General features: G+C 49.0%; 4 protein-coding genes, 2 long non-coding RNA genes and 1 other non-coding gene across 12 annotated transcripts; 5 read left to right on the top strand and 2 right to left on the bottom strand.

The window, feature by feature from the left end:
• The first annotated feature begins 3,491 nt into the window (after positions 1-3,491).
• Positions 3,492-4,586, top strand: BRD3OS (BRD3 opposite strand). Its single transcript, XM_042879202.1, has one exon. The coding sequence runs from the start codon at positions 3,661-3,663 to the stop codon at positions 3,928-3,930; it is 270 nt and encodes an 89-aa protein (XP_042735136.1). The 5' UTR covers positions 3,492-3,660; the 3' UTR covers positions 3,931-4,586.
• Positions 4,587-11,200: 6,614 nt separating this feature from the next.
• BRD3 (bromodomain containing 3) lies at positions 11,201-45,560 on the bottom strand. Of its 6 annotated transcripts, XM_042878733.1 has the most exons (13): positions 39,814-39,952; positions 31,954-32,258; positions 26,521-26,837; positions 24,318-24,455; positions 23,243-23,390; positions 22,425-22,639; positions 20,339-20,710; positions 16,841-16,969; positions 16,128-16,319; positions 15,085-15,320; positions 14,266-14,558; positions 12,299-12,427; positions 11,201-11,519 (listed from the first exon to the last, which is right to left on the bottom strand). In XM_042878733.1, the coding sequence occupies exons 3-13, from the start codon at positions 26,719-26,721 to the stop codon at positions 11,404-11,406; spliced, it is 2,169 nt and encodes a 722-aa protein (XP_042734667.1). In that variant the 5' UTR covers positions 26,722-26,837; positions 31,954-32,258; positions 39,814-39,952; the 3' UTR covers positions 11,201-11,403. The 6 variants fall into 6 exon arrangements, with proteins under 6 accessions (XP_042734667.1, XP_042734669.1, XP_042734666.1 ...); XM_042878735.1 differs by lacking the exons at positions 31,954-32,258; positions 39,814-39,952 and adding an exon at positions 45,543-45,560; XM_042878732.1 differs by lacking the exons at positions 31,954-32,258; positions 39,814-39,952 and adding an exon at positions 41,966-42,118.
• On the top strand, positions 42,946-44,333 carry LOC122184115. Its single transcript, XR_006180485.1, has 3 exons — positions 42,946-43,064; positions 43,541-43,634; positions 44,192-44,333. It is a non-coding gene; the product is annotated as an uncharacterized LOC122184115 (long non-coding RNA).
• Positions 45,561-47,398: 1,838 nt separating the features above from the next.
• Positions 47,399-59,570, top strand: WDR5 (WD repeat domain 5). Its single transcript, XM_042879292.1, has 14 exons — positions 47,399-47,488; positions 49,153-49,343; positions 50,185-50,293; positions 51,563-51,636; positions 52,520-52,609; positions 53,271-53,360; positions 53,725-53,808; positions 54,833-54,888; positions 55,009-55,055; positions 55,876-55,951; positions 56,504-56,537; positions 57,028-57,102; positions 57,483-57,570; positions 58,445-59,570. The coding sequence occupies exons 2-14, from the start codon at positions 49,263-49,265 to the stop codon at positions 58,543-58,545; spliced, it is 1,005 nt and encodes a 334-aa protein (XP_042735226.1). The 5' UTR covers positions 47,399-47,488; positions 49,153-49,262; the 3' UTR covers positions 58,546-59,570.
• Positions 59,571-60,370: 800 nt separating this feature from the next.
• LOC122184444 lies at positions 60,371-60,498 on the bottom strand. Its single transcript, XR_006180558.1, has one exon. It is a non-coding gene; the product is annotated as a U6atac minor spliceosomal RNA (small nuclear RNA).
• Positions 60,499-62,402: 1,904 nt separating this feature from the next.
• LOC122184387 (ly6/PLAUR domain-containing protein 1-like) lies at positions 62,403-64,763 on the top strand. Its single transcript, XM_042879305.1, has 3 exons — positions 62,403-63,196; positions 64,259-64,399; positions 64,518-64,763. The coding sequence occupies exons 1-3, from the start codon at positions 63,121-63,123 to the stop codon at positions 64,703-64,705; spliced, it is 405 nt and encodes a 134-aa protein (XP_042735239.1). The 5' UTR covers positions 62,403-63,120; the 3' UTR covers positions 64,706-64,763.
• A 32,251-nt stretch (positions 64,764-97,014) lies between these two features.
• On the top strand, positions 97,015-99,831 carry LOC122184332. Its single transcript, XR_006180534.1, has 4 exons — positions 97,015-97,044; positions 97,526-97,618; positions 99,558-99,712; positions 99,804-99,831. It is a non-coding gene; the product is annotated as an uncharacterized LOC122184332 (long non-coding RNA).
• Positions 99,832-124,498: the final 24,667 nt, after the last annotated feature.

The raw sequence follows: 124,498 nt of genomic DNA, 5'->3' as shown, positions 1-124,498 counted from the left end.
CCCCCCCCCCCCTTTTTTTTTTATATCCCCTCTCTTCCTCCTCCTCGTGTTTCCTCCCCTTTGCTTCGCGCAGAGCGCAGCCCCGCTCCGCAGCCCCGCACCCCGTCCCGCTTTGTCTGCCCGCTCCTCGGCTCCTGTTTGAACCACGAACACCGCACGGAGACGTTAACCCAAACAAACGATCCTTCCAAAACACAAAGACAACTCCGTTAATTAATTACCGGTGTCTTTATGACAAACCTCATCTCTCAGCCATTCAGTCCTTGGCAGCAAATTCTTGAAAATCTCTAATTTTCACTGTTGGCATCCATTCAGCTCAGCACGGCCTCTTTTCCGATCAGCTCTGAGTTGTTTTGGTTTTTTTTCAGAGATCCTCTCCCAAGAGTTTGCCAATTCATTCCCATCGTAGAGAGGCAGAGCTGGGAGCAGAGCCTGGGCTGGAATCAGCGATTCACCTGGACGTCCAAATGCAAAGCTGACCTCCAAGCCAAGCAGGGATGGGAAGAGAGAAACATCACCAGTGTGAGCCCTGAGGATGGAGAGGAGGATCCAGGACTTGTGTGGCACCCAGATCCCTGCAGGGGAACAGGGATGGAGCAGCACCTGTGTGCCCCAGCCCTGCAATCAGAGCTGTGCTGAGCCCCAGCTGCACTCAGCAGCACTGATTTCAGGCAGCAGGAGGTGTGGAGAGGTTCTATGTGTGCTGGGCTGCCCGGTCAGCTCAGGTCTGTGGGTAGAAAACTACAGAGGGGTTTGCTCTAACCAGGGCTGCTGGCAAAGGCCTGGCTTTTTGCTATGTGGTTATGAGCAGAGTTGGGCCCCGGGCACTTGGAACAGTCACAGCAGCCTGTGGGGGGTGGTGCCGAGGGAAGTTTGCCTCTCATCTACTGGGAAAACAGCGGAGAGCAGAGATAGCAGAAAACTAACAAAACAGCAGCAATAAAAAGAATAGCAAACAAAGCGTGGATCTGTGAGGCACCCAAAGGTGGACATCTCCCTCTGCTGGGGGTTGGGTGCAGAGCTGCGCTGAGCGATGCTACGAGTGAGGCTGATAACCGAGGGTGCTGGGAAGATCATAGCAGAAGTAGCATCGTGATTATTTCCATTCTAAAACAGTCTCAGTAATGGAGTGCAGGCCGGCAGCGAGTGCTACAGGGGGGTACTGAGCTGAGAGGGGCTGTGGAGCGTGGGGGTGAAACTGAGGGTGTGGGAAGGGAAGAAAAAAGGAGAGGAGAGATAAGGAGAGAAGAAAAGAGAGGTGGAGAGGAGAAAAAAGGGAAGGGGATGGAGAGGAGACCCTCCAGGACCTCCCCAGTTTCCGAGGCAGCCACGTCCGCGTGCTGCCATCGCCCCCTCCCGGAGCGATCCGTGCGTGCAGCAGCGCAGCCCCCGGGCCGGGTTCGGTACCGGCCCGCTTGGAGCCGACGTAACGCTGTGTTGAACGTCGGGCAGCTCTGGGTGCGGGCGGCCTCCCGCACAGCCGGCACATCCCGAGTTTTTATCCATCTTTTGTATCTCTTGATCTCTTCCCTTTGCAGCTGTGCCTGGCGAGCTGCTTTACAATACTCTGTTCAAGATGCTCCTGTACTTCCCAGACCCTTTTAAGTCACTGCATTGTGATTAAGAGCTCTCCTCCTTTGTCACTTTGGGGTTGGGGTCAGAACTGGGGTTACAGTTAGGGTTATGGTTATAATTAGGGTTACGGTTACAGTTAGGTTATTGTTATGGTTGGGGTTATGGTTATCTTTATGGCTAGGGTTTGGGTTACAGTTACGTTATGGTTCTGGGTAAGGTTATGGTTAGGGTTAGGTTACGGTTAGGGTAACAGTTACAGTTAGGGTTAGGTTATGGTTAGGTTACAGTTATGGTTCTGGTTTGCATTGCACTACATTGCAGTTCCAAGGGCGGTCATCCTGACTTAAATAAAAGTGTTTGTTGTATCAAAGGAGATAAGCACAGGGATGAGTAGAAATGCTGGGTCTGAACGACAGCATCCTGGCTCATCTCCCCCCTGGATCCACCTCCCCACACATCCTGTGTCCAGGTGCAGCGATTGCAGCCCTATTGCCCTGTGTTTTTCTATGGGGCAGCCTTGGGGCGAGCAGAGGAGCTGCCCCAGCACTGCACAGAGCTCTCACCTTATCCCTTCTGCTGCTGCTGCTGCTGCTTCCAGGGTTTATTTTTAGTCGGGAGGGCCCCGTTGGCAGCCGGCACAGGGCTGTGCTGCAGTGGATGGGCAGAGGCAGCTGCTGGCTTTGGGGCTGCAGTTCCCTCCATCTTCAGCACCTCCTGCTGTGCTCTGAGTTCTGGGAGGGGATTTCAGCGGGGATCAAAGTACCGGAGGGGAGGGGGAGAAGCGAATGTATGCAAAAAAATATAATGAAAATATTGAATCTGGTTGAATGATGATTTCAGATTGTAACGATTTCGCATTCTGCAGCCTCCACCAGGTGGGGCCTGGGCTGATTCCTCTGCGCTGCCGGGAGGCGGACGGAGCTGCAAAGCCGCGACGTTTCCGATAGTAAACACATCCACAGCGCGCTCCTTCGCGTGCCTTCCTGCCTCCTCTTTGTGTTTGGTCTCGGTCTCCCGGGAGCGGGGAATGCAGCGTGTCTGACAGACGCCAACCCCGCACAACGGAGCAGAAAGCGGCTTCCTCCAGCCCTGAGCAGCAGATCAGCTGGCGCTGCGATTGCAGGACGTAAGAAGATTGCGAGTTTAAATTTAGCACCATCGGGAAAAGAGCGAGCTCTCCTCGCAACGCATTTCGTGCTGCGTTTAGCCGGGGGGGCTCCCACGGACGGAAAGGCAGAGCCCCAAGGATGCTGCTCTCACGGGGCTGCGGCGGTCCCGACCAAGCGGCTCCCCACGGCTTTCCCGCAGCGTTCGGACACGCGTGGAGCGACTCCGCCGTTCCCCCCCCCCCCTCGCAGGCCGGCCCCTCTGCTGGCTCCGCCCGCCGTGATGCGTTCGGGAGGCGTCTCCGCTGCCGCCGCTCCGCGGAGCCGAGCCGGGGCCGGGCCGAACCGAACCGAACCGCGCAACGAGGGTACGGGGCGTGGGGAGGGCGGGGATGGGGGAAGGCGGCCGTGTAATGGAGGTTATGGGGGCCGAAAGGGATGGCGGTGGGGGTGGTGGGAGTTGGGGAGCGCTGGGTGGGCCTCGCCGTGACCCCTCGCTGTGCCCCCCCAGGTTGAAGCGGCGAAGCGAGGAGGGAGGAGATCGATGGGCGGCGAGAGACCCGGAGCGGCGTTTCGGCCTGCAGCGATGGATGCGTGATCTGCGGAACGCCGTCCGTCCGCTTGCAGCACGGTGACGGGGGGACACGCGCCTTGGCCCCATCCGAGGGACACCCCGCAACCCGCCAACACCGCACGCGGAGCTGCTCGGAGGGCACCGGGACACGAAGGCAGTGCCAGCCGAACCGCGCCGCGATGTCGCCGCTGGGTGAGCTGCGGGAAGGCCCCGCGCGTCCCTCCGGCGAGGCCGGGCTGGCCGCAGGGAGCGCTGAGTCCGCGCATCCCCTGCCCTGAGCCGGCCCGGCATCGCCTGCGTCCCTGGGATGCTCAGCTCTGAGCGCAGCGCTACAGCCGAGCCGCTCCGACCCAGCGGGGTGTATTTCGGGAGGAAGTTCTCATCTCTGAAGGTGCCCTTGGACAGATGAGTGAGAAAGTAATGAACGGGCGGGTGCCCCTGCCTGAAAAAGCCTTGTCCGAGGGCTACGCGAGGCTGCGGTACCGGGACACCTCGCTGCTCATCTGGCAGCAGCAGCAGCAGAAGTTGGAGTCGGCCCCCCCCAACACGTATCTGAGCCGCAGCCGCAGCATGTGGTACTCGCAGTACGGCAATGAGGCCATCCTGGTGCGGGACAAGAACAAGCTGGACGTCTCCAGGGACACGGGGCAGTCCAAGTTCTGTGCTATCATGTAATTTTGTGTCAGAAATCTGCACGTGGATGCGAAGCAGGTTTGCACAACCACAGGGCTGCGGCCAAAGCAGCTTAAGGATGGGTCTGAGCGGCAGCCGGAGGTTTCTGTTGATTTGTGCTGTCGGTGGCATCCCATGTTGGGTTGGAAAATTGCTTGGGATGTGAGAGCTGGCACTGCCCACGTGGATGGAGCGCGTTGAGAACTCAGCCTTCAAAACACTTAGCAGGAAAGGTGCGCTGCAGTTTCCCAGCAAAGTGTCCTGTCTGGTGCCAGTTTGGTGCTACAGAAACAAATGACAGGTGGCACTTTTGGAGCCGATGCAGCAGAGCCCCTCTGTAGGAAGAAAGCAGCATGCAGCTCCTGGAGGGTGCTGGCTGGGTGCTGCCTGCAGGAAGAGGTGGGCTGCAGAAGGAAGCAGCCTGCTGAAGGTTGCTCAGCATTTCAGTTTTGTTGCATGTAGTCGCTTGGATGGATTTATGTGCTAATCCTGGTTGGATGACATCTCTCGCTGTAGTAGATTTGGTGTGTACGTACTGTGTTTGGCAGTGTTTGATTCAGCCAATGGAAGGTAAGGTCAGGCTGAGAACCACAGAATCACTGAATGCCCAGGGTTGGAAGGGATCTCAAGGATCACGAATCTCCAACCCCCTGCCACACGCAGGGCCACCAACCTCTCCATTAGACCAGGCTGCCCAGGGCCCCATCCAACCTGATCTTGAGCACCTCTAGGAATGGACAGGGCATCCACAACCACTCTGGGCAGCTGTTCCAGCACCTCACCACTCTTATAGTAAAGAAACCAACCCAGCAAACACCCAAACCTTTCTTAAAAACGAAGCAGCACCGTTTGCAGGGCTGTTAATCGCGTGCCCAGCACTGCAGTGTAACACTGGGCTGAAGGCACAGCCCTACCTAGACACCCCATCCAGCAGTGCTGGGACACGGGTTCAGCTCCAGGCAAACCAGGACCCGGTGTTGACCTCCAGGTGGATCATTTACCTGCCTAAGATCAGGTACTTTGTTGTATTTATCTCAAACCTCTCCCTTTCAAGCACTTTATTTTAACACAGTGAAGAAGAACCTTCTCCCCCCCTCCCTGTGTGTGCTGAATGCTGGAGCACAAAGGCACTGAGCAGCACACACCCTCGTTACCCTGAGACCATACCCAGTGGATGCACTGCAAACCACGGGCAGCTGTTTGTAATGTAACTACTAATGCATGTGTGCGTGTTTGGTGCTGTGTGCGTGTGCTTGTAAAGCTAAACCTGCTGAGATGGACCTCCGTGCTTCACCCACCTGCGTGTCGCTCCGTGCAGACAGTCCTCTCGAGCTCCACGGGACGAGCTGGGAAACGTTCTGATCATGTTTGCTCAACCTGGGAAGCAGAACTCAGCACGTGAGCTGGACTCAGGAAGCTGCTGGGTTGGGCAGAGCAGTGCCTGGGCTGCAGGACGCGGTGGGTGCTCCTAGAAATGGGCTCATGCAGTGCCCAGGGAGCACCGACTGCAGTCTGAAGATGAGGGAGAACAACAGCACGTCCCCACCGCCCGCTGTTCCTTTGCTTTTCTTATAGAAAAAAAACAAAACAAAACACAAAAAAAAACCCACATAGATTTATTTTTTTAATTTCATTAAGAAAGATGATGAGGATCTTGGGTATAATCAGTCCTTTTTTTTGTTCACGTGGCTGGGAACCAAAATTCACCTTGAAGAGTCGAACTACTCAAGAGTGAAACTTGAAGTGCGTGCCTACATTGTTCCAGGATACGACAGCATGGAGAAGTGTGACTTGTCCTCCCCCCCCGTCCCAGGGTGTGAGTGCATTTTCCACAGCCGAGTCCCCATTAGTCACAGTAGCTTCGTGGAGTGGCTGCTATGAAGTGAGCGTTGCTGCAAGCAGTGGTGGTAGATGCACTTGTTGAAAATGCTGCTGTAGCCTCTTGGATAAAGTGCATTAAAATGGTTTGAATGCATCGCTCTGTGCACGCTTCTTGATTCTGCATCTTTAGCACTGTGGCACGCAGAAGCTGCTGTCACTGCCAGTCAGCCCCAGCAAGGCACTGCAGTGCCTGCCCATGGGGAGAAGCTGCTGGGGTGAAGGGGAAGTGCTGGAGATCACTGATGGAAGCAGTGAGCACATAGAGGGTTGTAAAGGCAAGGATGAAAAAGCATTTCCTTTGGAGGAATGACTGTCAGCACAGAGCTGCGCTGATACAACAGCAAAGCAAAACAGGTTTGCTGAAACCTTTGAGATCAGAGCATTTAAAGCCAGTGAGCAGGAACAGGGTTAGAGAAAGATTAACCCTGCTGGCTCCTGGCTGCTGTGACCCCTCTGTATAAATAAGGCACACATCCGAGAAAGCCAACGGAAAAAAACACCTCCAGCAACCAGAATAGCTTTTGGCCACTGCACAGCAATGCCAGGAACTCTGCCCTGAGTGCGAGCACTGCTGCAGCTCCTCCTTCCCCAAATGCACCTCCTGTGACTTGGCTGCACCAGGGGGGAGCTGGTAAGGAAACCCCCTCTGGTTCCTCCAGTTTTTGGGGGCTACAAAACAGCCAGCGTTAAATGTGGGTGATGTTTTCATTCTCTCCTATTGCAGGTCAGCTTCCCTCCATCGGATGCAGCTCTGACACAAACTGAGGAGGGCAAAACGTCATCCATCCCTTGGCTGCATCAAAGCAGCCCAAATCTCTCACCAAAGGAGAGGGGCATTTTGCCCATTGGGTGCTGAGCTGCCATGCAGAGGAGCTGCAGGCCACACTGGCGGCCCAGCATCTCCTGTGCCCTGCAGGCACTTCGCCCGTAAGTGCAGCACCAGCAGTGGGGCTGCAAACTGACATCTCCAGGCTCACAGTGCAGTTTGTTTGTGCTCCTCTGTTAGCAGTGCTGTGCAGCTGATCACTACACCAAACCCTGCTGGCTTTCGGCTGGAGAAATGCAACACGAGGGAAGGCAGAGAGAGAGGAGAGGGGGACAGAGGGTAAGAAACCACACACACAGAGCTGTTTTTCTTTTTATTATGAAAACAAAACAGATGCCCCAGGACCAGGGTCCATTACCAGTAACATCAAAGATTACTTCCTAACTTCTGTCTTTTTAAATTCTGTTGTGTTTGAGGCCAGCAATTTGCAATAAACAAGCTAAACTACTTACACTGACTTCTTTTTTATTTTTCTCTCTCTTCAGTAACTGACATTTACAGGAATATACTAGAAATGGCACTAAAAAGTTTTAAGAAAGAGAGTTACGGTAAGTTTGCATGCACATCATACAGAAAAGTAACAGCTTTTGTTTTTAAATATTATTAAAAAAAAAAAAAAAAGGAAAAAAAAAATACAAACAGCAAAATCATTTTGGATGGGTGATGCCAGTAGCAGGGATGAGCTGCCAGCGGCCTGTGCCGAACCCTAGAGCTGCTGGTTTATTTCTTTCTTTTAAAAACGACCTTTAAAAAGATATGCAAATACCATTTCTTGTTTTAAAAAACGCATCCCGTTGTTTGTTCTTTTTTTTCCACAAGCAGAAAATGCTGCTCGTGTAAGGAACCCTCAGCCCAGGTTTGCCTGCAGTTCAGCCCCAGTGGGAACTGCCCACGTGTTGGAATGTATCTTAAAATCCAGCACGAAAAAGGTGGTGGTTTCTCTTTGCTGTGCCCCAATCCCTTCCCCCAAAGCTCCAACCCCAGCCTTAAAAAAACATCATTCCTTTCAAAGCAAATTCACAACTGGTCTAAGAGCCCCCAAAACGAACTAATGAGGTCACTGCAGTCTGCTTCTACCACACAGCACATGGGAAGAGGCCTCCCTGCTACCTAACCTGCCCCTATACACACACACACGTGCCTGTGGATGTGGGGTGAGCGCGTGCATCTGCTGCAAACAAACAACAGAGCCCCAAACATCAGCTCTGCAGCCACAGACCCTGCAGGTAGGAAAGCTTCAAGGCGCAGCGGGACAAAACTGATGAGGTTTGGTCAGCAGAAAGCTGCTCTACCCAACAGATGTCAGTGGACAAAGCAGGGCTGAGCCCTGGGGTGTTGGTGTGGGCCCACTGAGCCTGCATGTGATGGGCTGCCCAAAAACAGGCTGAGCTGACCATCAGAGAAAGCTCAGCCAGGCTTTAAAGGCGCAGCGATGCTGGTCGATGGCTCTGCTCAACGTAGGAATTTGTCAGCAAAACCAGCTTCACGTGTACCTATGAAATCACACTGATTTCACAGACACCTCCCCTGGAAAACAACGCTGCAAAAATCTCAGCTGTTTTTATTCTGAAGCTTAAAAACGTTATTTCAAATATTCTTTACACATTTGATCACTTCCAAGTGATTTCATGGCATCCTACTGGCACGTCACGCCACACCAACTCAAATAAGTCTTCTATCCTTTCCGTTTCCAACTCAATTTAACAGCTGCTACTTCTTATGGACTGAAAACACCTCTTCTTTCCTGGAGAGGCTCTGATCTGCAGGTACAGAAGCATCACTAATGGCACGCTGGGAGATAACAAGTGCTACAAACAACATGAATCCTAAGAACAACATTTTGCAGTGACCACTTGGTTTTTTCCTGAAACGAAGGTTGTGTCAGAATGGATTTCTCCTGCAAGCTGCCATTTCGTGGGAAACACCTTCACTGCCATGAAAGCTTTCCACTCCGTGGAAGCTGAAGCCACCGCCTGTTGGGTGCTGCCTGCACAGGAGCTGCTTCTGTCCACAGCAACCATCACCTCACATCAATGGTGCAGCTCCAGTCAATGCACATGGGAAAGGATTTCAGCAGGGAGAACCAGGAGCCTGTTTGATCCGTGCTGTCGTGGCACTGAAGTGGTTGCAATTCCTTTAATTAAAATACTGGTTAGTTTTGATAATGCATGTCTTAGGCGAAACGCAGGTGGAAACCAAGCCCATTATAAAAACAAACAACAAAGCTCTTAATTAGGTGTATATTACATCTCCTCATAGTCCATTCTGAAAATATATTACTAAACATCTGTCTAGGGGAAGGTTGTTTTTTGTAAGGGTGGAATGGAAAAAAAAAAATATAGCAACTAAAAATAACTTTATTGTTAATGGAAAAATCATTCATTTCAGTAAGAATCAGAGCACCCTACAGCTCACCTGATCCCAACACGAAGGAAACTCCACCTGCAAAGACTTCCAGGGCTCCAATGGGCCCAGCACCCACTGACAGCACGGCCCAGGGCTGCTCTGAGCAGCAGAGCTTCTTCTGACTCTCAGCTGAAAACGGCAGCTCCTTTCTACAGCTTCAGAGAGCGTGCAATGGTCACTGTGCAGAGACACAGAGCCACGCCAGCTGTGCGACCTGAACGGCATCCAGTGGTAGCAGAGCCTCGTGGGTACAGCCAGCAAGACAGCAGTTGATGGGCACAAAGTGACCGACAGCCACTCACCTACGTGAGAAATAAACACCGGTGCAATCTGCACCACTGGAGACCTCAGCAGGGTGAGCTTTGGGGCTGAGCCACAGCAGAGATGCAGCCACAGGGGCTGGTAGTGGGAGAAGGAAAGGCGTAACTTTCTGTTAAACTCTGTATATTTTCTTTACAATAAAAAGCTAAAAAGTTAAGAATTTACAATAAATTTCTGCCCCTCAGATTACAAACTTTATATAGTTACAGAACTGCTGTTTTCCTAAAACTGGATTATAAAATGAAAAATCAACACTGTTTCACACACACACAAAAAATAAAAATGGAGAAGGGGAAAGACACGTGGAAATAATACAGACAATATAAGGTGTTCCATTAAGAAATTACATCTACCTGCACGTCTTCAAAATCTGTACAAAACAAGAAAGAAGGGGCTGGATTGGAAAGAGAGAGGACAGAAAACAAAACCCAAAGTGAACACACAAGACATGACAGAGCACCAGACACACAACAGGCTGGACCGTAGCACCTGGAGGTATGAAGTCCAGCGTATTTAAATAACATCTCTGTGTTCTTCTTCATCTGGTTTGAACCATATTAGAAGTCTGCATCATTTCTGCTGGTCTTATTACTTTTAGTGAGTTTTAAATGACCAATGTGTTTAATAAATAAAGTACTTATATATACACGTGAGACAGAAAACGGAGTGTATTGCAGCAGTGCAGGTGAAAACATTAGGCTGACTTGTAAGAAATTGCTAGCCTTAAAAAACTGCCTTCCCCTCATCCTCACCCTTCCCTCCCCCCCCCCCCCTTTTTTTTTTCCCTTATAACTATAATTGAGGTAAACACTTCAGGATCTGGAAACCTGCACCCTGCATGACACAGAAGTAGCATTCCCTTTCTAGGAGCTCATTGCAGATACAAAGATAAAGGGTGGGAAAGAAACAAACGAAACCAAAACCGAGCAACAAAGCACACAACCAACATCCCTCTCTGAGTCCCCTGCCAGCTCAGCCTCAGCTGGGGCTCGAGTGCTCTTTTATTTTAAGCCCAGACTGAGGTGCTTGTCGTGGAGAAAGTACTTAAGCATGTGCCTAATAGTGAGCACACGGCTGCTCTTGGTCACTGCAGGCAGCGCGCCTCAAGGCCCAGCTGTACCTGCAGCCAGGAGATGCTTTCAGTTACAGCACAAGCTTTCATAGAGAACGCCAATTTCCTGGAAATTATCCATTTGATGTTAAAAATAACATTCCCAAGAAACTTGGGTATCCTTTGCTCCCTTCTCATCGATGTATTCCCAAGGAAAATGGAAATTTGGAGTGCTAGAAAGCACACATACCAGTATTTCTATCGCTCATGTGCTGAGAATTAAATTCATGCTTAAATACCTTCCTCAACAGGTGCCTATGCCTCCACCAACAGTAACAAAAATGTTAGCAATCCACAGCACGTTGGATTTCTTCTTGTTTCTTCTTTTGTTTTTTGTAAAAAAGATGATAGCATCTGACATTTCCATCACACCGTAGACTTTGAGGTTAAGAATCCTAGTGCTAATAAACAAATACACCAACTAGTTCCAAAGCTACCATCTTTTAGATACAGTACCATTTTACAGATTTCCTTGTGAGCCAGGTGGGCTTATTAAAAGAGAACAATTTGGGGAGAAGGAAGGGGCAGAAGGGAGACGTACTACAGACTCTGCAGAAACCTACTAGTCACCTCCTGCAAAGAGTTCCAAGTTCTTCCATTTTCAACCAAATTTCTTCAGTAAAAAGTGTATTTTAGAGACTTTATGCAAAGGGAACTGCTTGCCATAAAGTCTGGTCACGCACACGCAAAGATCTTCGACCTATTCATAAAAAAAAAAAGCGCCCCTGGAAAATGGAAGATACCTTTTATAACACTGAATTAAAACAAAACAACAACAAAAAAAAACCAACAAAAGTCAGAGAGGAAGAAAAAACAAACAAACACCTGACCACCGTGGAACAAGAGCAGTACTTTAAGGAGAGAAAGGGACACTGCAGAGCATCGGTGAGGGTGATGTCCATTCTGTGCTGTTTGTGTAAGTGTCCTTAGCTCATTCTGAATCGCTGCTGTCTGAGCTGGAGCCGCTGGAGCTGCTGCTGCCTGACTCGGAGGAGCTGCTGCTGCTGAGCCGGGAAGGGCCCCCAGAGGGAGCAGAGCCAGATTTCTCTGCGGGAAAGAAGGCAGCAAAGTGGTGACTTCCAAGGAGCTGAACTCAACAGAGAAGTTTTGCCGATGGCTTTTGTTACCCACAGCTTCATTCATGGCTTCGTTTTGCCTAGACAGCTTATTGACCCACTGACTTTGCCAGCTGGAACAGTGCCCGGCCCAGGGGACAGCGGGGTTTTCTAATGCTGCAGGTGGCCATGAAAGCCTGGGCTCTGCATTGGAGCCCTGTGGAGGGCACTGCAGTGCTCCAATGCAGGGCCCAAACTTTCATGGCCACCAACAGCTGTGAAGTGCTCCTGGCAAGGTGGCACAGAGTGCCCAGGCAGCTGTGCTCACTGCCTGCTGTGATTCAGGGCGAGGTGGAAGCAGCTCAATTTACCCTGGAATAACCTTTCATCCCATCTTTCACACTACTGCACTATGAGGTGGCTTTTTCAATCCCACAGTGGAGAAAAATCACCTATTCAACATGCTATGGTACTGGTTTACTGTGATACTGTATGAACAACCCTGCAGAGACAAACAGAGCAGCACATCTTGCTCCGAAGTTTGAATCACCTCTAAGACAGGTCCTGTTTACCACCAAGAGGAGTTTCCAACAGGACAGGGACTGGAGCAAACCCCAAAGAGCAGCTCAGGTGCCCAGCAGTAACTTGCTGTGCCCACACCCATAGATAAACCCAAAGCTACACAAAGGCAGCAGGTTGGCCTTAGTGAAGACAACTACCTGCACACACAGCTTCCCAGGCATCAGCAGCACACAGAACCACAGCCATTACCTTTCTTTGCAGGTTTCTTGTTGTTGTTTAACTGCCCACTGACGTCCTGTAGCCGTTTTTCTAGTTCTTTCTTCTTTTCCTGAGCTAACTCCTCTTTAGACTTTGCTGCTTGCTTTTTTCCACTTGCAGCTGTGGAAGAGGAACATACAGTTTCTGAAACCGCATTGTGGAGGGTGCAGAAAAGGGTGGACATTGCTATTTCACAGGGCACGTAAGTCTGTGCAAACACTTTGCAATGAAGCTGCTCAAATCAAGTGACCACGTAGCAACTACACATCTCAGATAAAGGACAACATGTGAAGTTGCCTAGATCATCAGTCACCATCACCCTGTAACACGCACTTTTTGAGAGAGGCCTTCTGGAAAGCATTCCAGGAGATAGAAATACATCTGTGCAATAACCTTGTGGTTACAGGTTACTTACCAGCCAGTTACATGCTCAATAGTTACACGTTTGTTATTACAGAATTGTTACATGGGCTTTCTGCCCTGCAAAATACAGTGTCCCATTAAATGCTGTCAGGAGGAAGCAAGCATCTGCCATTAAAACTCAAGACACCTCACGTGAGAATAGATTGCTTTAAGTTGCTTGAAATATAAAACCAAAGAAAAATTAAAAACCAGCAAAGGCTGGCAGACAACAGGAATGTAGCTGCCTCGGTCAGGACGGAAATGGTGAGGAGTAACAGCAGTGCTAATGCTTCTGAGCAGAAGAAATATCACTCACAAGAGTAATTGAACACAGGTGTTGGCCAGTATCGGAAGCAGACGGGAGCCAGATATTTTGCCTGATCCAGCAAGGAAATGCCTGTATTACTGCACACTGCTTTCAAGCAACTTTTTTTCTCTTTTCCTTTAAAGGGAAACTGGAAAGCAAAGTCCTAAGAGGGTGCTTGAGAACACTGAGCACCACAATAGGCAGCAGAGAGCAGGAGAGTCTGGGGAAAGTCATGCATTCGCATGGTGCCTGCTGAGCGAGCACAACAGCTCAGGGCATGCTGGGCTCAGAGCAGTGGACAGACAGACATCTGAGGTCATCTGTGTTACTCCAAAGCAAAAGGATGCCTCTCGTCCCTAGCAACTCTGGAAAATGTTTTCCTCAGCTACTGCAGAATTAAAGGACTTGGAGGGGGAAAGAAGAAATCAAACCAGCGTAGTAAAAAGCAAAAAGAAGGGTCAAAGACTGAGTTTTGCTCGGTGACCTGAAGTCCTGTGGTAACAAAACAGAGGTGCTCTGCAAGAGTCATGAGTAGCTTCTGTGTTATATTCTTATCAGAACAACTTCCCTCTTAACCTAGGAATAGATGGACTGAGCCAGGATCACCTCAGGTAAGTGACATGCTATTGCTATTTAGCTGGGGCTCCATTCTCAAGGGGCTACAATTCACTCTGTGGTTGAAGCACAGAAAAGCCTGTACCATACTGCACAGTACACTCCCCAGTGTATTAACATGCACCTCCTTATCTGACACATTAATACATGGTAGGACTAGCAGTTCTGTGGCAAGCATACAACTCAGACACACCCAGAATGCTTACCTTACCCAAGTAAATGTGTGCAATTCATTAATTTCCTTGGTGTTTGGGTTTTAAACAACACTTCCTTCCTTCCTAATTAGATGATAAACTACTCAGGGTAAGAAACTGATCCTTCCACATATATGCATGTTACACACAACATAATGAGACTGAAACTGTATTGCTTATCTAGAATGTAGAAGGCACTACAGATATCACACAGGTCTTGCAGAGGAATACAACGATCCCCCCAAGTCTCCTTGTGTGGGCCATTATGTGAAGAAAAAACCCAAAAAATTCTGCCATTTTCTCAGGTAGAAAAGAATCTCTAAAGATCCCAGTCATCACATACCCAGCAGCTGGATAAGAGAATCCCAACACACGTGCCCTGACTCCAAAGCTGAGCCCAAGGGCTCGTGAAGGACTGTGTGCCCCAAGAGGTAACTTACAAAATGGTTTCCTTTGTTTTTTCTGTAAACAAGATTTCACGTATCTCTCCAGTTCTCGCAAAGTTGTGGGCTTCAAGGTTTCAAAATCTATTTCTATCTCATCAGGATTGGAGTCCCTGAGGGAAGGTTCTCGTGACTGGATGATGTGCACCACTCTGCCCAGCTTCTCCCCAGGCAGGCGGTTGATGTCCAAGCTGAGCTGTCGTTTCTCATCATAGGTCATGGGCAGGCCTTCCTCTTCCTCATCCGAATCATAGGTTGCAGATGCCTGTTTTCCTCCTTTCTTGGGCTGCCTGGGGAGATTGGCAAGCATGGAAACATTCATGGGCATATAAGGAGCAAAGAACTCTTTCTTCTACTCCCCTTGTAACAAACATCCCAACGTTTTTGGCTTTGAACCTCTAGCCAGATAGCTTGAACAGCACCACAACTTTTGGAAAAGTTCAGAAATCTGAGATAAGCTGTTCTACTCCAATTATATTTTAGTGCTGTGAGGCACGACAACAAGCCGAAGCAGCAGCAGGGGGGGCAGAAACGAAATAGCATGTTATTGCTGGCTGGGTAAAAAGGCAAAACCTTATCTGAGAGCGACTAGGCAGGGATTCTGGAAGAGTCAGAAGGTGGAAATGTGATGGCTGTGCTGCCAGCCCCAACTTGAAAACTCCCTGAAGCTGTCTGTAATGGAGATGCTGTTCGATGGTGAGTTAACCATGCTGACAACCGAGCTTCACCAGGGAACAACAGAACAGGAGGGACAGAGCTGGGCTGAGGGCTCTTTGTGTTCCCACTTAAGGCAATGTGCAGGAGACAAGCTCTCACCTGCTAGCTGTGGTCGTGCTGTTTGCCTTTTTAGCTGGGGCTTTCTTCTGCTGGGTTTGCTTTGGTGGTTGAGCCACCTTAGGCTTCTTCTCCTCCTCAGCTTTTACTTTGTGCTTTTCCTTTTCCTTCTCTTTGTCTTTCTTTTTCTTCTCTTTTTCCTTCTTCTCTTTTTTCTTCTTTGGTTTGTTCACTGGTGCTTGGGACAACGCAGCTAGCTGCTCATGGACTGCCTTTAGCTGGAAGAGAATGGTGAAAAAATACATCAGACTTCAAGGCAAGAAAACTGATGCCTCCACGTACTCTTCCCTCCATATCCTGGACATGTAAGTATATCTCAAAGTTAGTAAGCCTGCAGACTGAACTTAGGAAACTCTGATCTGAACTTCTTCAAAGAATGCAGTGCAGGTGTGCAGAAGCTAACTGATGTGAAAACTTAATTCTTGCTTCACAGGAGGCAAATAAAATACTTAATAGCTTTGTCTAGAGTGCTGACAACATGGGCTCTGAAATGCTAGGTTTGCTTCCTACTACCTTGCTCTGAGACACTGGATAGGGTACTTTATTAATGCTTGGTTACATTACAGCAGCACATACAACCACTGTAGCAACTTGCCCTCTACACGAGCATAATAAGAAAAGCTATGGCTTATGGTCTTGCAATCACAACAGTCAAAATAGTTCATTCTATGGAGTACACAGTGAAAACTTGACAGATTTTGTCGTGCTTGAGCTCTCATACTAAATGGATCTCTCAGTGCTTCCCAGACTCCTACTGTCGATGGTGGCTGAATACTCTGGGATGCCCAGAAACAAGCCCAGAGCACCAGCACTGAGAATGGTTATCTCAAAGAAAATTAACATCGCATCAAAAGTGCACTAATTATTTCCCTGCTGAGAGCTTTCCTCTTTGAGCTGGCACAAGGAGTGATCTCCCTGCTGCATCTCAGGCTAGGGATTTTTAAGAACTAAATTAAATCCTCCTTCCTGCTAAGCCCTTTCTACTGCAGACACACATGCACACACAGCTTGGCCGCTACAGTAACCTGCTCCTGGAGCTCCGCCAGCCGAGTGGCTCGCTCTTCTTCCGAGTCTGAGCTGTCTGAGTCAGAAGAGCTCTCCTCACTGCTGTGACTGCTCTCTGTGCTTTTGCTCACAACTGGTGCTGTTGGAGGAGGAGGAGGAGGGGCCTCTGCAGGCTCATCAGGCATCTTTGCAAACCTCATCTCAAAGACATCCTACAAGAGAGGGGGAAAAACTGGTGACAAAGGAGCCTCACCCACAAAGACCTCATTCTGGTCTTTCAAACACGGCAGACACATTAGCATAGATCAGGGTCTTACTGCACTAAATAAGGTGCTGTAATACTGAAAGATGATGAGCGTTCTAGAACATGGACTGAAATCATCATAGTAAGAAATAGCTGCCCCTCTTTTGAGGGGCAAAGTTCAAGGCTTGTCCAAGACTTGGCAGGGGAAGCTTTCTGAATCTCCACGTTTTGTGGCCCAAGAAAGAGTTCCCATTATTCTATATGCCAATGATTGTGAAATTTTAAGAGTGGGATGTGGCATTGGGCTATGCCATGTGCAGAGCATGACATTTCTGCAGCAGAGGGCATGAAAAGGCTCTTTTCAAGGGCTGAAGGAATCACTGACTCACCCCCGATGATGCCAAGAGCAAATCCATGCTCGGATCTCTGAATGGACACCTCACAGCTGAGCTAACAGACCCTGAAAGATGCATTTAGCTACACCATTACCTGGAGCTTCCTGGCCATGGCTACCACTTCATGGTCTGGAGGATTGTACTTGTAACAATTAGAGAACATTAACCGAATATCTGCTGCAAAACCTTGTGCATCCTGGTATTCCCGACTGTCCATCTTTTTCTGCAAGCAAACAAGCCAAAGGAGAAGGGGAGATAAAGCCATAAACAAAAGGCATTTTGAACAATTACATGGAGGACATGTGCGTCATGGAGAGAGCTCAGAACAACTTCAACAATCACATCTGTCTCAGAGAACAGTAGTTTGATCAGGCTTATTAGTTTCCAAATAACATTTAGAGTCACTGCTTTTAAAAAGAAGTAAACAAAAACCAGACAACTAAAGCTAACATGATTCCACAATAGTTTAAACTCTCATAATTCTAAATTTGGGTTATTTTCTTTGTTTTTAAACAATACTCTGCAAGTTTGTCAGTGCCCATAGTTTGTTAGAGAGCCATTTAGAAAACGTTTACTGGACCAGAAACCAATGTAAGTAAAGCAAAGGACAAAAGGACAAGAAGTCAACAGTTACAACTAAAGGAGCACCCTCATTTCTACATGCTGCTTGGGTATGTTTACTGCATAAATGTGAAAAGGCAGAAAAGATGGCTAGCACCTAGTCTGACTAACACAAAACACTTCTCTTGGTGATGTCTACAGCCAGACAAGCTACAAAAGCAACTCTACATTTAATAAAGTCCAACTGAGAGATACAGAATTTGCCCTTCATGAATCTGTGCCTAATGTTATTTTCTCACTGCAGTGAGGATAACTATCAGGGACTAAATATTTGCACCTTGATCCTCCCATTTTCCTCACCATCATCCACTTCTCTTGCTGCCTGGGACTGAATGACTTGGTTTAGAAAACAATTCACAGCACTCCTAGCACTTAATTGATTTTATGCATGTATTACTACCACATATAAAATCTTAACTCCAATTACTCCTTCCAAAAGGAAATTTAAAGAAGGTTAACACTAGATTTCGTTTGCATTTTAAAGAGTCTGAAGGAACTCACTGCTTGCCAAGTGCTTGCAGGCCTCCCTTTTGCATGCCTCGTGCATCTGCATCCCCCAGTGAAGGGAAGGGGATGACATGCAGCAGACAGGATGGGCAGATCCATCCTCCACCAGAGCAAAAGGCTCAAGGTCTGCAGCTCACACCTAAGTTTCAACCCAAGCAAAACTCCTGCTTGCCCAATGGAAGCAACAGACGTTTCACAGCTCCACCGTAGATATTGGAAACACCTTCAATCATTGCTAAAGCTGCTTTGGTCCAGAAAAAGGCAGAATTTCACCTCCAGGGATGCACTGGAGGGGGTTGCACTCCTGCAGCATCTCAGCCCACTGTACCACAGCCAGCTGCCTGTCAAACTTGTGTCACGAGAGCTCATTTTCTTGGTAACCATAAAGGAGGAAAATCCTCTGAACCGCAGCACAGAGATGGGAAGGGAATTACGTTTGTGCCTCTCCTGTCTGAAGAAGAGCTGGCCCTGTTTGAAAAGTGTCTCAGGCCAACCCCAAAGCAAAACAATACATTCAAACGAGAGGGGCTGTTTATTCTAAAATACATCTTCCTTTGTGAAAGGCCTTTTTGATCCGCCGTATTTGTTTGGCACACGCAAGGGCTGATTACAGCCTGCGAAATACATTTCAGCATCTAAGGCTTTGCTTTCATCCAAAACCAACAGTTTCATAGCCCAACAACATTTTAATCTGTGGATTTTTTTTTTTTTTTTTTTTTGCTTTCTTGTAAAGAAAAATTAACTTGACAAAAGAAAACAGATTTTAAAATTATGCAACAGAATATATTTGGGCTATAAACTCATTTCGAGATATTCAGCTGTTAACTACTTTTTTGTTCCCCCTTACATTTACAATGGCAAATCAGAAGTCATAGACAGCAGGACTGGAGGGGCTGGGAAGGCAGCTAGAAAAATCTTATTTCTCTCAGCAATCAGTGGTATTGTTCAGTATCCTTTAATGTTCAGAAATATGTTTCCTAATGTCTAGCCTCTCTTGCTTTAAAATAAGCCTTGTCCTGTCCACAAAGGATGAAGAGAAGACATCGTTCCCACCCTTTCTGCATCAATCTTTTACAAGTTTGAAGACCCAATACGGCCCCTTTTCGTCTTCTCCAAGGACCTCAGAGCACAACAAAATGGAAACCTGGGATCTTCCTCTCCCAGCAGAATATCAGCAAGGCACAAGTGCTCCAGCTTCGCAAACTACTACCTTCATCTCAGCCCTTATCCCACCTTTGTACCACTTGTTTCAGGCTCCCACTTCTTGCCCACAACTCATCTCACCCTTCTTATTCTCATCTCTCCAAGGAAATTGCTGCAGGCCTTTAGCAAAGCTTGGGTAAAACCCAATCAATAACAATTAGGACTTAGATAACAGCTTCCAGACATCTGCCCTCACAACAGCCCTGTGGGGTAGGTTAAGCATTATTCTCTCCATGTAATGGTTGGAAAAACAAAGGCACAGAGCCATGGGGAAACTTGCCAAAGACCACGGTATCAGGGCAGTGAATAACTCAGACACCACTAACTCTTTATCTAGCCCTCAGCACAGGCTGTGATGACTATTCTCTCACCACCTTAAAACAGAGTAGCTGCAGTAAGAACCACTGCAGCACCACAGCCAAATGGCATGGCACACCAGAGCACTGCAAACTGCTTGCCAAGGAACATATAAGGAACCAGGAATGCAGCTGCTCTTTAGTCAGCCAGGCCTCTGAGACAATCCCACACAGGGGCCAAGCTGGGTGCACAGCTCATCCTGGCCTGCTCCTGAAAGCCAGCAAACACACCTTAACTTTCTGCACGCAGAAGAAAGTCTCATATCCACCAACACTGATTCCAATGGACAAGAAGGGAATTAGAGTAACACAGCTGTCCTCCACAGATATTTAGAAGGGACTCAGAGAAACTTCCCAGTCTACTGAGAAAAACACACTGAATACTGGACCACACTAAGCTAAGGCCCTGAAGAGCGAAGCTTGAACCACATAAGCATCACATTATTTCCTCCCCTCACCTAAGCACCAGTTGATCTTCATGTTCCAGCTGGAATTGCTCAGTGTAAGCCTATCTAGACCACACATCATGCCAACAACTAGCCAGGCAGCAGCTTCTGGAAATGGGATACTATCAATTGAATCCTATGAAATACAGCACCTCTTCTTCTGAGTGCAACATAATCCCAATGACACAAGTGTAAACAGCTGGACTGTTCACAAAGAGGAGAGGATGCCACACAGTGTGCTTTGTAGGGCAGAAAAAAACACATCCCAGATTATGGGGAAAAAAAAAAAAAAAAAAAAAAAAGAGAGGGTAAGGAAACAAAATATAAAAATATCCAGATAACATCCAAACGGTTTTCATTTTCCACCCTTGTCCCTTCCCTCCCCCACCAGAAGGAGCCAGTCCTCTGCAACCAGAGGGCTGAGATATCCTGCAAGAGAGGTGGTAAGCGTGGACGTACTTTAACAGTACTGAGATCCATGGGGTGTTTGATAATATCGTGATAGTCATGTAATTCCAAGGCCTCTGCATCCACGGGCTTGTAAAAGGGCCATGCATAGGCCGCATGCTTCTTGGAAAGCATCTCCTTGAGAATGCTGTCACAGTACTTGAGGTGCTCAGACAGTTTGCCCTTCTTCCCCGCATGCTGGGGGACCTCTCCGTCCTCAAGGTCTTTCTTTGGTGGTTTGATGGGCCGGCCGCCGCTCTCCCTCCGAGCGATGATTTTGGCCTGTTTGGGGTCTGAGAGGGGCGTGGGGGACTCGCTCCTGCTGGCAGTGATCACAGAGGTGGTGGGGGTGGTCGTGTCCGCTTTCCGCTTCACTCCCTTTTTCTGAAACGGCAAATGGAGAGAGCTGATGAGTAACGAGCCCGGTTCTCAGACCGAGCTAGGAGAAACCTAGCGCAATTCATCCTCATTCCTGAGATCTGCCTTGTCCTCTGACAGAAAACGTGATCATTTCACTGGGATAAACGGGACTTGTGACCAGAGGCTTCAACGCGCAATTCAGTGACAACGACACGATGTGCTGCTGCATGTCATCTGAGCCACAGTAACCAGCCATCTGCACATCTCCAACCCAACCCCAAACAGGATGCAAAACACGTAAGCTCTACATATTTCACTGAGATTTAAACTAAGGACTCTTACCTCATGTTTGCCAAAGGAAAGGAGTGCGCCCAGTCGATTACTGCAGCTCAGCTGATGCATGGTGACTTAGTAAGTGTCAGTAACTTAACCACATGTCTGAGTCCCCAGTGGCAGGATCAGGCTATAAGTTCTGAACCAAAGCATATTAATCACCAAAGACCTATGAGCCTTCACTCCCTTTTACTTAGTGAATGTGCTAAGGCAGATTGTTCGTTACGGACAAGAGTTAAGAATGGAATGATTTCGTTTCGAGCAAACAAAACACACATCCCACGTTAATTCAAGCTGTTACTGTCCAGTCAGTTCTTTCTTTTGCTCCTATGGAGGAGCAATTCTGGAGGAAACAAAAAAAGAAAGAAAAAAAAGGAAGGAAAAATAAAATAAAATAAAATGGTCCCCAAGGAAATCTAAGGCAAGTCTTAAGTAAATCCCAAGCAGGATTATCTTTGCAGTACATATTTGCATATTTTTGCTTTTGGGTTCATCCTTGAATTCTGAAACTAAAGTGATTCTCAGAAGCAAATGATTTGGTCAGACATTGCATTATGAAACAGGCTCCTGAGGAGGACAGCTGTGAGATCAGATTTACAACATCCTTAAGTAATTCCCAGCCTGTTGGGTGAAACAGGGAAAACAAATTCTGTGGCTCCACTGGCCCATGCAACCTTAAATCAAGAATGCTGATGCTTCTGCACTTAAATTCTTATTGTAGAGAACAAAAAAATGTTATCTAATGTACATTTTTATCTCTTTTTAAAGCAGTATACAGCTTGCTAGGAAAACTGCAATTATTTAAAGCAACATTTTCACTTACACGTAAATTAACATAGCAAAACACCATTGACGCCTCCCAGAAGGTTACTCAGTAAGGAAGACAAAATTAATGTACCCAAAACCTGCAGGCAACACCAATCTCCTCCAGCTGGAGTGGCAGGCTTGTCTTGAACTGGTTTACAGCAGAGAGAAACACTCCTGTGCTGGAGTGTGCAAATCTTAAAGGAACAGTCCCAGGAAAAATCAGAGATTCAGTTGGAGGGAAAAGATGCTTTGGGTAACATAGATCAAAATGGGAGAAATCTCCAATAGCCTTCTGATTCATGAAGCATCCGCCCTGGCTAAGGCTATGGTCAGATAAGAGCTTGTAATTGAGTTGGAGCAATTACAGTCAACACCACCTGAGTTGGGCTGTGGTAAAACTGGCAAAACTTTGCCCAACCCACTCAAACCCAACAGCAAGCACTCGTCTGAGCACATCCCAAAGGGACAACGATGGCCAGAGAAGCAAGGAGTCGAACGCCAAGAGAAATACTGCACGTAACCAGCAACGAGGGGATGAAATTAAAGCACTGCTTAGCAATATTGCTTTGTGAAGAGGAAGAGGCCAAGTTCTGTTTACCTTGACTACCGGCGGCGTAGGAGGAACCACGGGCATTATTGGAGCAGCAGGAGGAGGGGGAGCAGCGGCAGGTGGGGCAGTGACAGGTGGGACATTAGCAGTGATGGTTGGCACAGGGGTGGCAGCGATGACGGGCGTCTGAGACACGGCTGGAGGGACGCTCTGGAATGGGGCCGGCGGGGAGACAGAAGACACGGCCACTGCTTGCTGTGCTCCTTTCAAAGGACAAAGTGAAAACACATTGTGATGTACCGACGGTTACAAGTGCTGACAAGACATGGGGAGCAAAGTGACAGTGGTGCTGCTGTACCGGGCAGTCAGGGGCTTGGCAAAATTGGTCCCCAATTCATGGCCACAGGAAGAGCACACAGGACACAGAGTGAGATTTGCCTGGTGCTGTTACTCAGGGTCCAACAAGAACTGGAGAATCAATTACTTGACCTGAGTCTTCCTACCATGAGCTTGAGGCCAGCCCAGTGCAAGCAAAACACACCACACCTGCACACGTCTACCTCCCTCAGCTCTCTGTGCCTTGGTTTCTTCTTTGCATACAGAAAGCAACAGCACTGCCCTTCCCCACTGATGTGCTGTGCAGATGGATACATCACAGATATTCATATGACAGAGTGGCAGTAAGACAGACAAGGCCTGAAACACTGGGTGAACATTATCTAAATATCTCTCACTCCACTGCTCCGTTAGACTGCACAGTTCCTTTCCCAGCCTTCTCACCATCTGCAAAATCACACAGCTTGGAACATGGGTCAGGCCTTAGCAACAGGCTTGTAACATTTACTGACACCAGATCAGGGAAATACCTGCACTCTGTGAGCCCACCGATGGTTTACGACCTTTGCCTTTAGGAACTGGGGGTAATAATTCGACTTCCTCCTGAGGCATCTGAGCAACCTTCTGCAGAAATATCTTCTCAAGGGCTTGGGCCATAAGGACGATGTCATCTGTGGGCTGCAGGAAGAAGACAAGCCTGAGCTGTGTCATCCACACATCAGAAGGTACAAGATCACACTTTGAAATCCCCAATGATGCTGCCCTTCAAATAAGTGATGGTGCCCAATTCCCTGATAATAAACAGATTAGCTCTTTTCTCTCCTTGCATGCAACTCTCCTGCTCTTCTAATCTAGTGCAGAATGTAATAATCACAGCCTTTAAACATTTCATCCAGAGAATATCGGGCTTCTGCTGGAAGTCCTGATAACTAGCATCAGTGTGGAAGCAGAAAACTGGAACAGATGAGCCATCCTCCCTGCGTGCCAACAGGTCCCAGAGAAAAGTGTAAACATATAGCCTGTGGTTCAAACTAATTAACTTGTTTACTTTAACTTGCTTTCCAACATGGGTCAACGATGACAAGCCATTGCAACAAAGAATACCAGCTTTTAACAACCTAACAAAGTAGCAAATAAGACAAATCCAAAACATTAATAGGCAATTCAAAGATGTATAAGTATGAATGAGATACAGCACAGGACACAGTTATGCAGCTTACTGAACTGCTCTCTCTTACTAAGTCACAACTAGTGCAACACAGCATTAACAGCCCACAAAACACCTGCAGAGTATTACACAAACTTCAGCTCATCCTGAAGAGCTCCTAAATGAAAATGAATCAAAACTTGCTATGCAACTCCAAAACAGAAATGTGCCTTATAATTATATGCATATTTGCCATTTTAACTACTGCAAGGGAAGAAAGACATGGCAGAAAGACAGCTCTGTGCATTTCAAGTGATGCAGTTCGAACTGGTGGCATCTTGAATCCTTGCAAGGAGGGCCTGTAGCACAGAGGAGATGCCCTGTTTAAAACTTGTGCTGTAACAACTTGCTTTTTTCCTAGGCAGTGCCCCAGCCAGGTGCTTGTCTAGGCTTTTTACCTTGTTATAAATATAACAATTTGTAAACATGGTGTTGAAATCCTGCATACATTCACTGGCACTCCAGTAATAGTTATGTTCCAGGCGTTTCTTGATAGTCCCCATGTCCATGGGGTTTTTTATTATTTTGTGATAATCCTGTTGGAGAAACAGGAAAGATGTTACATCTCCTGACACGAGAAAAAAAGTGCACCCACATCTCACTCCCAGCTTTCTCCTCACACCCCCTCCAAAACACACATCCCCATTTTTTCCTTTTTGCAAATACCATTTTTACTTCTGTTTTCTAATTCATAGCTTATCATCATTATGAACTTAATTACAAAGCATCAGAACCCCCTCTATAACAGCCAGCTTTTCCCAGCTCCCCCAGTACACACTCTAGCACACATACAAATGCCTACTGGGACATGACCAGCTTTGTATAAGGACAGCTGGACAGGGAAGGCAGTAACAGCAGAATGTGGAAGAAAACACGCTTTCTGAGCAGCTCTCCCTTAAGCAGTTTGCAGCCTCAGTACCCCTTAGTGAGGCTGTGGATGGTGCTCCAGATGATGAAGGCTGGCACACTTCACAGCCAGCTAACACCGCAGTGATGCGATTCACTCTCACATCAGACCAGAAGCCGGGGTAACAGGGATAGCACTAACTTTGGCTGGCCGTTCAGTTGAACTGAGGACTGGCAGCAATTTGGGAAACAGCATTTCTGCCTGCCTTACTGTAAGACTGTCTTTAGACACTCAGCACTTACAGAAGTTTATCAGTGGCAGCGCTGGCCAAGACTGCGCTACGACTTCCAGCGACTCTCTTGAAATGGTCTCCAAAGGATTCCATGCGTTAACCTAGTTTCTCTCTGGGCTGGACTCAAGCATTTGTAGAGGCTGTGATTAGTCTGGAGACACTCTAGGCACGCGAGGTTACATGCTGTAATTTTCTCATTCCGAAGTGAGGCAGCAGTGCCTCTCACTGCATGTGAGCACGAAGCCACACGCAGCCCCTGGCCGCTCTCAGGTGCAACCTGAGAAACCACTTTTTTTTTTTTTCCAGGACAGAAAAGGCAATCCTGCTGGTTACTGGACTTGTGCAGATCTGATTTAGACCACATGTGAAAAACAATCATTCTTCCAACTGACTCCTCCTTCAAATTCTCTGGTAACCTGCCCTAAAACCACTTCAAAACGCATCGCTGAGAAACAAAATCCACAAAAAGGTGACACAAAAGAGCAAAGACTGAGTGGAATCTTCTGCACGTGTTAAGTGTTTCACTCTTTTGCCTCGCACTTTAAATAGCACCCATCAACAAGATTACCGAGTTCAGAAGACTCCTGACCCAGTCCATAAAATTAGGTCATAACCTGAGGTAACTAAAGCTCTGCACATCTCACATCCCAGAGCCTCGCTCCTTCAATCCTACATGCAATCCTCCTGTTCAAAGCAGTCAGAATAGATTTGCAGTGGCCCGCCTGGAGGGATGGACAGCAGGGCAGATGGGGGGCACTGTGTTTAATATGACAGGTGGGTAGGGGCTTGCCTCCACTGCTGAGATATTTACATCCACAGGACCACTTTGAAGAAGTAAATGTTAAGTGGTTCTGTTCACTGGAAGAAAGCGTATCAGAAAACTTTGTTCACTCATGAATAAGCTGGCTGCCTTGTACTCTCTGTTCTGACAGAGACAGGATATACATAATTAAGCCCAGAAGGCAAATAGATAAATGCAACTGGTCTGTTATTTGTGCCTCCAGTACGGCATTTGAAACTATTTTGCTCCAAAGTATTAGCATCTCCCTCAACACCGAAGTCACCAGCAAACTGAGGAAGGTCCAGATGAAGCACCAACGACACTGAGTCCAGTCAAACGCACCACAGAGCACAGGCTTCCAGTCTATCACTCAGATTGGACAGAAGTGGGACAAGATGTGAGAAGATGTAAGTGCAGGTAAGCCACAGATGAAGCACTATGCTTCAGTTACTCTAAGGCAGCTTGCCTGTGCGTTGTTCTCCTCCTCTACGAAGTGAAGGAGTGATTTTCTCCTCCAGAGACCTGCACCTCTCCAGCTCTGAAAAGCAATCTTTAAGTTGGGTGAGTCTGAGAATATTCAAGGTAATCACCAAAAGCAACCTGAACCAATGATCAGAAAACCAATCTAACTCTAACACAGCTTTCCAAGAACACAACACAGAGAACATGACAGATACGTACCGGTAAATTCAATTTAATTGCATCAACAGGTTGGTAGAAAGGCCAAGCAAACTGATGTTTCCATAAGGTCTTTACAACAACATTTTGCATATACTGCAATTGGTTGGTCTTCCGGCCAGGCTTATTAGGATTAGTGACCTCTGGAGGTGGTGGATTCACAGGGCCCTGAGGAGCCTGAATTGCTGAAGTGACTGTCGACATCTTCCTGCTCGTGCTCTCACTCGCTGTCACAGCAGCAGCAACTGGGAGATCCTCCTTCTTCCTTTATGCTCCCTGAATGGGACTGACATCCCATTTCCAGGGTCCAACCATGCAACCTAAAGCGAACGAGGGGAAGAGGACAACATTTTAAGTGTTGATATTCATTTGAAGTAGGCATATCCAAACACTACCAATAGTAGAAATGCCTCAACTCAGGCCATTTACCCTATCTGCCTCATCTTCCATAACAAACTTTGTTACTTTGATGACGAACATAGCTCAAGACACGAGAGAGAGCGGGAACAGCAATTCCCAAATTCAAAGCCTGCACAAAGTCAGTGAGCTTTACCTAGTTCAGAGGGCATCTTTGTGCAGGAACACAGGGTAGAACACAGCTGGGATGTAATGCAGACACTCCCACAAATGTGCTGACTCAAGCTAGTAAATCCATAGCAGGCAGCTCTGGGTAAACACAGCCGTGCCTCCTCTAGACCCGTGCTGCTGGCACTGAGCCTGCTTGCACATCCCCATGCTGGTGCAATGGCGAGTCTGACATCTCAGAATCAAGAGCTGGCAGCTCCAGCTGTCAGAGGATCCCCTTCAAGAGAAGAGAATGGGCCTGCAAAGAGTGCTAGGATCAGCTGCAAATGAAAGGAGTCACCAGAAACATCCTAACTGGAAGCTATCTGCACGCTGAATAGCAAATGTCTTAACTACGCCTATTACTGCAGCCCCTTGCCTGGGCCCCAGTTTTATATGGAAATCTCAAGATATAGGCTCAGTGTAAATCATTTGTGTTATACTTACACTGCTCCCCATGGCTTGGCTAAAAGACCAGAGTCATGAGCACTCAAGGAGACGTATGAAAAATGGAAGAATAAACATATTGCATTACGTTGCTCTATTTTTTCCCTAGCAAACTCCAGGGGAAAAACAAACGGTCGGTCTAGTATCACTGCCTCTTGTATAGCATATGGTAAACAGCTCTGCTGTGTCATCTTCCATAAACATTCGATATTTCAATTCACATCAGAACTGCAGCTACCCTTCTTCTGGCAAACAGACCACAGCCACTTTCTAGAGGCAAATTATGTGAAATATGCTCAGAAAACCACAGATATACTCTCACTGACATATGCTTCCTTCTCACACAGAGATGTGAACTGAGATGGGAACTGCAGTGATACAGAAGGAAGGAGAACACGCCAAGACATCCTAGAAAAATAACTCTTCCTTAATAGAATCCTAATCATCTCTGCTAAATATCTGGGCTAAATATAGAACACCACCTTACCCTTTGAGTCACTGATTAGATGACAGCAAGGAGTAAACAGGTACCTAATTTAGGGGAATCTTACAAAAATAGATGTGTGCAAACAAATAGACCTGCAACAGAGAGGGATATTGAGGTGCCCATCTTTCCAGGCTCGTCCAAGCAGCAGAGCTATCTGCACTCAGGTACCCAACAGCTCTGTAACCAGGAGAGCACTCTGGAACCTGGCAGCTCTGTGACACAGGGACTGCTTCTCTGGGTGCCCAGCAGCTGCAGGCACCCTTTTAACCCTCGCTCCATCAGATTCCTCACTGTTTGCAGGGGAAGCTGCCCTGATGTCAGATTCCTTTTTAGTTTCAACATAGCACTTAAAGAAGCAAAAAAAAAAAAAAAGCAGGATTAGGAGAAATCTGAAGTGCAAATGCTTTGGAAATATCCCACTTCCTAACAGAGTGCATGACAGTGAATTCAGATAGGCAATGGCTTTCCACGAGACATCTCCTAGCTGTCAGGTCTCAGTTATTAAATGAGGAAAGGCACAACCTGCCCATCTTCTCATTCAAATCATCCACTTTAAATAGATTCACTCATTAAAAACAAAATAAGGAAACAAATGAATTTTCTACCATTACAGGTAGAATTAAAAACAAACAGCTCTGGTCTAAGCACTCCAGCATCTTTATACTCTGCGTTAGCATCAATAGTGATTTAAACTCCAAGAGAGCACAGTTAGGAACCAATGCAGCAGTGCACAAAGTACTGCACAGACCTGGAAAGAGGACTGCCAAAACCACTCTCTGCACAGCCATCTTCCAGTGAGGGTCTAAGGTCGGGCTTTTTAGCCCTGGAGTAATAACTGAAGTTTAAATTAAGTTAATTTAATTAACTTACCTCGTTCTACAGACCTTTAGTGTTCACGTGACAGAAGCTGTCCCTGACTTTTCTGGCTGCACAACTACACCTTTAATATTACAGATTTGAAGTACAACCTCTTGCTATCACAAATAGAAGAGCATACACTGCTTTAACATTGTGTATTTCCCCTTATTCCTATCCATCTGAGTTAGAGATGATAATTAAAAGCTAAACTCAAACCCTCCAACAAACACTGCTTCTCTGGAGTTCACAAGCCTGTCCTTTTCTGCTAAGCTGCAATCCCGAAGCTGCCAGGTTTAGCTCGTCCTTCAGCCAAACCAGCCATCAGAAAGCGCAGCTAGGTTGGAAGGTTGGTTTTCTGTTTGTTTTTAAACTTTTATTTCGTTGAGTTGCTTGCATTGGTCAGTCAGTGCAGAGACAGCTGGCATGACAAAAACAAAACCAAACACAACAATAATTCCCTGTCCTAGTAGGATAACGTTTTGCTCAGCTGATGCAGCCCACAGGCTGTCTGCAGTGGTGGAGACTATTTTAAAAGAAGCCATAAAGCCCCATGAAATGCACGCTGTGCCAGTAAGCCTGCTGCTTCAGCTAACGGTTCTGCCACTTCCTTTGGCAATGCAGAACATTTAATGGATGGCTCATTCCCTCGCTGCTGTTCCTGCAGCACAGGGGACTATTTGTTTTGATTGCAAAATTAGAAGGTAGCGAGCTTTGTGTTATCGTGCGAGCCTGACAACTCTTTATGTCATATAATGTTTCTGCACAGTTACTTGGACACTGACCAAAACCTGGAGTGATTCCAGCCCAGCCAGAAGCAGTGACAAATCTCCCCACCAGGGAAAATTATCAAGTTGAAGAGATGTTCCTTGACCTCATCTTTATCTACACACCACTATTTACATTTTGGTGGCACAGAGGCCGTGCAGATCAGGGCCCTCGGCACCCTGCAGACACGCAGTGAGACCCTGCTCCTACCTCGAGGAGCTGCTGCTCTCTGCACGCTGCAGCGATGAGGGCTGCAGCACAGCCCCAAAGCACAGGTTGCAGCCGCTCAGAGAAACATCATCAGTGTGGAAGGTAGAAGTAGAGGCTTTCTGCAGGCAGGAGGGAGGCAGGATCACGATCAAGCAGCCGGCAGTGGGAGCAGGCACTGCTCTCTGCAGCTCCAAGCATTGCTCCCCACCCAGGCTCTGTGCAGCAACCAGAGCAGATGCTTGCTCCCTTTCCCCAGGCAGCAGCAATAGCTGAAAAGTTGGTCAGATTTGCCACCATATGCTATCCTCTATCTCAGAGAAGCAGCAGGCACATGCTCGTGTTGCCCAGGCTTTCTTCCAGCCGTGGGAGAGCTTTAGCACACTCCTACTACTTCTGAGGTGCAGAAATTAGAAATTAGTGTTCTGGGAAAGATTGCCAGCAGATCAGATTCCCACAAACACAAGTTCCAAGACAGACACATACACAGGGATTTGGTAATAAAACATGTAACAGGCAGTGAGCAGAACTGCCTTTCCGGCCTTTCCTGAGTTGCCTAATTAAAAAGATTCCTTTTCTTGCTGCCACTGTGATTACATATACATTACTCAGTGCATGAGCCGCTTTAGCAGGGAGATGTTGGATGGCAGAGAACTGAAAGTACAGAGCATTAAATTTTAACAGCAGCCAGACAAAGTTTAGAAGAGGCAGCATGTGAATTTGGTTTGCTTGAGAGCCCAGAAATCACACGGGGGTAAATGAAACACCATCCAAAAACTGGGAACTGATGGTAATCATGTTCCTACCCAGAAGTCTCTTTTTCCTTTTTAAAGGTAGTAAATTCCACTATCTTTAAAATAAATGATCTCAAGAAAGGAAATGCAGGTACAGAGGCTTACTGGGTCGACTCCAAGCCTTACTATTACTACACAGTCCAAAGAGTCCCTAGAGCAACCAAGTTTCAGATCCAGGCAGCTTTGTAGTCCCAGGACTGATTTTCATTGGTTTTGAAGACAATTATATCACCACTCATTGTAGTACATAAACTGTATGGCCCCAAAAGTCTACCTGTCAAAACAGATCAGACTGTGAAGTCATCCGCAGCCATTTCATGTCTATGGCTTTAGAAAGCAGGAATACACCACCACTCCTTCAGGCTGCCCAAAAGAAAACAGAGCTGGCGCATGCCCTCTTCTTCCTCCCACTCTGCTTTCCTTCACAGCCCTGTCTAGGAATCGAGCTTCAGGCAGCTTTCACTGCCTACTAACTCCATGTCAGCAGGGATGTTCTCTTTGAAAGCAAAGGGAGCTGCAATCCTAGACCAAGACTTGAGGGCAGACAAGCTGCTTTATCAGCCAGCGCTTCCTTGGCAGACACATGGTTGCTGCACACAGCTTGCCACCCCCTCAGGACTGGGGATGAAGCATTTGCACCTGGCCTCAATGCAGGAAATGGGAATTTGGCTGGAGTGCTCCTATAGCATACTGCAGCTACCCAGCTGCCCCTGTTATCTCCTATATTGTTAACTCCACATATCAAAGATCGGGGGGGTTTTTTGTATACCATTTTGAGCACAGCCCCAGTCAAATCCTGAGACTGAGATGGAACTGCACTCTTAACTTACCTCTGTATGAGGGAGGGAGAAAGAGCAGCAGATTAATTCAGTTCCTTAGTTTTTGACTTGGTTAGTTTAATGCTCATCAGATTATACAGGCGGATTTCCTACCCTTGGTCTCTCCTTGGCTGTTATAGGAGCAGGTGCTTCCTCAGCCAGAAGCCTGTCCATTCCTAACCAGTAGATAAGAGTTAGCCAGAGGTGTAACTGGCAGTTTCAAGGGCTTTCAGCTCCAATACACACTCAGCACACCCCACAAACAAGGTTGCTTTAAGATAGCTTACATCACGCTTGAAAATCAGGGAAACCCAAGAGTTCCTTTATCCTGACTGAGAACCTACTGTGGTCTACAAGCACTTTGCTGGATACCCCAAATAAAACGATGGCCTTTCTGATAATTACAGGCTGAAGCATTTCTCTCCACTGAGCTGCTAACGACACAGAAAGCACCTTCTAATTGAGTCTGAGGAAGAATTAGATACATGTCACATACCTTCAACACAAACCAGTAGGGCTCAACTTCCTTCTAAAGGCTGCAGTTTCAACTGCAGAGTGGTGTTTCACAGTATAACAAGTTTCTTCTCATAGCTCTGAATTTGCTTTTGAAAAGAGCTTAGACAACCTGCTTCTGCAATGGATTAGGTGTGGTTCATCTTGCTTTGGAGCAGGTAAGGGCAGCATGACCTTTGGACATTTCTTCCGCTATTTCTTGTGGTTCCCCAAAAACAGAGAGACGAATTTCAATTCAGCCACAGGTCAGTTTTGCAGATGTCGAGTCATGCAGTTTTGCTAACAAGGCTACAGTGGGAGACAAAGTGTCAGACAGTTCAAAGAGTTTACTCAGTATTGGGCATTCGAGCGGGGGATTTCACCCAGTTTGAGATCTCACTCTGCAGGGAAATTCCTGAAAACAAGCAAACAGCACTTGCAAAAATGTTGTAGGGGTTTGTAGGGGTTACTGCAGTCCTCCAAAAGCCTATGTGCACTACAAGTCCTGCAGCCTTGGACACCAGGCAAAAACCACGTGCTGGCACACAGCCACATACCATGCAAGCTCCCAGCACATTAGCAGCAGGATGGAGAGGGTCCCGGGGGAGGCTGAAAGCACACTGGAAGCATGGTATAAACAACAACACAGACAGCAAACATCTCAGCATCTCCGTGGATTCAGTAACCGCTTCAAGTCTCATCCTGCACAGCACTAAGCAAATCTCCCCTTTACTAAGCTGCATGGTTTCTGTGGTTCCACACCACTCTGCAGATGGGTTTTGCAGATTTATCACCTAGAAGAGATAACTAATCGGCCCATCAAAATAAACTGCTAAGGAAGGTTTGGGCAAAGACACAAACTCAGGCTATGCACAGTTTTGGGTCCCTCTCCCTTGAGCTGTCCGTTAGGAAGAGATGCAATGACAGAGAAGGCTAAGCACTATCTGGAGTTGGAAAGTCTGTTCAGAAAGAGATATATTGGTGGGCACTCCCACTGTCAGGGTAGACAGTTAATCTAGACAACACTGCCCAGACCTGAAGATACATCTTCATTACAGGACGGCAGCAGAACAATTCCCACTGTACAACCATAAGGTGTACAATGTTTGGTGTCTCTCATCGTAATTCCTAACACACCACCCTAAGAAGCAGAATCCCAGTGAAGGGAAGGAAGTAATCCCCATGTTCACACAAATACCGAGTTCAGAAACATCGCTGATGTAGTCAGAAGATTGCAGACTTGGTCACAACTTCTGAGCACTGGACTGCAAATTCAGAAGCAGCACAAAAACTGTTTGCTGCATCCTTCTCTTGATGTTCCAGATATGTATTACCACTTTAAACTTCGCAGATGGACAGAATCTACTGTTCTACCTCTATTCATGTTTGCTTTTGCATTTAATTGAATCAATCAGAACTACAAATCCACTCGCTCGCTTGGGTTTGAACTGCAGTCACCCACTATTAACAGCCCTTCACACCAGTATTCCCAGCTGCCTCGCAAGTGTCACAAATTGGCAAGACACAGTGGTCAAAGGGAAAAGAATCACGGTGCAGGTCAGCATCAGCCTCCTTCCCCATCTGCACCACATCCATTCCCTTCAAAGTTCCGTCTCCTAACTCCTCCTGCTCATCCATTACTCTACAGCCAAACTTCTCCAAAGAGTGATTTATCCTATGGATGAGACTACTGCAGATTCATCCTGTGACTCCAGAAGTAAGCCATGCCAATTTCAGGTTGGTGAACCATTTTTCCAGCCGTATTATTTAAAAAATAACAACACTCTGTCACCAATCCAAGCTTCAAATGATACAGACATAATAGAAACAGATGTACGCCCATTAAAGCTTAACATGGCAACACCCACAAAGGCTTCAGAACTCTTAACAGGATTACAGTGTGTGCACACTCACGCAGGATCCTCTTTTTCCGCTTTTTAAAGGATGAGATCTGCAGTTAAACAGTTGTGTTCTGAGAAGGACTCTGCCCTTGCCCCTTTTTAACCAGCACGTGGTGCTCTGCGTACCTTGGGTATGAAAGCAAAAACTTATTTGTTCAGTTTGACTCAGCACACTGTGAATCGAATATACAAAACCTTTCCACAACAGGCTGTGTCACAATTGCTTCTTTTTCTGCTCTTTCCATTTCCAAAGACAGATTATTGGACACAAAACACATCTTAAAGGGGGGAAAAAAAGCGAGAGTGAATCCTTCCCCCTTGGCAGAGTATCTCAGAGTTTCTGCTATACCTGCAAACAATTACAAAAAAGAAGCTAGAAATCAGGATGTTGATATTCAAGCTCAGTCCTTGACTCCCCATTCTGTGGGTTTTTCAGTTCCCCACATGAAAATTAGGATACAAATACTTCCCCTATCATTCACTAACAAAGCCATTAGTCTCTTCATATAGCCCATAGAACATCAGTTCTTAATGCTGCATGACAACACACCAGCATCACCAACACCACTTACAAGTGTTACAGATGTTATCCTCAGGGTTACCTCCAAGCCAACACTGTCAGAGAAGGCAGACTTCAACAAACAGACACAGATTGGTACACTAACTCATTACAAGCATTTCACAGTACACAGCATAACTATCTAAGAGATTCACTAGAGAAAAATACCTTCTTTCATCAGCAGACCTCTCTATAGTACACACTATACATCATTGCAGCCTTCTATGCATTTTTTAAAACTCATTTTTATACTGTATTTAGAGCAGGTTTGTTTTAGGATGTAAAACATTGAAAGTGGAGTAAGCACGGATCAGCTGCTGCTGGTTTCAAATGTGCTCTGAGTTGTGAACCACAACTTTCCCAAGCAGATGAGGTCTATCTAAAGCAGTATACGACACTCAAGTGGCTTTGAGGGGATGGACAACGAAGTGAAAGGGATGGAATTACTATGACATAAAATTACTACTTGTTAGCTGAGCCACAGTAATGTTACACTTGGTAATGGGGCAGAGCAAGTACACCCACCCACCAAGTTAATTACTGCAGGTTGACAGATGAGCAGTAATGTATCACACTGCTGCAGCCCTCCTATTTATGACCACTGTTCATCCCTACCAACGTTCCCCTAGACAGGTTGCATCAACTTAGCTTTATCTGTTTCCATACTGATTTAAGCACCTCGTCCTAACAAACGCATTGTCCCAGGATAAGGCAGTATTAACTCAAAGTAAATACATGCAAACAAGTGCAAAAGAGTACAGGTGGTCTATTGCACGTGAAAGGTGCCTCACTGCTTTAGCTAAGGTTGGATAGATTGTAAATTTGCCCAACTATGCAAGGAAGCTGCAGGTCAGCTCGGGTGTGATCAGCTGTGCTAGCTAAGCTGCTGTCACTCCTCAAAAGGACATAAGGCAGTTCCAACTGCCTGCATTTATGCATCTCATTTAAACTCCCAAGCAGTCAGCAAAAAAGGGGGGGAAAATGTATTCTGAATTCTATTATCCCTGCCTATGCAGGGAGCTATGCAGCTAACCAGGAACAGGAAGGTGCCCCTCTGCCTGCCCCCAGGCAGAAGGATGCTCCCACTCTGCTCAATGGGGAAAGGAACACAGCTCTCTCCACTGACCACTCAGGGAGCTGTGCTCTTGGCACACTTGCTCACCTCTACTACAATTCACACAAGCACTCCAGCAAAAACCTGGGGGAGCAGACCCTCTTTCACACAGCAACTTGAAGAGCTGCACTTTGCAGCCGTTTCACAGATCGGAAGCAGAACTGCAAACACCCAAAGGCAAGGCTTTCCAGTAAGAAAGAGCTTTCTCTCTTATACCCACAAACAACTCTTCTGCCTATTGAATAAAACAAGTGTATTTTCAGCAGATCAGTTTCCATACTGCCCACTGTACAGCAGAGCCCCCAGACCAGCCTTGGTAAGGAAGATGTCTGCATTCCAAGTCCGCTATCAGCAAACCAGCACTATACTGCAAGCTTCCCACTTGCTTATTGACATCTGTTGGCCAGCGCAGTTCTAGAAAACAGATTTTTCTCTTGGCATGGTGACATTGGAGAGTTGTGAGGAAGTGTGATTCCCTCCAGGCACCTCCCATGGTGTTATACAAGGATAGCATAAAAAGACAAAGTTACACAAGGAAAAGCGTGCCTTTGTTCCAGCACTGCTGGGGTTTGGTTACAACAGGTCGAGTCAGTCACACAGAGTGCATCCTTGCTGGTGTGATGGTGTCAGGGAGCACTCTGCAAGGCTTATCAGAGCAGCTGCATCAGTGAAGTGCTGCGAGTTTAAACTTCAGAAGTAGAACGAGCTCTCAAAGCTAGGAAGGAAAACTGCGATGTGTCTCTGCCTCTTCTTCCTTGAGATGGGGAAAAAAAAAGATTTGAAGGAGAGACGAGCAAACAAGGTTATTTCCACACCAGACCTGCATCAGCTAGGACTGCATCTAAATCTCAACGTTTGAAGATAGATAAAGTCAGGAATCATTTCAGTCAGTTCATGCTGTTCCAGGTTGGTTCCCATTTCATAAAACTTTCACCTCTTTTGCTTTGTTCCACCTGTTGCAGTGCTGGTGGAGGGGAAAATGCCAAGTCCTGGTCTCAGCAAAGGATTCAGGCTCACAAACCTTCCTTTCTGCCCAGGTTATCGACGTTGCTGAAATACATCCAGCCAGGATGGTGTCTTCTTATCAGACTCAGGCTAGAAAGAGAATGAGGCCCAGCAAGGTGTGAAAGGAATCCAAAAAAAGCGAGTGTTTCTTCACTTGGTGCCTTATCAGCAAGACTGGGGGAAGGAACAAGAGCTGAGAGAAAAAGCAGCCTTAGCAGCACATTACAGTGAATTTCCATACTGTTCTCCAAAAGAATTTAAATCCTTTCCTTTTCATGTTGGCTTTAGCAGCAAGTGGGTTAAAGAGTACTTCCTCCCTTTCAATGCAGTGTTAGCGTGCCCCAAAGAAAGTTGCTCATCTCTGACAAGCGCTAATGACTGACAAAAACCCGGCAACATCACAGTAAGACACTGTGGAATGAAAAGCTTGAGATGCACACATCCTTCCAAAATGTCCTGACAGCTCACTGAGCAGCACAGCAAACAATGGCTCCTTCCTAATTCCCAGAACTCTATTGCTTGCAGTGGTGTTCTGGGCTATTACTGGAGAATAATGTGGTAATTTAAAAAAAAAAAGAAAAGGAAAAAAAACCAACAACCAGCAAAACCAACACAACAAAGCATGCAGTTCATGGTAATGATTGGGAAACTCACTGCAGATTAATGAATTTTGTAAATTAGCAAGAGAAAGAGCAACTGGGATTAAAAAGAAACAAACAGCAGTGCCGAGAGCCAAAATGCTCTTTGTTTAGGTAAGTGCAGCTCCGTCTATACTGAAATCACCTGATAGCTTACCAAAGTCGACAGAGTAATATATTTTGCCAAAGTAATTAAGCCTTTGAAACATGAGCCCCCACTACATCACTCAGCTGCTGCTGGGGAGAGGGATTTGACTTGGAGTTGTTTGTGCTGTCACTGAGCTCCCAGATTACTCCGGGGGGAAGGAGCAGGGCTCTGGGAAGCACAGCCTTGGAGCTGCAGGGCAGGCAGGCCAGGAGTGGGGCTGCAGACACCTCACTACTGCTCCCACTGGCATTAGGGGGCTGAGGGGTGACATCACAAGCAGATCCTAGCTCAGGAAGGCAGTATTTGGCTAGATTATTAATTGTGATTGAAGTCATTGCTCCTGATGTAATTACAGCAACCCAAGGAAACTCCAGTTACAAAGCCCACTGAAATGCACTGCACTTGCAGACACCAACCAAACCAGCATTTGCTGAAAGTGCTAAAGTGTCAAAATTATTGCCAGCAGCAATAGAGCTTAGTTTTTATTTATGATTAATGCAGCTGAGACACCAAAGTCAGTTTGGAGAACAAACCTCAGCTATTTCACACACATTCTACTTGTAGGTGCACTCTTAAACTCTGCAGGCATAGGTCATTGCAACGATCCTTCAGTGGGATAGCTTGAGCACCCAGTGCTGTGCAAATAGAGTTTAGAAGACAATATTGCAATCAAGCTGATGCTGAATGTTGAATAACACCATTAACCTCCATTCAACTGTTTTACCAAGCGTGGTCTCGAAGCACTAGTGTGTATTTTTAACCAGCAAGGAGTAAAGGGAAAGAAAATACAAGCTTAGCATTTTTCCTTCAGAAAAAGGAAAGCCGGGAGGCCAGAAGTTACACTGTTTCAGAAGAACTCCCTAAACTTCAGCTAACAAAACAGCAGCAGGCAGCACTCTGCATACAGCACACCCGAGCTGCTGGGAGCTGCAAGCAATACAGACCGTGGGTTGGTGCTTGTAGTGCAAGCAGACTGCAGCGGGGATTTCTTGTCCACCCCACGCTTCTCACTTTGCAGCACACGCAGCAGTCAGGGTCCTCTGTAACACCTCCACTTGAGCAAATGGGGGACGAGCTTTCGGTGTCAATCCCAAATCCCCGGTTTAGAGGTACCCCCTTAGCATACACACACACACTGAACACATTCAAAGCACTAACAAGCCTACAAAAACACACTTCTCTATTCCCAGCAAGCAACAGCAGGTGTGCACTGCTATTTGCATTACCCCCCCAACCTACTGTTTACCAACGTCGAGCAACTTACACACAGCATTTATACACATCGCAAGTATCAGTGAAGCCCATCTGTTTGCTTATCCGAAAAAGAAGTTTATTTCAGCAACTTCTGCTTTCTGCAGACACCCAAAGCTATCCCAGCGCACCCAGCGCCTGCTGGCACTCGGAGGGACCCTGCAGGGTTCAGCCTCACAGTTTAGAGACGCTCGGAGATCCGCGACCTGAACACTGCAGCTTTGTCTGAAAGTGAAACCAAGCAGCCTACAAACAACGCTCTATCAGCGGCGCCCAGAGAGGTGCAAAAGCTAACGAGTAGAAAAAAAAAAAAAAAAAAAAGGAAAAAAAAAGCACGGCCGGTTTGAAGTTTTGCATTTTATTCCAACCCGCGAGCCACGTCGCCGCGCACACCGCGGAAACACGCGAAGTTGAAGCAACAAACCCTCGCTCCCCGCGTGCAGCCCGAGTCCCGCGGATCGCCGCCGGCCGAACCCCGCACCGAGCGGCTCCGGGGCGCCGGGAAATGGCCGGGAGCTGCGGGCTGAGCCCCAAAGCCGCTCCGCCCGGCCGCCCCGAGCCCCAGCGCCTGTTCCCCACCCGTGTTGCTTCCCCCCCTCTTTCTCTCTTTTCTCCTCGTCTCTGCTTCCCCCTTTTTTTTTCCCCCCCTTTCTTATTTTCTAAGAGCGCCTACAGTCCCTTATTTTCCCTCGCTCCTAATTTTTTTTTTTCCCCTTTCAAAAGATGGCGGGCAGAGAGAGAGCGAGAGAGAGGGAAAGCGAGCGAGAGAGGGGGAAGAAGGAGGAGAAAAAAAAAAAAAAAAAAAGAGAGGAAAGAAAGAAAGAAAGAAATTTCCTCTGCGCGGGGCTCGGTGGGGCCGGGAACGGGTGCGCACCCGGCAGGGCGGCTTCGGGCTGGGCGAGGCGACAGGGGGAGCAGAAGGAGAAGAAGCGGCAGAAGAAGAAAAGGGTGGGCAGGAGCGGCGGGGCCGGGAGGAAATCAATGGGCAGGCTGTGCCCGGCCGCGCTTTGTTGCTTTGTCGCGGCGCACAAAGGCTGCGGAGAGCGGCGCGGGGCTCCGCACCGTGGAGGAGCGGAAGAAGAGGGAAGGGGAGGAAAAAGAAGAAGAAAATCAGCGTCGGCCTTTCCCAAGTGGGTTTTGCCTCCCCTCCCTTCTTTCCCGGCCCCCCTCCCTCCCGAAGCCGTGGCCCAATGCTAGCGACGCACCCCCGAGCATCTAACAAATAAAGGGAAAGATTAAATAGATTACTTTGCCCCGGCAGCTCCAGCAACGTTTGCCTTACAGTCCCTCCAGTTGCTCTTCTTTTTATCCTCGGCAAGGCAGCAGAATAGATGCGCTAAGGCGGCCGACGGCTCATGCGCCGGCCGCGGGGCCGTGTGGGGCCCGTAGTGCCGGGCCGGGCCGGGCGGGAGGCGGCGGCGGGGCCCGGACTACAGCTCCCAGGAGCCGCCGCGTCCCACCGAGCTCCGGCCGCGCTCCGCTCCCCGGCTGCTGTTCTGCTGCGGGCACGGCCGGGCTGCGCGCCGCGGAGCGCCCCGGGGAGCCGGAGGGCGACGGCAGGCGGCACCGCGTCCCTCCGCCCGCCTCGCGGTCCCCGCACGGTCGGTGGGAACTCCAGCCCTGCCCGCCGGCGGGAGCCGAGAGCTCGGAGGGAAGCGCTGCGCTTCGCTCGTGGGTTTTTTGTTGCTTTTTTTTTTTTCCTTTAAGCGCGGTTTGCATTGGGTAACGCGCGCTCGCTTTTATTACGCAACAACAAATACGAGCTGCGGTAAAAATAGAACGCGGGCAGAGCGAGCTGGAGTAGTAAGTCACCCAAACAAATGAGAAGCGAGGCTGGGGAAGACCTCCAACATCACCGCCCACCACCAGCGTTTCCCCGCTAAACCTTCCTACAACGTCCAAACGTTTCTTGAACACAAAGAAACACAAGAAAACCCCAAACCTGACGCAGCACGCGCTGCTGAGTGCATCCCACAGTGCTGTTTTGGTGATCGTAATCTAACGCACGCAATAAAAATAACACTAATTTCACAAACACGCTCCATAAAGAGCATCAAACATAAAAACAAACACTCCAAAATCAAAGACCAGCAGCCTATACCGCAAAGCAAACAAATGCAATGAGGGGAGAAAAAGAGTTTGAAGAAGAGACCACTGCAACCCGAAATATGATTCAATTGCTGCAGCACAGAAGGAAAAAGTGTTGGAAAGTAACTGAATCCAGGGGAAACATTGGAGTGCCAACATAAAATACAAAGTAGTGATGGGATTTCTCTGTGGACACATAATCCAGCAGGCTGCCACACAGCCAGCCATGAGGTGACGCCAATTAATAAAGCAGTTTATTGTAACCATCCGGTGGAGGCCCTTTCACTGGAAGGCTTCATTTCCAGAAGATCAGCTTTCAAAAGAATGAGACCAACAGAGCTGGGACTTCTCACACTGCCTGATAGCATCTGAAGATTGATTTTTGCACAGACAAGAGGACAGATGCTTTAGAAAATTCTGCTTAGCCAGATGTGTGGTTGCCTCAGGATGAAACCAAAGCTGTGCAGACGCTTTAACCAAACCCCAAAAGTTTGTGGGTTTTTTGCACTTCACTGTAAAGCTGGTGCGAATTCAGTAGGGATAGATGTGTCACAACCTCACCTCTCCCAGACATAACTACTCTTTAAGATAGGACTGGAAGCTGCATCTTCACAAACAGCCAAACTGCACATCAGGGCCACTTCCAACTGGCCTTTCTGACCTGCTCATCAGGTACCCAAAAGCTACTTGAGTGCCCTCCGCACCCAGAGCACACAGCCTCTGTGGGAGCACAGGCACGCAAACAGTAAGAAAGAGGTGCTTCCTGCAACTTCTTTATGCAAACCTCCACATGCTGCAAGCTGGTTTTCACTAAAGCTGCCCTGCGTGCGGTTGCCATACGTTCCATGCTGTCAGACTGAGTGAAAGAACCCACCTGAAATCACTTGAATTCCCCCCTGCCTGAGAGCACCTCAGGCACCTTGCATCAGGGATGTAAGGAAGGATCAGACTTTGAACACTTAGTTTTTCTCATTATCCTCCTATATTACTATTTCCCAAGCAAACCTAAAAGAATAAACATACATCAAAGCATTTGATTTCTGAAAAACATCAGGTCAGTTCTTCTGAATAAGATGCTCTGCTCCAACACATGCCTGTATGAATTTGTGACTGCCATAACTTGCAGAGGTACCAAATCATGAACAACACCAAAAACACCTAAAAGAAAATTGCTGCTGCTTGAAGATTAGGGGCCCAACAGGAGGGCTGTCCTGCTGATAAGAAGCAAAACTGCTTCTGGCAGATTGTGGCAAAAGCAGGCAAAGTATCTGCAGGTGGGCCAGTATCCACACACAGAAAGAACTGAACTCACCCAGGTGGTGAATGAGCTCTCTAGCTGCACAGCACTCCTCAGGAAGCAGCCCAGCTCCAAGAGATGCTCTCCCTTCAGTGCCTGGCCTTTAGATGAGCCCTTTATAGAGCTGGGTCCACCCCTTCTGGTCATGAGGGGAGCACAGGTGCAAACAATTTGCCTGTGTTCCATGGGCAGCCACAGCCCTTCAGCAGGTGCTCAATCACCAGTTCACCCTGACCTAACGGTTCATTCCCCTATAAGGGCCAAGGAAAAAAGCACAAATAGCAGGAACAACTGGGGAGGGTGGTCCTCTGCACAAGCAAGAGCCATTGATGAAACATTTGTTTGTTTTCCTCAGAACATAGAGAAATTCATGTTTGGCAATGCAGAACATAATAAAACAGCAAGCCAAGAACAGTTAAGTACATCTTATACTCCTTTAATTCGCATGGGGGGGTTATAATTTCATCCCAAATTATGTTCCTTATGTATAAAACTGAGCTGGAAGGCCAATTCGTGTCCCTGAGATTTCAGTTATCAGCTTTCAAACTGGAACATACGCATTGCTCACACACCTACCTGCAGGTCTGCAAACTGAAGCCCCAGTACAGTGACATTAGAATAACTAAGCACAGGTAAAAGCCAAAAGTAAGAGCATGCAGGGTGAGGAAGAGATAGCTGCAATCATTAAATTAGCTTCTGAACAGTCTTGCTATATATCACACTCAGGATCTAACACCCTGCCTATTCATTAATACCTTATTTTTAGCTTTTACTATAAAATGTAAGACTACAACAAGAGCTTTTCACCACTGCTGCCTCCTCCCTAAGCTCAAAGGAGCATCCTAAATGCACCCAAGGCCTTTTGATTAACCTCTGTGGTCTTTTAAGATGCACCTCCAGTCACCCAATTAGTACCTTGTTAACCAACACCTGCAGTGTATTTACTCCTTGATATTACACTGCTTTTAACCCTTATTGTGAAGATGTAAGTACATCCTTCTAGGCAGCTTTCTGTAAAGGGTTGGGTGAGAAAAACTTATTTATGCAAGAATAGAGCAATTTTCAGGGCTTATCAACACTGAGGCTATTTGCTTCTCTGCTTCCTCCACCACAGGTAGGTCTTGAGTGAATTGAAAATGAGGGTAGACAGAACAGAGAGCCACTTATCTCTGTGGGACTGTTAAGTTTTATGAGAACTGACCAAGCTCAGTACCTCATTGATTGCACTTACCAGTATTTAATAGTCAAGGACTGCTGAGAGCACTAATTTTCCTGACAGTTGCTATAGGCACTAATCGTAAGCTGCTGATTCTTTAGCTCACCATTCAGTGCTTGTTGCAGCACCAAAACTGCAGTTTCCTATAGTATGGGAGCTCTTTGTTAGTATTTGTACCTGGAAACCACACAAGGATCACAGGTGGAGAAAGCTGCTGAAGTGGTTTGAATACCTTATCAGCAATATATTCTCTCCTCCATTTTTGGACTCATCCTTCAGCATTTTGTATACCCACATACATGTGAAAGGCTGATGTGAGCTTCATGTGCTTTAAGGCTGGAAAATTGGCCTTACTGACCATTTTGTCACCACAGGCTCCAAGAGACTTCATCTATCAGCAGACTTGGGGTAAATCCTATTACCAGGAGCTGCTATTGTCAGAGTGGATGTCATTATACATTACAAAAAGTGAGTTTATTCTATTACAGTCATGTTTGAAACAATAGTGTTCAAATAGAGTATTGCATAAGAGTGTACAATAAGTGGCTGCAATTAAGTGAAACTCCAGTTGTCCCAGTGGAAGACAGAAGGGTGTTGAACATAAGGGAATAAATGCTCTTATTGCAAAAGAGAGTCATCTTCACTCGTGATTTTCTTTACCATAGTGGCAGAATTTCCTTGTTTGAGTAAGCATTATTCAGTAAGGTAAGGATGACAGGTCTAGGGTAGAGGTTTGAAATCATAATTACAGTTTGTTCTTCTTACTACCTTTCATCTGTGGAATTCACAACAATGCAGTAATCCTCCTAACAGCTTTTGTAGGTAAGGAAATATTATGAGCCCTGTTTTTCAGCTGATGAAGCTGAGAGAGAATATGATGATGCAGAAAATAATGGGCAGAACTACAACTTGGACTGACTGCACTCTTCTGACTCATTTTATGTAGTTCTGAGAACTTGGTCACAGAGAGAATGGGCATGAAAAGCCCATCAAATATTCTGTCTGAGTTCAGTTTCTTTTATCAGGACGTAGCAGGAGGCATTACCTGGAGGAGCCATCGTATTTTTATATGTGTGGAAAGAAGCAGAGCAACTGTGGGAGAAAGGGACACGACCAAAGGAATTTGGGAAGTGAAGAGAAACTGCCAGGACAACATGGCTAAGTAGCTTTGGCCACAGTAAATAAATTTATTTGGAAATTAGCTGCATTTAAATGGTTTTATCACATGGTCAGTGTGATGTAGAAACCTAGACCTGCTGTTAACACAGTGGTTTGCACAGGTAAGCAAGCTTGTGAATAGTGTGTGCTACTGAGTAGGCAGTTTAAACTGATAGATACCAGAACACACTAGATTTCAGCTGGCTAAAGCTTTCATGTATTTCTGTGTATTTTCTTACTTTTTATTCTTCCCTCTAAAGGCTGGAAAAATGATAAAGAGAAGCTCTACCTCAAAAAGGTCATTTCTAAATGACAACAAATTAAATAAAGACGCATTTTACTAAAACTGGAGATATACTAAAATAGGGACATGAGCTAATTGTATCAAAACATCCAGTATTGTAGTTGCACCAGCCAAGAACAAAGTCCCTGATTCACAGAAATGCTGAGAACCTGCTGCTCCAGTTGAAGAGGCTGGGAGAGGCAGGCTGTCATCACGTCTGGCAGTCAGACCATGTGTGATTCAGTGTGAGGCCCTCAAATCTGCAGCCTTCATCTATTACCTTGGCTGTAACTTGGTTAAATCTGCATTGGATGTTATGCTATAGCACACTGCTGGACTCTAATCTTGCACAAAGTCCTAGCTTCTCCCACAAAAACATAGACTGCTTCTCCACAGGTCGTTCCTAACATGGAGCACTACGAACTCAGTGTTCAATGATCTTACTTTAAAATAAGTTCTTCAACATTCATTGGGATTTTGTGCTAAGTGTTGGTGCACATCCTGCCCAAGGCAGAATGAATTGAATCCTAGCTGCCTTCTGCTGGGGTGAGTATCCCTAGTTTTAAATGAACAAACGTTGGCAGTGATGCAAGTAAGGTTCATATTGTAGTGGGGGAGCTAGAAATATCAGCTTGGAAAAGGTTCAGTGTTTGGGTTTAAATCCCAGAAGAAACATATGAATGTGATGTATTTTTTGATTTCAGCATATTAGCAACAGCACAGGAACAGCTATATGTCAGGGATCAGCTGCTCTTTTAAAAGTCTAAAAGAAGCAGCAGATCTCTCACAAGTTCTTGCTCCCTCTGTTTCTTGAACAGTGTGTAACACGCAGTATGCCTGTTCTGTGCTCCATTTGCTGGGTGGCTCAAGTAAATAAAAAGTCCTAACAGAAGTTGCTAATTGTGCCAAAACATAAACATGGGCTTATTACTCACCATTGCAAAAGTAAGAATGTGCTTGTTTGCAGTAATCTAAAGATCCAACATGTGAAATTAGCAGGAGCTTTTCTGCAAACATTAATGTCCCTTGGATCAAATTTGCAGGATTGGATCGGTTCTTGTCTCAGTGGAACCTGTGACAGAATTGTATACATTAGTCATAGCAACATCCACGGCCTTGGATCTGTTCCTGACATTCTTAAAGACATCCAGAGGGCTCACATCAGCACTGAAAGCAGTCACTTCCCTATCATCCGAGACACTCATGGACTTCCCTTCCCTTCCCTTCCCTTCCCTTCCCTTCCCTTCCCTTCCCTTTTCAACATTATGGGAAGCTTTTCTCCCCCCCCAGAAGCCTCACAGACAGGTGTCTTTTCCAGTATACTTGGCAGATCACCAAGTTCAGGCTATTTGGAACCAAATGGAATGAAAGACTTTGTGAAAGAGAAGCCTGCCAAGGCCCAGTCTTTCACAGAGAGGGAATTTGGACAGAGATCACATCCTGCTGATCCCAGCTGTGGCAGCATGGCCTGCAGAGCAAGAAGGACCCTCACAGATGACTCATAACCCACAAGTTAAATTTCATCCCAAGGCGACGGGCTGTCCATGCAGATTCCCTGGTGCTCACATTATGTAGTCCCAATGAAATGTCTTTGCATGCTGAGCTGCCTTTTTTTTTTTTGGTCACAAAACCCAGTTTAGCACATGATTAAATACTTTGCCAAATGGGACTTACAAAACGTCACGTTTGTTAAAGATAAATCCAGGACACTCAGAGGCAAAGGGGTTGTTTAGGATTACAATTACCGTTTGTATTTGAAACTATAACTTCCAGTTCCAGAAAGGTATTATTCAGTATAGATGTGGATTAATATTTATACAAAATATCAGGCAAAAAAGCTTCCATAGCGAGAGGAGGCACAACAGAGAAATACAGGCTCGTCTCCTACGTCAAAGCAACAAAACCACACTACCCTTATCACAAGAAAGCTGCATAAATACATAGCATTACTCTGCTGATTTGTGCTATTTATTGTTTAAGAACAAAGACTATACACCAAGTCCACCAAGTAAACTGGATTTATTCCCTAACAGCGTAGTGTGGATGGAGCATCTCTTACAGTTCCATGTCTGCGTTTTCCCTGTGCTCGCAGGGCAGGGTTAATGCTGCAGGCTGTGGGTTTCCAGGCTGGAGAAGGGCTTTGGCTTCACCACACCACAGCTTTTTTCAGCTTTTTCCTTCCTCAGCAGCTACCAGGATTTTTGGAGCCCGCAGGTCTTCCTGTGTTACAGGGCCAGCACACGACACGTGTCTCTTGGTTTTCTTCCCTCTAACTGAAGGCAGTTGGGTTGCGGTTCAGAAAAAAACCCCACTGTTTTCCAGAAAAGCACCGAAACACACACTGAGCTTTGAGGAGAATGTCTGCATGCAAGCTGAATGCTTTCCTAGGCAGGGCACAGCCTCACACCTACCCTCACCTGCTATTACAGCGTTACGTGGACCACCCATCAGCCTGCTGCACTGTTTACCTTACAGATTACCTCAGTCTCCTCACAACAACGTGGGCTAAGGGTGAACTTTCAGTGCCTCCATCCCCTCCTTCCCCAGGGCAGCCAGGCCGTGGGCACGCACCCACCTCAGGGAGGAAGGGAGGGAACCTAGACCCAGCTGGCTGAGGAAGGCGGCGCCTGGCCCTTTAAAGCGCGCGGCCGATGCATTTTGGCCTTCGGGCCGCGCCGTAGCGCTCCCGGGAGAGAGCGGCATTGTGCAGCCTTTGGCCTACAGCGCGCATGCGCCGTGCCACATTCCCCGCCTGGCGGCCCCGGAGCTGCCGCCGCCGCCGCCGCGTTCCCCCCCTCCGCCCCTCCCGCGGCAGCGCACCCCGCCTCGCCGCGGTGGAGGAGGCGGCGGTGCCGGGTTCCCGCTCTTTCCCCTTCCCCCGGTAAGTCACTGCAGATCCCGGCCGGCTGGGTTCCTTCAGCGCCGGCCTCGCGTGGGGCGCCGCCTCTCCTCCCTCCCCCACCGCCCTCAGTCCCGCGCTGAGGCGGGAGGGGGGGCGCGCCGGCTCTGCACTGCACTGCCCTGCCCTGCTTCGCATTGCTTTGCTTTGCACTGCCCTGCTTTGCTTTGGACTGCCCTGCTTTGCTCCCCGGGCCGGAGCGCGTGCAGCCCCGCGGGTGTGAGCACAGGAGTTGTTGTGGCCGCTCGCGGCTCTGTGCACGCCTGGATGTGCGTGCACACACGTGGCTGTGTGCTCTTGCAGGCTGCTTTTCCAGCTCTCGGGAAGTTTTCCTGCTGAGTTTACCCGGGCTTCTCGCTGAGAGCATTCCTTTGGGTGTGGTGAGAAAGGGTTATTTCATAGAATGGCCTGGGTTAAAAGGATGACAGCAATCATCCAGTTCCAACCCCCTGCTGTGTGCAGGGTCACCAACCACCAGATCAGGCTGCCCAGAGCCACATCCAACCTGGCCTTGAATGCCTCCAGGATGGGGCTCCACAGCCTCCTTGGGCCAGTGTCTCCCCACTGTTGCAGTGTGTCAGCATGCTGAAGCTGGGGCTGTGCTGGTCCCACTGCCTGCATGCTGCAAGACCTCGTGCTGTGCAGCAGGGTGCTGCCTGCTCAGGTTTGTATGAAGAGGTGCTGCTCTCCCTGGAGCAGAGCTGGGTGCAGGGAACAAGCTGTGTGTTTGCTCCGGTTCTCGTATGAGTTCAGGCTGAAAAGAATCTGGTCTGCATTATAGAAGTGAAGTTGCTGTTACCAACAGTAAGTAATGAGTCTGCGCTGTGCAGCGTGCTTGTAAAGCAAGCAGGGACTGGTGGTACTTAGCTCTGTGCCCTCCTGAGGACAAGATGCTCAAAATGTCAGTGGTGGCTTGAAAAGTGAGCGCTATTCCTTCCAGATTTGCTGGCACAAGCAAAATGAATGGTGCCTGAGATGGGATATCACAAATGGACGATGAGGGCAAATCCTTAGAGTGTGAACTGGAGGTTATTCTGTTACGCTGCTGAAATGGAACTGAACTGCAGTGTGGTTGTTCCCTCTGCAGCATCAGCCCTGATTGCAGGGCACAGCACTGCTCAGGTTTTGCTACAGAAAGCAGATCTGGTGAGGTTAATGCAGGGCTGCTGTTAAGCAGAGGAAACTCTCAGGCAGGGGAATGGTGCTCAGAGCATTTAGAGGGAAAGATATGAGACTGAAATATTTGAACTAAAAATGAAAAAACCACCTGGTGGGATTTTAAGTTTTGGAAATGCCTTATATACAAAGTGTTGCATTTGCTGTGTTGTACAAGTGTTTCTCAGGTGTTTTGAGGAATATGAGACAAACCCTTTCACTGCACCTAAAAGCTGCTCTGCTTTCTTTCTAGTGGTTGGCACAGAACACAGTGAAAAATGCTGTCCTGGATCTGATAAAAGTCCTGTATTCGGGTTCTTGATCTTGCACACTAATAGACCTGAAGGCAGAAAACAGCACGTTGCTGAACAGATGTAGAATATGCTTCTTCATCATGTTTTCTGCAGATCTGCAGTTAAGCTGATCTCGTCCCTTTAGCTGCTGCTGATCTTTCTTTGACAGCTAATGTGAATGTTTTGCTTTTCTTCCAGGGTTTTGTTTCCAGAGCAGCCCTGCTCCCTGTGGTAAGGGCTGCCTTGTGAAGCAGCGCGTTCATTCTCCCCTTCAAGCACCATAAGTCTCATTTGCCAGCTTCAGAACCATGGCAACAGAAGAAAAGAAACCAGATGCAGAATCCACCAAAACACAATCGACTCCTTCCTCCTCAACCAATCAGAGCAAGGTGTGTTTGGGGCTCTGAATGATACCTGTGTAAATGCACATGGCACTTACCTGCAGGTGCACCAGGCAAGCAGCAACTAGAGAACTGAATCAAGTACAGATTAAGAACTTAATATGTCTGCCTCTGCTGTTGTCTGGAGAGGGAAGCGTGCTAAAGGTTCTAGGGGAAAAGCAGGTGGAGTGCAGCCTCTTCTATAGAGCTAGGTTGGTTTTTTGGTTTGCTTTTTAAGTCCTTGTTAAGGAAATACTGCTCAAGTGATGGAGACTTGGTTTGTGTTCTTGGAAGGCCAGTGGGTGACTGAGAATGGATGGAGTTGTGGTCTAGCTGCAAAATGGGATTGCAGTCGTTATTCAGATTCTTTAAAGCCTGCAGATGCTCAGGTGGGATATTGCTGTCTAACCATGAAGCTTTCAGAGATGATGAAAGGCTGGGAAAATAGAGCTTTAAGGGGACAAGGGGGGGTGTTGGCCTGTGGTTTGATTCTGAACAAGGAGAAGAACTACAGGCATTTAATAGTACTGCACGGATCAGTACCAAAAGTTTTATTTTAATCTGCCAAGCACTCTGTGCTTGGACTGTTGTGTTACTATCATCTGTTAGTTGCTGGCCTGAATGGAATTCATATCAGGGATGAGTTTGGTTGCATGTGGCTGTAAGGTGTGCTGGCTCCAGTGAGGGCTTTTTGAATTTGGAGAGGGAAAAGAATGTAAGCAGTAGAATTTGTTAAGAGGAATACTTATGCATTCCACTGATGTGTGCTGACCCAGTCTGATACTGAGCTTGTCGCTGAGAAACTAAATTGGGAATTTGTTCAATTCATTCATATGTATTTTTCTTCCAGCCTGCACCAGTGAAACCAAACTATGCTCTAAAGTTCACGTTAGCAGGACATACAAAGGCAGTCTCGTCTGTAAAGTTTAGTCCGAATGGAGAGTGGCTAGCCAGCTCCTGTGAGTATTGCTTTCTTACTCTTCAAAAATGTGCACATGTGGGCCCTGTAGGACTGCTTGTCTTAACTGATACCCTCACTGGATGGAGAAGGGATAAGTGTCCTTATTCTTCTTAAAAGGAGCAGTGCCAAAACTGACAGACTTTGGGGTAATCCAAGATTTTAAGTTAGGAACACACTGAAAGTGACAGAAATCAGAGTCCTCTCCTGTTCAGTCATCTTACTGAGCGAGGGGACAAAAGCAGATGGGATTCTTGCCCCATCCTTGTGCTTTTCTGTAGCACTGAAGGTGTATCTTAAGCTTTTAAATTAAACTTTGTGTGCACTACCTGCAGGTGAAACTCAGCTCTGGGAAATGTGGGAGTTAACTTGGCACTGCTGGGCTGGGTTGTAGAGTGTGGTGTGAAGGACTGCCCTTGTGCTTCTGTGCCTGTGGTTCTTAGCGAGTCACAGCCTTAGATTATCCCAGTGAAACATGCAGATCGTGGTGTTTTGCTGCTCTCTCAGTTGGTAGATTGAGTTTTCCCCTGCCAGTTTTTGGTATTTCTTGCAACACTTACCACCAAGAAAATGCTTGATAACTTTCCTTAGCAAGTGTCCTTATATTAACCTCAGTGAGGAACCATATATGAAGAAAGGGCAATTAAAAAAGAATAGTGTTGAATGTGATGGTGGGGCCCAGTCAAGCTTCTTCCAGACATGGGAATGACTTTTGTCTTTGGCTTAACTTCAGATTGCCTTTGTAAGGCCAGTGTACCATGCATAAATCACTTTTATGTTCTATTATCCTTTTGAAAGACCTTTTCCCCCGTCCCAAAGTTTTCCAACCTCTGTCCAATATCACCCTCTTCTATCTGGCCCATTTTGCAAGTTAAAATGGACAGTATTGTTTGGGTTTTTGCAGGCATTGATTCATTCCAGGTAGTGATGTAATTTTTGTTCTTTCTGGGCAAAAGCATTTCAGTGTTCCACATGGAACAGTACTTCTACCACTGGCAGTCTTAAACAAAAGTAGAAGCTCAATTTGTCATCAGAGAAACTAAAGCAACTGGAGACTGTGCATTCCAGGCAGTTTATGTAATCTCAGTTGCTGCACTGAGAGTGGTGTGTATGAAACTGTTCTTCACCAGTTCCATACTGCCTTACACACTTGTGCCTGCGTGGAGAGGGAGGGCTGTCTGCCTTTGGCAGGAGCGTGGCTCACATATCCCTTTCCTCCTGATGTGTCCATCAGTGCTGCATGTCTCTTAACTGGCACGTTCTTTTCCAGCTGCTGACAAACTTATTAAAATTTGGGGAGCATATGATGGCAAGTTTGAAAAAACGGTATCTGGCCATAAGCTGGTAAGTATGAGGAGATCACTGCGTGCTTGGCAATGAGTTTTCTCGTATTGAATTCATTTTCCCTTCTTTTTCCTCATCTAGACATTTCCATTTGTGGCTCCTTTGGTGCAGAAGGTTTTTTCATCAGTCAGTACTTGTATCTCTTTGTTTATACAGTCCTGTGCAATAACCTGGGGGTGGAATTGCCGAGGTGACACCAGGTCAAGCTGGAAATGTGGGTGAAGTGCAGGCTGATAATGAAGTACCTGCATGCACACTGCCTGGCCTCTTTGAGTCCCTCCATGTCAGCAACACCAGCCTCCTACAAGGGGCAGTATTTTATTGGGTGAAAATCCTTGTGAATGCTGTGTCCTCTTCCTTCTTTCCCTTGTGCCTGGAGCAGGATGGCTTGCCTTGTAAGGAGATTGACTTTTCCTTGTGGCTTTGGCTACACAAACACAACACTTACTCATTCACCAAAGCTGCAGAGAAAACACAAGTTCCCAAACTCTTCTGTTTTGTTTCACAAAATTTGTTACGTGCTGAAGCTTCAGAAGTGAAGATCTTCATCTTCACCAGATGAAAAACCAGTAGAGTCCTGTTCTCCTCCAGCCTCAGGAACTCAGACCAGAAGGAGTGAGCTATTTGCCATGATGAGAAACCACTTATTCAGATTAGTTTATATAATACACTGTATGTGAATTCCATGGAAGGGTGTTGGTGGCCACAGTAAGAGCCATGTGAAGAAGTCAGTGATGTTTGAGCTGTAACCCAGTCAAATTAATGGATTTGCATCTGCCAGTGCTGATTTTTTCACACTTCAGCTGTGAACATGGAGTCTGTTTCCCATTTTCCCATGTCAGTAAGCAAACACAGCTAAGAGGATTGTTTTCTTTTGTTTTAGGGTATCTCTGATGTCGCTTGGTCATCGGATTCCAACCTTCTTGTCTCTGCCTCTGATGATAAAACTCTAAAAATATGGGATGTAAGCTCGGTAAGAACAGAAACTGCTATTTGCCTTCCATTTCCCTAGAATTGCTACCTTAAATCAGGTTCTTCTGAGAGATGAGCTTGACACGCTGTGATGGGAGAAGACAGAGTTATAAACACTGGTCCTCTTTGGGTAGCAGCTCCCACTCTGCTGCTTAAAACAAGCAGCTGGCTGAATGGGCAGTGACTTGTGCTGCATGCTTTTGGAATGAGAGCGATGCTTATGGGTACCATGAGGACTCTGGTTGTCTTCTGGGAGTGTTTCAGTCTTAAGATGACAATGCAGGCTCAAGTTTCATTTCTGAAAGCAGCCTCTCAGGTGGAACTGAAGAGTATTTGTAACTTCTCATCACAGGCTCATTTATCTTTGCTTTTTTTTTTTCCTCTCTTCTTTTTCTGCAGTTACAGGAAAACTGAGCAAATTGCTTTAAATTTGACAAGATGTGTTCAACTGTTTGGTTTTCCTTAATTGCCCAAAGGATTTGAAAGTTTGTCAGTGGTCCCTGCAAAAAGTCTTCCCTTTGTTTTTCCTCAGCTGCTCCTCTGCCTGTTTAAGTCTATGGTTAGAGATTGGTTTCTTTTTGTTCTGCACCACGCAGCTTATCTGATGGCATGTATGGCTATAGAGCATACTGAGTATCTAACTCTGCTGCATCTTATTTCAGGGTAAGTGCTTAAAGACATTGAAGGGGCACAGTAACTACGTTTTCTGCTGCAACTTCAACCCTCAATCAAACCTCATCGTTTCTGGCTCAGTAAGTGATTTTTGTTCCTTTGTGCACAGCAATTGCTGCACGTCCCTTCTTTCGCTTGTGTCTTCCTCCACAAACACAGCTTGTAATTAGGTGAACTGTGCAGTGTTATTGCTGTCTTGGGGAAGCACTCAAGCCTTTAACCCATCCTTAACACGCAGTTTTCTGTGTGTGTAGAGGAAGGGAGAACTCTATTTGCAGTCTGTTATTGCTGCTCTGTGTAGTGCTTATGTCTCAGCCTTTCTGATGCAGCTGCAGTGCAACTTGAGGAAGGTGTGTGTGTCTAGACTTGCATCAAGCTGTAATGTCTTGCAGGTCACAAATAACTGTATCTTTGAACAGTGTTCTGTGTTTCTTCAATCTTCAGTTCGACGAAAGCGTGAGGATATGGGATGTGAAGACAGGGAAGTGCCTCAAGACATTGCCTGCTCATTCTGACCCAGTTTCAGCTGTAAGTCTTTTCTGATAAATGAGCACACTAACATACTTATGCTCTTGTTATGATACCCTTATAAAATGTAGTGAGTGGGCTGTGGTTTGTGGATGGGCATTGCTGGTTGAGAGGTAAATTAAGTGCCTTAACTGTAAGGTTTGTGTGGTTTTGTGTGGGGAGCAGTGAGCGGTGATGTGCTGGTCGTGTCTGAGCCTGGCAGTCTGATGCTGGGGTATGGACTGGTGATCACTTGAGGAATGGAGAGCAGCCTGGAACTGCTGAACATCTTCTGCTTTCTTGTTCCAAGCAATTGCTGAGGTCTGGAGCAGGGTAGTTTCAGAGTGCACTCCAATCTTGTTAATTCATTTTGTGAAAATGGCTTGGATTGCAATCATATCCCTTCAAATGAAGGAAGAGGAGGTGTTCAACTCTTAATGTTTTTGAAATGGAGGGAACACTAAAAAGAATATTGAACCTCAGTTGTGTTAAACCATACCTGCTGTAATGCGATTGCTCTGGTTGTTCTACTTGACCTAGAAGACATTTCACACTTATAAATGTACATTAGTTGTAATTATTACTTTAAATTGCAGCATTTTCAGTGTAGTTGAAGACAGTAAGTTGGCCTCCGAACATGTGAGGCTATCCATGGGGTGAAGTTCTGTGTTAAAACCTTAAGGTGTTGTCCCCAGGTTAGCTGCTCAATTTATAGCAGTGTCTGAACAGTGGCTGTGTTCATGTTAAGGTGCTGCTCTCAGCTTCTGAGTAAACAGGCCTTTCAGTTCCTGATGCTTGAATGTACAGCTGTAGCTAGCAGCCATTTCCATTCATGCCAGGTGAACTCGGTGTAGGGGGGAAGAATTTTGTTCTGATCCTATTGCCCATCTAAATTCGTATCCATTGTTTGGATGTCACTGACTCTACTTTTATCCATGTGAATCGCAATGTCAGCTTTGGGAGGTGAAGGCTTTCAGTGGGGCTGAAAAATGTGGTGCTTATGAAGAAAGTGAAGTTATTTCCCCCCTCTTTTATAATGTTACAGGTGCATTTTAATCGTGATGGATCCCTGATAGTGTCAAGTAGCTATGATGGACTCTGGTAAGTGGTTCTTTGTCTGCTGCAGTGTTCAGATCTGTTGCACTTTGAAAAAAGATTATTATTCATTATTAATAATGAAGCTTATAGAGGTGTAATGAGTCCCATGTGTTTTTTTTATAGTCGAATCTGGGATACAGCGTCAGGACAGTGCTTGAAAACACTCATTGGTAAGTAGGAAAGCTTCTTGTTTGTGCTTCATTCTTTGCAGTTCTGCTGTGGTACAGGCAGGCTGCAGCATTGCAGTGAGCAGGGACTGCCTTAAGCCCTGTTTTTCCTCGTACTGTTCCATCAGGACACTGCTGTGTTTGTAGCTATGACAGTTAATAGGAACTGTCCTCCCATGTGTGTGGGAACTTGGAGTGTTCTGGTGTCCAGCTGCTGGATGAAAGGCTTCCCAGGTTTTCTGGTGTTCAGTTCAGCTATGTAATGATTGCTGTGCAGCAGCTCAGAACTGTGACAACAAAGTTGTTGGTGCTGTTGGATGTGATGGCAACAGTTGGACTGAACAAGCTGCCTGCTTTTACTGCTGATGGCTGTTAGCATAAGGCGTCTTGTGAGCAAGCCTAATAAAAGGAAACCACCTGTAAGGCATGTGTTCCCAGTCTTTCATATTCTTATAAAGCATTATAGACAAGGTGACTTGGCACTGCAGATCAGTGATACATATGGATATACTGTACATTTTAACAACCATGTTATTGCAGATGCGCTCTTGCTCTGACGAGTGCTGATGGAAGGAATGGAAGTTCAGTTACAAAGGGTGATTTTAAAATGCTTGTGAGCAAAATGTTTAATGTCCTTTTATTGAAATACTGAGAACAGTCCTGTTCTTATACCTGTATTGCTTGAATTGCCACGGGAGAGCAAAACTCAAAGCTTTTAACAACAGATTTCTGTCAAAAGAAATTCTCTGCCAATGAGGCAGTAATACTGTTTAACAATTGCTTTAATAGTTCCTGTTTAATAATCACTTTATTTTCATTGCAGATGATGATAACCCTCCTGTGTCTTTTGTGAAGTTCTCCCCAAATGGCAAATACATTCTAGCTGCAACTTTGGACAAGTAGGTATTAAAAAAAGTAAATAAAAATCCACTGACTTTGAAGTGTTAATGAATATCAGATGAAACTTTAGTTTGCTACTCATCACCTGTCATGATAATGACCCTGCACAGATGCATACTCATTGCCATGTTATATCCAAATCAAATTCAGTAGCTTGCTTATTCTCTTACTTGATCTGGCTTATGTTTGAGTTGTCTTGTGAGGGCTTCAATCCTTTGTTTACTTGCGTGAAACATCCCAGTGCAAGACTTGAAAGTTGAAAAGCTGGAGGCAGTGATTGTACTGGGGAGGGGGACAGTTTGTAGGGCCATCCCTGTTTCAAGTGGGTTTCTTATCCTGTGAAAGAATGCAGCCTTTTCATGGGGGAGAATATGAATGGCATGTTGGTAAAACTGATACCTTGGGGTTTAACTAAAGCTGCATTCCAAAGTCAGGCTAAAGTTCCCCTTGTAGACATTAAGAACTCAGGTGTGGAGAAGCTGTCTGCTACTAGGAAACTGCTGAAAAAACACAAGAACTAAATCTTTGGTTTTCTGTCTTTTTTTTTCTAGCACTCTTAAGCTTTGGGACTACAGCAAAGGAAAGGTAAAAAGCAAAACTAAAAACCAGAAACTTGCCTTGCTTTGTAGGCTTAAATAAATGTGTAGGAGAATCTGGGCTTTATATGTGCTTACTGACCTTGCTTTACATTTAGTGAGTATTACAGCAAAAAAGCATTTGTAACCCTTTATTTTATTTTATTTTTTTTAAAGATACCTTTTGGGGGGGAGGGAAAAAAGGCTCGTGCTCCTGTGTAGCCCTGAAGCACTGAATGCAGCTGTATTCCTGTGTTTCTGTCAGCATTCAATTTCTCCTGCTGTTTTTCTCAGGGGGAAGTGACAAATTGAGGGCTTTCTTCTTTTCCTTCTTTCCTCCAAATGATGTGGTAGTAGGGCAGAGGTGCCCTCTGCATCCTTTAGATAAGCTGGCAGGGTGGGAAGCCTGGGCAGATGTATTTAATCTGCTGTGACAAGAGTTTGTCTGTGGCTGTGAGAAAGCCGCTTCTCAACTGTGCCTCATGGCTCATCTCTTCCAGTGCCTGAAGACGTACACAGGACACAAAAATGAGAAGTACTGCATATTTGCCAACTTCTCCGTTACTGGTGGAAAGGTCAGTGTTTGATATGGGCTGCTTTGTACTGATGGGCCGTTCCTGCTGCTTTTCTCCATGGGTGTAAGGCTGGTGAGACGGCAGGCAGCAGTCTGCTGTGTGAGGGCAGCGCTGTGCCCTATGGAGGAGGTGGGACGCGTTAGCAGAGGCTGAACTCTCGTGTCGAACCCCCTCAGCGTCTTTCACTCCTTTAGTTTGCCTCCTTTAGAAAAGATGGAACAGCATTTTCTGCTGCCTGTGTGCTCTGAATGCTCTGAGAGACACCAAACACTCATGCGGTGTTGGGCCTTCCTGCTCACGTGGCGCAGTGAAGCGTTTGGCGGCTTGGAGCGGTTGGATATGGATGAAGAGATTCAAATGTCTTTCCTCTGTCCCTGCAGTGGATTGTATCCGGTTCAGAAGACAACCTGGTTTACATTTGGAACCTTCAGACAAAAGAGATTGTACAGAAATTACAAGGGCACACAGGTAGGAAAGAGCATTCTGTCTTTATTGATAGAGTATCCTTCATGTCAGCTTGCAATGAGAGCTTTGGTGTTAGCATTGGTGTTTTCTTGCTTCCACTGTCAGACCTGCTAAATCTGAGGTCTTGGCTGAGGCTTGATTGAACCCTAAATGTTCACTTCTTCTTACAAAGTCTTTTATGTCATTGCAAATGTTGTTTTTTTTTTCGATGTAACAGCTTTGAAATCAGTGTGCAACAGAGACTTGAGTTCAGAATTGGTTAAGATATTTAAGCGACTCAGAATATGACTTGGAGTTGCTTACGGACACCTTCTGAAGCTGCAGCTCTTGGAAGGCTAAGAGCTGACGTGCTTCTGTTGTCTGTGTTTGTGTTGGCTGTTTCTTGAAGGCAGACTTGAGCGTGCATTGAGATGTCACCTGCTTGGGACTTCAGTCCCTTAGGAGCATTCCATCTGCATGAACTAGAAGGGATTGTGATGCAAAACTCAGTCATGCTTATTCCTTAGTAGGACTGTTGGTTTTGATTGCAAGCTGAGGCAGTGGCAGCAAGCTTTGGTTTTTTAGACTTAGACCAAGTTGCTGAAGGCTAAGTGCTATCTAAATACTGAGTGGAACACATTCCAGCTGCTGCTCTCAAGCTGGGGAGCCCACGAAAGGGATACTTTTTTGCTAGCACGTAACTTCCCATCCCAGAAACAGAGTGAATGTTGAATAATGTGTTTTTAACTCTGCAGCGAGGGAATAGCAACTTGGCTATGCTGTAGCAGCATATGCTGTTACATGTAGCAGCAGTACAGATTCCTTTTCGGAAGTGTGTGCTGTGAACCTGATCTCACTGCTGTAAATAATGCTTGTGTGTCTTTTTCTTCTTGCTTAGATGTTGTAATCTCAACAGCTTGCCACCCGACAGAAAACATCATCGCATCAGCAGCTCTAGAAAACGACAAAACAATTAAACTGTGGAAGAGTGACTGTTAAACGCTCCAGCATCACTTGAGAGACTGTCAGGAAAAAAAGAAATGTTTTTAAAAAAAAAAATAAAAATAAAAAATTTAAAAACCACATGAGAATAATAAATCCAGTTTGGCAGGAAACCTGAAGAACATTTGATAAAGTGGTTTCTGTTAGTCTTGGCCCAAAGAAAACGTCTTAGCTCTTTGCTAGAACCGGGCAGCATGGTGGGGAGGATAAAAAAAACAAAGGTGCAGTGTCTCCTTTCCTTGCCTGATCTTTTGGCAGACAAATGGATCGTTCTGACACGGCGTTACGAGTGTCAGCCTGGTGTTGGGCACCCAAAGATACTGTATTTATGGTGGCATTACTTCTGCTGCTGCTTAAGGAAGAGCTGCCAGCCTGCTTTGTGACAGTAAGTTAAGTCATGAGCCTAGAGATGCGTGGATTTCTTTTTTTTTTTTAAATGTCTAATTTTTTTATTTTTTCAGAATGTAGGTTTTAGTCTCTTGGAAGTTTCTGTATTGTTTTAAATAGGAGTACTGCATCTTTAAGGGTGCTTCATTTTAAACACTCAGCTCAAACTTTGTGACCAAATAAAACCATGCAGTTCCAGATTTTCCCCCTTCCTGCCCCTGACTTGACTCCTGTGGTGAAATCTCCTCTTACCTTCTGTATAGTTGCTTACCTCTTGTTACGTGTGTTTAATAGATGCTGTTCTAGAGCAAAGTTACATTTCTGTTAACCATTAAAATGAATTCTGCTTGTAGTTGTTCTCAGCATATTTTATTTTTTTTTCCTTCTGGATAAAAGGAAGCTCACACGACACTGTAAAGTTATTTCAATGTAAAAAGAAAAAAAAACAACCCCAGACTTTTGTATTTGGAAAAATCCATCGTATGAAACTGTACTGCTAATGGCATGACTCTGTATCTATTTCAGCGTTGGTATTTCTTTCCTCTTTTGTCATAGCCACGTAGTGTTTACACATCCAAACAACTGCCATATGCCGTAATAAAAAGGTGGGATTTTCTGTGTGTGCTTGTTGGTAACTGTGGTACTGTGCAGTGTTTGTGTCATCATAGAGCCAGAGAATGGCTTGGGGTGGAACGGACCTCAAGGCTGATGAAGCTCCAACCCCACTGCTGCAGGCAGGGCTGTTGTGTTTCCTTAGCAGCCTCCCTTAAAATCAGGTTTAAAAGGAAGTATTTCTGTAGGAGCTGTACTGACTGAAGAGGAGAGAGAAGGGGAACCAGCTGTGCTTATGGCTGCTAAGAAGAAAGGAGCATTTGAGGAAAGTAAGGAGTGAGCTGAAGGTATCCTGTGCAGAGGCAGCATTGGTACAAGCTCTCGCAGAGACCTTGGGCTGTGAGGAATTCCTGCTGCCCGCTGTGCAGCACGTGCAGGGCAGGCTGAATGATGATGCAGGATTTAGCTTTTGCTGGTTGCAGATTGTTAATGAACAAGCTGAGCTCCCTCTGAAGGGCTCTGCCATAAGGTGGATAATTGCTAGTTTGTTTTGCTGTCAAGCTCCTGCTTGATAATAGCTAAAAATTACAGCACAGACCTCTCCCGCATGGACACACCGCGGCACGGAAGTGATCACTTTCCTTACAGTGACTTCATGGAGCGGTTCATTCCCCCCCATCTGGTGAAGCTCCCTCAGTGCAGGACGTGGCTGTGCTTTGTGAGAGCAGAGAAGCCGCTGCGTTCCCCCTGCGAGCATTTCTCGTGTTGATTCAGCAGCGCTTTGCGTCGTACTGCTGTTAGGAGCTGGCGGGGCAGGGAGGAGGAAAATCGCTGCGTTAAGGAAGGGGCAAAAGGATTTCGTTTGAGAAGGGGGGGGAACCGCGAAAAAACATGGTTAGATGCCACAAAGTAGGTGGCAGTGCCTTAACCGTATGCGTGTTGTATAGGCCACTGGGGCCTCTTCCATCCTTATCAAGGGGAGTGCTAACCTTCTCTCCTTTCATACAACACGCTGCTGCAATTCCTTATGGCTCCATTTAAACCTTCAAAGAAAGCTTCCTCTTCAAGACAGGGTGAGCAATATTTCCTGCCCTTATCTTCGCTCTGCAAAAGCTTTTACCTGTTCCGCAAAATAATTAAGCTCTTGCAAGTGTTTTAAATCCTGTGGATTCCGTTAAAGGACGCAAATGCTTTCTGTTTACAGAGTAGTTAATGTATTCATCGCCGCCATCCAATCAGAGCGCAGGCACTGGAGGTTTTATGACGGCCGTATCGCTCTGACCGGTGGGGGGCGCCTCTGCTCCACCTCGTTAACGGCGGCACGGCGCCAGAGAGGCTCTGGGGGTTGAGGGTTCGATTCCCGTCTAGGCTGCATTGCAGGGAACAGAAAACTGGAGCAGCCCGAGTGTAAGATCCATTTCGGGGAGGTAAAAAGCGGCGATATTTTTGGGGTGCAGAGAATGGGGCTGTGCGCAGGAAGGGGGCTGCTCAGCGGGAAGTTCTGTCTTTGCTGGGGATGAGCTCTAAAGCAGGATTTGCTGGCTAACCCATCTAATCTGTGCAGGGCTGAGCCGTTCTTTCTGAGTATCGCAAAGGTTTAAGTGAGAACATGAATGTAGTGGGGGATTTGCTAATCAAATCTTTCTCAGTCGGGGCAGGATGGCAGTTTCCTAACCCATTTCTGGTGAACTCAGGCTGACAAATTTCTGAATCTCATCGGAAAGCTAATGACAAGTTAAAAGAAACGCATGATGTTTCCAGGCTGGTTTGTGCTCATTTGTTAGTTTTTTCCTTTTCCCCACAAATTTTAAAGGTCTTTGCCTCCCACATTCCGAGGAAACAAAGCAAGCAAACAAAACTTCTGGCTCAGCTCAGCCTCAGCATCACCAGCAGTCATGCCACCATGCCCCGTGCCTGGGGACCAGGCACAAATGTGGCCCCATGAAGCTCTTTCCACCACTGCAATGGAATGTGTAACTCCCTGTGTGCTGCACAGCCGTGAGCTGCCCCGATGGCATTTTTTAGGGTCTCCATCTCAGTGCCCTGCACGGATGGGCCACCTGGTGCTGCTATGGAGCAGTGGCTTTGCTGGCTGAAGCTGCAGAGCCAGGTGCTGTGCCCAAAGGTGTGCGTGGTCTCCAGCTTCTGCATCACTTCTGCATTGCTTCAGCATCACTTCATCAGAGCCCGGGCTGCCTCTCCCCTGCCAGAGACCGATGAGTTTATTAAGGGATTAAAAGTTAGCCTCCCCTCCTTATTGAATGCTCTGATTTATGCGTGTGTTTAAATCAATCCCATTTCCTGCGTTTTATCCCTTCTCCCCCAGGCTCTGCTGAGTGAGATGCGCTATAATAACATTGTTTTGAAGCAAGCGAGGCACCGTGGGTGGTTTAAGTGATTTGAATAAGCGAGCTGCATCACTTAGGCACCTCTCCCAGGTGCTAATTGCTACCCCTGTAGCTGCAGGTGTCCACACTCAGAAAACTTTGTCCTGCCTCCCAGTGAAATATTAATGATTATGCTGGCTAATGAAGATGCTGGGATGGAGATGGGTCTGTCTGCCTGAGGGCTTTGGCTGGCAGCAGAGATACCCACTGGGCTGGGGTCTCATATCAGCCCTAGGCTGCCCTGGGTGGGTAAGTTCCAGGTGCTGGTATGTGGCTGCTGGATGCACCTCATAAGCAGCTTATTTTGTCATTTTAATTTTTTAATCCCGTGCATTCGGTTGCGCTCTCTTATTAGTAAGCATTAGCTCTCCAAGTCCCATTAGCTCCGCTCAGAGCTCAGGCTTTGCTCGTGGGGACACAGCTGGGGGAGCCAGTGGGGGTCTGGGGATGGATCCTGTGGCTGGTGATGTCCGTGGGGTCTCACGTGGCTGCGATGCTGATCCTGACCCACAGGGCTGTGTGCATTGTTCATGGCCTTGACCCTCAACTCGAGCAGCCCTAGCTGGACTCCCCCAGGCTTAGCCCCATTTGGCATCTCACTGATTCAAGAAATAGGTGCATAAAATATACCCAAACCCACCTCGACTTCCATCAGGTCTTCCTTCAACCCCACAGCCGTCCCTGTGGCCGTGCTTTGGCAGAGAATCCCAAGCTTTGGATTTAAAACGAGTTGACTGCTTCTTTTTAATAAAAATATTCCTCCCCTCTTTAAATAGAACATGTCACAGAGCCAGTGGGGCTGTTTGTGAAGACGAGGCAGCTCAGAGAGGAGAAAGAGGGAAAAAAAAGTAAAAACACCCATCTCCCCAAACCCCTTCTGCCTAATCCAACTGAATTAGAGGATTTTGAAGTGGATTTAAAACTAAATCTTGATTAGGGAGAATTTCTCTCCAAGAGCTGCTGCACAGTAGTATTAATGGGAAGCGATCGTGGACAGAGGAAATAGGACAGAAATAACCGAGGGTAGCACAGACGCGCTCACGTCTGTGCACAAGCTGAGAGAACCAGAGAATTTCTCGTGAGGAAAAGGAAGAAATTAAAGCATCGACATCACAGGACTCAGTGCCACGGGGCTGGAGGAGCGGGGAGCAGCCAGACCTGCCGATCTGCCTTTATTCGACACGGGGCTCGCAGGTGGGAAGCCAGCGGTGTGTGGAAGCTGGGAGGACAGGCAGCCCGTGCCCCCATGCTCTCAGGACACATGCCTGGAGGTGCCCATGGGATCCTGTCTCTGCTGACCGTGGTGTTTGTCCTCCCAGAGGGTAAGTACTGATGGGCGCAGAGCGCTTCGTGCTCTTTCGCCTCCATCTCAAACCCTGCTTGCTAACGTGCAATTTATTCTCGGGGTGAATTTGGTGGAATTCCCAGCTCCAGTGATGTAGCTGCGCGTTGCCACGTTGGTGGTTTTAGGAAGAGAGATAAAGTCGTTGTGTTTTTGTATAAAACGAGGGCAGGTGGGTGAGGAGCGTGGGCCAGCAGCTGGGATCCCAGCAGCTTCCTTTCCTCGGTGAACCTCTTGCTGGGCCCAGGGAGGCTCACGCAGCACCTGAAAATGCTTTGGGAGCAAATGAGCAAGGGCTGTTAGCATTGTTTTGAGGCAGGGGGAAGGCAATGGCGAGAAGAAGCCTGCAGTGTGATTTCTGCAATCAGCAAACACAGGGGTCACGTACTGCGTTTGCCTTAAAATCTATGGATGATGGGAAAGAATCTCCTTTTTAATTTTTTTTTTTTTTTTTAATGGAATGTGAGAAATGGCTCAATTCCTATTTTGATTTAGGGGAAGCATTCTCAGGCACACTGTTCCTGCAGGACAGGGCTGAGCTGCCCTATGCAGAGCCCATGGGGACAAACTGCTGAGGCATCTGCTCTTATTCTCTCTATCCTGATTCCGGGCTAGTTTGCCTCCCTGATGGACTGTGATAAAAAACAGGGAGGAAACCAAACTGTGCTTGAACCAGAGAATTTTGTAGAAACGGGCAAATGCAGTTTCTGAGAGCAGCTGAGCTTGATGGTATCTATGGCTTGGAGGTTTCACTTATTCTTTCCAAACCCTGCTTCAAAGCTCCCTTGTTTCCACTGTTGGATCTCAGCTCAAATTTATTGCTAATCTTTGATTTCTTACTGACCTCTAGCGGGAGTTGGTTTTGTGCTTTTGTGCCCAACGGGTAAACAAGTGACGGGCAGATTTAGTCTCTGACTCAGTGCTTAATGCAACCTGGCAAGGCAGAGAACGCCGCAAATGCTTCGTTAGAGAGCAGCTAGGAAGGAGCCCAAGTGTTTTTCCCCTGGAAAAATCCAGCTGTGTTTTATATGCTCTTGTTCAGTGTCTGGGCTCCGGTGCTACGGCTGCAACATCATTGTTGGCACCAAGTACGTGGACACGGGGTGCTCGAACCCAGAGGTGATCACCTGCTCACACTCCCATCAGGGCTTCAAACACCGGTTCTGCATTAAGACTGAAAGTGGTGAGTCTGCCTTATGGCAGGGCCGTCATGGCGGGGGAAGCTGATCAAAGCAGTCCGAAGCAAACCCCAAACCTCACGGCCTCCATCCCTGATGTTCTGCCATCTGCTTGCCTTGCAGTGGTCCTGGGCATCCTGCTGACCAGCGGCTGTGCCACCTCCCGTCACTGCCAGCAGCAGGAGCTGCCGGGGGTCCGCATCCACTGCTGTGACACCGATCTCTGCAATGGCTCTCCCCAGCCTCCCCCCAGCCTTGCTGGTGGCTGCCTCCTGCTGCCCAGCCTCCTGGCAGCCCTGCTGCTCTCCTGAGATCCCCGAGGTTGGGGAGTGATGATGTGTGGCTCTGGGAGAGGATGGGAGAGGGGATGAACCCATCCCTGCTTGCCCCTCTCCTCAATAAAAGCCACCGAATGCTTTGCTCTGGAGAGACCTCAGTGATGTCCACGGGGGGGTGGTTGGGGCTGTGTTCAGCTCTGGGGCCCAACATGGAGCTGTTGGGTCCAGAGCAGATGATGAGAGTGCTCGAAGGGCTGCAGGACCTCAGAAGCTGACATTTGGGACAGGCTGCTGGGAAGCTGTGGGTGCCCCATCCCTGGAAGTGCTCAAGGCCAGGCTGGAAGGCTTGGAGCCAAAAGGTCCCTGAGGCCTCTTCCAACCCAACTCCACCTCCCCAGCTGTAGGCCCCGCTCTGCCACCAGGGGGCGCCCGCAGCCCAGTAGCCGCCAGCGCGGCGCAGCCTCGGGGCTGCGATCTACGCAAGGCCGGGGATGCGGCCGGGGGGCCACGGGATGGAGCGAAGACCGACGAGAAAGGGATAGCGGGGGCTGGGAGCGGGGTGTTTGGTGAAACGAAAGCTTTTCAGCTGCTATCCCAGCCGAACGGCCCTAACGGGAGCTGTGACGAAGAGCTCCTCGCATATGGAGCAGAACTGAAGTGGCTCTTTCAAGGTCGCTGCGGGGGTTTGCGGTCGAGGCAGGAATTAAACGCGAGTGTCTCAAGATGCAGCCTTGTGCGTTTATCACCAGGGAAACAACATAAAGCTCGCTGCTGAGGACTCGATGAAGTATTTTTATTCTAAACTTTTTTTTTTTTTCCTTTAGATAGAAAAAATATATATATTTCAAAAGATCTTTTCCTTGCAAAACATCAGCTTCTGATGACATTTTGCAGAAAACAAGTCTAAACTCTACTAAAATTGTAGTCTGAGGCACCTTTGCAGTAGAATCACCTTGGGGCTGGAACAAGACGTTTTTAGATTCTGAAGATTAAAAAAAAAAAAAGTGGAATCGGAAAACAAATCCTGAGCAAAACAACCAGAACAGCAACAAGAACCAATTTCCCTTCTTTCCCCCTTAAAAATATTCCTTCCGATTTCGGTGGGGAGCACAGAACCCTTCCTTGGCACCCGGAGTTATTCTTGCTATCGGTTCGTTATCTGCCTGGGTGAACGCTGCGCTGGGCTCTCGCAGCAAAACCCGGCTGTTTTCCAGTGGCACTGATACTCCTTCCCATCTGAGGAGGAGGGGACAGGGCTGGCGGCTGGGGGTCCTGCTGCTGCCGTCCCCTGTGTGTGTCCCCTGCCGCCCAGCTGCTTCCAGATGCGCTGCTTTGGCCCTGCTCTGCCCCCCTTGCCTGGTTTGAGTCATCCATCTTGCTCGGTGTAAGAGGCCTGTTGCAATTAAGTAGGCTGAAGTGCTCCTGAACTCTTTAACCTTTGCCCTGGGATTGCTCCTTTTGCCCCAGGGCTGCGGATCAGCTCCATTGCACTCTCCAAACAGCGCCTACTACTTAGCTGACATTTCTTTCTCCTGCTGGATCCTATTAGCACCCTGAGGTTGGAAATGCTACTTTGGAGTGTTGTAAGGAATGTGATTTATACTGGAAAGTAGCGGCAATCTATCTTTCCCTATACACACACTACACATGAGGCTGGAGAGCTAAATCCACACAGCCTGAACAAACAGCAAGCAGATTAATTGTGGAGGAGGCTTTGGACACCTCGCGGGAAGGGCAGGCGTGAGGCTGGGGGAAATGGGCTCAGGACAGGCGGGGAAGTGCTGCTGGTGGGATCCCACCCCTGTCCCATGCAGGCTGGCCATGCGAATGACTGCTTTCCAGCTTGTTCTGCAGGCAGGGCTTGGAGCTGGGCCGTTCACAAGGGCAGTGGTCACAGGGTTTGTCCTTCATCCTTTTCCCTGCTTATTGACCTCGTGTCCAGGGAAGATCAGAGCTGAGATTTTGCACCGCTTTGCCTGCGTGCAAGTGCGTATCCACAGCCTGCATGGGAGCCAGATGAAAATAAGAATTGAACGGTGCCCGAAGGAGGGCTGATGAGCCTTTATCAGATATGACACACTAACTACTGAGGCTCCTTGCTGAAATACCGGGTTAAAACCTTCTCAGTGTCAAATTTCATCCTCCTAAGTAAAGAGACACTTTCCATAGTGTTTGTGTGAATCTTCTGGATAAGCCCCGGAGACTGAAACCGTCTCGGCTTCGTGTGGGCATTAAAAGTCCCACCCACATGTTTAAAAAAAGCCCCAAACTCAGAAACGCAAAAGCTGACATTTACTCTAAAATGTCTTCTTCCTGCATGGCTGCATGGCATCCCGTGTGATCCGTGCCTCGCTGGAGCTGGCGGCATGCGAGCAGGGCTGCAGGCATCCCCCAGGCTGCCACCGAGGGGCCCAGAAGTGTGAGCACAAACAGACACATGGACACAGACACTAGCACAGTGCTTTCCGGGAGAAAAACCAACAACAAAAAAACCCCTAAGCAGCCTCTCTGTCAAAAGCCCTTTTATAAAAGCCTCAGTAGCTAAAGAATTGCCATTGTTTCAGTCTCCAGTGAGTGCTAGTCTTAAAATATTTCCAGCTCAGAGCAGGCTTTGACATTCTGCCCAGACCCAGGAGAGGGAACAAACATGAGTTCAGAAATGTTTCTGCAGTGTGTAGATCCTTCTTTTTGGAGAACCCTGCTCAGCATCTCATGTCCTGTGGCGGCATCCCCTCCAGGCAGGAGAAACACCCCAAGAACAGGGAGGTAGGGGCTTTTCAGGACCCTTAATTAGGCAAGGAGAGCTGGATTTCACACAGAGGCACCAGGGTTTGCTTTTCATGCTGATTATTTGGCTTTTCCCTTGCAAACAGCAAAACCATCTTTTTATCCAGCAGTACAGTGCTCCAGGCTGTTCTTGCTCCAATGCTGCTGGTTCTCACTGCTGGGGATCTGGGCAGCCTTTTCTCCATGCTGACCAATGGCCCAGGGTTGTGCCCACGTGGAGGAGGAAGCTCTTGATGGCTACAGAAGGGCAGCTGAGGGGTGAAGCATGGCACATGCCCGCCTCATCAGGGCTCCTCGTTGGGGAGGTGCAGCAAGTTCCCTGGCCCATAGTCACAATGTCTCGCCTTCTCCCTTTCCGTGCTGTGAAGCAAGGAGCTCAGACATATATTACTGGCTTGGCTACCCTTCTGCAAACCAAGGTCTTCCCTGCCTACTTACAAAGCAAGTTTTGGCAGAAAGGTGCAGAAGACATTTGGAGGTCTGTAGGAAACCAGGAGCAAGCTGTCTGCCCCTACAACATGCACAGAAAGAAAACGCAATCGGGCAGCATCCTTCTCCAGCACTGAAAGAGCAGCCAGCAGCCATCAAAGCCCAGGCAGGAGCAGCGTGGGACCATACACGGTGCTGATGCTGCAGGCTGCAGTGAGCTGCTTGTTTGGGCTGAGAGCATTCAGCACGCTGGTGAAGGGCAGTGTTTACCCGGGAACAATGTGGGGTTAAAATTTAATAAGTCCTTGTGCAACTTTATAGAGCGGCAGTGAGGACAAATAAACATCTCTTAAAATACAGTCAGTACTCAGGCTTGCTGTTTAATTCATTCTGCGGAAATGCATGTTGTTTACAGCCACTCGTTTCAGGAGCTAGGAACAGCAGGAGGTTGATCCACTCCAAATTTCAGGCAAAATAATGCGATCCTCACTCTACTCTTGCTTGTTCCTAGGAGAGAACACAAGGTCAACCCTTCAGCTAGTGCAAAGTTTGCTCTAAACTAAATAACTTTTTATTTGAAAAAGTTTGTTTTCTGCTTTCTCTCTCCCCCTGCTATGCTTGTGAGTCCACGTCTCTGGAGGATTTGGGTTTCCTTTGGAGAGATAAAGGCTTCTGGATGGAATTGAAGCTGGGTGGCCAGAAGCAGAGGCTCCCAAGGCTGAAGGTTAGGCAACCACTCTCTTATCTGCTCCCCTCCCATGCAGCAACAAACAGGGGAGCAGCCTGGTGTGCTGAATCTCTCTCCTCCTGGGGCTGCCCAGCCCACCCCGGGATGCTACAGTGCAGATAAATCTCCCGTGCTGGGAGCTGGGTCAGCTCCCATCCTGCTCACAGAGCTGAGTGGGAGCAATGCCAGTGCTATCGACATACAGCCACAAATCGGGTCATGTCACCCCTTCCCTCCCAGCGCAGAGCTCTGCTCCTGCAAAGACAAACAGGGAGAGCATTGCTCAGGGCGAAGCACAGGGCAAAATGCTGGCCCAGGAGCTGCAAACGTGCCCAAAGCCTCGAAGAAGGGCTCTGCTCCTCTAGGAAGAGAGCCAAAGCTGCACTCTGCCAAGGGCTGGGCATCAGGGGGTTGGGTGGAGGCAGAAGGGGGGACCCTTGTTCATTTTAAGAACCTCACGGACCGTGGAGCCAGCTCTGCCGGCCTGACCTACATAGGCAGACCAGAGCTCTCTGAGCACAATTGATCCATTGGCAATGGAAGAAGATGGAGTGGGGGGGACGTGCTTGGTGCCAGCAGGGAGCTGTGCCTGCCTGCAGCGATTGGGCATCCTGCATCCCTCATCCCACATCCTACATCTTGCATCCTGCAGCCCCAGCGCCCTGCCTGTGTCTCCCTGCATGGATCACCCCCAGCCACATCTTTTGGGATGTTCTTTTTTTTGTAGCCGGCTTCTGGTAGCAAAAGTTACTCATTTGTATGTGCCCCTGGGACATCTCTAAATAATGCACGCAAGGATTTGGCTGCCAATGAGTCAACAGGAGTGTTCTTTGGCTCTGAAGATAGATTCACATTTCCTTGCAGAGCCTGCTAATGGATTGTCCTTCCTGCCCAGTTATCTCGTGTATCCAACACACCCCCAAAGACCTTCCTTCACCTTTGTTGTTTGAGTGCCTTCCACCCTTGGGCCACTCCTGCTGACCTCACAGGTTCTGCCGCAGGGGATGGATGCACATTTCAGCCATAGGTGCTGAAATGGGTGGCAGGAATATCACAGATGGGGACCTTCGTGAGGAGGGAAAGGGGAGAAACTACAGAACTCCGTGGTTCTTTTTCTCCACGTCCCGTGGGCAAGAGGCTGCGTTCTCCCCTTTTGGAATAAAAGTCACGTTCCTCCTTTTGGATAATACCTTCTCTATTAGACCCTTAACAGTGCTTACCTACATGGAGCAGCAGACCTTATCTCTGACAGTAGTTACAGGAGGCGTTAAACATAGAGAACCAAGCCGTGGTGCAGAATTGGGAAAAACAAGCCTGGTTAAAGGTGGGCAGAATCTGGCATTGCCTCTTCCTGGAGGCTGCGGGCGATGCGTCTGAGTCGCTCTGTTCCCAGGAAAGCGCCGTGCCAAGTTTCAGTTCTCCACGGCACAAATGAATCACAGCAAATTGCTCACGGAGCCTCTGCAGCCGGCAAACACCGACAGCTTAGGTATAAAGGGAAAGCACAGCCGGCCCCACTCCTGCCCTCTGAGTACAAGGCTGCTAATTAGTAAATAAGGGATAATCCGATCAATTAAGTGCTCAGCCTGGAGGCTGGAGAGGAGGGTAGAGCTCTGCCAGGGAGGAGGTGGGGAAGGAAGGGAAGGCTGTGCGGGGAAGAGGGACAGGTTGGGATGCTCAGAGCAGATTGAAGTGCACAGAGCAGGTTGGGATGCACAGAGCAGGTTGGGGTGCACGGTGCAGGTTGGGATGCTCAGAGCAGATTGGGATGCTCAGAGCAGGTTGGGGTGCTCAGAGCAGGTTGGGATGCTCAGAGCAAATTGGGATGCACAGAGCAGGTTGGGATGCTCAGAGCAGATTGGGATGCATAGAGCAGGTTGGGATGCACAGAGCAGGTTGGGATGCACAGAGCAGATTGGGGTGCACAGAGCAGGTTGGGATGCTCAGAGCAGATTGGGGTGCACAGAGCAGGTTGGGGTGCACAGAGCAGGTTGGGATGCTCAGAGCAAATTGGGATGCACAGAGCAGGTTGGGGTGCACAACGACTGGTGGGGGCTGCCCTGGGTCTCTGCAGTGGGTTCTTCCATGGAGGTGCAGCTCATGCACGAGGTGGAAAGGAGAAATGCAGAGGTTCAGAGGGACATGGGGCCTGGTTCTAGGACATCTCCATTGTGCATGGAGAGCTGTGGGAGCTGCTGCCCATTTCCAGGCTTGTACATTCAGCCTCAGGAGAGCAGCAAAAGGATATGGAATTCTGTCTCCCTGGTGCAAGCTGGGCTCTCCTGGGCTGTGCAGCTCCTGGGACTCAGCTGCGGGGATCCACTCCTCTGCTGCTCCTGTGCCCCCCTTCCATCAGCTGCTTCCCCACAGCCATCCCTGGTGCTGTTAAACCTTCTCCACAAGCCCCGATTTCAATTACATGTTTTTAAAAAGTCATTAAAGAGAATTCCCCATGAAATTATTTTTATTCCCCGCCTCTCCTCCCCACCCCTCTGTCTATTTCCAAACTAATGAGATTAATTGAAAGCTGCAAACGTTTTCCAAGGGCCCAAGGCAAATACAGCATCAAACCACTATAACTCTCCTCTGGCAGTGCTGGATCCCTGTGCCACTCTGTTCCCTGCTCTGAGCTGCACTTTGCAGCCTCTGAAGGTGCCCCCATTTGGAAACCTTTGATATTTTTTTTTTCTCCTCCAAGGAAGGGAAGAGGAAGCACCTGAGGAATGAGAGCTGTCAGATGCAGTTGTGTGAAATCTCACTTTTGGAGAAGGGATCTCTGTGGCACGGCGCATTTCCCTGGGAAGTTGGAATGAGGGAATATTGGAAAAGCGATCCTGCTTCTCTCAGCCCCGTGGGTAGGAAAGGAAAGGAAAAATGAAATGCCCCAACCCCGGTGGTTATGCACACCAAAGCCAACAATGCTGTTATCTGCTCTCAGTGTTTGATGCTTCACATCCCAGTGCTCGGTCAATCAATAGAACAGATCTCCTGCTGCACCTCTCCCGGCCCCATGGGCTCCTCTAGGATTGATGAAAGCAAACATCCATTCCCAGGGCTGCACGCCTCTGGAAACATCACACTCCTTCACACTGCTTTGCTGCCATGTGCTCAGGATGAATAGCAGAGAGGGAACGATGCAGATTTGTTACTTGGGGAGCAATTGCTCAGGATAGCATTTCCTCTGGTGCTGCTGTAAGCAAGGAGAGGAAAACCCCTGAATGAAACCCGCAGATATCCTGAATTAGGATGTCCTTCTGTGCATGGATGTATGCACACATGCTGATGAAGAAGGCAGTGATAGTTTTGGAATTGGAATTGGAAAAAGATACTGATCTAGTTGTATGGAAAAATGCTACAAAACCCACATGGGGTGAACTGGGTGCAGGTCCTGCAGTGTAGGGTTTGGGGCAGCACTGCAGGAAGGAAACTCAGTACGGATTGGAGAGCCTGATGGGCATCACAGCACAGCAGGACTTTCAGACCTGTTCTTCCAATTGCTTTCCCCAAACCCCACAGCATGTGATTCCTCCAGGCAGTGACAAACAGCACAGGCAATGGGGAGCATTCTGACACGGCTGCAGCACCGCAGAACCCTCACAGCACCCTGCTGCACAGCCACAGCCGCGGGACACTGTGCTGGATCCGGCCCTTCTTGCAGGCTGAAGACCTCCAGTTTATTAAAGACACATTCCTGTGCTAATAAGAGGCGTGTTGTCTGGTGGTGGGGAGGCTGCAGGATGTTATGGTTGGAATGTTCCTCGGCCCTTGTGCAATTAAAAGACCCACCAGCTGTGGGTCTGCAAGGAGCTGGGTTGTTTTTTATTCTTCTCCCCCCAGACAGAGAGAGCTGATGTATGCTGTGATCTCTGTGATGTCGCCCGCACCTCTTTGATGTGTGCAACTGGGAACCGCTGGCTCACGGCTGTGGGGGGATATCTGAGCAGTGCTCATTAGATGGCCTCTAGGATGGCGACAAGACTAATTAATGAAGGGAAGAGACCAACTCCTGCATCCATATTCATTCGTGCATCAGGGCTCGGTGGTCACTGTGGAGAGCCCAATGCAAAAATAATAATGGGATGAAGTCAGTTCCCAAAGATTTCAGTAATGGCACAAAAGGGTGGGTCTGGATGGATCCCTTTGGGTTTGGGGTCCGGGAAGCACAGCTGGAACCCTCCCTGCTGCCCAGGCTTCCCACTGTGGCACAGCACTGAGCTGCTATTATGGGATAAATGGAAACCAGCCCCACTGCAGCAAGGTGGGCAGCAGGAACACGCTGTCCCCTGTGCTCACTGGGGCAAATACCGGTCTGGTGAACATTTACACAGGTATTTACCCCGCAAGCAGCCCAGAGCTGGATGAAGATAAGGTGAGCGCTGGGACGATGTGGAAATGCCTGTCAGCCCTACAGACCTGCAGGGCAAATTAAGCAATCGTGTTCCCAGGACACACGTAAAAATAAGTAAAAAACAGTATTAATCCATAGCAACAAAAGGCGATAGCATGGCAACAGCGGCGACGGTTGCAAAACAAAACAGCAACAAGGAGAGTGGGGGAGAGAGAAAATAAAGCCCTGCTCTGTCCTTCTGACAGAGCAGGCTAAAATGGGATGTTGCATGAAAGTCAGTGGGCGTTAGAGCAGGTGGTGCTGGTGCACGGGCTGGGGCAGCGCACAGGGCATGGGTGGGGAACACGGTGCTGTTGGCTCCCATGGGCAAAACCACCCCAAAGAACCCAAACTGGGCTGAACTGGCAGGGCAACAAGGCTTACCCCTCTGCTTTGAACTCAGGTGCTGCTCTGCTGCGGGTGCGTAGGAAGAGAGTTATGGAAATAAGCCCTAATGGGTGTTAATTTGAAGTGGCGAGGGGAAGCGCTGCCGCTGGGGAACGTGGGCTTTGGCCCCGAGTGCTGGCACAGCGTTGGGCTTAGGATGTGGATGGAGGATGGGGAATCCAGATGGGATTGCATAAAACCGAGTTGCAGGCAGCTTGGCTTTATCAGAACCTCACTAAATGGATAGTTGTTAAAAGGAGCAGATTTTCCGTGCTGCGAGAGCCAAAGCAAATACAGTGAAACGTAATTAAAAGCTTGCCTGCTAAAATAATAATTTTCTTACGGGTTGAGAAATGTAAAGCACAATGAGAGATGGGGGCTGATAAGAGAACAATGATTCTCCATTGTGCCTGCTGGAAGCGCGTAGATAAAGAGCACAAATAAAGACGGGGGGTTTGAGAGCAGAGTGTTTCGGTGAGGGCTGCTTCTGCACTTTCTCTAGAATAGAAAGGGGTAACTTCTGCTCTCTTTGTCTTTGTATGGGAGTCAGGAACGGCTCGGTCCATACAATCATTGCAGTGTGTGCGCAGCGAAGGGAGTTTTTGACTCCTGCCATCTGCAGCAAAGGCAAAAAGTTGGCAATAAATTTAAAGCAGTTTTATTTACCTTGAACTGCTCAGCCAAGAATGCACATTATTTAGGGACTGGAATAAAAAGCCATTCACTCTAGTTCAATTGGCCATTTAGTTCAATTTGTGTGTGTTACTGCAGGTAATTACTATGGTAATAATGTACTGTAATCTGCGCTGATTTGGAACTTGTCCTGTTTCTGTATTAATAATAAGTGCCATATATGTACTAATTACCAGTTTGTTACCATGGTTATTTGCGTAGATGCCGTGTTAATGATACCCTGGAAACATAAAGCAATCACATTTTTGAATTAAATCTTTGTGGCCTCTTTAGCGCTAAAAGCCCAATTCACATAAAATAATGATGAAGAAAATGAGCTCATCGCGGCCGACTCTCCAGCGAGCTGATTAGCGGCGCTGCGCAAACACCCGGCTGTACCATACTGAAAAATTAGAGCCTCCAAAACATTTTCCACGGTTGCTAAGTAACTTCCCAAAGATGACATCACTTACAGGAATACGCGGTGCCAAATCTGTCATGCACACGTATTTATAGAGCGCGCGGCGGAGAGCCCTCGGCTGCTGCTGCCGCCGTCGGTGCGAGCTGCTGGCTCAGTGCCGGAGCAGGGGGGTAAAGAAGCAATAAGCAGGCATCTCCCCCCACCCCACGTACACGCTGCTCTTTGGAAGGAGCCAGCAGGCGGTCTGTAGACATAGATATGTATTTTAGGGTTATTTAAAGCCGAGAGGGATTGTTGCTAGCCCTCCTCTACGCTGCGCTGGGTTGCGTCTCTGCCCCCCATCCAACTGAGCAGAGCAGCGCGCCCATCTTGTGGGTAGTGGTAGGGCAAGGGGGAATGGTTTTAAACTGAGACAGGGGAGGTTTGGATTGGATATCAGGAGGAGTTTTTCTGTTTTTCACACACAGGGTGGTGAGGCACTGGAACGTCAAGGTTCCAGGAGGTTGTGGATGTGCCCAAGGAGGCTGTGGATGCCCCATCCATGGAGGAATTCAAGGCCAGGCTGGATGTGGCTCTGGGCAGCCTGGTCTGCTGGTTGGTGACCCTGCACAGCAGGAACTGGATGAGCATTGTGGTCCTTTTCAACCCAGGCCATTCTATGATTCTATGTTTCTATGATCCCAGCACTGTGCCCATTCCATTCATCCCCTACCTGAGCTGGTTCCCAAATCCCATCTGTCCATCCCACCGTGGTGTCACTGATGTCCCCATGCTCCGGTTTGTGCTGTGACCAACCTGCTGTTCCCATGCAGCAGCACCTCGCTGGCCATGCTGGATCTCTATTAGGAGTAAAAATAGTTTCTTGGCAATGAAAACCTTCCCTTTTCCCTCATCGTGTAGTAAACAATGGGTCCTTCCTCGCCTGCATTAATGGCAATCCTTTCACCAGATGGCCAAGGGATGGGGAAATGTGCAGTAGTGAAGCTCTGTCCCTGCAGGCAGCAATGAATGGAAACCTGTAGGTCCCATTCCTACAGTAAACTTGGTTCCCTACTGCTATGCTTGAACCTCCACAGGCCCATTGGGGTCCGAATGCTGCAATGCTCAGCATCCCAGGGTGGCTGAAGGCTGGAACAAAGCTCTCCTGTCTCCTGGCTGGGGATGCTCAAGAGGATGGGGCAGAGCATCCTGCTGAGTCTGCTTGAGCACAATGGGTGCCCTGGGCTTCCCCTCCCCCCCCCCAGAAGCCCCCAGGAAACCTTTCCATCACTGTGCCCACTAAAGTGCTGACTCAATGCACAGAGGAGCTGTTTGACTTCGTCCTCCTCCTGCTCCGTTCCGTGCCAAGGCACCACAGCAGGGCCGTGGCATGTGAATAGCTGCTCAGCGCTCTTTATTATCTGGTCGTTATTTTTCTGCTGATGCCTGAGATAAACAAAGCATAAATCAAGGCAGCATAGGAGCTGCTTGGAGCAGGTAAAGGATGGAGAAGGTTTTAATCGGCGGAACTGGGTGCAAAAAGCCAAAAAGGGAGAGGGAGGGAAGAAAGGGAGTGAGAGACAAAGGGAAGGGGAGCAGCCCCTCTTGTTGGTGGGACCAAGACAAATGCTTCCAAAGCTGCATTTTCCACATGACTCCCAGCAAAAGCTCCCGGTTTGATGATTAATCGCCAGCCCCCATCCATCACTCCATCCGTCGTGCTCCCATCCATCTCCCCATCTCCAGCTTTGCCAGGGGGAAGCCAGCAAGTTACTTAAGAAAATGTGGTCAAATAAGTAGAAGGGGGAATAAACAAGGGATTAATGTGGGAGCTTCTGTGTTGCTGGCAGGGTACTGCGCTCCAAAGGCTGCTGCAGAGCTGCTGACACCGGGAGCGTCTCCCAAAATGGATGGACTTTGCCTCTTGCCTCATATATCTGTTTAATGACCTCTCCTCGCGGCCACTTGACGTGTGATTTATGGGATATAAATGTTACCTCTTCCACCTTGCAGGGTGGGAGCACCTCGCCCCGCTGCCTTCCTCCGGCCCTTCCTTCCGAAAACAAAGCAACAAACCTTTAAAAAGGTGTTTTTTCCTCTCTGAAAGCAAACTGCTGCTGACGCAGCGTTCAAGGCTGATGGAAAAGGAAAACAGCAGCATCCCAGCTGATTTCCTGCAAATAATAATAATTATAAAAAGAAAACAAGCAAGTCCTTAATTCTTCTGGCAATCTGTAGCCTCTAATTCATAAATTCATCAGGACTTTCCCAGGATGTCAGTTTTGGCAAATGAGCCCTGAGTTGCTTCATGTTAATGGAGCGGTGGGCTGCCTGACCTCAGGAAATAGAGAGGCCAAACATGAAAAAACAGAGCCGGGTTCAAGGCTGGGGCTGTGAACCCCAGATTTGAGGGTGAGGTCAGGGGAGGGTCAGGAAAGCATTGTGTGAGCGCGAGGAGAAGCGCTGGTTTCTATTTAGAGCCTTTCATGCCGCTCCGAGGGACCTCTGGCCATTGTGCGCGGAGCAGCGCTGCTCCTCGAGGAGCCTTTCTGCAGAGCTCAGAGCCCCATGCACGCCGTGAGCCAAACCTCCCCACCTTGCCGAGCCTGGAGTGAGCCCTGCCTGGCTCTTCCCGGTGGCTAACACAGATGGATTTGCTTTGGCACGTAACGGTGATGAATGTGCCAGGTGCTATTCATTAGAAATGATTTGTTGGCACGGGCGCAGCTCGCCTGCCCATTAGGACACATTTACTTTGCAGGTTAGTAATGATGGGTGCGCTTAATCGCTTCTGAGTATAAGAGGGCATTAAAAAGCCCTGGAAGAAAAGGGCTATCAATATTTACGGCTTCAGTTCGCTGCGGGAGGAAGCCTGCCCCCGACTCCCTGCTCACCGAGGTATGCTGGCATAGGCAAGGTGTTTCAGTGGCTTCAGTACACCTGAATGTGGTGGAAACAGTGCTGTCCACCTCCAGGGGGGACCCGTTACAGCCAGAGATGTCCTTCTTGGTTCCATCCCATGGTGGATGATCGCTGGCAAAGGGATGATGATGGCCATTACAGCCCAATTCTTCCCCTGCCCTCCCAAGTGAGATCCTGTTAGCAGCCCTCTGCTGATGGGCGGCCATTTACTTAAGTCCCAATTTTTCATTAAAATAGCACATATGGCCATCAAGCACTGCAAGGTCACGGGGCTGCATTGTCTCAGCTTAATATGATGCTATTAAAGCTGGGCTATAATGTCCCAGATACAGCAAGTTCAGCAGCGTAATCTCAAGCACTGAGCAAGGCTGCAATTTCCTCCTGTCCTCCTGCTATGATCTTATCAAAGTCTGAGTGATCTCCGTAGACGAAATCATGCTGGAGAGCATTAAGCATTGTGAGCAGCTCTGCTTCCACGGGGTTGCGAGGAGGCCGTGCTCACAGCGTGGTTCCCCCTCCTCCTCTGGGCAGCTTCACCTGGGAATGCTCCACAGTGGGCAGAGGTTGCATTTCCTCTCTGCAAAACTGGCCTCTGTTGGATCCAGTCATGCAGGAAAATGGGAAGGCGAATAGTGATAGAGCAGAGGGAGAGGGACTGGGAATGGTCTGGTGGCATTAATATGCCATGCAAAGATACAGCATGTGCTGACTCAGTGGCGCTGATATGAAGTGCTCTAAGTGTGCCCAGATGGGACGCTTTCATAGAGAGAAGCAAGTATGTAAATAACAGCAAGTTTGCACACACATCAGCCCTGCCAAGAAGGAAACGTTTCTTGTGATATCTCCATGAGAATGGCTGGGAGAGCCAGCAAACGTGCTGCTCCATCCTGGTGACGGGGAGCGTGGAGGATGAGCATGGGAGAAGCAAGCAGCTGCTCCCACTGGGCATGCATGCTGTGCTGCAGTGCAGTTTTGCCGTGGTGCAGCCATGCCATGGTGCAGCTGTGCCACGATGCAGCTCTTCTGTAATACAGCTTTCCATGGTGCAACCATACATGCCATCTTGCAAGTGTGCCGTGGTGCAGATGAACTGGGCTGTAGTGAGGATGCAGCTCTGCTGTGCTGCAACTGAGCCACGATGCAGCTGCGCAGTGACACTCTTGTACCAGGCTGCAGCCATGCCACGATGCTGCTGTGCCACTCAGCACAGCAAGCTGGGCAACTCAAGTAGCTGTGGGGAAGGTTTTGCTTGGGAAACAGACTGAACAAATGCAAAACCCATGCTCCTCTGCTATTATTTCCCATTTGAGTCAAAACAGCTTAAAAGATAATTAGTTAATTGAGCAATGGGAGCCATCTCCTTTTAGCTATGTGTCAGCTCCTATTAGCTGCTCTGAAATGCTATCTGAACATGCACAGATCCGCTCTGCAGATATCAGCTGTGCTTCCCCTGTGCTCTGGGCTGCTCCATCACCGCGCCCCACCGGCGGCCGTCAGCTGCAATTGTTTTCTAGTGAAAATAGATGTTCTCTATCGATCCCTTTCCTCCAATGGAGTCCGGGGGCCTTCTCCTTAGTTACACCAATAAAACACAACTAATTAAATTTGTGCCTCGCTTTTCCGATACTGCTTTTTCCTAATGGCTAATTAAGGGGACTGTGTGGAAGGGAGAGGCGTTATTCCTTGCAAAAGATCTCCTCGTGGCCCAAGTGATGTCTTGTAGAAGGAGCAAAGCTTTTGGCAAAGGCCAAAGCAGGGGCCCGGGGGTGAGGGGGGATCCCTGGGGCAACTCAATGGGAGCTGCTGGGGTTCTTTGGCTGCCATCTGCCTGGGGAACCAAAGGGAGGATGGAGGATGCCTCCAGATCCCCCACGGCACTTTTGATGCCAATTTGCACCTTGCTTTATGCAGTGCTGCTACAGAACCAAGTTGGCAGAGGAACCACGTGGGTAATTGAAACTTGAAAGGACTCCAGACGATACTGACGCCTGAGATTCTGCATCCCTTTGGTTTCCATTCTGCTCACAGGTTCAATTGAAGACGATCTGTTTTGGATTATTTTCTCTCTCCCTTCCTTGAAGTGATTGAAGTCTTAATAATCAAGGATAATACCGACGCCAAAGTTTTAAGCAATAAACATATAAACAGAATGAAGAGAAGCAGAATGCTCACGTCTCTCAGCAGCAAAAATTGTTCCGTTTTATTTTGCTGTAGCAGATGTTAAGTTTCCAATAATAAAATAAAATAAAAAATCTAAGGGAGACATTTAGCAAAGTATAGCTTTACACTCCAGAGTTATCACTCCAATTTCAACCGGGACCATAAAGTTTTATGACCTATTAAATTGTCCTAAACCTCCTTTAACACACTAGCTCTAATGCTGGAGATTAACCATTTAGAAAAAGGAGGTTACCTTTGCCGAGATTGGGCCATTTTCCTGAGCTCTTATTCAGTCAATAACACTTCTGTGCAGCAGAGCCATTTGGGGCTGCTAATTAGCCACGTGCCCTGCAGGTGATGCAGCAGTGATGCATTTAATCCCACCAGCAGCTGCAGGATGGCAGCTCTGCTGCTTGGCCCCTTCCCCCATCTCCTCCACTATGCAGGAAGGATGTTCACCGTTTCTTCTTTTCCTGCGTTCTTTCTGCTTGGGTGACAAATCCGTCTGAGTGTTGACTGTGTTTTATTACTTTGCAGAAGGAATCCTTAACTTGAATCCGCTGGATGCTAAAGCAGAGCCGGTCCATCCGTGACCCAGGAAAAGGTTAAAAGCAATTTCAATTTGAGCATGCAGAGCTCTGTCCGGAGGAGGACTTTAAAAGCACTCTGAACACATCCTCAGAGTGTCACAACGCCCTCCAGAAGTGCAATATTATTGTATTGATTTTTGAACAGACACAAACACAGGTCTGGATTCACAAAACGACCTTCAGCGTGTTAAAGGGGACTGATGGGACTTCAAACCTGACAGCATTTGGTCCCTTCTGTGGCCCCACTGCCTGCAAACCTGGGCTGGCCACACCTGGACACGTCTGTATGGAGATGGCTGAGCAGTGTGGGACTGGATCATGGCGGTGACTTGAGTGGTTCCAGTGTTTCTCCTAAAATTTCTGCTGTAGCCTCTTCCACCCTGAGCTCTGAGCCGTCACCTTGGCCAGCATGGAGCTGAGGCGGGGGCTGGAGCTCAGGGAGCAATTCAGCTTCCTATGGCAACTTCCCCTTCTGTTTTTGGGAGAGCCTTCAGTGGGAGAGGTGGGACCCAGCAGTGATCTCACGGCACGGCCTGCATTCCAGGTTTGGCCACTCTCGAGGCTCTTTGCTTTCTGCTAAAACCATCAGCAGTTAAAATCTGAGCTGAGACTTCAAACGTGTGCACAATCAGTGCAACAAGCAGCGTGCCAGCCTGGGGAGCAAGGAGGAGGTGATCCAGCTTCAATCCCTTCATCAGATAGCAAGGACAGGGCTCCCAGGGCTCATGTCTGCTGCAGCTTTCCTCTTTCTGATCAAAAAGATCCGCTCTGCAGGCTGTGATGCCTCCAACATCAGCAGAGACGCGCTCGGAGCGGCCGCAGAGCACAGCACGCCTCGGGCTGCAGCAAGGCTCTGAGTGAGCCAGCCTCCTCCAGTGCAGATGTCACTCCTGTCCTGGATCACCGAGCTGTGAGGTTTCACTGATGCACGCTTGGAGACCAAAGGGATGGCACGTCTATAATTAGGTCTCGACTTCTGGAGCCGTTCCTTCTCCAGCTCAAACAGGGCTCTGGAGGAGAAGTCCCTCAGGCGGAGCACGCTACATGCCATGGACGTTTTGACTGAGCAAGTTTTAAGGATGAGTCAGAGAGATTTCCCAACACCTCTTCCCTCCCCACACTCCGCAGATAAGAAACATCAGCTCTGAAAGACAGAAAATCCCTGTTCCTTGCTCATCCTGCCCAGAGCCTGGAGTCAGACGGAGATGTGATCTTCCAATGCACTCAACCACTGCTGAGATCAGGGCTTCCTAAAACGCTACATATCCTAACAGAGCTGTTTGCACAGTTTTGTTATTCCAAACTCTTTCCAGGGTTAAAATTGCTGCCCTAGAGCTGTGGCAGGCGTGGTGCTGCATGGCGGCCCTGTAGAGTCCTGCTGGGGCTGTGGGGTGTCCTGCTCCCATAAGGGGCACTCAGACACAGGAGAATAAGACCCAGCACCCTGGGGAGGTGTTTTGTTGCTCAGCCCTAACAGTTAAAGAGAAGAAAACAAATGCAAGGCCCCATTGAAACCAAGGACCTGTCAGCATTTCCAGGCCATTCATCTGCCCCTTTCAGTTCCTTTGCTTTCTTTTTAATGTATGTAGATGGAGAATGCAAATACCATCGTGAGAAAACTGACCTTTTGGCTGAATGTCACCAAGTTCTGCAGCAGTGGGAGTGTTTGCACTCAGTCGTTAGCTTTAGCCTGTACAATTATTTATATACATCGCTGCGAGACTCAGGATGACTCAAAAATGCTTTTGCCCTTGGTTGTGCTGTTGGTTTGATGGGCTGCAGTCCTTAAATGTGGTGTTGCTTGCATCAGTGCTTGCCTTTCAGATTAACAACTCTGAGTGTGTGCTGGGGTCTGGTGCTGCCCTGGAGATGCTATCGTTCAGCAGTCAGGAGAGCAGAGTAGGAGTGGAGTCAATTAACATCATGTGTAATTTTAGAAACCTTGAAATATAAGGTATTGAGCTTGAAATTTGTAATGGGCCTGAATTCCAGAGTTTCTAATTCATAGAAGTGTAGAATATCCCGAGTCAGAAAGGACTGACAGACATCACTGGCACCAACACTGAGGAAGTCAACTTCCAACACTGATGAAATCAGCTCCCAGCATTGAGGAAATCAGCTTCAAAGACACCCCAAAGCATTTTGCTTTGGACACGGTGAGCTGGCTGTGACCACGCAGCACTGCTCCACTGCTGATGAACATTTTGTCACAAACACTGAACCTCAAACAGAGGCACTCCAGAAGGGATTTCCCACAACCTGCAGCAATGTCTTGGTGCCATCTCTGCCCTCACCTCCTTGGGAAAGGTCCCAAAAACAGAGCTGGATGCTCCAGCCTTTTCCTGCCTGGATTTCATGCTGCTGAATGAAAAACAGTTCTCTGTGCTGCATTACAGGCAAGCAGCCTCCCTCTCCCTGCATACTAAAGCCTTGCTTTTGTGCTCGCATGCCTCTCCTCGAGGCTCTGTAGAATTTCATTCCAGCAGACAGTATTACATCGTCCGCTTCCTTTACACAGCACTAAAACCCATCTCTGCTTCTCTGGGCTGGGACAGCACTGGGGACACAGGGCACAGATGCTGGGAGGGGGCTCGAGGTGAGCGGTGGGGACCAGGAACGGAGCTCCATCCTGCCATCCTGCCATTGTCATTTTGACACCCATCCCCTTTCCTCGCCCTTTTCCGCCCTGATTTTACATGCCACAGTCGTCCTGTCGCCTGCGTCTCGGTGATGGGACTCGGAGAAATTAGGGCAACCGCTGCACGGGGTTTTTTATCAGGGTTGCCAAACTCTTTCAGCATTTTTAGAAAGGGTTTGAAAAGAAGCCAAGTCGTTTCTCCTTCTTCTATTTCTTTTCCTCCACCTCCTCCCTCCCCGCCTTTCCCCCCCCCTCCTTACCCCCCCTTGGCTGTCTGCGGATGCTTTGGGATGAATTAATTTAGACGTGCGGTTTTGAATGTTTTTGGCTCCTGGTTATCGAGCCATTCAGCAGCTCTCGGAGCCTCCCCCATTGGCTGTTATTGAACCAGACAGAGAGGGGCGGAGGAGATGGCAGCGGCCTGATTTGTTGGCTTGTTAGTTCTGCTCCTGCGAGCCGTCCATCGTCTCATATTTCTGAACGCTGACAGGGAGAGACATCAGCCAAAACGCTGCTCGGTGCCTCCTCTGCTCTGCTGGGAGCGATGCTCAGCTCAAGCCAAGCAAAGTGCTTCAGTCCCCCTTTCCCATCCTCAACCACATCACCCCCCATAGCAGAGCTGGGGCCGCCCCATCTCTGCCCTGGGGTGCTTTGGGCAGCATGGGGAGGTGGAGGTGATGGTGGCAGGTGATGGAACACAGAGACATCTCCACTCCTTGCATGCATCCTGGGCTGTGGGTGAAACCCCCAAACCCCCTGGAAACCCCCATTCGTGGCCTTGTGTGCAGCTCTCACAGAGCATCCCACGGTGTTTGCAGAAGCAGAAATAAGTGCTAAACCCTCCTTGTGCAGCTCTGCCTGCCGGTGCTTTGCTGGGGGAGCACTGAGCCCTTTCATCACAGGGAGGATTGTTGGAATCCATCATTTTCTCAGCTTCCTAGTTAAAATTTAAAAGCCCACCTGAAACCCTCATTAGTACCTGTCAAGACTTTCTTTGAGTGTACTCCTGCTCTGATTTCATACTGAGCTAATATCTAAGAAAAATATTATCTCTCTGCTTGGCTTGCTGCCATCCTGGAGTGTTTGCATTGCAGTGGGGGATGGAGCTGCTCCACTTCATTGGTGCCACTGGTGGGGCTCCCTCCAGCTGCAGTGGGACTTGCCTTGCTTTGGGGTTGGGGCCCAGGTGACGTGGGGCTGGGAGAAATCCCTTTGACAGAGTGATGTTGGCAGTGCTTTAGGCAGCAATGAGAAGTGCAGAGCCCTGCTTGATGCCATTTGTGGGGTGGCATTGGAAACAAGGTCTGTGGGTGCAGAAGTTATTGCTGTCCATCTGTTTCATCCATCCTAAGCACTGGGTACCTGCTGGTAACTTCCCTTTGCTTGTACAGCTGCTGGGGCAGGGGCTGATGGATGCTTTAATGCACTCATCTCGTGCAGAGCACTTGATGCATCTCCTTGCAAGAGGGGAAGAATAGAGAGGCATGCAGGCGGGCGAGGAGCACAGAGCAGGGCTTGCTGAGTGCTGGAGAAGCAGCAGCGAGACTCTCAGAGCAGCCTTCCTCCAGCTGGGCTCCTCTTTTGCAATTCCAGTGTCTTGTTTCTCAGTAATTTATATTGACAGAGTCTTTCAAAACACTTTAGGGCTGTTTACAGCGTTGAGCAAGAACATTTTGTCTCTCCATTCTTAAAGAAGATCCTCTCCTGTGTTCTCCCTCACCCTGCTGCCCCACTCCTGCCCTGCTCTGCCCCATCCGTGACTGGGATGTGTGGTTGTCCCTGGTCCCTTGGCACATGGGTCACTATTATAGCAATGGCACAGAAGTCCATGTTCAGAGCTGTCCCCTTCCCACCAGCACTGACCAATTTGAAACCTTTCACAGCCTTCTTCAGCCCAGCAGGCAGACGCCTTCTGAAACCTTTTAACACGGGCAAATGAAGCAAAGGGATGGGGCTCCCCAGGTGGGCAAATTCCTGCCATAAAAGCAGGCGTGCAGGCAACGTGTAGCCGAAGTGCCATCAGTGCCCATGGAAGCTGTAATGCAGCCAAGGAGAAGGAGCAGGGAGCAGCACGGTCCCACGACATGTGAGAGGCTGAGTCTGCTTAGATTAAAGCTCATGCATTTGACTCCCTGTGTAACAGTAATCCTCCTCTTTGCACTTCCCTGGGAAGGCTGGAGTGCCCAATTATTTTAGAGTCTGCTGTTCTGCGTGCTCTTGGCTTTGATTACGACTTTTCATCTTTCAGGCAGGCATCAAAGCAAAACCCAGAGTTTCTCAGTGCTGTGTCATGGGCTTGGGGTTCTCTTGATGCTTCCTTGTGATCGGCTGGCAAAGCAACAGGTGGGTTTCCCCTGTCCATGTAGGCACAATACAGTGCTCCTCCTTTCTCCTTCATTAGAAGGACCACTGTGACAGCACCCACCCAAATCAACCCTCTTCCTCCCCCATTCCCATTTTCATGCAGAGACCTTAAATGTGTTCAGGGGAGAAATGGGGGTGCATCCCTCAAGGATGCTCACCTGACACATGGCATCAGGCTGCTGAGAGCCTGTCTGGAACTGCCTGCGTGGTGGGATGAGAACTGTTCAAAGTGGATGAGCTTTCTGTCAACAACTTAATAATCTGCGTCTGCCACCATCCAGTGTCAGCCAACACTCCTGTAACGAACAGCTGATAAGGATGAGGTTAGACTGGGGAAAATGGGCTGTTTTGTCAGCACGGTGTTCTTGTCAACAAAAAGGCACTGGAAAAGCTTGCCCGGGATGATTCACCAGCCCTACAACCCCATGTGTCCCACAGCCTCTCTTTCCCCAGCATCAACTGCAGCAAAAGGAGCAGCAGAAAGCCCTGCTGTAAGCAGATGTCGTTGCACCTCCTCCTAACCCCAAGCAATTAGCCTGGTTTTAGTCCTCAGCCTTCTCAATCTCTTCCCCACATTTTTATTTCTTTGAACTCTTTGCTCCTGAATGTGTGGGATTTTTTATTTCCCCCTCTAATTTGTGATGAAATGGCTCAGCTCTGCCCTGCATCCAGGACTGCCGCAACTGAGCCATGCTCAGTGCAGGGGATCATTCCCTTCTGTTGTTAAAATTGGTTGGAAAATGAGAGCGAGGGACCAAGGTGTGATACATCTCAGCCAGGTCTTCGTCCAGTTCTGCCTCTGAATGAGCTGGTGTGAACCTGGGGGCCAGTAGGGCGGTGGGGAAAAGAGGCTGCTGCCCTTAATCTGTCTCAGCTCCACCGTGGATGGAGCAGCATGACCCCATCACCCAACCCTGCCATGAGTGGAGCACCTCAACCCCATCACCCATCACCTAGTTCCACCACAGACACAACCCCGTGGCCCCATCACCCAACCCCACCACGGATGGAGCACCATGACCCCACCACCATGACCCCATCCAGCCCTGCATGAGCGGAGCACCATGACCCCATCATCCAACCCCATCACGGATGGAGCACCACAACTCCATAACCCAACCCTGAATGGATGGAGCACCGGGGCCTCCTCACCATTGCACCATCACCCAGCTCCACTGCAGATGAAACACTATAACCACGTAACCACAACTCTTACATCCAGCCCTGCTGCAGATGGAGCACCATGACCCCATCACCATCCCCCCATCATCCAGCCCCAATGTGGAGGTGACCGAAGAGCCCAGAGCATGGGTCAGGAGTGCTGGCAGGACATCAGCCCGTCCTCATTGCACAACAGGAGCTGTCCCATGGGATTCTTCTGGGGAAAGGAGAAATAAGTGCTGGGGGAGCAAATTCCTCCAGCTGCTTGAGGCCAGATCTAAGCACTCTGGAATGCCAGAAAGATAACACTGCCCGGACATGGGGGTGGGTTTATAGAGGGACTGCAGATGCAAACAGCAGCCCTGCAGCACGTCCTTGGGAAGGGCAGAGAGGGGCTGGGAGCAGATCTCTGTCCAGAGACCTTCCTTGAGCACCAGTGCATTGGCTGAAGCCCAGAACTCACAGCTTTAAGCCACTTCATCTCCTTTCTTCATGTTGGCACCGGAGCAGGAGAGCCAAGCAAACCTTGGGGGCTGCTTTTCTGCAATCCCCCCCTCAGGTGCTTGCTGCATTTGCACACGCTTTGTCAAAAAAGCAAGCTGCTTGGCTGCAACACACAGGAGGCTTTTGGGTCTGAAACATAAGGTAGGAGCTTTCAGCTATTCAAAGCATCCGCTGCAGGAGTCTTAAGCTTCCACCTATTCCATCAGAGATTGGCATGTCCCATTATGTTATGACATGTTTGTTAGAAATGACACTTCCATTATGCACTACAATTTCTGACATGCCATCAAGTAGTGGAGAAAAGTATTGAATCGACACATCCTCTAGAGTAACATCAGCGCCAAAGCTCCTATTTTTTTTATTGAAGGAGACATTCTGATTCCATTTTTTAAACAGGTACATATATATATATATTTACTTTTGAAAAGAAACATGAATATTTTCCTAACAAATATTTTAATGTATGGGGAGGGTGGGGAGAGTTTCCCCCGAAGTATATGGGGCAAATGCAGCCTGGCCCTCTCCTAACTTTGCTCAAGCAATGCTGCTGCTACCAGAGCTTATTAGCTGGAGGTGTCTGCATATGATGCAATCACATTTCTGAGGGCAGGGAGGCACACTCTGTTGTTTCTCTTTGCTATAGAGTTTTCAATGTGTTCAACAAAAAAACTTTACGGGCAGATTTGGGCATGTAGGAAACCAACGCCTACAAACCCCAGCTTTTGTCAGCCTTCGTTTTTGTAGCAAACTCTCAGATATTAACACCTTTTCAAGTACGAATTCCTGTTTTTATAAGAAGTAGTCATGGGATATTCATTTGAAACAGGCATTTGATACGCATAAATGCACCACTCTGTAGGTTCCAATTCATCAGGTGAATTTGCCATTAGCCGTACCTGCTCACACACTCTGCTAGAGCAGCATGGCAAATCAAGGCCACTCTGCACGGCTCAGGAAGAAGAACCTTGCAAGCTGCCAGCATCTGCTTTGGTCTTACTGCTGCTGGAAGTGCAGAGGGGGAAAGGGTTTGTGACATAGTCACAGAATAAGAAGGAATCATAGAATCATAGAATGGCCTGGGTTGAAAAGGACCACAATGACCTCCTAGTTTCAACCCCTCTGCTGTGTGCAGGGCTGCCAACCACCAGACCAGGCTGCCCAGAAACATGGGAGCAGCCACGCTGATGGACCCCAGGAAGAAGCAGTCATCTTTCAAAGCCATTCCACCTGAATTCATCCTCAGTGCCTGGGTGAGACCGAGCCATTTTCCCAGTACCATATCCAGAGCAGAGACAGTGGTAGCACCGTGGGTCCATCTGCTCAGGGTTGATTCCATGCTCAGAAGCAACGCTGCTGCTTTCAGCGCTGGCAGCTCACATCACTCCCCTTGGAATTGAGCAGCAAAGCTCTCAGTCTCCCCATCCAGCCTGGGAAGCTCAGCTTTGCTGGCCCAAGCAGAACTATTTCTGGCAGGGCACGCTCACTGTGAGAGCCGGAGCTGAGCTCACTCATTTCCTCCATGCTAAGGAAACGCAGAGGGATTTTTGGTGGATTCTCCATAACCTCATTTTGGAGATGAGGACTGCTTGAACAGAATAGAACTCCAGTTCTCAGATGCTCAGAGAGTCCTACAGCTCTGGGGAGAGGGGCTGCTGCTCTCACTGTGCTCATCCACTGCTGTCAGGACGTGCTGCTGGCACCAAACTCCTGGCACCGCCAGACATCCCTCCTTGTTTACAGCATCCACCTCCGTGAGGCTCCGAGTCATCGTTTCCTGAATGGCTCCTTTAATGGAAAACATGACATCTCACGCAGGACACCGAGCCAAGCTGGGCACGGGGCTGTCCCAGAGTGAAGCCAGGTGAAGCCGTGCTATCTGCACATCTTGTTTTCAGAAGAGATCCGGGCAGGTGCCCACATCCTGCTTCAGGAATGCTGAACTCCATTCACCTCCTTCGGAAGCCTGGTTTAAGCCCACGCTTGGCTTCAGTTGTGTCCTTTGGTCTGAGGGAAGCCAACGGGTCTTCTGTACATTGCTTAAAGTTTAACAGCAGCTGAAGCCAAACCTGGATATTCAAAAAGTGGGGCTGTTTCTAATAGTGACACTTGGAAGCTTGTAGGACTCCAAATGCTTTGCAAAGAACCCAGCGTCAGTACTGACTTCTTGCAAGCAGAGGGTCATCCAGGATGGCTCAGTGGGGTGTTGGCAATGGCTGCCCCATGTCCCCTGCTCCTGGGAGGCTGGGGGATGCAGTGGGGCTGGTGGCAGGCCTGCAGCCTGACCAGTGTCACCAGTTATAATGGCACCTCCCATCTGAGCAGGCCTGGAGTGACCAGGACCAGCAAGAGGAGATCCCTGGAACCAGTGTGTTTGCATTGCAGGGAATTCTCCTTCTGCACTGCCTTCAGTACTGAGATGGGAATCCTGCTGATTCTGGGGGAGGGAGGACTGAGCCTGGAATATGTATTTAACCTGTTCTCAGCTCTTTCTTTTTAGACTTGTTTAAAAATAATATTTTTCTCCTTTTTTTATCCTTTTCTTTGCACCGGGAAAACTGCCAGAGGAGAACTGAGCTGCTTCTGTCTGCATAGACCCAGCTCATTTCCAGGCAGGAGCTGGGCAGGGAGCAGGAGATGAAGCCAGGTACAATCTGTGCATGCAACTCACAGCCAGATCCTGGGCTCCTAGCCCCACATCTGCACTGTGCCTCTGCAAGGAGAGGGTTTGCTCTTGGAGGGATGGATCTGCCAGGGCATAGAGTCATAGAATTGAGTTGGAAGGGACCCCTATAGACCATCTGATCCAACTCCCTGCAACGAACAGGGGCACCTACAGCTCAGCCAGGGAGATCTGGCATCTTGGAGAGCCTCTCCAGGTCCACAACCCAGAGCACAACTGGCTGAGAAGCGACGTGAGTTGGCAGAATGGAGAGCAGAAGAGTCGGGAGGTGAGGTTTAAAATAAAACCCTGATTTTTCTCTTGAGAATGGAAGCATCACATACAGAGATTTCTTTTACATCACAGTTCCTCAGTTCCTAAGGAAGTGACCTTAATTCTTTACCTGTTTGGCACTTTTGGAGAGCCACCAGGACAAACCTCACCTGCACTGAGCAATGGGATCCCACAATGGCACATCATTTGTTCTGTATATATTCATTTTGAATTCCACCTGTTTAACACAAAACCTTATTTCTGCTCTGAAATACAACAGGACCACAGCATCCCTGGCTGGGTCTGGCCCCTGCCCTACAGATAGGGATTGCCAACTGCTCTTGGCAGGAGCCAGATTTTGCAGATTTAGCAGTGATGATCATTCTTGGCAGTGCTGGGGCACCGCTTGTAGCTAGTTATCTCTCAGCCTTTCGTGGCCATCAGAGGCTGCCCTGGAATGCTGGGCTGCAGACTTACTTGTGGGAGTGACAATGCCACATAAAGTCCTGGGTGGGTCTGATGCCAGGAGCAATGTTCCACAGTGATTCTGGGTTCTGCGTGGGTTGCAAATAGAAACCAGATATCCCAATCCCCTGCTTTGTACCTGGGGCAATCCCAGCACCAGAGACATTCCAGGCAGGTGGGAAGGGGATTTGTTTCATAGATATTGATGTTGGTGGTTGAAGGATCAAAGTCTGGAGCTGATGCTGAAGGAGGTGGGTGGGTACTGGAAATGGGCTGTTCTGGGTTTTCATTGAGACATCATAGAATCAAAGAATCATTAAATCATTAAGGTTGGAAAAGACCTCTAAGATCATTTAGTCCATCTAGTCCATGGGAGCCCTTGGACAGCAGCAGGTGGGAGATATTGCTCCATCAACCACATTGACATTGCTCACCTTTAGACTTTAGTTTCTGGAGTCCCGATTCTATGGACATTTCAGTTATAATTACAGTAAGATGAAGGATCCTTGGCATCCCTGACAAAGGCTAAATCCAGAGTTTCAGAGGAGGGCGAAGGGTTGGAAAAGTGAAGAAAATGGTCCTCTCCCATGTGAAAGGCAGGGCATTCTGCATCACTCTTGAGATCATCTTGAGATGAAGATCACTGTCCTGGCAATTCTTCTCCTGAAGGGAAAATTCAGTGTTTTCATTGCTTCAGCCTTATCAAAACCTCTTGCTTTGACACGGCACGACAGCCTTGGACCATGACAGTCAAATCAATATGCGTCCAAGCTGTCTAAAGGACTGTGATCTTTTTCAGCTCCAAATTAAGCAGATGTTAGTCCTTCCCCACCACAAATGTGCTTGGGGGGCCACAGGAAGATGTGAGGCTGCATCCCATGGTGTTGTATCAGCAGCTCTGCCACCTCCAGGAGCACTTCTGATGCTGATTCTGATCACTCCAAGGTTCGTGGGTAAGGCTGTCCCACACCCAAATTACAAGGGACAGGGAGTTTTCTTACACTCAGATCCACGGATTATTGCTGCCAGAGGATTTTCGGCCTTTGCTCAGCCTGTAGGCAAACCTGTTCTGCTCCTCAGGCTCACAGCTTCCTCGATAGCTGCTACAAAGAGCCATTGTGCGTCCTGCCCGCGGCAGCCTTCGTCGGAAGAGGCACCTCTTGCCCACTTAGTGGGGAGATAAAGGCTGGTTTGTCTGGAGTGGGAGGAAAGCACAGGCTGTGCGCTGCCAGGATTTGAGGAGTGAGGGTGGGTGCTGGGGGAGAAGGCAGCCCCTTGGCTCCAGCTGCTGTTGGGGGCACTCCAAGGATGGAAAACAAGGATCCCTCCCCCCTCCCTCTGAGCTCTGTTTCTGTTTTGGTTTCTATACCTCCCCCAGCCCTCTCTATCCCCCCAGCCCTTCTGTGGGTTCAGAAGCAGCCCCTCCAGCAAGGCAAGCCTTGGCATGGGGATGGGGTGCATCCAAATTCCTGGGGTTTGTCTGTGGGCTTTGGCTGTGGGATGGGCATGGATATCACAGGGCCCAAATATGCAGCGAGGCTGAGGGTGGGCTCAGTGGGGAGTAACACCTCAGTCTGAATCCCACAGGGAACAAAGCACTTGAGCACCTCCTTCATCCCAGCTGCTGGCTCTGGGGGCACTGGGAAGGAGGGAAAAATAGGGAAGTTTAAGTGTAGGTGCATCACCAGGCAAAGCACATCTGGCTGATGGCTCTGTGAGAAGACAACGTGTCCCAGCCTCTCCTGGGTGACACAAGGCCACTTCAGTGCGATAGATGCTGCTCCAAAATATATGCTTCCAGGGTGGTGTGGCAGATGTTGCGTTCCTGACAGATTATTGCATGCCTCAAGAGCTGCTGTAATGTGGGAGGTTTGGAGGCTGCGTGCCTGGCACCATCTGAGCAGGCTGATAGCCCTACAGAGACGCGCTGCCTGCAGTGCTGCTCTTCATTAGCAATGCAGAATGCAGCAGTGAGGATGCAAGGCAGAGTGGGGACCTTCCCCAGGACCTCTGTCTGCTGTTGGGGTTGGTGCCAGAGGGTTTGTCCCATTGCTGAGCTGAGTGATGAGCAGAGGGGAAACCTTCAGCAGGAGCTGAAAGTGCAAAGAAAGGAGTTATGGGGATGCAGAAGATGAGTGGGAGCAGTGGGATGGATGAGATACCCAGGGCTATAAAACACATGATCACCTCCGACCTCTGCCTGAGGCCACATCTTCACTGCCTGGCAAGGAGTGCAGGAAGCTTTTGTCAGGCTGCAGCTAGTAGTTGCATTGTAGCTAATGCAGAACAGTCCCTCCAACAGTTTCCTGTTGTTGCATAGTTTCTGGCAGGATGCAGAGGGAGAGAAAGCTCCAGAGCTGGTGGGGATTGGGAGTTCGTTGCAAAAAGGCACTGCCTTCAGGTCAAGAACTGAAGGTAGATTCCATGCCTCGTGTCCTGTGGGAGAAACCCCATACTGCAGCATGACTTAGGGCTGGAGTGCTTCAATCTGGATGGGTTTAAGCAGGAAAAAAAAGCAGGCAGTGCGGTTCCTCCATATAAACCCTGCACATGTGCTGCCATCGCCATGGCTGCATGTGTCTCTGATTTCCATGCAGCCTGGGAAATGCCACATCCGCCTTACGTTTGGAATATTTCATCTCTGAGGGCTGAACTTAACCCTGCTTTCTCCTCCTGGACAGACAGACAGACAGGCTGGGGGCAGCTGAGTAGAGACAAACGCAGCCTGTGCAAAGCCTTGTTTAACTGCCCTCACTTCTCACGTGGGATCTGCGGGTGTCGATGCCTTCGGAAGGGCACTTTGTGTATCTTCGCACCGCTCCTGTGTGTGGCACTGTTTGCACAGTGTTGATTGCTCATCCTGTACTCCTGTCCTGGTGCACAGCTCCCATCTGGAGGGGGAAACTGAGGCACGCAGAGCAAAGTCACTTCTAAAGGTCTCACAATGGCAGGAAGCCAAGCTGGGATGGCAAACCCAAGGTCCCTTCTTGTCCCTGTCCTCTCCTCTTGCTGTTTTGCCCAAGCCGTGCTCCCTGGAAAGATGTCACCTCCTTCAGAGTGTGGCAAACACCCACCTTTGGGACGCTGTGTGCCCGAGTGAGTCATGCAGGAAGAGCACAGAGCTGGGAGGTGGGAGCTGGGCACTTTCCAGGAAAAGCTGGGCTGAAAACCACATAAGCCATTTCCTTGCAGACTCGAGCCATTATCCCACCGCCAGACACAAGCATGTGGCACTCGGTGAGTGCTGGGGAGGTGGGAGGTGCTCCCACATGGCCTCGATGCAGAGCTTTGCTCCCAGGAGAGTGCCCAGCAGGGAATGGCCGTGGAGCCTTTGCTGCCACATTGCTCTTTTCACTTCTGTGGCATCCATGCAGAAACCACCCCATTGCCTTGTTAGCAGCAACAGGCACAGGGCAGTTCCCTCCCCGCGTGGTTTTTTGGCCTGTTTTAACCCAAGCTAGACAAGAGCTAAGAAAAATCCCTGCACCCCATTTGGAGGGATGGGGGCCTTTCCTGTGGGCTGCAGCCCATACAGCTTTAAAGCAAATATCCACAGCTCTGAGCTCCTCCTTCTATGGAAGAGGCACTCCTGGCTCCAAGAGCAAATCTGAGGATGTGATTGTCTGTTCTGTGCTGAAACACTGCAAGATCAATGGGAGAATGGTATTGGAAGATGTTGATTTGAGCCGCAGTCAAGAGAAGTTGCAGCTTTCTTGCAACTGGAACTGTAGGAGTCCTAGTGTTACCCCTGGCAATTCATCCCATTCCTCTTTTCCAGAAGAGGAACCAACTCTGCATCTCATGGGACACTGACGGGTTGTTCAGCCAGGCAGCAGAGCTCAGGCCACGAAACAGTGATGTTACTGTGAGCTTTGGCCAAAAACACAGCAAAAATGCCAAAATTCACTGCAGGGAGTTGGGCTGGGTGACCTTTAAAGGCCCCTTCCAACCCAAACCATGTGGTGATTCCGTGATCCCTTCAGTGCATCTCCCTGCTCTCTCTGTGCAGTTGTCTTTGTTCACAAGTCGACCAGCAGCAATTGTGTGCGCTCTATAAACATTTAATGGAAGAGACACTTTTAATGTAATTATAATTTAAGCATAAAATATGTCACTTCTGTAGGATTTTGTTGTCAGGCACATAATTACTTTATGGCACTATAAAAATATATTACATTACGATGCCTTGCCGTGCTTTTCTCAAATAATTTATAGCACAGTAATAGTGTGGAACAATTCAAGACCATTGTATCCAATCTAGCATATGCATAGGAATTGTGGAAAATAATGATGGTGGTTGAGTGCTCATTTGATTATTTTTCAGTCTTGGCTGCGGTGTTTTGTATCCCAATTTCATTCCTACATCCCCACTGGGTTATATTCCAAGTATTCCGAGGGAGACTTTTAAAACTCAAGGCCATGAGAGCTGAACATGGAGGACTTTCTTTAATGTCTCTCTCCCAAACAACAGGAGGGAAGAGTAGGGTTGGCTGCAGGTCGGCAGGGATGGAAACTGCTTCCAGAACATCTTTCCAAAGCCACGTGTTGGAAACCTTTCCACTGCGAGCCCGCTGACATTGACACAAAACGTGGATGGTTGGCCTTGATGACCTTAGTGCTCTTTTCCAGCCTTAATGGCTCTGGTTTCTCCAGATTTGCAAACCAAACCCTTTCTGCTTTTGAGGTTCTTAACATCGATGCCCTCGAACCAAAACTTTAGTGACTTCTGAAGCAAGACATCGATTCGAAAACAGCCACCCTGTTTTCACCTTAGAAAGAGGGAAGTGAAATGTTTCTCTCTTCCTCTCAGCAGTTGTTTCCCATCTTGGCACCCCCCATCACACATATCGGCTGCTTTGGGGCACCCAGTGCACCCATGCATTGCTATGGGAGTGCTGCAGTGGGGCAGAGCCTGGTTCTGCCCCTCCACCATGGGGGGTTCTTTGCCCCAAGGCCATTTATTTGTCTTTTGAAGGAGCTGTGAAGGCGGGTTGAATGGGAGTTCCAGGCAGAGCCATCCTCATGAGCAGACTTTAAAACTGAATTTACAGCTCCGGAAGGGTTTGGAAGGCTCAGTGGTATCGTAGGAATCACAGTTAGGAAGCAATAATGCTTTTCTTTTTAATCTCCGTGCTTTCCTCTGTGTGCACGTAGGAAGCTGCCATGGATGTGCGGAATAGAACCCGTGGAGTTGGCATCCCCTGCCCTCCAACCACAGCGACTCCACTTTGGGCTGCGTGCCACCCCTCCATGGGAGCACTGAGTCACAGAATTGCTCCGTTGTGAAACTGAATAAAAGAAGGGGGTTTTATTATTTGGGGCTGCAACCCCAGGAGCAATGTCCCCAATCTGGGCAGGTTTGTGGCAGCATCACCAGGGAAGAGCCATCTTCCTCCCACCACGTCCATGGCCGGGAGCTGGGGCAAGGGTCTGAAAACAGCAGTGGGCTCTGTGTATGCATCTTCAGCAAAGAGACTCATAAATGCAGCTGGGACTGAAAATCAATTCTTTAAAGCTGAAATCAATAACAATAACTAATATTAATAGTGATTATCCTTTCTTTATTGCACTTTGCAGTTGGAAATGAATTGTTTTTAAGGATTAGCGGCAGCTGAACTCTGTAATGCAATGTAAGACCGAAGATTTACTATGAAAACACAGCTTATGAGGAAAGACCCATTACTGCTGATGGAATACACTTCTGAAATAGCTACTGCTGCTGCTGCCGTGGAGCAAATGGAGCCTTGGAACCTGCAGTCAGCAGAGGGTTTAGATTGCTGGCAGGAGACGGGGATTTGGGGCTCTAACCCTGTCTGGTTTTCTTGCAGTCTGACTTCTTGGTTCCCAGACATCCCAAATGCATTTTCATTTTTGGTATCTTTTATCCGAAACAGCCTCAGACATGCAAAACTCTGGGGGGAGGGGAGGAAGAAAGGGAAGTACGCTAAGCCAGCCATATATCTATCTGAGTCAGCCATACGTATATGAGACAGCAGTGTCGAGAGCTGTGTGTGTCAGAGTTTCCAAAAAGCAGAGAGCGTGAGGTGTTTGCTGAGCGCTTTAGGAAAGTCTGGTCTCGAGCATCCCCATGGGAGCCCTTATGTTCTGAAGGGCTTCTGCAGACTGAGTGCTCTGATGAGCGGTGTCAGACTGGGAGGCTCCTGCGGAGAGATGGATGCAGCATGCCCGGGGCACCAGGCTCCATCCCATTCTTCTGCCCATCTGTCTGCTGAGCCCAAACCACGCTTTGTGCTTCTGGTTCTCGTCACCAGACAATGGTGATGCTTCAGGTGTTGGGAGCGGATTTGGGTTGGTTTGGGTTTCTTTGGTGGAGTAGAGGGGGTTGTGAACCAGGGATACTGTGAGTCACTCTGCTGCCAACAGTTTATTTGCAGTCCCTGGGGGTCTTTATCTGTGAGAACGCAGCCCCATCTCCTCCCATGCTGTTCCTTTGTGGGAGCTCTGGGCATCTTGCTGTTGGACTTAGAGGCCACCAGCCATTTCCATACTCAAAGACCAGCAGAGCAGCCACCTGGCAGGCACAGGTCATGTCTTCAAGTTGCCTTTAGCCCCACTTTCTTCTGGGAGAAAGCAACGTCTGCAGTGAGAGCAACTGAGAAAGCTTAGGCATGGCAGCTGTAGCAGAAATGCTAAGTCAGGGCTTGAAGCAGTGATTGAGCACCTGGTGGGAAGGCAGGGCCAACCCAGGGCAGCTCAGGTGTATCCAATGCACTGAGTGACCAGAAGGGTTGGAGCCAGGATCCACCCCTGCCCAGACCTCACTTAAGGGTTGGCAGTGGGAGCAAGGGCTCTTGCTGGAGATCCCTGTGCACTGTGGTTTTTGAAGGTAAGCAGCTTCTTTCCTTTGTTTCTGTATTCACGGCTGTTGCAATTGAGCAAATCCTCACTTGCTGCAGCCTGGGACCTCGCTGTTGGATTGCTGCCTGGTTGGCACCTCCAGCGCGCAGCATCCTGAGGCCACTCAGCTGCAAAGCTCCTCCACTTTTGATTCCTGGGTTGTTCACTCACTTTTCTTTTTAACACTGTGAAGTTTTTCCTATTAGCCAAGTTGTAAAGACAAGCAGAATGAAAGCTTCTGCAAACAGCAATAGATCAGTGGCAGCTGGTGTGAGCAGACCGATCCCATTGCCTTATTGATCTCTGTTAAAGGGGATTGACATTTTTCACCCAGTGCAGGTTCCTTCACTTTTATTGGAAGAATGGGCTTTCCTCCAGGAAGCTGGGCTCTGTTTTTTTCTACCGTGTTAGTTCACAGCTGCTTTCCCATTGTACAAAGACTCATATCGTGCTTATCCTGACATCCCCAGGTTTGCTGGTAATCTGTGTTTGAATCATGAAGTGCACTTTTCAATGGACACGACATTCTGCTAACTGGAACAGTAACTGTTTATAAAACGAAGGTAACTCAGATGACTCAATGTTTCCTGCTGAGCTGCTTTCCTTCCCTCACTTGTGCCTTTCCATGGAGTTTTCAGCCATCTCAGAACAGAAGCACTGGGAATTCTCCCAGTTGGGTTGAGTGCTCTGAGCTCCCTTCCATCGGTGCCAGCCTGGAAGGATTTATGAGCACTTTTCTCAGCCTGGCATGTGGTGTGCAGATGTCTCAAGACTGGCTCAGCTTTGAACTCCCTCTAACCGTTCAATTTTTTTCAGTTGTGCATCATTGTTAATTTCCTCCAACTCATCTTCTGGGGGTGGAGGGCTGGAAAGCAGCTTCTTTTTCCTTGCTCAGAGACAGCCTCTGTGGTCCCACAGAACGGAGATAGCGGTGTCACTCCCTTGGGAAGGGCTGTGAGATGGCAGCAGGGATGATGCTGGAGTTGCCCCATTCTTGAGAGGCTCGAAGGGGAAAACCTTCTGCCACCTGGGTGGTGTGCGTGCTGTGAGGATGCACTGAGATGTGAGCATTACCTGCCCACCTCCTTCCAGCGCAGTGTCTGCTGGCTGGCATCTCGTTCAGATGCTCATACTTTCCCCATGGGTGTGTTTTCATTCACAGAATGAGTCACAGCAAGGGGCAGGAAGAGCTGACAAACAGCCTGCTGGTCCACACAGGCTGGGTGCACACAGATCCCTCCCTGTGGACGCCCAGGGGATGCAATTCCCAGCTGCCTGAAAGGGAAATTCAGGAGCTCAAAGCCTTCTGCAAGGGCTGAGCATCCTATGCTGACTGTGGGAACTGATGACCTTTTGCAAATTGCTCCTTTGGGCCCTTTTTAAATTTGGGATTTTCCTCACATGTACTCCAACTGCATCCATCTGACGGGTCTGAGAGCCCTGCAAGGCACGGGATGCCAGCAGGTAGTGAACCCTGCTGCTGCTTCTACACACACACTGTTTTCAGAGAGGATGTGGTTAGTGATACACCTCTCTGCAGCACTGCTCTGCTGTGTCCCGGCTCCCTGCCACCTCCTCGTGTGTCTGCCCACTGCCTGGCACCAACACAGTGCAAAAAGGGAGGGGACAAGGTGTGGGGGATGGAGAGGGGCTGGGGAGAAATGAGATAACGCAGGGATTGATCCGTCCAAAGGTTAAGGAGCTGAACTAATTTAACTCTCGTTAGCTTATTTATTGTCCCTGAGTTATATTTGCGACTACGACTGAGCAGATTACTGTGGGATTGCTGGGTAGATTTAGAAACCCGGGGTGTTTTTCTAGCTCTGTGCATGTGTTTGTGTGCGTGTGCTGCTCGCTCTGAGCATTCCCCTTCCTCACTGCCATTAGGGATGAATGCGAGCACTCATCTGTACATTTAGAGGCAGAGAAGGGGGGGAAAAAAATAATCTTGCTCATCAGATCAGAAGCTAAATTTATGCTGGGTACAACATATGCTCTTTGTTATACCATGAAAGCGTTGGGTAATAATTCCTCTGCCCTCAGAAACAGGGACACTTACTGCAGTAAAAGCATATAGATATATATAAAACCCTCCCACTGGTGGTAAACACATGCGTCATGTGTGACTGCTGGAAGCTGGTAAGCTCTGGATGGGGATGAGTAATGTTTGTTATGGCCCTGTGACTGCCAGGCACTCGGTAGCAGGAGCAGCACGGCAGTGGCATAGGGCTGAAAAGAGAGACCAAAGTCTCATCCAGGCTTGGCTGCAGGCTCCCAGCTTGATCTGTTTGGCCTCCCCACTCCCTTGGGTGCCCCATGGCCACGTGAGGCTCTCTGCAGGAGTCGGAGGAGTGGGATGGGTGTCTCAGAGAGGGGCAAGGTGTGTTGCTCAGACAGCTTTCTCAGAGCCGTCTGCTGTTACATCAGTTTCTTTTCTGTCTCTGTAAAACAGCCACAAAAAACAATGACTAATTTCTCTGTGGAATATTCATCTTTAAAAAGCCAGACCTGGGGCTTCAGTGCTCGTGAAGCCTTCCAGCTCCTCAGGTTGGAAAAATTTATTCTCTGGAAGAGTGGTAATGCTTTGGAACTGCCCAGGGAGTGATGGAGTCCTGGTCCCTGGAGGTGTTCCAGAGCCATGGAGATGTGGCACTGAGGTCAGTGGGCATGGTGGGGTGGGTTGAGGATGGACGTGGGGATCTTAGAGGTCTTTTCCAACCTTAATGATTCTGTTTTTCTTCCTTGAAGTTTGAGGCTTGTAGACCTGGCTGGGAAAGGATCTAAATGGGGAGCACGTGGAGAGCTGTCCTGGATGAGGCCAAGCACAGCAGGTAGTGCAGGGTGGTTTTGGAGCTTTCCATAGGAGTTGGACTCGATGATTCTTATGGGTCCCTTCCAACTTGAGATATTCTATAATTCTATGGGAATTTGGAAGTGTGGGGTCCAGGCTTTGTGGTATCACTCATAGACCTGCTGATGTCCCAGATGAACCCTAGTGATTGCTACACTGGGTCAGAAAGATCAGAGAGAGATTCTGAGGATGTCAAGGTGATGGCTTGGAAGATGTGGCTGTGGGACATGAGATCAGCAGGGCTGCTGCTCCATCCATTCATCCATCGTGTCTCCAACCATCACAGGTCGTTGTGATGAGGAGACCAATGGGAAATCAATGAAAGAGGAAGAGCTGGTGTATGGAAAGTGCCTGTGCCCATGTTAGAAAGCAATATGTGTAAGGACAAAAGGGAAATTACACATGTGTATGAATACAAACCTACCCATCATGGTAAGTCAGGAATAGAGCCATGAAGAGCCATGGAGTGGTGCTGCCACCAGGAATCAGGGCAGGTCCCTCCCAGGTCTGATCACACTGAGTGCTGGTCCAGCACTGGCCCCAAAATCTTCTGTGTTAGCAGTCAGATGGAAATATCTTCCAGAATAAAGGCAGCAGTGTGTGGGGGTTCAGCTTGCAGGCAAGCCCAGACTGCAGTGCTGGAGCCATGCGTGTGGCTCCTGGAACATCGGCTCAGCTCCTCCAGCAGGTCTGCTGCAAACACATGGGGACAGCTATTGTGTGTACAGTCTGTGGCTGCTTATTTTATTTGTCGGGCAGAGGGATAATTGACAGGTGGCTGTCTGGAAGAGATGAAGCCCTCCAGCAAAACTCTGCAGCTCCAGCAAGATGCGAGCGACAGAGAAATGGCTCCAGAGGTGATAGACTTGTTACTTTTAACACCGCCGGAGATGGAAGGGAGCAGGGTTGAATCGCAGTTCAGAACAATCATACCTAACTGCTGAACTAAATAAAAGCGATGATTTCATACCGGTGTCTGCGGCTGCCTCAGACTGAGCTGGGATTAACGAGTGTGCTGTTGCCTTCGGAAGGGAAGTGCACGCCTGAGGACTTTGGGTTCCTTTTTTAAGGGGAGCATCACCCAGGAGGAGGGCAGAGATAGGGAATGGGTTGCACCCAAGGCAATGCTGATGTTTATCCTCCAGCTAACAAACGTTGCTGAGAAAAGCAGGGGAGAGGACAGTGTCTGTGGTGCCCAGGTACCCCATGGGCTGGTGCCCACACCCCACCAGCTGCAGGTATTCATCTTTCCTCGTTTCCTTTTTTTCTTTTTTTGGTCCTTTTTTTTTTTTTTTTCTAAATGCCCTGCTTGGGACTTTGATGCCTACAGATCTCCTTCAGGCCTGGCCCTTATGCTCCTCAAAGAGTCTGCACCTATTTTGATGACGTGAAGCATTATCTGCTCCAAACTCATAAACAAAAACAGAAGCTTAACCATTAACCCCCTCCATCACAGCACCCCAACCCATCGCTCTCTGAAAGCTGACTCCTCACAGGGCAGGTTTCTGTCTGTGTTTTCATCAATCTCAAGCAGTTTTTTAAACTGTTCACTAGAGTTTGCTCCCTGCTACGTTTATGATGTAGCACTACAGAGGCTCTCAGCCTGCCATGCTGCATGCTGTGGTGGTTTGGGACTGGCAGAGCTGAAGCCTGTTGGCTGCCTCCCTCTGCTCTCCTACCTCTGTGTAGCTTTGCAGCAAATCAAAGTGCAACAAATGGCTTTGCATCATGTCTTTGAGGAGCCCTGGGCCTTGTATGTTATCTTGAGGGCAGAGTATATGCTCCAATAAAAGAAGGCTTTATTACCAACTGCAACAGAGCTAAGGATCCAAACACGTATCGCCTTGTGAGTTTGTCGTAAACTCCCTTTTATGGCCCATCCAGTTTATGGCTAATGGAGATTTACAGTGGGAAGAAGGGGCCGTGTGCTCTAATTAATGTGGTTATTTGGCTGGGAGGGCTCAGCACAGCCAGCCCCGTGCTCGCCCTTCATCACGGCCCTGCAGAGCACACAGACAGTGTCTGTCCCCACATGAGGACTCACCGTATGGATGGGGAGCTGAGGTCAATTCTATGGGCTGCCAGAGGAGCTGAGCACAGCGTGGGGCAGTGGAGGCTGTGCTGAAAATATCCCATCCCTCCTGCTTGGGTGGTGCTTCTGTCAATTAGAAGTCATTGCTCCTCATCCGTCTTTGGGCTCTCGATGAGTTCTGACCCCAGTTCCATCCCCACCATCACTATGGACCTGGGATGTGGCCCTGTTAATATCAGCCTGACTTCCATCACATGCAGCTGTGCTGGAATGAAGCTACAAATGAGGCAGATTTCATGTGGTTGCAGCTCCTCTCTGGGAATGTTTCATGCCGCTTTGCTCAGCAATTAAAAGCAAGGAGCTGGGGTGAGAACAGTCCTGCTAATGATTTGCAGTCCACTCCCTTGAGCTAAGCTGTCTTTGCAGAGCCAAAATTATATGATATCAGTCTCCAGAAGCTACCACAGAAGTTAAACATTAAGTGGCTTATGTTGCTGGAAACTTCCGTTGGCTTCAGCTTGATCACAGGTCAAGGATGCCGTCATCGAGAGCAGCCTTGATCTCCAGCAGCCGCCATGGAAATGGCCAAGCCCAGAGGGACTGAAATACAGCAGGGCCATAAATCTAGCCCTGTGGGGCAGCCCTGTGCTCCCGACCTCACAGAAGAGTGAGAATGCTGCTGGAGGAGCCCACAAACCCAGGAGGGGCTTCGGGAGCTGCATCAGGTGGAAGAGTGCATCCAACTCATGATGCTGGAGAGCAAAGCGCTGATTTCCCACATCTCACCCAGCCCTGAGAGCAGAGCCAGCTGAAATCCTGAGTGCTGAGAGGATGGTTTTGCCCTGATTTCACTCTAGGAATTTCCTGCAAAGCAAAAAAGGCACAGGCTGAGAGCTGCCAGGATTCTGGAGGCAAATATCCAGGAATTGGGCACCCCTTTGAGGCACGGCGAGGTCTGCAATGGGGAAGGAGAAAAAGATTCAGGGCTCTTTCTCACCACTATTATTAATATTCAAATTAATTAACTGTGCTGAGGGCTGGAGGAAATTGAATGTGGAGAACAACCTAAGCTCTGCTTTAGATTTTAAGCCATTCAGGGCTTTGATGTAAAGCTTGTGCTTTTATTATTATTATTTTTAAATCTCTTGATTTTTTTTTCTTTTTATGCAAACACCTGGCCTGCTTTAGAGGCGATATAACAGTAATAAATGATCCTTATTAATTGGCCATTGGCTGATGGGGAGCAGCAGGCTCCCAGCAAAACAGGGTGCATTCATGGGGGTTATGGAGCCAGGTTTGGGGAGGGGATAATGGGGCTGAGCCCCCCCCCCCAGCATCCCAGTATGGGGCTCCCAGCCAGGTAGGGAGCTTTGGTGAGGTTAAATAATAAAAAAAAGCAGCTTTAACGAGGCAGAGCTTAAATACACGCACTCCCTCTTTACCCATTTATTAAGTAATATTGAAACACTTTTGTCAAAGCTTAGGCACCAAATTTCTGACACCAGATGAGCTCTAAAGCTAATCAGGGGCTGGAAAAATGGGAATATAATTAAGGCTGCTGACAGCCCCGTGTCATTAACCTCACAGCTCTCAGGTGCCATGCTGAACCACAGCTGCAAAAAATACTGCATTACGGGCGGTTGGTTTCAGCTGTGGAAATGAATTTGGCTTTTAATGGCTCTGTAATGTCTCTAGGGCTGAGGTGGTGGCAGGAGGAGGGTGGTGGTCTGTGCTGGGTCAGCTTGGCTGGAGCTGATCAGTGGTGAAAGAGTGGGGGAAAATGAGGGCTTTCTGGGTGAGGGTTCAGGCTGGAGCAGTGCTGCTACCTCCTCCCCCATGATTAATTATTGTCATTATGAGGAGTGTGGGTGTCTGCTTTGCCCTACTGCCCAGGATTCCTGCTTGTATCCAGTGTTTTCTGATGTGGGGCTGGTGGTACCTGTGCCACCTACCTGCACTGTGACTTGGCTTCCCATCCAACAGAATGGGAGGTAGCAGTGGGGACCTGGGGGTTCCAGCATCTCACAAGGCTGTTTCCTAGGCAGGCACTGTGGGAAGTGAAAAGGGGGAAGGGTTTGCCTGGGGTGGAGGGAGCTGTGTTACTGCCAGGAATAGCACCCAGGCATCCCATGACCCGAGCTCTCCTGCACAAAAACATGATAAGGTTCCCAGCACCAGGCACTGAGCAGCCATAGGAGAGAGCACTGCTGAGACTGCTGTCAGTGCTGCCTCTGAGGATGAGCAAAGTACCTATTAGGAGCTGATGAGCAGAATGGCACTGAACCTGACTCAGCTCCAATGTTAGTCATCATTCACCCTCTGCTGTCGCTACGGGGAGATCTGCTGTCCCACACTTCCTAAGTGTGTCTCACGCTTTCTCTGTAGCCTTCTCAGTTTCTCGGGTGCAAAACTCAAGCTTTGGACAACAGCAGGAGCAGTCAGTTATGTTCTCACTCTGTCTGCTTTGGAAGTCCTGCAGCGTGCTGGTGTGACCACAGCCATAGGAGCGGGGCAGTTCAGGATAAATCAAAAACAAAAGTGCCATTATCCATATGGGACCTCACGAGCGCATCGCGTCCCCCAGCAATTCCAAGCACTCTGGGTATGGTTCTCGCTTGGTTTTAACTCAATTTCTTTGAGATGCAAATCAGAGGGATTATATTCAGAGGCTGCATCAGAAAGTCTTTAATCCAAATGGGCTATAAGATTTATTTGGAAGAGCCAAATGTCTTGTCTGGGACAGAAGCAACCGAGCTGAACTGAAACAGATGGACATAAAGGAAATTAAGCAACTCTAATGGTCTTATCCAGAGTTTCAAAGTATTTGGTCTTCGGAAAGCTCCAGCTCCTGGAAGCACGTGATGAGATGGGGAGATCAAGTTTCATTTAAAAACAGGCTTTGCAGTTCACTGAGAAAGACAATAATAATGTTTTTATTCCTCCTGTGTACAGAGGGAAGGCTGCCTTCCAAACCCCAGCTCCTCAGCTCAGCTCATGACGTCAGATGGAAGCGTATTGCACAACGTTTGAATTCCTCGTCTTCATCACAGTATGGTTATTTCAGTGGGCTGGATTTGGGATTTCAGAAGGTGGATTCTTCCCCGGGTTCTTGGGGTGCCAGGAGGTGATCGCCCTCATTTCTGCAAGGGGAAACCATCTGCAGCCTGAGCAGTGAGCCCTTCTGCTTGCAGCTACGCCATGCCTTGCTTGGCTCAGTGCTGAGTACCCAGAGCAGAGAAGCTTCACGTGTCTGTGCCTTGGCCATCCTTCACCCCAGTGCTTTTGGATTCGGATTAAATAAAAGGTGAGAGAAGTGGGGAGGGAAGGAGGGAGCGTGAGAAGGAGCTCATCCATTACCATGCTGCGCACAAGGCGGGAGGTCTTGGCCTTCTGGTTTGAGTGCTTATTCCCCATAAAATACATCTGAGAGAAATCAATACAAGAAGCACGCAAGAACTTAAATCAAAGCACAAAGAAGCTGCACTTGGCGAATGGAGCGACCTTGCGGGGAGCTTTCAGAGCCAAGGGCCCAGCCCTGCAGATGCGAAAGCTGTTGGTAAAAAATAGCAAGGCTGGCATGCAGGCTGTCGTGTGCTGCCTTGGCACGGACCTCAGACACAATGATGTCTGTATAGGGAAACACGTGGACAAGAGGTGTTGGCCATAGGCTGGGTGACCAGCATGGGGATAAACTGACAGTTTTCCCCTAGAACAGCAAGGAGAGCTGATGTGCTCTGGGACAGCTATCTCAGTTCAACAGGTTGCGCCTGGCTTGGCAAAGCACCGTGTCCTCTAGGCTGTAGCTGTGCCCATGCAAGACCTCAGCCCATAGGAACAAGCGTGCAGACCAGAGAAGGCTTTGCAAGCAGCAGGCTGTTTCCAGCAGCAGCCTGTGCATCCAAGCAGGGCCACCTGAGCGCAGGTGCCGGCTGCTGACCCCACTGCTGGGTCACAGCACCGTGCTGCAGACATCATAAATCTGCAGAGGTTTGCTGCAGTCAGAGCTCCACCTCTGCAGACCGCGGGGCGCATGTTCCCATGCTGGGAAATCTGACCCCATGGTAGCCTGAGAGACAGGAGAAGCCTGGGTTTGGTGTTTTGAATAAGTGGCTTTTTATCTGAAATCCCTTTGGGAGCATGAGCTCAGTAACCAATGAAATTATATCTGTTGTTTCAAGCAGTGAAGAAAACTTGGCCTGATGTTTATTGAGATTTATGGCTTCCCCTGAGCTTAATTGTCTTTGGGAGCCCTGGATCTTTTTAACGGTTCAGTTAAGTGGTACTAAGAAGGATGGTAATGGTTTGAGCAGCCTGCCCCCTTAGCATATCTCTTTCTCTCACACAATTTGCTGATATTTGGGAAATACAGCCAATGCACTCCCCTCCCGAGGTCACAGTTATTCATTGGTGTGAAACTTCAAGAGACAAAATCAGGTGTGAAAAGCTCCCAGGCAGTGCCTCCTTGGTGAGGCCATAGCTTCAGCCCTTGGGGCCATGCAGCGAGGATGGGGAGGACACATGGGTTCACCTGTCCCCCTGCAGGGCCCTGTGGCCCCTTCTCCTTTTACTGCAGGTTCTTGGGTATATGTAGCTTCATTTGCTTGCTGTTGTTTCCTCCTTGCAGAGGATGCTTGGTGGTTGGGGCATCGGCGTCCATCTATGCACCAGCCTTTGTGATGCAGGGCTTGGGAAGGAGCTCCTCCCATTGGTCTGAACTGGGGAAGGCCCAGCTCCCACCTTGTGCTGTGTCCCAGTCGCTGGTTGACCATCCTCAGACCCAGCTCTGTCACCAGGAGCAGAGCATCGCCCTTCACACACCATTATTCCTCACCCCCAGAGCCTTTTCATCTCTTATCAGCTGTGACCCTCAGGCTCCCTTATCTCCCCCCAGCCATCCACCCAAGCCGTAGAGCTGTCAACATGGGGAATGACCTTCACCTCCTCGCTCACCTCCAGGAGATGCTGTGTCCGCTCGGCCGGGCGCATGGTTGGCTGCAGCAGCACTGCCTGCTGCCCGGAGCCAGGTAATTACAGCACCCGTTATGGTTCAGCGGGCACCTTCATTAATAAACCTCGAGTTTCCGAGGTGCCTAACTCAGCCATTGGAAACCACATCTGGCTGTAACTCTACGGCGTGTCTAAGCTTTCAGCTCATCTCCGACTGCCTAAGCGGTTTACAGGACGGGCTGTAAACAAAGTCTGTTTTGTTGGGGCTTTTGCGTGCTTTGAGGAAAAGAAAGCAAATGCATCCGCTGGGCTCATCTCCTTGGTGCAGAGCTGGAGGCTGACAGCTCCTTCTCACGTTATTTTTTTGCTTCTGAGATAGCCCAAATAATGAACATATGGAGTCCTCCCATGCATGCATAGCTCTGGTACTTGGTGTTGGGCAGCATCCTTGCTCTGGCACAAGGCGGGCTTGCAGGAGGGGCAGCCACCAATGGGAAGGATGCAGTTAAATTCCATAGAGATGTAAGGAGCAGAGATGGGTAAGGAGATGAGTCCGGCATCAAAGGGAGTGGGCAGGCAATATGCACCCTCTAGTAACCCACCAGAGCTCAAAGGCAAGTAAGTGCACATCTGTGCAGGGGAGCTCTGGGGTGTGCAGCTGGGAGGGAGGAATGGGCTGCTGGGGGACTGCGCTGCTGGGCTGGACTGCGTCCCTAGCTCAGAGCCCTCCCCTGGCTGTGGGACAGGAGCAGGATTCTGGAGCTGGGGACATGCAGACTGTTGGGTACCATCCTGCTGAAGGGAAAGGGCACCAGCGTGCCTGCAGCCCTTTTTGCTAGAGCCAGGTGCTGGGGATGCAATGGGCTTGGACACCTTTGGGGCCAATGCTCACCATGACGCTGGGCATTGGCTGCCAACCTGAAAGTGAGGAGAGCTCTGTAGGAAAGGCTGAAATTTCTGCTCTGCATCCCTGTCACAGAGCAGGTGGGGACCACCTGTGTATTTCCCAGGTACTGAAGAGGAGGTGGCAGCATTGGCTGTGGGTTGTTGCTGAACTCACTCATGGATTGCTAATGATGTTTGTGAAAGCCCTGGATGAAGACCACACACGGGATGCTCAGGCGAGTGATGTACCTTAGACCTGGAGGGTGAGAGGGAAAAATGCTTTTGTGCCTGACTCACCGGCTCTGTGCTAACACTGACTCATAATTACTGATCTTGATTCAGGGGGAAAAAAAAAAGAGATCTGTCTGCATTCAGACCTTTGGAAGAGGCCATTGCAACCTACTAATGAAGAGGGGAGGTGGTGCTGCTGTGCTGTCTGCAGCCCCATGTAAGGTGTGGGGAGAGCATGGCGGATTGGCTCTGGGGGCTGTGATGAGCCCTGGAGATGAGGAGGGTCTGATCATCCCCAACCCTGCCCAGAATTGGTCACGTAAGAGGGAAATTTCCTTGGACCACAGGAATACCTCTGGCTCATTTTCCCGTGGCTCAGCACAGGCAGGCAGCTCTGCAGATGAAGATGTCTCGCGAGCAGCACATTGGACCTGAACGCGTGTTTGTGTGGTTCTCCTGCCATCAGCACAACGGGAGCTACACAGCGGCCAGCCATGCAGAGCCAACAAGAAAAGCCTGCTGAAGAAAGGCACCGGCGATGACAATACCCGTTTGCAAGACGGATTAAGCTTAGAGCAGTCTGGGCTTTGTGCAGAGGCAGCTCTGAGCACGAAGCGTGGTGGCAGGAGGCTACAAAAGCCGGGATCCCACACAGCCCCATCGCCAGCAGTGCTAACCCAGCCCATGCAAGGCTCAGTCCCCACCGCTGCCAGAACCTGCCGCCTCCTGCCCTGCCCTCTCCCAGCGCCCTGCTCGTGCCACCTTGCCTCCCTGCTGCTCAGCCCTGCTGGATGCTAAGTGGAAATCCCCCCCTGTGCCAAGTGTTAAATACTTATCAAGCTAATACAGCGTCTTCGCGGAGGTGCGTACATGAGACAACATGTTACCATAATTAACAAGCAGCTGGAGTTGGCATCGTGCTGCAGCTGCTGGCGGCGGCTCCCAGTGCCTTTCCCAGGGCTGCAGCTCTGCCCACTGCAATAGCAGGGAAGTGCTGAGGGAGGGAATGCCTTGCAGGTCCCTTCCTACCTCGCAGGAGGTGGTGGTGGCTTTCAGACTGGGGTCTGCGTAGCCACGGAGGTCTGGGAGTATTTCTGGGTTGGGCAAATGGGTCCATTCCCAGCAGGCAAATGCTTATACGGGAGGTGAGGAGCTGTTGTAGGAGGCACTGAGTTGGGTGCTGTAGGGAATCCTGTTGCTGGAGTCTCTGGGAGTTGTGGCCCGTCCCTGTGCCATTGATGTGGCCATGGAATCGCAGTGCTGGGGCAGTGATGGCCAAGTGCCACTGGATCTGTGTGATAGGTGTCAGGGACCAGTGGTGGAGAGAGCTTGGGAGAAAGAGAGAGTGGCTGTGATGGGACTGTAAACCCAACCCTGGGGATGAAGGTGGCAGAGTGGGGTTGGTGGGCTTCATTTATTTGGTCAGACGTACTGAGATGATGTAGATCCATCCCTCCGCTCAGCACTATGCAGATCTGCTGCATAAAAGCTCCCTATCCTTTTGAATTGCCTTGAGCTCCCTAACTTTCCAGCCCCAGAGAAGTCATCTCAGCAGTTGATGTTTGTATCGTGACCTACATTGCTATTGGGTTTTAAATATATATATATATATATATTTACTGCACTATATGCTAGCTTCCCACATGCAAATTGCTCAGAGTGAGCCATTTATCTGGAAAATAAAGGTTATGTTCTCAAAAGGCATTTAGTTCCTTTCTGAATGATTGAGCGAGTTTTCCACCGAGAAAACAAAGATCTTTAACACAGTCCAAACCGATGACAGGGAAAAAGGCTCAGGTAAAACCCCTCCATTTATTTAATAGCTCCCCCTTCCTCATTCATATTTACAAGATAAAAGGGGCTCCATCAACCCATTAGAGTTGAAATACGTGTCCTGTCTTCAAGGAAAGCAAATCCCATCTGGCATCCCTGGAGGAATATAACCTTAACTTCAGCTTAATGCCACATTAGGGTATCTAACAGATCCAGCCTGAGATTTACCTGCCTTTAAGGGAGATTTATTTTGGAAGCAAACAGGCGCATGTGACAAATCACTTTCTGTGAGCACCTTAGGCGAGGAGGAGCAGTTTTCCCCTGTGGGGGTCCTGCTGTGTCCTGGGCTGGGTGTGGAGCTGGGAGCTGCCTCAGGGCTGGGCTGTTTCCCCCCCAACCCATTGCACAGACCCCATTCCCTCGGTGCCTGCAGGGGTTGGGGAAAGGCTTTAGGGAAAGGCGGTTCCAGCTTCTGTGGCTCTTGCATTTGCCTGGGAAATCAGAGACTTTTCCATGATGAAGGTATTGCTGCCAACACCTCTCTGCATCCCCACCCAGCACCGCCCCCACCACCTTAAGGACAAGAGTGGAGAGGGGCACTTTCTCTCTTTCCCATGCAACTTAACCTTGGGGACTCAGTGCTGCGGTCCTAAAAAATGCATCAGCAGCTGCAGGAATGCAGGATTGGGTTCCTGCAGGGGCTGCAGAATTGGGTGACTCCATCCCAAATGACATCTCAGCGATGTGGTTCTCCAGGGCAGCAAAAATGCTGATGGCCTGGGTTGGGAAGCACGGCCTGGTTGTGTCTGCTGAGAGATTTTGGCCAAAGGACCATAGTGGTATCCGAGCAGAAAGTGTGTTTCTGTATAGAGCTAGCCCAGAGGTGATGTTTGCAGCAAATAGGTTTATTGTCATTTCTGGTTTTATTGATATGAATAGAAACAGATGAGGATTTTGTAATTATTTAATCAATCCCAAATGTGTGAGACTGCTTGGGACTGAAATACGAGGCATTTCTTGGTGTTCCCTGCTTGCCTATGCCTAAGGTGGTAGCTGTACTCTTTCCCTCAGACCTGGCTTCTGCTGCAAATGGAAAACCTGGGGGGTTGGTGAGATGGAACACACACTGTGCCATGTGGGCCCCTGGGCTTTGGATGCTCTGCCTCTCCTCCTGGCTCTCGCCAAGCCCCTGGGCTGCAGAAACCCTGGTGTCTGTTGGCAGATCCTCCCCAGCAGCGCCCTGGGGAGAGGCTGCAGATGCCGGGGATTCCTGCAAGCTCCTCTCTTCTCGAGGCAGCACGCAACATGTGGGTGTTTGGGTAGGATGGGGGGCACGGGGCATCCATCATGGGGAGCCACCTCCAAAGAGCTCTATGGGATAAACCCCAACACAAAGCTGATGGTGGGTTTGGGATCAGGGCTGCTCATGCTGAGGGGCTCCGGGGACGGGCACAGCTGGCTTGCTGCCCTGAGTTACCAAACTGCATCTCATCAGGCTGTTGATGTACACACTGTTCAGCCTGAGAACGAGAGGGCAAGTCAGCTGCAGGTGGGTGAAACCTATCTCCTCTGCACTGACCTGGCCTGCCTGACTGGTTTTTTATGATTATTTTTTATTCTGTCTCCAGTTAGGCAATACACTTGCCTGTTAGAAATATCGCCCTGGGCTGCCAGCTCAGCGAAGGAGAAAAGCGGGTGTGTGTTACTGAGGGAAGATGGGGGTCACCTCCCTGCCGGGGGGACACCTCACCCCTTCCCTGCCCTCCCTGGGCTGCTGCATCTGTAAAAAACCCCTCCTTGAGCTCTGCTGCTCATGGGGTGCTCAGAGTTGAGCATCCTCACAGGGGAATGCCCTGAGGGGAGCTCCCGACATTCCCTCCACAGCTCCTACACCCCCATGGTCGCCGAGCTGCAGTGGATGGATTTCAGCCCAGCCTGCAGTTTGGGATCGTTAACCATGAAGGTGCCCCTGGGAAGAAGCAAAAAAGGCATTTGGGAAAATTTGCTAACAGACTCTAATGACTTAATAATCCCTGCCGGAGAGAGCGCGGCAGGTTATGTGAATGTCAAGTTTGTTTGCTTTGCCGAGAGCCGGCTGCTGTTAGGTAATCAGAGGGTGTGACCTCCTTCGTGGGGAAAAGGCAAGGGAAGGAAAGCATGTGCCTGCTGCCCTGCTGGAGGTGAGCAGCGGCGATGGGCACAGAGCGGCCCTGGCAGCCCCACTGCTGTGCTGGGGAGAGCAAAGCCCAGGGGCTGCCCTGCTCGACACGTTGGGAGCGTGCTGTGGGGGTGGGTGGAGGGGTGGGATCCAGCAAGGAAAGCAACCAGGAGCTCAAAGGAGGGGTGTTGGAGCATGTTTGTGCTGCATTGGTATGAGCTGCCCAGGGAGTGTTGCTGGGTGGGCATGGGGTGGATGCATGTGCATGAGTGAGCTGTGGCATAGCACAAGACCCTCTTGGCCAAGCCTGCACCCCAGCCTACTCAGGGAACACTGTCCCATTTTGGGGATGCCACTGGGAATCATAGGATCACAGAACAGCTTGGGTTGGGAAGGACCTGAAATATCCTCCTGCTCCAACCCCCCTGCTGTGGACAGGGGTGCCACACAGCAGATTAGGTTGCCCAGGGCCCATCCAACCTGGTCTTGGACACCTTGAGGGATGGAGTGTCCACAACTCCTCTGGGCAGCAGCACCAGTGCCCGACTGAGCAAAGTGTGGGATTTGCTGAACCTTGGGACCTTTCCTTGTTGGTAAAGAAAAGTCAGGACAGGACTCTAAGCATACTTTGCATTATCTGCCATGACCAGTGATATCGGTACAGACTGCCCCGCACCCATTGGGACGTGACATCTCACTGTGGAAGCCGAAAGCAGGCAGGTGGGTGCTAACCTTCTCCCCACTGCTGGGTCCAGCGGGAAGGGGAGTGCATGATTGCAAGCACCGGAGCTCCTGGAGCACAGGTTGCCACCTCTCAGCCCCAGCACTGCTTTCAAGCCCCAGCTTGCCTGCCCCGATGCTGTTTGAACAGGCGCCTGTGCAGACGTAGCTCTAGGCCAAGTTGTGGGGCAGCCGGGAGGGAACGCCTGGCTCCAGACCCCGCTGCGGGAGGTCTGGGCGCGTGGGCATCGAAATGCTGTGTGCCAATCACAGCTCTGCCCTGGGGCCCCAACACCTGTGGCCACTTTGAACCCCAACCACAGCCCCGAGGTGCCAGCAAAATACGTGGGAGCACCGGGGCTCGGCTTACAACCATTTTTACGACCGTTCCTTAGCATTCTGAGGGCAGGTTGCATTTCCCAGCAGATGCACATCCTCGCTAATGGCAGCAGATGCACATTCTCCTAGCAAAAAAAAACCAACAAACCAAAACACAACTGCATAGTGAGGCCAAATCTGCCATCTCCCCTTGCTCTGCTTGCTTTCCCAAGGCTGCCATGCTTTAGGGGATTTGGGGAGGATGGCGACATGCACAGCGCACAGCACCCAGCAACCTGCAGGGATGCCCTGGATGCCAGTGCAGGAAGCAGCTCCAGAGAGCATGACACACACTCTGCAAAAAGAATTAAAAAAACAACAGACAGATGCAAAAAAAAAGAAAAAAGGAAAAGGCTTCTGAGGCTTAGCGTTGGATATTTATACACTTGACATAAAGGATATTTCTGCATTGAAGTAATAAGCGTGACTCAGTAAACCAATGAGGAAAGGGTGTTCCCTTTGCAGCAAAACCTCAAAAGATCAAAGAACTTCTTGAGCGGTTTAACATTTTGAATGTTAAATGAATTGGTTTCCCCTCCCTCTCCCCCTCATACTTGCCTTAAAGTTTTGAAAACGAAAATGGTTGGATTTCAGCTGGGAAGGGATTGCTTTGAGAACGTGGGGGATGCCTGGTTCTGAAATGGCACAGCCACAGTCCAGGGGATGTCAGCCCTGGATGGGGACACGATTTAATGGAAACTGGCTTTTCCCTCACTGCCATCTTCCAGACCTGCTCCTGCTATGGGATGGATGCAGGCAACCCTCTCCAGAGGGATTTCCCAGCACACCAAGTCTCCACACAATGCCCACTGCTGGTCTTCAGGCAGAGCTGAGCATCACCAGCTTCCAGCAGCTCCTTCCCTTGGGAGAAGCGAATCGTGTTATTGCTGTGCTTGCATGAGATGTAAGGGGACAGCCCTGTCCCCTGCCTGCAGCAAGCAGCAAGGGCTGGCGTGTATTCACCAGGGAAGGACAGAGCTGTGTCAGTGGCTCTCAAACACATGTGCCTTTGTGGGATCGATAAGCTGGAGTAATATATCGCACCGAGATAACAAATCACTTAGCTTATTGGGTCTTAATTAAGCCTCTTTTATCTCTGTGACAGCCACACACCTGGGCTATCACCCCCGACCAACAGCGGCTGAGCAGAGGGGGACGCAGAGCTGGAGAGCTGGGGATTGATGAGCTGCACTGGCTGGAATTGCCTCATTGTGCTGCAGCTCTCAGGGCCATCCATCTCCTGCTCCCCACACCCGTCCTGGGCCAGGACCCCCCACTGCAGCCCCCTCCTCCTGGCGCCGTGCAGGCAGGGGATGAGGGACGGGAGCAGGGGACACCCAATGGCGTTAGCCAGGCGCAGGGCGACCAGCTCAGGGAGAGCTGCCCCGTTAGCCCCCCTGGGTAATAGATACAGTTGTTATAGTCCCTGACAGCGTGAAATGAAGACCTACATCACCATAATGTATTGTCAGGCTGCGAGCACGCTGCGGCCCCTGAGATGAATGAATGCAATATCTCTGTGTGAGAGGGGGAAGGCGGGGACGGGGGCTCCGCTGTGCCGCTGCCCTCTGGGCGCTTTGTGCGGCGACAGAAAAAGGCATTTTTTATGGGTGATGCAGAGGCTGAGGGTGTCCGGTCCCTGCAGAGCTGATGACAGGTCCAGCCCATGAAGGGCAGCGTGTAACAAATGACCAAAGTGCTGCCACAATGAGTTCAGCCAGCAATGAAGTCATCGCGCCCTGCCTTGCTGCCAGCTGGGGCTGCGGGGCAATTGATGGCACTGGGGCAAGAGGGATCAGTGCATGGCAAAGCTCCCGTGGAGCTGAGAGCAAAAGGAACCTTCCAAAGCAGGGAGACTAGAAACGTGCGTTCATGACAATGGGAATCTGAGGCACGTATCGCATTCTTTGAAAGTAGGACAGTTCTCACTCTGAAGTACGACTGCTGATGTAGTGACTTGGAGTGGAATAATGAGAGCTGGGAGTTGTGAGTGACTTACAGCTGAGCAGCCAAGTCCTGCAGGACCCCTCTGTCTCTGCAGCAGTCGCCCTGCTTTAGGATGAAGCTTAAATCCTTCCCCACCGTGGACTCCTGCTAGGGCTCAGCCTTTCCTCTCTGCTTACCCCAGGGCAGGCTAGCAGCAGCAAAACTGATTGGGAACTGGGGAGATACTCCTGAGCACAGGTCCGAGCATGGCCACAGGTTTATTTCAGGGAAAGGCTGCTTGGGATTTCTCCCTTTCCCTGTGTTTGAGATAGCAGTGACCGTACCCCAGCATCATGGGTTTTGATTCTTGCAAAGCGTTGAGCTTTTCTTGCTGCTGCACGACAGGTACTGCATGTATGCAAATACTTCCTTAAAACAATAAAATAAGGGTCTGGTTTGAAAGACAAGCAGCTCATAATTCAGCATTGCATTAAACTAAGTCCAAAGTACTCGCATTACACAAAATCCAACCGAAGGGCAACACCCTTCCAGTGTTCCTGAATTGTCAGGACTGTTTGCAGGCTTTAGGATGAACGTGAGGCAATCGATACAGGAATGGCCAATCCTCATAAGCTGTCAGTGAGACTTTCCTCTCCAGGCCAGCTCAGCTGGACATACGGTATTGTCAAGGTCATTCCCAATGTGTGATGGAGCTGTTTGCTGATGCTTGTGAAGTTTCCCATCAGACAGGACAGGATTCCCCTCCATCTCATGAGGTTTTGGGCTGGATGTGCCCAGCAGCTTCCTTCCCTTAGCCCGAATCATAGAATCACTCTGATTGGAAAAGCCCTCTCACATCCCCAAGCCCAACACCATGCCCACTGCCCACATCCCTCAGTGCCACATCTCCAGGTGTTCTGGAACACCTCCAGGGATGGGGACACCACCACTCCCTGGGCAATTGTGCCACTGCACAGTTCAGAGAGGAATTTTCTCCTAATATCCAACCTGAAATACTTCCTAGCCCCGCACCCCTCCCAGCCCAGCCATCCCTCCTTGTTCTTATTGCAGCAAGCACCGCACAGTGATTTTGGCATCTCCCTCAAGCACGCAGCTCTGCTCTTTCTCTTGGCTATTACTGCTGCTTGGAGGTTTTTCCCTCTAAGTTGGGTCTTCCCTCATGCTGCCGCTCAGAGCCTGTCCCCATTGGTGATGTACGATGCCCTTGTAATCTCCAGCGACATAAATTTCTCTCCTGTTTGTCTCCCTGTGCCATATCCTTGGGCCCCCCCCCCCCCCGTGCCTGTTATTGTGTCTAGCTTTGTGGCTGCATTTCAGCGCTTTCCCTTGTTTGTCTCCTTCACCTGAGGATGTCCATTATGGGATGTAACAGCTTTAGGAGCTTACAAGTAGCAACTCTCCAGTAGGCTGGAGATTTTGTGCTTCAGGGAGCAGTGCTCACAGCAGTCACCACTCAGAGTGGTGTTTCCTATTGCTGTGTACCTCAGCTGATTTCTTCCCTCCTTATTTTAAGTCCAGGGACAAATGGCTTGTAAAGCTGCTGCTCCAATTCGTACTGCTGGTAGGTGAAGCTGAGTGAGCGAGTGGTCCCTGTCCCCCTCCATTCTGGCCCAGAGGTAGAGATGTCCCTCATTGGTCTGCTCCCACTCTGAGCCCCAATAACAGCAGCACCCTGGGGTGCAGCTGGAGACAAATCCCAGCGTCTGGCAGCAGTGGTTGGGCACTCCTCATCCTCACCTCTCCAAGAGCAAAGCGCCATGCGACCAGGATCTAATTAAGCTGGCTAATCTGAAGGAGGTACTACATCTCCATGGAAAACCGCTTCAGTTTGGCTTCTCCGGATAATAAACAAAGCACTTGGGCAGATGATAGGGCATTTAAGTGTTTACTCTTCAGAGCATTAAGTGCTAAATTTGTTTTCAGCTCACTTATGAAAAACCCTCACCGAGCAAAGCACACAAGGGGCTCGGTTGTACCTTCAGCTCTGCCTTGAGCATCCTGCAAGGAGCCCGGTCCATGGGCTGCCCAGTGGGAAGCAGCAGCCATTGGCAGCACAGAGGCTGAATCTGCACTGTGGGGATGCTGCTGGGGCAGAGAGGTGCTGGGATGGAGCAGCATCTTCCCAACCCCGTGCAGAATGCCTTAGGCTGTGCTGAACACATCTGGCCGCCGCTGCCACACAGGGGAGGGCTTCATCCAGCACCATAGAAAAGGAGCACAAAACCAACAAAACAACTCTCCATTTCTAAAGCTCTATGAAGTTTGCACCCCACCATGCTGGGACAAAGGGGGAATTAGCAGCCAGCAAAGAGAAAAGCAACACAAAGCCACACCACGGTGTCAAGAAGCCAAAAAGCCCTTTTCCTTCTCAGTGTGCGGGTATGGCTTAAGGACTGTTCACAGCACCGAGCCCAACGCGGGTCAGCTTTGCAGCTCTTTGCATCTGCATGTGCTTGAGCTGAGCTTTCCCTGCTGCTGTGATTTATAAACCAACTTTGACACATCAAAACCAATGCAGAATGACTCAGAAGTCTTCCGACAGCCATCAAAAAGGGGACGGAGGGGTGCACCCGGATCTGACAGCAGCAGCCTCCTTTAAATCAACCTTTTTCAGGAAGAATACTGCGGTTCAGGCCCCAGTTTGGGATGTGTCTGAGCATGCTTCCCATCCACATCATGGATTCAATTACAGCACAACGCTTTGCAGATTTCTGTTAAATTTTAACTCGTTTCACATGGGTTGTATGAACTTTGCCTGACATTTGGAAGCAGGCAACTTGTGTCATCAGGTTACACTCACACTTATCTCTGCAAACATATCCTTGTACCCAAACCAGCACCAGCACACCCGTTTTCGCCGTAGCTGGCATTAATTGAACCTGAAATGTTCTTTCCTCCGGCGCTGCGCTCCCTCCCGCTCTCAGAGCCATGTGTGTGACCCCATCCCCTGCTCGACAAACGCAGCTGCAGCAAATGGGGTGGCCACGGAGATGAGGGCAGCGGGCGACGCTGAGCCAGCATTTGACTGTGGGTTTTTAGGGAAGGGCGATGCCGTTGAAAAGGGAAGACTTTGAGATGACTCTGTCCATCCCCAGCCTTTAAGTTGCAGGGATGAACCTGCGGTGTGCACTGCTGATGGCCCAAACCCCATCTCCCGGGGGACTCTCCTGTCCCCAAAGCTTTGTGACTTGGCCAGTGACCTGCCAGGCAGCCATGCCATGCTCACCTTCATTGCATCACGCCATGCAAACCCAGCTCTGGCCACCTGATGGCTGAAACTCAGGTGTGATCATAGCCCGCCCTCTCTGTTGTGTCAGGAGTCAGCAGGGGAAGGGGAAATGTTAAAATCCTGACATCACTCGGTGGCTGGCCCTGCCTTCAGCTGTAAGAAGTGGCCAGCTCTGCTGATCAAAGGCCTCACCGCTGTTGTTTTAAAGGTGGCATTAACATTTAAGGAGCTTTTGAAAGTCCTGGCTGGCAATAAAAAGCCAGACACTCAGTCACAGAGCAACTCAAATGCAAGTTTAATGATAATGAAACAGCCTTTTGTTCTCAAACTCACAGAAGGACCACAAACCTACTTATAATCTTTATAACAAAGACTGTGAAACCTTTTGCACATAATCCAGCAAACCGATGCCTGCAAGCCTCAGTGCTACCCAATGATCCCTAGAGTGTGCAGAACAGGCTTTTGAAAACACTTCTCTTTTCTTGCATGCCCAACCACTACTCCTTGTTCTGATGAAGACTTTGACAGAATGATGTGGATGCTTCTGTGTGCTTGCAAGCCCTGGTTTCACAAAGTGTGTTCCCAAAGTGTGTGTGGCGTGGCATGGCACAGCATGGGACATCATAGTATGGTATGGCATGGCATGGCACAGTATGGCATGGCACTGTATGGCACAGGACCCATCCTGCTCCTCATCATGGCTGCACAGCGCAGCATGGGGCAGCAGGGGAGGAAATCATGCAGGCAGTGCTGGGCTCAGTGCACCATAAGCAGCCCCAGCCTAAAATTGCATTATAAATAGCCTGGAAATGAGAGCCAGGCAGGTCAGAGCCATGGCTGGGTAGGAGAATCCCCTGCTCCCCACACGGCTCCTGGCTGCATTGTCCCTTACCACGAAGTCCTTTGCTCTACATCTCCCAGCCCCGCTCTGTGTGTTACCTTGAAGCTCCAAGAAAAGCAATTGCATGAGCCTTCCTTAAAGCATGCAGTTGGAAATGCCATGCAAATTCCCTCACTCCTCTTCACCCTCCTAGATGTGGTAATCAGCACTGGGTCCTCATTCCATCCACTGAGTGCTGGGCAGGGGCAGCAGTCCCAGCAGAAGATGGTATGGAGGGCAGATATCCTCCATCTGCTCCAACTCTTGCTGCCCATGGCAGGGCCAGAGAGTGGATTCACTCCCTGCCTTCTGCAGCAGCAGCAGCCTGGGATGAACATCTCTGTGCACAGTGAGTGGTGGAGTCCCATCCCTGGAGGTGTCCCAGAACCATGGAGATGTGGCACTGAGGGACATGATCAGTGGGCACGGTGAGATGGTTGGGCTTGGGGATGTGAGAGAGCTTTTCCAACCTTTGTGATTCTTTGATTTTCCAGAGATGCTCCCAGCCCCAGCTTGGCCGCTGCCTCTTTCCCCTCCTCAGCTCACAGCACACTGGGCACTACTGGGGAGCTCAAGTGAGGGGCATAGGGGTCCCTTTGTTTCCTAAGGGCACAAGCGGCCAAAGGAGTCAGTGATGGGAATGCACAGGGTGGGGGAGGCAGGCGATGGGAGAGCTTGTGGCTGGATGTGACCCAGACCCAGGGAACAGATGCAACTCATAACGTTAATGAGGTTTTTTTTCTTCCTCCCCAAAGGCGCTGCGCTCCTGAGAACCGGGGGCTCTCTATCCCATGGCAACACCAAGTGGGGAAAAAATGGGCCTGGCTTTTATTTCATTTTTTTGTCCTTTACAGGAATCGCAGGCAAACAAAAGCCCTGAACAGATTTATCATTTTTCTTTCTCCCCCACCCCCTCCTTTTCTTTCCTTTTATATTTTTTTAAAATAGGGTTAGAACAAGATGGATGGTTCCCCAGGCCCGCGGAATGAGCAGATAGAGGCAGCCCTGTCGGCTCTGGCATCCCATTAAGCCAAGCTGCGGGAGGAGGCCACCATCAGACTTATTACATTTGCCCCCACCCAGACCCCAAATATCAGCTCCAGTGTGGGGTGCCCCCAGCTCAGCTGCCCAAGCCCCACATTGCCCGGTGCCACCCTCACCCCCACCCCACTCCATCCCCCATATCAGCAAAGGAATTGCTTCTTGCATCCCTCAGCATCAGCCCACATCAATTTGTCACCGATGGGTGACAAGCACTGTGTGGCTCAGTGTGGCCCTTGCTAGGGACAGCGGGGGGAGCTCAGACAGCCCCCAACCCACTGCTGACCCGGAGCTGCTGAGCCTGGTGAAACAGCAGCAGGGAAGGGGGAAAAAAAAGGCAAAAAATAAAATGAAAAAGGGTGGGGATGAAAAAAATAAAACAAACCCCATCGTGTTCACGAGCCCAATGCACCCCCCAATGCACGGGGGGGTTGGCAGCGGTGCACAGGGGCACCTGGCTGCCCCATCTCCACCACCCGCTTCCTTCACACGGATATTTCCACTTAAATACTTAACAAGGATTTAAAACCCTTCTGCAGCCGGAGTTTGTTGGCAGCGATAAATTTTGAATAGCTTATAAATAATGGAGGCAAGGTGGTGCCTCCGACTGGGAGAAGGGGTGAGGCCCCACCTGCCATCAGGATGGGCTGAGGAGCAGCCCTGGTGTGCACCGCTCGGTGACCATGGCATCACAGAGCACAGCCAAGCGTGGCCACGCTGCTTCACACCTCCTGATAGGGATCACCCAGCGTGCAAGAATCACAGGATGGAATTATGGATGGACAGAGAAATGCATGCAGTCCCTTTGTGTGTATATATGTGTATATGCACATATAGAGAGACAAACATATAGAGCTGTACACAGCAACAAGCATGCACGCTTGCATGAATCTCTATGGGTCAAATTGCCCACCTGCCCTTAACCTCCCCTCCATGCCTTGCTCCCATGGAACCCACATCCCACCCATGTGCTGCAGATGCAGCTGACAGCCTTGCAGGCTGTGCACCTCACGCACTGCTCCACACTTAGGGGCCAGGAGGGGATTTGGGAGGAGGGCTGGAAGAGATGATTTCATCCCCATGAGAACTGGAGGGCGTTTTTGTGCGTTGCAGGGGTGGATGCAATGTCTGCTCTCTGCTTTTTCCTGGCACCTTGTAGCAAGTCAGTAATTAGGTTATAGCACTGCTCTGGCTTAATTTCCACACACCAACATCCAATAAATGCGTATGGAGTTTGTATGTGTGCCTGTAGTATATAAAAGCTATAGGAAAATAGCCAGACTTCACTACATTAATTCATAAAGCAGGTCATTCTTGTCTGGCCCTTTACCTCACTTGTTATTTCTATTTATTAGTAATATTGATGTTTCAACCAGGGATCAGGACCCCATTGAGCCAGCCTTAATAACAGAAAAGATTTAGCAGGAGAGAGGCCTGTAATGAACCAATAATCACAACACCGGCGCTCACGTAGTGCGGCTCACAAACAGCATTGTTATTTGTACAATGTTTTATTTGCTATTTCACTTTTGCAGTGAGCCCAGCATCTCCCACTGCACCAGTTTGGCAACGCAAAAGCTTTGTGAAGGCTGAAAATGGAATGAATGAGTGTTGGCTTTGGAGGGCCATCAGCGTGGGCTGGTACCCGTGGCGTAAGCAGGGGCTGCCAAAGGGTTTGCTGTGCTTATGGGTGGATTCTGTGCATGGTGGGTTCCCTTCTCTGCTCCCACCAGGCTTCCAAAGGGCTTTCACAGCAGCTCCTTTTAATGCTGTCTTCTGCTGAAGCTGCAGCACATGACGGAGAGGATGGAGCACCAGCACTCTGCTGACTAAAGCAGGGGGTGATGTGGGATGGGGGGATCCCACAGGGCTGTGAGTGATTGGGCAATGCACACCCTAAGGGCTGGCACTGGGCTGCTGCCTGCACAGCGGAGGCATTTGGGCTGCATTAAGGAACGATCACACACTGTGAATGCCAAAACTAATTTTTCAATCAGAACCACTTGGGAGCCGTACAAAGCCCAGGACCACATCTAAACCAACTTCAGTTTCGTCGCCTGCTGAGACATTGAACACGAGCCAGTCCTCAGCTCTGAGCCAAGATACACTTAGGGAGGGTTTGTCTGGCAAGAACCTCTGGAACTATTGATCCGTGAGAAAAAGCGATCAAGGGAAGTACAGCTGGCCTGCTTATTGCTTCACCATGTTCTCTACCAACTGCAAAACTTCGCCAGCAGAGATAACGAGAGAAGAGCTGCACAGCATCCTTCCTCCATGTAAACTCTGCCATGTTCCTGAAAGCCCAGTGCGAAGCTGGAGCTCCTGCAGCACCGGGGACGGTGCAAGGTGGGGAGAACTGGGGATCAAACATCATCCTAACAGGGACAGAGGCATTACAGATGAAGCAAGGAGTGCTGGTGGATCTCCTGTCAGGCAGGATGGTGTTACCTCTGGATTTATACTTAGTAATGTCTGTATTTCTGTAATTTCTTAAATTGCCTTTAAGATGATAATATTTCCTAGAACATGGGGAATAGATTAACTGCACGCTACGGCATTATCCAAAACTGCTTCGAGCAGCATTAAAACCAGATGTTCCCGAAGAGCCAAGGGAAAATGTTACCTGTGCTGCTCGCCAGCCAAGGGGCAAACTGCCTGTGCCTTATGTAGCAATGCTGGTTTTCCTGGGATCATGGAAAACTATTGGAGCAGGGAGGGCTGGAGCTCCAGAACTGCAGTGATGTGGCACTGAGGGAGGTGGTTGGTGGGCACAATGGAGAGGGTTGAGGATCTGAGAGGGCTTTTCCAGCCTTAATGATTCTCTGATTCTCCGAGCAGCACCGGGACACGCCGTGCAGCAACATGAGGCATCTCCACACCACAGCTCTGTCAACGTGTGCTCCACCAGATCCCCTCGGTTCCCATGCTGTCTGTTGCCATCCATGGCTGCGGGGCACAGGGATGGCACGGCCAGGAGCAGCAGCCTGACCTACTTCAGTGCAATGCAATGCAATGGCCTCGCTGCCGTGCATCCTCCCACAGACACCAAGCACAGTTTGAGGGCAGCAGATCCACACGGGGATGGGATGCTGTCCCAGCCTGCACCAGCATTGCTCCGAGCGCTCTCACCGCTGCGTATCAACGCACAGGCTCCATTAACAAATCAAATTGCCACTGATGTGCTTCTCATTACATCCCAGGGCTTACGCATCGTTATTTCATTTAAAAGACGGCATTTGTTTTCCCTTCCCTGATTCCACGTCCCCAAAATCTCATTAGGAGATTGCTGCTCGTTACAAAGCACCGCTCAACGCAACGCGCTGGGGGTGCAGGACCCAGCAAAGGGCCCCAATTGGAGGGGGGTAATGAAGAGCCATTGCATGAGGAGTGCCAAGGCTCATTTGGGAGGAGAGGACCGGACTGTGGATGCTGACAGCACTGTAATGCAAATCCCCCTTGGAGCACCCAAAGAATCAGCCTAAATGGATTGATGTGAGGACGGAGAAGAAACGACTTCAGTTGTTTCCCTAATTCAATTCCATTTATTTTTATACGGCGTCTTCTTATAACGCATCTCCCAGCAGCTTCATCCAGAAGAGTGATAATAGAGAATCACTGCTCTGGCACAGCTCTCACCAGTGCTGGCACTGCGGTGGGAGGGAGGATACAAGTGCTGGCCTTGAGGATTTGATTTCCCAAATCATCAGGAAGTCATATGCCATTTTTTTTCCTTCCTTTTTCCAATTCCAATATTGGTAATTTCCCTAGGCTTTCCTCCAACCATCGCTGCAATATACTCAGGCTGATTCTAATCTCATGCTGCTTTTATAGCACTGTAATTCCGATCTCACACTGGTTTTATACTGGTGCAGCCCCACTTATTTCAACTGAGTAAATTCCTGATTTATGTCAGTGCAAACGATGGCAGAAATGGACCCACAACTCTCCCTGGAGCAATGCCTGCCTCCCGCCAGGGTGAGGAAGAGGAAGATCAACTCGTTTGCAATGCAAATGGTGTAGAAAACTGCTGCCATGTTACACCCAGACCCTCACTTTGCAATGCACTTTTGCTTTCTTCTATAAAATGCACTCTGTTGCATTTTGGAAACCCACAGAAGGTCGTTGAGAAGCGATGCGTGGCTCTGCTGGGTGCCCATGGGGAATGACCCATTTATTGCCCTCACCCTTCTCTCTTCCTCAGCCCCACCACCGTTCTGTTGCTGTTTGAGGATGCTCTGTTGCCTGGATTTACTCTCTGTGATGTGAAGGGATGGAGCAGGCATCCTGATAGCTGTCCCAGAGGCTGCACCTCACCAGTGCAATGTTGGTGTTGGTTAACCTTGCAGACCCACCAAAGCAAAACCGTGATGC

Source organism: Lagopus leucura, unplaced genomic scaffold (genome assembly GCF_019238085.1).
Source record: "Lagopus leucura isolate 7727_CA_CO unplaced genomic scaffold, USGS_WTPT01 Super-Scaffold_100022, whole genome shotgun sequence".
Taxonomy (NCBI): domain Eukaryota; kingdom Metazoa; phylum Chordata; class Aves; order Galliformes; family Phasianidae; genus Lagopus; species Lagopus leucura.
The sequence above is the reverse complement of the archived record's forward strand: the minus strand, read 5'-3'. Positions and strand labels throughout refer to the sequence as shown.

Excerpts from the sequence above, each read along its gene's own strand:
- BRD3OS (XM_042879202.1), top strand. The coding sequence starts at position 3,661 with ATGAGTGAGAAAGTAATGAACGGGCGGGTGCCCCTGCCTGAAAAAGCC.
- LOC122184387 (XM_042879305.1), top strand. The coding sequence starts at position 63,121 with ATGCTCTCAGGACACATGCCTGGAGGTGCCCATGGGATCCTGTCTCTG. Across the intron at positions 63,197-64,258 it reads GGTGTTTGTCCTCCCAGAGG|TGTCTGGGCTCCGGTGCTAC; the intron begins GTAAGTACTGAT and ends GCTCTTGTTCAG. Across the intron at positions 64,400-64,517 it reads CTGCATTAAGACTGAAAGTG|TGGTCCTGGGCATCCTGCTG; the intron begins GTGAGTCTGCCT and ends CTTGCCTTGCAG.
- BRD3 (XM_042878735.1), bottom strand. The coding sequence starts at position 26,721 with ATGTCGACAGTCACTTCAGCAATTCAGGCTCCTCAGGGCCCTGTGAAT. Across the intron at positions 16,970-20,338 it reads TGGATCTCAGTACTGTTAAA|AAAAAGATGGACAGTCGGGA; the intron begins GTACGTCCACGC and ends GTTTGCTTGCAG. Across the intron at positions 14,559-15,084 it reads AGCACGACCACAGCTAGCAG|GCAGCCCAAGAAAGGAGGAA; the intron begins GTGAGAGCTTGT and ends CAATCTCCCCAG.
- WDR5 (XM_042879292.1), top strand. The coding sequence starts at position 49,263 with ATGGCAACAGAAGAAAAGAAACCAGATGCAGAATCCACCAAAACACAA. Across the intron at positions 50,294-51,562 it reads AGAGTGGCTAGCCAGCTCCT|CTGCTGACAAACTTATTAAA; the intron begins GTGAGTATTGCT and ends GTTCTTTTCCAG. Across the intron at positions 53,361-53,724 it reads ACCTCATCGTTTCTGGCTCA|TTCGACGAAAGCGTGAGGAT; the intron begins GTAAGTGATTTT and ends TTCAATCTTCAG.